This window comes from Sparus aurata, chromosome 17 (assembly GCF_900880675.1).
Source record: "Sparus aurata chromosome 17, fSpaAur1.1, whole genome shotgun sequence".
Lineage (NCBI taxonomy): Eukaryota > Metazoa > Chordata > Actinopteri > Spariformes > Sparidae > Sparus > Sparus aurata.
Window position 1 is genome coordinate 3,785,660 of NC_044203.1, and position 144,179 is coordinate 3,929,838.

At 42.6% G+C, this 144,179-nt stretch overlaps 2 protein-coding genes and 2 long non-coding RNA genes across 6 annotated transcripts; 2 read left to right on the forward strand and 2 right to left on the reverse strand.

The window, feature by feature from the left end:
* The first annotated feature begins 41,807 nt into the window (after positions 1–41,807).
* Positions 41,808–44,258, forward strand: LOC115566842 (uncharacterized). Of its 3 annotated transcripts, none has more exons than XM_030392868.1 (3): positions 41,808–42,967; positions 43,045–43,111; positions 43,190–44,258. In XM_030392868.1, exon 1 carries the CDS (start codon positions 41,814–41,816, stop codon positions 42,714–42,716), a length of 903 nt encoding a protein of 300 aa, XP_030248728.1. In that variant the 5' UTR covers positions 41,808–41,813; the 3' UTR covers positions 42,717–42,967; positions 43,045–43,111; positions 43,190–44,258. The 3 variants fall into 3 exon arrangements, with proteins under 3 accessions (XP_030248728.1, XP_030248727.1, XP_030248726.1); XM_030392867.1 differs by having other exon boundaries at positions 43,975–44,258; XM_030392866.1 differs by having other exon boundaries at positions 43,045–44,258.
* A 9,921-nt stretch (positions 44,259–54,179) lies between these two features.
* Positions 54,180–54,923, reverse strand: LOC115567482 (uncharacterized). Its single transcript, XR_003981198.1, has 2 exons — positions 54,759–54,923; positions 54,180–54,522 (listed from the first exon to the last, which is right to left on the reverse strand). It is a non-coding gene; the product is annotated as an uncharacterized LOC115567482 (long non-coding RNA).
* LOC115567483 (uncharacterized) lies at positions 54,922–56,176 on the reverse strand. The gene is made up of 3 exons (XR_003981199.1): positions 56,130–56,176; positions 55,197–55,517; positions 54,922–54,982 (listed from the first exon to the last, which is right to left on the reverse strand). It is a non-coding gene; the product is annotated as an uncharacterized LOC115567483 (long non-coding RNA).
* A 4,951-nt stretch (positions 56,177–61,127) lies between these two features.
* Positions 61,128–120,305, forward strand: lyplal1 (lysophospholipase like 1). The gene is made up of 5 exons (XM_030394128.1): positions 61,128–61,240; positions 95,930–96,029; positions 105,757–105,926; positions 116,084–116,199; positions 118,932–120,305. The coding sequence occupies exons 1-5, from the start codon at positions 61,156–61,158 to the stop codon at positions 119,169–119,171; spliced, it is 711 nt and encodes a 236-aa protein (XP_030249988.1). The 5' UTR covers positions 61,128–61,155; the 3' UTR covers positions 119,172–120,305.
* The last annotated feature ends 23,874 nt before the right edge of the window (positions 120,306–144,179 follow it).

Genomic DNA, 144,179 nt, shown 5'->3' on the forward strand with positions numbered 1-144,179 from the left:
GCAGAAAAGTTGCATTGAACACACCCATTCGATGTGCTGCCTACTCCACTGTAGTTTGTACATTTTGCGCCTGCACAATATGCAATAAGCCTCCTTAACAGCGGGTGGCGCTAGTCTTGTGCCAGTAATCCAAAACACGAAAACAGGAAATGACGGAACGAAGTGAGGAACGGAGTGCATAGAAAAACAAAGCTAACACAGTATTGATTCAGTATTCGTCCGACCAGAGAAGACATTTGTGGACTAAATACTTGGCATACGTGAAAGCTGACTATGGTTAGGCTAACACTCGCATTGTGTGCTCTCGGGCTCATTATGATACGAAGCCGTCACCATCGTCACTTCCGCCCCTCCCACACACCGCACTGATTCGCTAGCACAACGCCAATCAGAGAATCCAATGGCTCAGACGTCCGACAGCCCACCTCCTCAGACTTCGCGTGTTGAATCGGAGCCGACAGCTCCAAAAACGCACGGCTCCAAAAGCTTCCGACGCAGCTGAACACACCAAGCATATTTGTTCCCGACCTCGTTCGAGTCTCCAAAAACGCTTCAGACGTCAAACGGTTGGGTCGGTGTGTTCCTGCCTTAAGAAGCAGACATTTTATGTTGACAATTGCAAGTTGATGCAAAAGTGCAGCGACAGTGAGCAATCTGGTAGGGTGTGTAACTCAAAATTATTATCCAACATTGAGTCCCATCAGTGTGTGGGGTACTGCGGAAGTGATTCAAACTACAGCGTGGCGGTCGAACCACGCTGAGAGTTTACAACCAAACAGAATGATCAGATACTGAATGTTTCGGAAGAAAAACAAGACGGGCTTAATTTCTTATTGCAGGAACTAAACAAGCTCGACTGGTCGGTACAAAGCAACACAGACCGTGAATGTGTCACCTCGGACAGTGAAGGCAGCGCGGAGGAAGTGACTCGAACCTGAGAGCCATTCTCGAGCTAAAAATTTACCAGAGCTGTTACACCCGCAGCGGGCCCGTTCCTGGGCCCTCGGTGGTAAGTTTCTCCTCTCTGCCCGGTGGAAAAATCTGCTCTTCTTCACCACTGTGGGCTCCTACCTGGAGCCTTGGCGAGTAAATTTTCGCCACGCTCCTCTGACGTCCCTATTGCGGCTGTCATTCTCAGCACGGCTCTCTGCCTGTCTGTTCTTCGTTTTGCTGGCTGTGGTTTTCACTCTTACAGTTCCACTGATGGCCCCGTCCGCCGAAGTTTCCGAGCTGAAAACTGAACTGCGATCCATTGAGCAGCTCATCGAGGATCTCTTGCAGCAGCAGACGGAGCTGTGTTCCCGGCTAACATGCCTCGAGCAGGCAGGCAGCCAGCAGCCCTTGGCCTCCGTTGCAGCAGCTAGGTCTTCTCCTGCTGACATCCCCAGCCTTACTTCACCTTCGTGGACGTCTGTTGTTAAGGGGCGAAAAAGGCTCTCTCTTCCCCTTTACTAACTGTTTGGCATCGGCAGTGATGACATCCCAATCGCTAACTTTTTTTCTCCGTGGGTTGAGCTTCCCCAGGCGCTGATCCTCTCCCCCATTCCACCTTCTGCTCATGGAGTGGATCGTGTACGCTCTGCCACCAGAAAGCGCTCCACACCTGCCAGTTCCACCTCGCCCACGGGCTCACCATCCCGTTTCAGACCCCCCTGGGTGTAAATGCCCTCGTTTGTCACTCTTGCAGTTGGAGCCTGACAACCTGTTTCACTCGGTGTCAGCTCCAGTGTCGTCTTCTCCTTCAACACAGCCACCTATCTCAGCGCCTCGCCCAACGCATGCATCATCTCAGATAATCAATGACTCAGCGCACCTGCACTCAGTTAGCTTGTTAACGGTTGACCACAAACTCAGATCACGACTGTCAGTTTTACAAAGGCAACCCTGAAACTGAGCGACCTGAGATTTTAATCACTGGAGATCCTGTCATCAGGTTTGTAAAGCGTGCAGTTACATACTGTCTATCAGGAGGCAAGACAGCTGATTTTATTGAACTAACTCCTGCTCTCCTTGACGTCTCCTATCCGTCTATCAACACTGTGATAGTGCATGCTGGCACCAATGACGTCATGTCCAGGCAGTCCGTGAAGCTGCATTCAGGGTTCGTACACATTTTTCAAGGTCAAATTCAAGCACTTTTCAAGCACTTTTAAGGGTCATTTTCAAAATGTTCCAGTACCTTATCGATGGGGTAAAATACATATTTTTTTCACTTTTTATCACAATTATGTGCATTGAATTATGCTGTAAACATCTAAAATGATGTTTCATAATAGCAAAAATGTTAGAAATTAAAAGGAAACACAATGTTTTATCCAAAAAAAGGGAAGCCACTTTGTGTTCTTCAGGTACATTTGCACCGGGACAAAGAAAGACCTGAGAGCACCCTGTAATTTTCTTTTTTGAGATAAACTTTTATAAGCTGTTAGCTTATTCATCAAAGTTTATTAATACTGAATGTGTCATCAGTCCAAATTGAATCAAATTCACCTTCTCCTCAGCCATCCTTCTCTATTGCTACCAGGCTGCATGTGTGATGATACACACACACGCTGGTTTTATTTCTCCTTGTACTAAGCAAACTATCCAGTCTGATCCCACTTTTGCCAAGATACAAGTTATAATGCCAAGCACTTTTCAGACCTTGAAAACACAACATTGAAATTCAAGCACTTTCTAGGATTTCAAGCACCCGTACGAACCCTGTATGAACTTGAGTCTCTAGCCTCCACAGTTGAAAGCCTGGGGAGGAGGTGTGTCCTGTCTGGTCCCACTCCCACTATGACCAAGAGCTCTAAACATTTTAGCCGTCTTTTTAGCCTACACCTGTGGATGCAAAATTTTACTACTGCCACCGGACTTGGTTTTATTAGTCATTTTGACTCCTTCTGGACCAGCTGGGACCTTTTTAAACAGGACCCAGATTTTACCCAAAATTTGATTGGATCAACACTGAGATATTGTCAGGCTGAAGATTGTAATCAACATTGATGTCAGATATTGAAATATACATTGAAAGTGCTCGCTATGATCAACATTGAAATAACATTGAATGTCCAATCAATTCTGACAATGAATTAACCTTTATTCAACTATGAAATGATCAACATTGAAATAACGTTGGATTGAATCAACATTGTTGTCAGATATTGAAATATACATTGAAAGTGCTCGCTATGATCAACATTGAAATAACGTGGAATTTCCCATCAATTCTGACAATAAATCAACCTTTATTCAACTATGATATGATCAACACTGAAAGAATGTAGAATTAAATCAACATTGATTCATCTATATATATGCATTGCATTATACATTGAAACAAGGTTATTTTTGAAGGGCCACTTCAACACTTCCTTTGTGTCCAGGAAATATATGGGACCGCGATTCTTCAGTTACAGATGACTTTATTCTTCTCCTTCGTCATAAGCCACCATAAGTCAACGTCGAACTGTTAAATACATAGCATATCATTTTAAGACAAAATCTGTATGTGACTGAAATACAGAATATAAACACATATGCACGATACAACGTGACAGAAATAAACGTACCTCGCTGGCTGTACACACAGAGAGGGAATGAGTCCACTTCATAAATCTTTTGAGCAGTAAATATCTCTGCAAACTTAAGGTTCAGACTTATTTTCGGAGGCTTGCACACTTCTCCTGCTTCATAACTTTCTTGTTCACTCTTTTCTTCCTGAGTGACGTGTCACGATTAAATTCGTCCCACTTGCAACTCAGGTTGAAAATAAGTTCCTACTTATTCTTAGACAAATAAAAATAATTATCCATGAAAATAAAAAGTACATAAATTAAATATATAACATCATTAAATAATAACACAAATAATATTTGTGGCAGATAAACTTTGTGTTTTTATTATGCCTCATTAAAACCCCCATTAGATTATTTCAGTTCTTTTTAAGAAACCAAGGTTGAGAACAGCTGCTTTACTGCATGCTCTATGAACAAAAAAACCCTAACATAACAGACCATTATTCAATTAATTATTTATTAAATATTCAAAAGCAATTACGCTTTTTCATCCCCTCCCCTAAAAGGGAGGGGATGAAGAAAGAGGCTGAGTACCTGTTGGAAAATGGTTTAGCCAAGCCTAGTCACAGCCCTTGGAGCTTCCCCGTGTTTTCTGGCTCTTGCCACATTTCTGTACAGATTTTCATGGGGTTAATTCTGTTAAACAATTTCCCCCTGGGATTATTGGTGTATTTCTGATTCTGATTACGGGTCCTGACTTATTTCCTTTGCCACGTATGGAGGATTGTATAGACAGCATTGGTCCCGCCACTCAAGAAAACCGAATTACTATGTTAGTCTGACTTGGATGGGATTTTTAAGATGCATGTATAAACCTTAGTCAGACTAAAATCGGACCGGATCGGATTTTTCATAATTAAAGCACCCAGATTATTCGATTGATAGTCGCATTACTCCTGCATGTATACGTTCCATCAGATCGGATCGGATTTTGGGGGCCGTGAGCCGGAAGTAGACGGGCAGCGGCGGCGTCTTTCCTCCGAAATCACCGCAAGAAAGAGCGCCATTGTGCCCCTAGTTTGTGTAATTATCATGTACACCATATACGAAATGTACAAAGATGTAGCTTCGTCTCGCTCTTCGTACGCCATCTTTCTTGAATGCCGAGGCAGCTGGTGACGTAAAGAGGTCAGCCGGAGGTGGCCCTGTTACCACTAGTTGAAATGGGTACAGCGCCACCTATCGTACCGGGGTATGACATGCTCCGGCCAATAATCCAATTTTCTCACCGGCATGTATACTTGGATAATTGCAGTTGTCTGATTGAGTAGCATAGTCGAACTATGGCTGTAATCTGACTAAGCTGTGCGTGTAAACGCACTGACTGTCATCACAAAATTAGAACTTTTGTCTGAAAGGGTACTGGCAGGTCTCACTAACACCCAGGGCGTCTGCTAGCTCCGTGTTTGTCACTCGACCACTTCTTGCAGTATGACGTGATGGCTTTCTGCCTGAGGAATGTGCCCGATGCATTTGGTGTTAGGAGATGTGCCCAACTGTCAGGTGTTGCCCTCATTTTCGCCCTCCTCCTTGCCTGTGAGTGGAGGTTCACATCTGATCCTACTTTACACTTAGGCCAGTGATAAAAAGGCTGCTGGTGCTAGTGGGCTGGGTGGCTGTGGTGAGCAGGAGCCAGAGTGACTGAGCTACAGACTGCCTTTTTTTGGAGACTAATCTTTCCTGGTTGACTAGTGTTTTTTTTTATGTAAACAAACTATTTTCCAGCTTAAATAACTACATCCTGTTATTTTTCCCTCTTTTACACTCAGAGTACAAGCAGGTGCTTCCCCAACACACCCCAGGGACACATTCACCCTTGAGTGCTGATCTTAGACTAGTTTCCTCTACCCTGCATTTGACTTCAACTGCTATGAGCCAACTGGCCAAAGCTTCCTTGACCTGTGTCTGTGTAAAGTGACACACCCCCACAGCTACATGCAGCAGAGGCAGCAGTGTTAATGGGAGGAAGCAGTCGGAGGGCTTGGGGATTACTGAGAATGAGATGTTTTATGAGCAGATGAAGGGACTAAAACAAAGCCATAAACAGGCCCATCTATTTTTCAATCATGTTTTTGGGACAGTGAAGCGTATTGGTGAGGCAGACACATTTGTAGCGTTCATTTACTTTACTCAGCCATACTTCTCATAACCAAAAGCAAAGTTTGTGCATGATTTACAACCTTTGAACTCAACCATGTTCACCGGTTACACAGGGCATACAGTAAGTGACTATTAAAAACATACAACTGTTGTGTGATTACTATACCACAGACAGACAGAGAATTTGATTGGGCAAGTTTTGTAAATTTTAACTGCACTGTATCACATGATGTCCCTGTTGACATGATATATATGCTTCTAATTTTCTCAGTAAAAAAAAAAAAAAAAAAAAGACTACAGAATACATCCATCGACATCAAAGTCAAGCCAGAAAATAAAACAGCTTTGCCAGAAAATTCCTTGGTCTCCTGTGAGCATTCCTGCAAATCCAAAACTTCTGCCTCTATGCTGTAGGTGTAGAGTTACAGATTACAAACAGAACAAAGGAGAAGCACCAAAAGGTTAAAAGTAAAGCAGTGAGTGGCTGAGTGCAGAGAGTAAACCGGGCCAAAAGCATTGGTATTGTCTCTCCATTATCTAGCATGTAAAAGGTTCAGCATGTTTACTTTTTCTTTTCTTTTTTTCCCATAAAAAATTTACACCCAGCAGTACTTTCATGTTGGTTGAGTTATGTGGCTCTCTCTGGCAAGGCTGCAGGAGGGGCGCTTTGATGTGAAGCCATAAAAGCTGGAAGAGAGTGGCCAATGCTGCATACTGCAGTGCAGGTTAAAGCAGGATACTGAGGTCAGCAGAGATCCACTGAACAGCTGAAAAAAAGGACAGGTGAAACACTAAGGATGAAACATTGTTGTAGTAAGAAAGAGTGTTACTACTGTGCAGAAGCTTCCAGTGTAATAAAAGCAGAAGTTGTTAAGGGGGCAATAAACTAAAGAACACAAATGCAGATACCACCAGGGAGCCATAAAATCAGTTAAGGTCTTTTATTGCAAAACTGGAAGATTCTGGGGCAAACAGGTTCATGGGAGGGTTCTGGAGCTACTTGACCGGTCCTGGGCAGAGTGGCAGGAATAGTGAACAAGCAGCAGGTGAGGGGGCAGGACTAGGAGGAGACAGAAAACACAAGGTTATTCACAGTGAAAAACAGCACACAATAGCAAAAACAGCTTGGACCTGGCTGCACTGGGTTTCCTCCTGCTGCTTGGCTGACAAATATATAAACATAATAAAGACAGGGCTGCCAGCGCAATTCGCACAATTGAGCATCTTCACACAGTCACACACTAATCCTCCTATGTCACACAATGATAATCAAAAATTATTTTTAATTAGTCTTCTTGTCTAAATCTAAACAACCCAACAAAAGACAGCATGTACCATCCAATCAGAGGCAACATAGTGTGGGTCATGTTGTCACATCTCAGGAGGAGAAAACAAACTTTAGCGTGACAGGGTGCAAACAATTAAAAACATATTGTGAGCTGAATAATCAGAATCAGAATCAGAATCAGAAATACTTTAATAGTCCCAGGCAGGACTGTACGCTTAGCTTTTTCACTAGGAGCACAGGTGCTCCTAAATGAAAAAATTTGGGAGCACAGAAAAAATTTAGGAGCACTATGAAATTTCTTAAATAACACAATTTTTTTATTAACACTCAAATCACGTACACAGTAACACACATGTGTACTCAAACATATAAACACAGTGCCATCATAAGGCCTACTGCAACCCTCAATTAAACACAGAGAACATCCCTGTCCCACATCTTTTTGTAGTCAGGTCGCCTGGCACTCTTGGCTGAGTTTATCCAGCGTGTGAAAAAAGAAAGAGGTTGTAAGCTATGACCAGTGTTGGGCACGTTACTTTTAAACTGACTGACTAACTGAGTTAGTAACTGAATTACTCCACTATAAAAATACTTAGTTACCAGGAAAAGTAACTATTGCGTTACTTTTATTTATTCCCCCTTTTGAGCTCGGCATTCATTTTAGCGTACTCGGCATCTACATATGTATTTAGAAAATGTATTTATGCATGGCGGACCGGCTCCTGTTCTCCCCGATATTTTACCAGTGAGTGTTCTGAAGGAGTCTGAGTCAACTGTTGATGACGGGAGCAAGTTCTCAACAACATACCTGTCTATCATTGCATTCAGTTCAGTCTGTGTCACACGTTTTTGTGAAGCTGTTAGCGGAGCTCACGTTAGCCACACCTGAGGCCTGTACTGTGAAGGGGGCTCAACATAGCCAGGCTTTGTGCTCATGCTGCAGCTCAACAAAGCCCCAAGTCCCCAAACAGAGTTAAACTGTACTGCGATGGTGGTTATCAACTTACTTTGTCAAGACCGGTTCTCTGCTTTGTGCTCTGCGCGTACATGTAAAAGGGGGCGTTTGACGTCATATTATTCTACTTCCGTGCGAAAATGGATCGATCCCGGGCCACATATTTTACTCAAGATGAGCAGATTCTTATTATGCAGGACTATGAAGAATTCAAAGAAACCATCAGAAAGTAACACTGTCGCCGCCAACAGAGCGAGGGAGGGCTGCTGGCAGAAAATTGCTGACGTAAATGTGTAAGTTAACAGTGATTAATATTATGATCAATATTATATTAAGCCCATAGTGTTTTAATTTCTGAAAGCTCAATATTGTGCAACTTTTACATATTAACCCTCATTAATTTATATTAATGATATAAATTAAAATATAAATAAACTGAAGCAACAACTATCTTTTTTCATTTTTGAATGATGTCTATATTGTTTTCACATTTTACTGATCTCAGTTATAGAATGCGCGTGTGTGTTTTATTGAAAGCGAGGCTGAGTGTGCGTAGGCTATAAATGATCAGTGTTTTTTTTCGTAATACTGTGTCGGGATGAACAAGCAAATGTAGCTACTGTCCCTGTACAGTGACAATAAAGAGCTTTTTGACAGTGAAAATAGCTCAAGCCTGTAAGATTTGTGTTTGGGCGTACACTGCCCTACAACGGGTTGATCAGTTCATCAGTTTATTCATGGCCACATCAAAGAAATAATTAACTTTACTCATTATCTGTGACAAATAAATACTAGGTTGGCCTAATTAATATTTCATATTGCATTTTATTAAGATGTGGAAGCAGCAGTCGGACATGGCAGCAAGTTAGAGCCAAATACAAAAACATCATTCAAAGTGGTATGTAGCCAAGCTGCCCCATCATTTTGTCAGTGTGTGTTCTTGCTCAGATTTTCTGCATCACCAACTGAATGTAAGTAGGTTCCCGTGGCAAAAAAGACGAAGGGCTACACAAACAGTTTGCCCGACAGTGAGCGCACAGCTTCTTCCAGTGGCATTCCTGACACTCGGCTCAATAAGTGAGCAAATGTGCCGTATTCCCACGGCTGAAAATCTATATCGCTCATAGAGAATTTCATCAGGAAATGCCAGCGGATCAGCGCGATCTCGAAGAAGCCGCTCACGTCGTAGTGCTGCCCGAATTATTCTTGCTCCCAGGTCCATCGGGTTCTCAATGAATGGTGACGCCATCTCCGAATGAGTTACACAGTGAAACAGCGGCGCTTTTATAGCCGATTTTAAGCTGAAACTCTGAACATAACCTGGTCGGGACCAGGTTATGAGCTAAGCATAAGTTACCATGGTGATCTAGCCGGGTTAAAAGAGAGCCACCTTCGTAGTACAGGAAAGCCTGGCTTTAGACTCAACATACCTCGCTAACCCGCTAAACTGGCTTCGCAGTACACCCCTCTGGCCTGCTATCATCATCAACAGTGTCAGCAACGGAGTTTTTGGCCAGTGTAAGTTTTGTAGAAGCGTGTGCCACTGAGAGATGCTTCATTAGATCAGAGTTGCTTACAACGGACGTGGACAAAGGAGATTAAAGTAGTGTCTGTACTTCCACTTTGAAAACGTTAACTTTCCCTCCGGACTCTTCATTGCTGTAGTTCACCTCTGCTAGTTTGTGTGTGTGAGGCTGCTGTGTGCGTGTGTGGCTTGTGTGTAAACCGAAGATTGCCACTGATTGGCTTAAGAACTCTCACTCAACGTTAGAGAGCCAATCATCATCACTTATGCGGTTGTCCCGCCCCTCCCTCCTCCCTCACCGGAGGAAAATAAAACAGCTCTGCAGCTACGGTGGCTGAGAGCCGAGTCGGATGAAAACAGCTTCAATGATCAACTTCAGTTTGTAATGCGTCACATTTAGTAGTCGGTAACAGTAACGGCGTTGTAATGATGGAAATAGTAATTAGTAGATAAGTAGATTACCCGTTACTGAGTAAAATCCGTACTCGCACGTGTGCTCCCTTTTTATTTTTTCTACTCGCACAATCTATTTTTAGGCGCATATGCGAGTAAAATGCTCGCACTGTACAGCCCTGGTCCCAGGGGGAAATTGTTTTTGTTACACACTCCAGATATACAAACAACATATATTATACAAGCAACATATATTAAGAACAAAAAAAAAAAAAAAAAATGTGGCGCTCCGTGGTGCATCTGGGTGAGAGGAGTCTTCCACTGAATGTGCTCCTCTGCTGGGCCAGTGTGTCATAGAGAGGGTGTGTGACATTATCCAAGATGGACTTAAGCTTGGATAGCATCCTCCTCTCTGCCACAGTCGTCAGAGTGTCCAGCTCCTCCCCCACGACATCACCGGCCCTTCTGATCAGTTTGTGTAGTCTGTTGTTATCTGCTACCTTCAGCCTTCTGCCCCAGCATGTGACAATGAAGAAGATCGCATTGGCCACAACCGACTCATAGAACATCCTCAGCATTGTCTGGCAGATGTTAAATGACCTTAGTCTCCTTAGGAAAAAGAGTCTGCTTTGGCCTTTTTTATAGACCGCCTCAGTGTTTCTAGTCCAGTCCAACTTATTAATAAAGTACACCCGCAGATATTTATATTCCTCAACAGTGTCCACAGGGACCCCATGGATGGAAACAGGGGTCACTGGTGCATCCTCCAGCACATCCCTCCGTCCTCACCAACCCAGCAGCCTTGGTACCAAAGGAGCAGTTTAAGGGGAGGAAAAGCCGAATGATGAACAGAGGAGAGCATTGAAATGAGACTCAGCATACAAATGAAGACTAGAGGTTCATGGGCGCCTGAGACAGTGGGTCCGATTGAGCCGGCTCGTGACAATACATATATTATATATATATATATAGCTCCTGAACTCTGACTGGTCCGATACATTATTAAAACCTGGAAGGATAGTGGTGAACCATCATCTTCGAAGAAGAAATGTGGTTGGAAAAAAAGTCTTGAATGATCACGATCGAAGAACACTTGAATGTTAGAACTCAATATAGAACCCATCGAACTCCACTGAATATTCTAAATGACCAGGTTTTTCCATCAATGGAGTTTTTTTTTCCCATGTTCCAAGATGACATGCCACGATTCATTGGGCTCAAAATGTGAAAGAGTGGTTCAGGGAGCATGAGACATCATTTTCACACATGGATTGGCCACCACAGAGTCCAGGCCTAAACCCCACTGAGAATCTTTAGGATGTGCTGGAGAAGACTTTGCGCTGTGGCCCGTCTCTGCCATCATTAATAAAAGATCTTTGCCAGAAATCAATCCTCTAGCTGCATGTTGAAGCGTCCTTGAGCAAAATACTGAACCCCAAATTGCTTTGGACAAAAGCATCTGCTAAATGCCCTAAAATGTAAATGAATGTGATAATACAAGCTAAAGGTTGTCCAACCAAATATTTAGATTGTGTGACTATATTTTTGGGCCGGGCAGTGTATGAGTTAGTTCAGGCCTTATAAAGCAACACTCGTCCTTCCTATCTCACTGTCATTAGTGGGGGTTCAAGTCAGGGACATTGTGGTCCTCTGAGTACATGGCTAAAGAAAATGACCAGAATCCAAGTTAAAGAGACAGAAGTTTATACAAGAACCCCAAAATATGTTTAAACTGATCTGTAGATCCAGACATTCAATGAGATCACCACATGATGCAGTGCATTATTGCTGTACCCCCTGACTACAGAGTAGCTTCGCTCATCATAATGTGAGACTCCTGATCTCATCATCAACACCCCATTGTCTGAAAGATTGTCTGTGTCCATTGCGAAGTGGAAATCAACTGCTGTGCTATATTAGGTCTGCATCAAGCCTAACTCTTTTTCCTTTTCCTGTGCGAATTACAGTTCATGTTAACTTCTACAGAACTATAAAGAGCTTCCTGACAATAAACATAACAAACTGGCGTCACTGGTACCATCTACAGAGCATCAGTGACATCAGTGAAGTCAGATGTCTGCTCAGAGCCCAAAGATACTAAAAGACAACACCCACCCAGCTGCAGTCTGTTCACCCTGCCTCGTTCATATTTTCTGTAACTAAGGTACAGACCATAATATACAATCTTCTTTTGCTTTACACGGCACGCACATGCCCAGTAGAGGGGATAACGGGGTAAGGTGATCCACTCATTTGACTATTTTGCTACAAAATAGATGTGTATTTACTTCAAATAATAGTTCCTTTATAGTTCTGAGGTTGTTGTGAACCCATGGAAATACATGCAAAAAGTTAACTAACGTGTCAGAACATTAACCGAACAAAAAAAGTAGTCCTGTGGCACAACTTGACCCAAGGTTGGTGGTAAATTGAGCATTAAGAGCCATCATAAAAGTACTGACATATAAATGACAATAAATCAAATAACTATAATAATGCCACCACTTTAAGGCAGGCAAAAACTCATACTTTTAACTAAAACAACCTGTTTGTGTGTGCTTGTTAAACATGCAAACTGAACATTTTCAGTAAAGATGAAACTGTCATCACTGTGTTTGTTACACAGAGAATGTTGATGAAGGTTGTTTTGTTGTAAACACATTAGTGTGGCTTAAACTTAGTTTTCAACAATCAGGAATGTATCACTATTATTCGAATTACTATTTTGTACGGTTCAGCTTTCATTCCCATATACCATTTTAAAACATTTAGCGTACACCAGGGTGGGAATTTCACGGCAGCCATGGCCCTAACCCTAACTCTAACTCTAACCCTTTGGCCTTGATGCCCCGTGAAAAAAAAAATCATCATATGGCCACAGTGGCCTTTGTGCCCCTCTCCTGTTCAGCATAGTGAGCCTACCTTGAACTACAGCCACCTGAGTGCACAGTATTCACTCACAGTAACTTTAGTGAGTTTGCGGTTCGCGCAGGTGGAGTCTCATCATCACATTGATGATCTCACGTGAAAGCCTCTCAAACACATTTGTCAAGTCCGCTTATTATAAGCGACTTTGGGCTTTTTTTCTGTAAAGTCGCTTATAAATATTGGTAGTCGCGGGTTGCGGGTTTTTGGGCTTGTTGTTAAAGTGTTCCTCTTCCCATTGTATTGCATGTCATAAGTCCTGAAACTAAAACAAAAAAGGATCATAACATATAAAAACAATAATAAATACAATGATACAATGCAATACATTTCTGGATTCAGGGTGATATCTGTGTGTATGCAAAGTGTAATAATCTCTTTTATTTTTACCATGAACGGAGAAGTCGCTTGTTTTGGGCTTGGTTTCATAGGCCCACTTGCTTGTTTCTCTCGCGATATCTGGCAACACTGCTCTCAAACAGCAGCAGCATCTGAAAACGGAAGAACGACACTAACAGCACAGCAAGTGAGCTCAGCCGGTTTTGATATGATACCTAACTGACTGATGTGGTAGGATTTAGTTTGGTAAAGTTGCAAATATATTCACAGACTCAAACTTTCCGGATCAATAACTCATAAGCAAAAAATTGTTAAAACACAAACGCCGACTCTTCCCTACCGTAGTAAGGTAGACCACGAGCTACAGCCGTATTTTCATCAAAACAAGCTCCTCCGGGCTGGACATTAACACTGGTCTCTATGGTCAGTCGTCTGTGAGATGAGGGGGCAGGGACCGTCTACAAAGTGCAACACTGAAAATAGATACTACAAAAAATATTCAATAACTTGACTATTATTCAGTGTAGTGTCACCAAAATCACTCCACACAACAATGGCTGTTGTATGCTGGTTATAATACAACTGTTTGTTTGGAAATATGTGCTTTGGCATAATCACCTAACCCTAACCCTACTTTAAAAAACTGTTATCTAATGTAACATTTTATTGGTATTAAAAAATGTTTTAATACATAATTCATGTCTTATTATAAATTAGGATGTTATGGTATCAGTCTGAAAGGTAAATCATCGAATTTTACTCAATAGCCTTTGTGCCCTGTCATGTGGCCTTGGTGCCCCTGAAAAAATGGCCTTGCCCCTAAAATGACGAAATGACGAAATTCCCACCCTGGCGTACACATGAACTAATTTTGTGTTAAATTGAAAATTGACATGTAGACACTCATATCAAATTTATTGCATGCACACATTCACAATTAGAACATGTTCAGCAAAAGTGTTGCCTGTTGTTAGAGTAGGGTTGTAAATTAGACTGGATGACCTGCGTCTTACCTAGTGCAACTGCAAAAGCCTGTGTGTCCACTATGTTCTCAGGTGATAGCTTTGTTGTTATGTCGCACTTGATGTGAAGGATCACCAGTGATAAAAATGTTATTTTTTCCTATCATTGACCACAGCCAGTTCCGAATCCACATCATTGCAGAATAACTTTGCTAAGAGGTGGCAGAGCCCACAGGCAAATTCCATGCCAACTGGGTCATCTTGTAACAATTTGGATAACTATCTTTTATACCAGTCTTGATGATGCTCAAGCGAAACACGTGCATTGATAAGGGTATCCGGTGCGGAGAGATCTGTGGCTTTAGGTCGTCCACAGTGAGGGTGAAAATGGTGAATGGTGAGACCTGGCCAGTACGTGTCCATCTGTGTCAAACACTTATTCACAGGTTAGTTAATGATGTTACTGAGAGAATGACGTGTGCCAAGGTGAAGCAAAAAAGAGTCCACTCGACAGACCTCAAGGAGCAGAGGCTGTTTTTAATGGTAATGATATACATAAACTGAGCTGACCTACCTTCTAATCATGAACCTTGTAAACAGCACAAAATAACATTGGAAGTGGAACTAAACCGGCCTGTTTTCACCTCCTCTCAGTGCCGAGTAAATGGTCACGTAAATAAGCACAAACAGCTGTCGGAACAGAGACAGTAGTTCTGTTTCACCACAGTGTTTGAATAAGATTACAATAAATTATAAAACAGTAACTTACATAGATGACAGAAAAATTAGCTGGATATTTAATAAGGTAGTCATGTGTGACAGGTTCATCTATTTTGATGGAGACTGGGACTGAAAAGGACACTCATCATCCATGGTTTCTTTAATTATTTTTTTAAGTAACAACGCCGATTATTGATCAGCATCGACTTTATTGGATCTCATCTATGGCCGAGAAGGACATACCAAATGGATATTCTGAAATTCATGGACATTTTTCAAAGATTCAACTTTTCACTTATAGATATTATCATTGGTGATAAATAAAATAAATAAAAATAATTGTATTAGCCTACATTTGAAACAAATGCAAAAAATAAGTATTATAGCCCGGTGGTCACAGAGTTCTTGACCTTACTGTATATAGGCTACTTTTGTATACATACTGAAAAAAGGGGAAAATGGTGGTTGTTCACTTTACAAATGAACAGTTCGTATACATAACACAATTGATTTATGTTCCTCCTCTGAACATATATCAATCGTGTAGAATTCTTGTAATCTTGAGGGATCCTTAATTTTTAAGTCTCAATCATGTTATGAACAAAGGAAGTTGTTATGTTTCGTATAGAAACTCCGCCCATCAGGAGCAGGTTTTTGAGGGAAAACTTCGCGATCTGCGCCATTTTTTCATGGCAGTCAGAGGAATTCATCTGTCTGGACAGTTCTTCACACGGTAAAGGTAATAAAACTTTGTCGTATGTTAGTCAAAGACATAGTCGCGTTAGACGCACAATTTTGACTAAGCTAAGGTTTTTATTTGCCAGTAACATTGAGCAACAAGAATTAGTCAATGTCAAGGTCAAAGCTAGCTAACGTTACCACTCGCTAGCTAACTTATGCTAATGCCCTTAGATATTTGGAAAGCTCTCCACAAGGTAAAGGCAATTAAATCTTGTCAAATGTCAGTCAGAGTTAAAGATAGTCCTGTTACGACGCATTATTTCCACTGAGCAGAGGTTGTTAAGGACCAACAAAAACGAGCAACATGAATAGTCAATGGTAATGCTAAGGTAAGCTAATGTTGCTACTCACTAGCGTTAGCTAACGTTATGCTAGTGAGGGCAACTTTACAATGCATAGACATTCCTCAAACGTCCTCAGTATCTTAATCTCCTGTAAATCCATGTAGAGGAGGTGCATCACTCTGATTAGAGTGATTCTTACCATGTCCTTATTCCGGATGTTAAATGTTTAGTAATTCTTTTCAACATTTTCTGTGATGGAATTAAAACTTGGATGTGCTGCTTGAGATTTACATTGGCAAGAAAATGTCTCTAAAATCAAGTTTATTTATTTGAGATTGTTTTAAAATATTGTGATGAATATTATTCAAATGCCTTTTTATAATTTGAATTTTAACTTTGACACAGTTAGATAAGCTGTGTCACAATCTGGATGCTTCACCAACTTGTAGAAATAATAAAATCATTTAGAAATGTTTTTGTTTTCTGGATAGGTATTAGGTGGTGTTCCTGTTTAAATCTCCGCTTTGCTTTGAGCACAGTTCCAAAGACTCTGTAGTAAATGGTAAGTAATATACAAATGTTTTTATTTTATTTGACATGTTTAAACTAAATTTTCTTTCAAAAATGTCTGGGTATTTTGTTGCTACAGTTTTAGGTTGAAACTAATTCAGTCTAATATAGTCCTGTAATAAATCCTACCTTCATGAAGGATACAAAGTGCGGTATTTGTTATAACTATTTAAAAATGGTGTTTATAATATTGAGTCTAACCTGGCTGTTCTTAATACCTAACATTAGTATGTCCTCTGATTTGTTTCTCTCTTTCTCTCTCTCCAGTGAATGTGGCAGTGTAAGGGGTGTTCAGTAGCCGTTGCAAGTAGGTCTGAGCTACTTAACCATTACAAACTCAAACATCCACATTTTGGACGTACAACCTGTTATCCATGTACATATTTGAAATGCCCGTGCTCATTCAAGTCATGGAATGCTTTAATCGTTCATCAAAGTAGAGTGCATTCCACACACGTTTGTCAGACTCAAAAAGAGCTTTACACTTTCAGCTGTCACTTATGTACGTGTAAACATTTAGCAAATGAAAGGGAGTTCTTTGTTCATATTAACACACATCTGAGGAGAAATGAAAACGTTTGTTGCATGTTTGTTGGCTGTAGTTTTCAAACTAGCATTTATGGAACCTTTAAGTCTCATAAGAGCCGCAAACACACACCTCACACCCTAACTGATTTTATACCTGGCATTGTTAAAACAACAACATTACCACCTCCATCATTACAGGATTCTTTTGCTGATTGCCAGGATAACGAGTGTGTAGACTAGGAAGTTTCTGGTACATCCCTAGATCCAGGTCAACAGAAGGAGTTCTCAGGTGTAATTGAGCAGCAGCTTGCAGCAGCCTTGTTGAAGTTGGAATATTTAGTGCATGTGCCAGGTACAGCTATTGATGAATTTTTACAAGAACTTAACTACCTAAATTCTGCATCAGACCCACTATCTAGAGGTTTTGTGAGTGATATTTTTGAGCATCACAATCTCCAAGTTGATGATTCTGTAGTTACCGAAATTACGACAGCAGTTTGCTCATCTAACCCAGTTCATAGAGCTATTGAAAAAGGTGGATCTCTTAGCACTTCATATCAACGTAAACAATATTACAAGGACAGATTTTCTGTTGTTGAACCAGTTACTTATATTCTTGATCATAAAAAGAAACACACCTTTCAGTATGTCCCATTGTTAAAATCCTTGCTGCGAATATTAAATTGCAAAGTCATTCTTGATAAGATCATTAAACATCATAGAGGACATCAGGACATTGAACTTGACCCCTCTTATGAATTCAAGTCTCCTGAAGATGGTTGTCATTTTAAGGAAAACAGATTTTTGAATGCTGAGGAATTACGAATATCAGTGTCTATATGTGGACGATTTTGAGACCTGCAATCCCTTAAGTACCTCTCGGAAGAAACACAAGCATTGTGGTGTTTATTGGACACTAGGTGACTTGCCACCTGGCTCTCACTCATCTTTATCATCAGGGGCCAGTTGTTCAAAGGTAATCCGATCGGATTTTGGTTATCGGATTGGATCAAATCTTGAAAATGGGTTGTTCAAAAGGGAAAGAAGGATTCTGAAATCGGATTACATCACGGAATCCAATCCTAGTTTGAATCTGGATCAAACCCTCACTTTGTGTTGTTCAATACGTTTCAGTGGGATTTGGATAACTTTGATCCAAAAAAACAGGATTATCCTGATCCCAACAGGGGGTAGGATTTCAAGGTGGATTTCAGGAAGAAAATGTAGTAAAACTGTAAAATTGGTCAAATAATACATTTGTATCATTTAGTGTATATACTTTTATTTATATTTTGCACTTGACTTGTTTAACCGTTACAGTGATAAAGTAAATAAAGTAGACACAGGCTACCAAATAAGCCTTTTAGTATAGTAAAGTCAAAATAAAATAAAATAAAAATGATCTTGTGAAAACAATGAAACAGTGAAACAATCCCCCAGATTTCAATAACAAACAAAAATGATATATAATAATATGTTTCTGTCATCAGTGTATATTAATTTCAAAGAAACAAGCATCACAGATGAAACCGTCAAAAATAATGTCTAACAATGGCATCCCTTACTACACGTCCAGTCAGTCCCTCATTCTGACAGAACGCCAGAGATTGGTCTGGTTCTTCAACAGGCTCAGGTGCATCATCAACATCATCACGGAGAGGGACATTGCGCCTGGTAGCGATGTTGTGCAGGACAATACACACAAGTATTATGTTGCATGCTCCCTGTGGTTCCACTCGCAAGTAGTTAAGGCACGCAAAGCGTCTCTTCAGAATTCCATTCAAACGCTCAACTACACATCTCGTTTTGCAATGAGCAGTGTTGAAGCGTGCCTGTGCAGGTGTGGTTGCTGCAAGAAAAGGAGTCATAAGCCATGGTAGAAGTGGATAGGCACTGTCTCCTAATAGTATGCCATCCGGTCGGTTGGTTTGGAGCTCTCTGTATAAAGCACTCTCTCAGGATACGTGCATCATGAACAGACCCAGGCCACATCACGACACAGTTGGTGATGATGAGGTCAGCGTCACCCACAAGTTGGATGTTGATGCTGCGCCTCCCCTTTCGGTTGATGTACTCCCAATCCCTCTCATGAGGTGCTTGGATATGCCCATGAGTGCAGTCAATAACCCCAATAGTATTGGGCATGTTCCCCAAAGAAAAAACTTGTGCTTGGTCTGGGCAATCTGGTCATCCTTTGGAAGAGAAACAAACTGATTGACCAGGCTGGCCAATGCAATGGACACAGCTTTCACTACATCACTCACAGTTGATTTGTCCACTCCTATATTGTCACCAACAACTTGGTAGAAAGTCCCAGATGCATAGAAGCGCAGACCAATGAGGACCTGTTCTTCCACAGACAGACTGTGACTCCTTCGGGTTCTCTGTTGAAGCTTTGGCCTGACAAGGTCTGCAATGTACCTAATATCAGCACTCCCAAAGCGAAAGCGAGCATACAGTTCTTCATCGGTGTATTGCTCCAGTGGTTTTGCAGGCTCAACATATACCCTTTGACGGTATCCTCTTCCACCAAAATGGTGATAGCGATGGACAATACCTGCCATGTCAGTGCCTCTCTCTCTCTGTTAAAGGCTGAATATAAGATGGCTGTCAAATACCCACCCACTCATTAGCTGATGTGCTTTGGCTTGTGTTCAATTAAATCAATCAAGCCCAAGGCCTATAAATACTATGTTCACTACAACAGATGAGGGGCAACCATGGACTCAAAAGGACCTAATTGTCATGACTCTGGTTTTATGTCTTTGTATCTTGTCTTTTGTCTTGTTTTTCCCATGCCCTCATGTGTCCTTTAAGTTCTGTGTTTTTTCCTATGTTCCCTCTGGCTCCCTCTGTCTATTGCCCTGTTCCCTTCATGTTCTCATGTGCTCCTCCCCTTCGTTGTCTCACCTGTTGGTCCACCTCACCTGTTCCTCGTCTTGTCATCAGTGTCTGTGTATTTAATCTCTGTGTTCCCTTCACTCCTCGTCTGGTCATTGTTCTTGTCAGCCTCTGTCTCGTCCATGCTCCCGTCCATGTGCCTGCTCCTGTCTGTTCCTTGTTCCCCCACGGTATGTGTTTTTGGATTTGAGTTTTGCATTTTGCCTTTTGATTTGAACCTTGGTTTTGATTTGCTACTTTGTATTGCTGTTTTTAGTTGCTACTTTGCCTCTTGCCCCCGTTTTGTCTGTTTGGTGTTCAGCTTTGCAATAAAGCTCACCTTTTGTTTCCCCTAGCCTTGCCTCTCGTGTATAACTGCATTTGGGTCCACCTTCCCCTTATCTTTAGTCTTCCCTTTAACCCCCCCACCTGACACTAATTTCACTGTTGCAGAAACCCATGCACTGCTGGAGGGTGTTAAGTGCCATTATGCCTCAATAGTAGGAAGCTCTGTTGCAAGTGGAATGGTGAATAACAAAAAGAATAAAGACATTTGGGTTGAAATTACCCAGAATGTTAATGCAATGGGGTCTGGCCAGAAGAGGACCTTGGAGCAAGTGAAATTCAGATGGAAGAATCTGAGGGCCAGAGCAACAAAGGACTTTGCTGAAGCAAAAAACACACAAACGGGCAACAAACCCTTTGATGTGGTTCTGGACATTATTGGAGGTGAGAACTCTAAAGCTCTGCACGGGATTCAAGGTGTTGTAGAGGATGGTGAGCCAGTTCCTCCAAATGCAGAGGAAACATTCATTCTGGATCTCAGCACTATTTCTGAAGAACAACCTGGATCCTCACTGGTAGAGCCAGCAGTCACAGGAGCTGAGAAAAGAGGCATGAAGCGTCCTTTGCCAAATAATAATGATGATGCCTATCAATCACTTCTCAAACGAGAAACTGAAAGAACAGAAGCACAGATACTCCTTGCAGAGGAACAAATCAAGCTGACCAAACTGCAGCAAACCAAAGTGAAACTTCAGATCCGCCTCCTAAAAGCAGGGCTTAAATGCTGGTCTCTCCTCCTCAAATGACGAAGAACCCTGAACATTCTTTATTTTGTAACTATTGGACATTTAGCCTTTTTTTTTTTTTTTTTTTTTTTTTTTTTTCATTTAAGACGTTTTCAAAATATCCACAATGCATTTGTTAATATATATTTGTTTTGTATTTGTTGTGGCTCAGATGAGGGGTCATAAAAGAAATTATGAATGGAAGTGGATGTTATATTTTTATTTTAGCCTCTATTGCAGGATCTTAAAACTCTAGAGGACCATGGAGTGTATGTCCCTTTATTAGGTATCTCTCTTAAAGGTACAGTTCAGAGTGTTGTTGCTGATAACTTGGGGGCACGCAGTATTGCAGGCTTCTCTGAAAGTTTTTCAGGAGAGTTCTTCTGCCGGTTTTGCACAGCAAAACGTTTTGATATTAGGACTGACTGTGTTGCATCTGGTGCTTTCAGCCTTAGAAACAAAGAGGTACATACAGACCATGTACAAGCAGCACTTGAGAGTAATTCCCTTTGCTTTGGAGTTAAACGAGAGCGTGTTTTAACCAAAAATCTGTCTCATTTTCATGTTGTCTCTGGTTTTCTTCCTGATGTTGCACACAATGTTTTTGAGGGTATTGTTCCAGTCGAGCTGGCTTGCTGTTTGGCATTAATGATGTCAAAGGAGTTATTTACATTAGATCAGGGGTTCCCAACCTTTTTTGTGCCAAGGACCGGCAGAAGCATAAAAAAAATTCACGGACCGGTTGGCAATTTATGTCAACTTTAATATCCATTGAAGACAAAACAATGCATTTCAAAATGCTATATCATTCTGTAACAGTGCTAAATGCACAATGGTTTCATATATTAACCCACCAACAGGTGGCGACAAACGCTTATTTTATGAAAATAACAGCCTATTTCAATGGTCAGACCGCTTCAAAATTAGACATTTCGGCCTCTTTGTATCGCAAAAGACATTATCGTTATTTCAATAGGCAACTCAGTTATTTCAGCCTATGATTTGTAAAAGTAGCTAAATGTAGAGATCAGGCTTTACAAATTTTGCACAAATCTTAGACCAAACCACATAAGAAAATACCTGACAAGTCACCAGACCAACAATAACAGAACAGTTTGTGCGTGATCATAACGTGTATATTGATACAGTTCCTCTTCAGCTGCAAAGAAGACTTGTCAGCTGTTCTGTGGTTCCATTAACAATATGCATCCAAAACATATTTCAAAATCAGGATACAATAAAACTAAACATCAAATAGGACCACTTTACAAATATTAATGTCATCAACTTACTGAAATCAGTGTCAGTGAGACCCCTGAGCCTGTTTGCCGGCCACAAGTGCATCATACCGGGGCGTGATGGGAGACAGTGAGACACGCAGGGTATTCTTCACATTCAGTCTGCTTCCAAGTCTGGTCTTAGTGGCGGTCATGGCAGAAAAACCGGCCTCGCACAGATATGACGTTGGGAACGGGAGCAGCGTCTTCAGAGCGAGCGTGCCGATCTCGTTGTATTCTCCCGATGCTTTGATCCAGAAGGATGAAAGTGATGTTGAATCAAAGAGTGTTTTCAGTCCTCCGTCATTCCTGAGCTCAATCACCTGGTCGTCTTGTTTTGATGGGAGCCGGTCTCGACCATCGTCATTTTGAAATGGATCACGCATCCATCCTTTGCCATTCCTCGGGTCCTTTGAAGATGGGAATTAGCGCTCAAACGCAGCAGACAGTGATGTCAGGTGGCTGTGTATCAACTCGCCAAGTCCTGCCGGATCTTCCGAAAAGCTGGACAAGTTGCTGAACATGTCAAAAACACCCTGGTTGACGCGCCGTGCCCAGGTTGCCAGTTTGGCTTTGAATCCCGCGATTTTGTCTACCAGCCTGAATGTGTCAGCCATTCTCCCCTGCATCGTCAGATTTAATTCATTCAAAGACATGAAGATGTCACTCAAATATGCTAGTTTTGCATGCCAGCTCTCGTCGCTAAAGTGCTCTGCTAATGGTGACTGTCTGTCGTAGAGGAATTTCTGTAACTGCTCCCTTAACTCGAACACTCTGGATAACGCTTTTCCTTTTGACAGCCACCTAACTTCTGTATGTAGAAGAAGGCGCCTGTAATCAGCATCCATGTCCTCGCACAATAATTCAAACATCCGCGAATTCAGGGCATGGGCTTTGATGTGGTTAATGACCCGTATTGTGTCGTTCAGGACTGTGTGGAGTTCAGGGGACATTTTATTGCTTGCCAGCATCTCACGGTGAAGCATGCAATGAGTTGCCTCGCATTCCGGCGCCACGTCTTTCAGCTTGGCGGTAAATCCCGACAACCGGCCCGTCATCGCGGCAGCCCCATCAGTACAGACCCCAACACAAAACGACCAGTCCAGTCCACTGCATGAAAAGTGGGATTTTCGTCAGTATGCGGCACTGTAGATTGACGTGGAATTTCAGTTTTGCGGCAGTTTGCAGGCAACACTGAAAACTGCCGTGAATTGTCGGAAACTGACGTGGGCCTTGCTTGGCAGTTGTCCCCCCATGACCCCCCTCCCCCTGATTCTAGGGGAGGCTTTAACATGTAAATGAAAATGCTGTGAGCTATACAAATGCAAATCAGGGTAGCAGGGGGAGTTTTACCCCAGGTGACCTTTTTCTATAAGGTGTTAACTTCATTTTAAGAAAATCTCTGGTATAAATAGATGAGGCTCAGTATTGCCTAATTACAGACCCTTATATTTTAGCTTGACTTAATTTATTTAATGAAAGTATGCTAGATTAATTACTGTGTATGTCATTAGCAATGGCCAATGTTATGTAAAAAAGGTTATTTATTCTTTTCTCTCTCTCTCCTGGGAACAAGTTAAAGATATAACACCAGTTGTTAAGAAGTTAAAATTTGCATGAAATATTTTGAGATAATATATATATATATATATATATATATATATATATATATATATATATATATATATATATATATATATATATATATATATATATATATATATATATATATATATATATATATATATATATATATATATATATTTCATGGGTTCTGAATGTTTTAAAAGCAGTTGAAAAGTAATTCTTATTGCGTGTGAGAGTTCATGACCTGTAAGAGTTTTTAAACTTCCGGGTAGACCGGAGCGTGAGTGACGAGGAAGAAGGAGCGGAGAGTTAATGGCGTCGAGCAGCTGACAGAGGACTGTGTGTGTCGTCAGTGTCGTGTTTTATCACTAACAGACTGTGAACTGTTGTCGGACGACGTGCTGTGAGTGTGTGAGTCGGACTCTCCATCGCAGTCAAAGTGTTTGTGTTTTACTGGACACGAAGCAAGTTCGGCTAAGCTAGCTAGCAGGAGCTAGGCTAGCGGCCCGGCCATTGTTGAGAGGAGGCCTGCGCGGACGAGAGGAGCTTTGCCGCGTCGCCACGGAGAATGTTGCCGACGGACGGAGCTTCGCTGCCGCAGAGGGACACGGAGGTTTATCGCTGCGGGCATTTTGTTTTCACAGACTAACCTCGCCTCATAACAAGGCCGCGACCTCCTGTTAGCTCGGAGCCACGTCTGCAAGTCCAGATTTACACGATGCCGATAATGACGCCATTGTGTGTAAGTAACTGTTACTGTTTTCTCCCTCGTTTAATTTTACGGTGACTTACGTTTCTTTATTCATACCAGTCTTTTTAATTGTTTTCCAGCTGCCTGTAAGACATTACGAGACAGTACGCAGGACAGCAAACAACCAGATCTTGCATCGCAGGCGGAGGCTGTGAGGAGTTGAGCTCGGAGTCGATCGAGGACAAAGAGGGTAAGATTTATTAGATTAGATCCGTCTTTGGTCAATGTGATTATTATTCTATCAAATAATATGTGTTGTATCCATACGCAGTGCATCGCGCAGTACTGATCGTCTTTATTGATTGTTTTTACAGCTGCTGGAAGCGAGCCAGAGTGCTAGCTGAGGATGAGGTGGACCTTTGGAAGTGCGCCGCCATGGACCTGATGTATGAGGAGGAAGACGGCACAAGATGGCGGGTGTCTGGATGAATTGTGCGACCTCCGTCCTTTGGCAGCCGGGAGCTCACCGAGCTCTGCGCCACGCTGCAGTCACATGAGAGGCAATTCCGAAGTACAGGGCAGCGCACCACAGACGTCTGCAGAAACAGACACTTAGCGGTGCTGTAGGATTTGGGCCTCTTGTGAGCTTCCCGTTTGTTGTGTGGGCAGATTATGCTTTGTACATGCTGTGTGTTTGTGTTTGTGCTAATAAAACTCTTTCTTTGAATAAACAACTCCTTCCTGGCAAATGTTCCTTTCCTCAGTAAATTCATTCATGTCATTGATGATATCATAAATATATATATATATATATATTTCATATATATATTTCATATATATATATTCATATATATATATTCATATATATATATATTCATATATATATTCATATATATATATTCATATATATATATTCATATATATATATATTCATATATATATATATATATTCAGATATATATATATATATATTCATATATATATATATATATATATTCATATATATATATATATATATATTCATATATGTGTATATATATATATATCATATATATATATATATATAATATATTCATATATATATATATATATATATATATTCATATATATATATATTCATATATATATATTATATATATATATGTGTATATATATATATATATATTTCATATATATATATATTCATATATATATATATATATGTGTATATATATATATATATATTCATATATATATATTTCATATATATATATATATATTCATATATATATATATATAATATATTCATATATATATATATATATATTCATATATATATATATTCATATATATATATATATATATATTCATATATATATATATATATATATTCATATATATTTCATATTATATATATTCATATATAATTATATCTCTATATATATATATATTATTTGTATATATTTATATATATATATATATTATGTTATATATATATTCAATATATATATATATATATATATATATATATATATTCATATATATATATTCATATATATATATATATATATATATATATATATATATATATATATATATATATATATATATTCATATATATATATATATATATATATATATATATTCATATATATATATATATTCATTCCCACTGGGGTTTACATTTATAATGACCCAGGGTGACCAATCACGAGTGATTTTGCTTGTTTATGAGTAGTGGTTTCATCCAATACTGAGTGAGGATATTCAAGCCAGCCCACACATTCTCTGGCCAGGCGTGGTTTCGCTGCTATTCATATGCAAATTGGAGGCGTTAGCACCTCCGGGAGCTCCACTGACGTCATGGTTCGTTTCCGACAATTTTCGGCACTGACAAACGCCACGTTCACAACCTGTAAATTGTCGTTAACTGCCGAAAATTAGGGAGATTTTCGGGCGTTTACGGGGCCAAAAATCCCACTTTTCATGCAGTGGTCTGCCTTCAGCGTATTCCTTCAATACTCTGAATATTTCTGAGCTGGTGGTTGAGCTCGAAAGTGAAAGACAACAAAGTAAATCTTCATGCCTTCTTCCCCGCCTCCTTTAAAACGGCGGTGGTGAAGCCCCTTCTGAAGAAGAGCAACTTAGATCCCAACATCTCTAATAATTATCGGCCTGTATCCAACTTACCGTTTTTAAGTAAAATTTTGGAAAAACTTGTTTTCAGTCAAGTAAATGACTTTTTAATTGCAAACAACATTTTAGAGAAGTGTCAGTCTGGTTTCAGGACGAACCACAGTACAGAGACAGCCCTTTTAAAGATTTTAAACGACATCAGGTGCAACTTGGATAACAATGAACTCACAGTCTTGGTACTACTGGATCTAACCGCCGCCTTCGATACAGTAGACCATCACATTTTATTAGATAGACTGAAGAACCTGGTCGGCCTCTCTGGTACTGTTCTTAACTGGTTCATTTCTTACCTCACAGATCGACACTTCTTTGTAAGTATGGATACATGTTCCTCAGAAACGCACAAAATAAAGTGTTGTGTTCCCCAAGGGTCAATTTTAGGTCCAACTCTTTTTAATCTTTACATGCTTCCCCTTGGGGACGTCATCAGGAGGCACGGCATCAGCTTTCATAGTTATGCTGACGATACGCAACTGTACATCGCCGTGTCTCCTGATGACACAGGGCCTATTGATGTCCTTTTTAACTGCATTTTAGATATCAAGACATGGATGGCAGGGAATTTCCTACAGCTCAACCAGGACAAAACAGAGATTTTACTCATTGGTCCTGAGGGCCAGAAAGAGAAACTTTTACCAAAGTTAAAGAATTTTAAACTATCACAATCTGTAAAAAATCTGGGTGTGATTTTTGACTCTGAGCTCAGTTTTATTCCACACATCAAAAATATAACAAAAATAGGTTTTTACCATCTTAAGAACATAGCCAGAGTCCGCCCGTTTCTCTCTCAGGCCAGCACGGAGGTGCTGATGCATGCTTTTATCTCTTGTCGTTTAGACTACTGTAATGCCCTGCTCTCTGGCCTCCCCAAAAAGAGCATTTCGAATCTACAATTATTACAAAACTCAGCTGCACGAGTGCTGACAAGGACCAGAGGGCGGGAGCACATTACACCAGTTTTAAAGTCGCTGCATTGGCTCCCCGTGCGTTTCAGGATTGATTTTAAAGTTCTTCTACTAGTTTTTAAGTGTCTTAACGGTCTTGGGCCTTCTTACCTATCTGATTTGCTTTCACCTTATCGGCCGCCGCGGACCCTGAGGTCCTCCGGCACCGGCCTTTTAACCATACCACAGGTAAGTTCAAAAAAGCACGGGGAGGCAGCTTTCAGTTGTTATGGGCCCTGACTGTGGAACAGCCTGCCGGAGAGCCTCAGGGTCGCGGAGACTGCTGAGGTTTTTAAAAAGAGGCTTAAGACCCATCTTTTTAACCAGGCTTTTAATTGAAATCTTAACTCTTTTTGATTTCTTTTAGACAGTGCTAATCAGAGCACTTTTTATCCTTTTTTACTGTTTTAATCTCTGTGTTTTAGCCTTCATGCTTTTATTTTTTATGGCCTCTCATGTCTTATGCTCTTATGCTTTTATGTTCTAGTCCATGTTTTTAGCCTCTGTGCTTTTATGCTTTTATGTTTTAGTCCCTCATGTTTTTAGCCTCCATATTTTAACCCTTTACTGTTTTAGGCAACAGTTTTTAATCTCCAGTGTTTCCTCAGGGGGCCTGCCAGATTGGGAGTTGTCTCTGGTCTGGCCGCGGGGGGTGCTGTCCCGTGGACAGTTCCGGCCCGGGCGACTAGAGGGCTCTGCACCTTGGTGCGGAGCCTCCTGTCTGCCCGGGTTGGGGTGGTCTCTGTGGCGGTGCTCCCTGCGACCTTGGACTGGGATCTCTCCCAGTGTGGTTGGCCCCCCAAAGGTAGCTTCCTCTAGCCTCCTCTGTACCTCAGGTCTCGCTGCCCGGCCATGTCTCTGTAGTGACAGCTAGTGTTTGTGTAGGTGTGAGTCTGTATGTCTGTGTGTCAGCGTGGCTGTGTGTGTATGTGTGAATGTGTGTATGAACGTATACATATTTGTGTATGTCTCTGTGCATGACTGTGGGGGTGGGAGGGTTGGGTTCTTTTAACTTTCTTCTCCTGATTTTATTTGATGTTTCTCTTTTTCTGTACATCTCTGTAAGGCACTTTGCGATACTTTTCTGTATGAAAAGCGCCATATAAATAAAGGTTGATTTGATTTGATTTGATGCACCTCCTCCTGATGCACATATCGGACGTACACCAACATTATTGCCATATTTTCTACATCAGTGGATTCGTCCACTTGTATTGAGTACCACGGAGATGCTTTTATTCTGTCCAGCAATTGTCCCTCAATATCCCCGGCAATATCATCAATTCTCCTGGCAACAGTATTGTTGGAAAGTGGAACCTTTCCCACGATGTCAGCTGCTTTACCCCCCAAAAGTTCGAGACAGATGTCTTTTGCAGCGGGCAGTATTAGCTCCTCTCCTATTGTGAAGGGCTTTTTAGCTTTGGCAATCCGGTGAGCAACGAGATATGAAGCCCTCGTTGCAGCTAAGTTAGCTGATGTTGTGGCTTTTAAAACTTGCTTCTGCAAATCCAACTCACGTTTTTTCCTGTCAAAAAAATCCACTGGTTTATCTTTGTGAGAAGGATGCTTTGTAGTTAAGTGCCTTTGGAGTTTGGATGGCTTCAATGCTTCGTTGGCGAGCGTTTCTCCACATAAAACACACAATGGGGTTTGCACCTCCGAATCGCCCGTTGCAACAAATCCATATTTTATATAGGAGATGTCATACTTGCGAGTGAAGCTCTGTTTGCTTTTTTTTTGGTAGCATTTTCCACTTGTTCATCACTATTTCTTTTACTCGAACAACCCGCGAAGAAACGGCTCATGGAGGTTTGCTGACGTCCACTCATCTCTGCTGCACCCCTGACCTGCGTAGGGCACCTGTGCATTGCTAATTAGTCCGGGTGGGTACCAGTGTCAGGAACTTACGATCTGCCAAGCCATCACAGGGGTGCTCATAGACACCCGGCCGAAATGGTTCATAATAATAAAAAAATGTTATGAGCCATTTCACGGCCTGGTAGGAACAGCTGCGCGGACCGGTACCAGGGGTTGGGAACCACTGCATTAGATGACCTGAATAAAGCTATTTTGGCTTTCCCTTATAAATGGTCAGACAAAACAAACAAGCCACACGTTGTGCCACACAGTTTCTTGAGTCGGAAAACTATTGGGGGCAATGCCCATGAAAATTGGAGTTTGCTGAGGTTTCTCCCGTTTTCGATTGGACCTTTAGTGCCAAAAAATGAGCCAGCATGGCTAGTATTGATGGACTTAAAAGATATTGTTGAGTTAGTTGTTGCTCCTGTGCATACTGATGAATCCATCTCATATTTTGAAAGCAAAATAGTTGAGCACAGACAGCGGTACCAAGAGTTGTTCCCTGATGTCAGACTTCGACCTAAGCATCACTATCTTGAGCACTACCCTCACATGATAAGGTGTTTTGGGCCTCTAGTCGCACTCTGGACAATGCGATTGGAGTCCAAACATAGTTTCTTTAAGCAGATTGTGAAGCACATGAGTTGTTTTAAGAATATACCTCTGACTTTGGCTTCCAAACATCAGCTGATGATTGTTTTCCACATAAACTCACCGTCTTATGTTAAATCTAGCCTCGATGTACCGAATGTGTCCACAGTTCTAGTTGATGTACTGAAAGAGGAAGTGGCTCATGCTATTAGGTCAAAATACCCTAACACTTCTCTCTCTGATACAAAGTTTTGTGAGTGGTTCGATAAAGGGATTCACTCCTTTCGGGACCTTTTTATTGAAGATAAATTCCCATCGTTCCAACAGCTACAAACTAAATTTGATCTACCTCACTCACATCATTTTAGGTATTTGCAGCTGCGAGATTTTGGGTTAGGGTTATGCGCTTTCATGTTTAAACGGTGCCACCTCTTTAGATTATCTGAAAACAGCTTGGATAAATGACCTGGGAAGAGTCATAACTGATAAACTTTGGACAGGAGCTTTGAGGCGGGTGCACTCCTCTTCAGTCTGTGCAAGACATGGGCTCTTGCAGTTTGAAGTACTTCATCGACTACATTTATCGAAGTTAAAGCTCTGTAGAATGTATCCAAATATAAATCCTGCATGTGGTCAATCACCAGCCTCATTAGCCCATATGTTCTGGCATTGTCCGAGAATAGTAACATACTGGCAAAAGATTTTCCAATCTTTCTCGGACATAATAGGAAGAGTGATTGATCCTAAACCACTGACAGCTATCTTTGGAGTTAAATAACCAGATCTTGTACTATCTAACTCTCAATATAACATGATAACATTTATATCTCTTCGAGCACGCAGACTGATTTTACTAAACTGGAAGCAGGCTCGACCCCCGACTCACTCTACCCTTTTGAAAGATTTTATGCAACATTTACAATTAGAAAAAATCTAATACTCATTGAGAGGGTGTGAAGCCAAATTCTATCAAATCTGGCGGCCCTTTATAGATTACTTCGACAGGAGCAAACCAACACTTCCCTCAACTTAGCCTGTTATGATGATGACAGCACTGAGTTCCTTCCATTTCTGTTTTGTTCGTTTTCTGCTTTTGTTTTGTTTTCTTTTTCTGTTTTGTTTTCTTTTGTTTTCTTTGGTGTATATATGTGTCATTGATATATATTGATATGTCAAGTATGTCAAAATATTGTTTGTGTGTAAAACTCTAAAAACCCTAATAAAAAGAGTGTTAAAAAAAAAAAAATACCCTAACACATCTGAAGTACATCTTGCTAAGAACGCATCAAGCGGTGGCATAGCCTACAGCAAAGGCATGATAGTTGCCTATGGATCAGCAAGTGGATTACCAGAGTTTGCTGAAATTGTTCAGATGTGTGTTATAAATGAGGAGTTGTTCCTCGTTGTGAAAGTGCTGTGTGGGTGGTACATTGAACACTACAGAGCCTTTGAACTAAGCTTGTCACCATCAAGTGAAACAAAGTTTGTGGCTCTCAGTGAGAGCCACAAACTTTGTTTCACTTGAGCAAGATGTACTTCAGATGTGTTAGGGTATTTTTTTTTTTTTAACACTCTTTTTTAACACACATAATCCATTGGCCGATTATGTGGTTCGATCAAATCGTATGGTGACCTTAAAAAAGCGATCATCATAAAAGGTTGGTTAACCATCAGGATAGTAATTAACAACTAGACAATTCCCCGCTGGGAAATCGCGAGAGTGGACTGTGCGCTTTACCCCCTGACGAAAAAACTGTGAAAGCTAAAGCAAAAGTTGAATCCCACGCTGATAATTTGGACTTGTATCTACATTTTAAAGTTTGAATGATGTGTCTCGGTCAAAGTATGCCAGAGATGTCAATTTTTGAAATCTTTTTTTTTCGATCTTTTCACCTGGTCTCATTCATTTCTATGAAGAAGAGTAGAAGCACATCAAATGTGTGATCGAGACGCACGTTTTAATGTATAATTTGTCTGGATGCGCTCAAAGGTGAGGTAGAAATTAAGTGCCAATAGTTGTATTATGGAAAAATAGAGAGAGGCTACAGAGACAGAGAGAGAGATTGAGAAGGCATGTCGAACCTTCCCTAACTCTAAGATTGTGATGTCCACTCTGTTACCCAGGGAGGATTTCCCTCCACACACAATACAGAGAGTGAACGTCAGCATCTCCAGAGACTGTGAACTATGGCCAAACGTTCACGTTGTCCACTACCCCTCTCTCACTATACAAGATCTTTATGACCATGTACACCTCTTCAAGTAAGCAGTTCCATGATTCACTAAGACACTGAAAGATGTGACACTGAACCGAAGAGGAACACTCAACAGAGGGAGCAACTCAGGAACCCCCAACACTCCAACAACAGAGAGGCACCTCTCAGGACCGGCAATCAGCACGATGAGGAGAGCCTACCAACCCAGGCCCAGGCAGCAGTACATACAACCTCAACACAGACCTCAGGAGAGCAGCAGCCATACCCAGTCTGCACAAATCAATCCCCAGACACAGGACCTTGCCACCTCCCAGACCTTTTGCACCACCACCACCACCACCTCCACAACAGCAGCAGGAACAGACCCAACCAGGCAGACCGTCCTATGCTAAGGTGGTCAGAGGAGCAGCAGGCCCTGCCCACAGTGAACTGAGAGCCATCCAGGACATGCTGAGTACATTATGCTCTCATCTTATAGGCCACAGTCGTAGTCAGTGGTAATGAGCAGGTAGTGGTTATTTAACAAAAGGTCCACAAACTAAACTAAACACTGTGTATACACATGCTCAACACTTTATGGTATGACAATTTATAGTCTATGTAATCATCACATTGTGAATTAATTTTATGTTCAGAACAATTAGGTGTTTCTTCTCTTTTAAAAAATGACAATCTGTTACAGTTGCAATGAAATCATTTAGCATATCTGTTTGGAATATTCAGGGTTTACACTCTTATTTATTTGCTTTAAAAAGTAGAAACCCTGACTTCTTAGACAGGGTTAACGATGTAGATATTGTTATATTACAGGAGACTTGGTGCAAAGGAGATGCCCCCACTGGTTTTCACTCTTACTATAGAGAGTTTATAGTCCCATCAACAAAACTAAATGGAGTCACCCAGGGTAGAGACTCAGGGGGAATGTTGATATGGTATAAGTCAGAACTAGCAAACTCAATAGAAACTAGAACTGCAAGCAGTCATGAACGGGGGCCAAGCCCCTCCGCGCGATTCGGACCCCGCGCACCGCAGAGCCCACGGAAGTTGGCCCAAAGTATGACGGGCTCGGGGCAAAAGTGAAGACACAGGCCAACGTCTGAGCCGTGGTATTCGCTGTAATGGGAAGTGCACCCGAAGTGCAAAAGGCTGAATGTGTGCCGATTTGGATTTGTTGTACTAAGAAATGCCCACATTGACCAGTAATGACCACCTTCAAGATATGACCTCAGGATTGGCCCTACATCATACCGACCAAATTTGGTAAAAATCAGTGTAGCCATTCAAGAGATATAAACTTCCCATATTTTTAGCGCCCCTAGTGGCAAAAATTCGCCAAATTTGGCTCATCCCTTCCCAGTGTCATGGCAACCAAGGATCTCAAATGTGGTGTTAATAGCATTTAGTTTGACCGAGATATCAAACAGTTTAAATTTTTTAATAGCTAGCTACAGAAATTTGTTGGTTAATAATTTACGCATTTTTTGACCGAACAAAATTCTTTTGATTACTTTAGATCAGGTCCAGCTGAAGAGTGTACGTGGCAAGTTTCACGCAGATGGGACAAAATCCCAAGGAGGAGTTCGAAAAAGAAGGTTTTGCATATGTGGCGCTTTAGCGAGCGAAATGTGCAGCAGAAGTGGGCGTGTCCTATGTCAGAAAACCCAACTCTATTCAGGGAACATATGGATATAATGTTTGCAAATGTGTTATTCAAAATGTGGAAGTTACAGGCAAAAACGCGATGGCATTCATTATAGCGCCACCTAGTGGAGTACAAGTGCAATTTTTGGTATGGAAGAACTGTGTCCTATTCTATATGTACCATATAAATTTCAAAGCTCTCAGCATAATAGTTTGGCTGAAATTAATGTTTGTTGTTTATCTTGTATTAAGCCACGCCCACATTGACTAGTCATGACCACATTGAAGATGTGGCCTCAGGATTGGCCCTACATCATACCGACCAAATTTCGTAAAAATCGGTGTAGTCGTTTAAGAGATACAAAATTCCCATATTTTTAGCACCCCCTAGTGGCCATAATTCGCCAAATTCGGCTCATCCCTTCCCAGTCTCATGGCAACCAAGGATCTAAAATTTGGTGTTAATACAAAACAGTTTGTTTTTATAGCTAGCTACCGAAATTTGTTCGGTAATAATTTGCGCATTTTTTGACCGGGCAAAATACTTTTGATAACTTTAGATCAGGTCCAGCTGAAGAGTGTACGTGCCAAGTTTCACGCAGATCGGACAAAATCCCCAAGGAGGAGTTTGAAAAAGTAGGCTTTCCAGTTTTTGCGATTTTGCGAAAAAACTTTCTAACCGGAAGTGGGCGTGGCCGATCTGCCAATCACAGTGATTCAGCTCCATTCAAGAATCTGGGGATACAATGTACGACATACGGTTTGGGAGTTAAAGGCAAAAACGTGTTGGCCTAGGTTATAGCACCCCCTGCAGGCGGATATATGTAGTTTTTTGTGTCTTAGATATTCGCAGGAGTCTGGACTAACCCTCCAAATTGCACCGCCCTCCCTTGCATGGTTTCGCCTGCAGCACCACTTTTTAGCCCCCTAAAAATCTTTACAATTAAAATAGGGTTCCTAGCACCGCTGGTCCTTCCCTCGGCCCTTCGGGCTTGGCCCCCTTATAATGAAAAAAGGGAAATATCACATTTGGTTAAAGATGAAAAACAATATAATATCCACAGAGAAAACAATTTTTTTATGTGCAATTTATATTCCCCCAATAGAATCTACATATTTCAATGAGGAGATTTTCTCCACCATAGAATAGGAGATCAGCCATTTCCAGGCCCAGGGATCTGTGCTGATCACTGGAGATTTAAATGCTAGAACTGGCGAGGAGCTAGACTTTACTAGTACTGAATAGAGATGCACCGATCAGGATTTTTGGGGCCGATCACCGATCACCGATCACCAAAAGCTGTATCTGCCGATCCCGATAATGCCGATCACCGATCACAGCGTCAAATCCATAAATTCTTCTATATTGATGTCTTGTGTAACTTTTATATATTTAATTAATGATTCTCCTTACACAACATTGACATTGAATTATAAAGTATAAAAATTAGGAGATGAGAAAGTATCATGAATTGACCACCGTTTTATTGCAGGCTGAGGCAATGTGCAATATTTCACACTCTAGAGACTCTTAGAGACAACTCGGATTCAGCTTACATAGAGTAACTGTAGCTTACTAGTGGGAATGCATGCAGTCAGGGTGGGAAATTTGTCATTTTAGGGGCAAGTCCATTTGGCCTGCACTTACTTACTTACGTACTTTTTTTCAGGGGCACCAAGGCCACATGACAGGGCACAAAGGCAACTGGGTAAAATGTGTTGATTTACCTTTCAGACTGATACCATAACATCCTAATTTATAATAAGACATGGATTGTGTATTAAAACATTTTTTTTAATACCAAAATCAAGTTAAAGTTACATTAGAAAGTAGTTTTTGTTAAGTACGGTTAGGGTGAGGGGATTTTTGTGACACCACACTGAATATTAGTGTTATTGAATATTTCTCCCAATAGAAATTCCCCAAAATTATGGCAAAGCAAATTTTTTTCCAAACAAAAAAATTGTAGAATAACCAGCAGGAGACCACTGGTGTGTGGAGTCATTTTGGTGGCACTACACCCTGAATAATAGTGAAGTTATTGAATTTTTTTGTAGTTTCTCTTTTCGGTGTTGCACTTTGTAGACGGTCCCTGCGCCCTCGTCTCACAGCTGGCTGACCATACAGACCAGAGTTAATGTCCAGACGCTCGTTTGGATGAAAATACGGTTGTAGCTCGTTGTCTACCGTATTATGGTAGGAAAGAGCCGTCGTTTCTGTTTTAACAAGGTTTCACTTATGAGTTATTGATCCGGGAAGTTCGAATCTGTGAATATATTTCCAACTTTACCGGACTAAATCCTACCACATAAGTCAGTTACATATCATGTCAAAACCGGCTGCGCTCGCTCGCTGTGCTGTAAGATTAGTTCTTCTGTTTTGAGACGCTGCTGCTGTGTGAGAGGCTTTCACGTGAGATCATCGTGATGATGAGACTCCACCTGCGCGATCGATTGGTGCATCTCTAGTACTGAAGGTGACAGTTACATCGCTGGAACTAACCTTGACTCCCCTATCCTTCCCAACAGGAATAATTATGACAAAAACACAAACAGGAGTGGAAAACAAGTCTTACAGCTTTGCAGAGAGCTGGGTCTGTACATAGTCAATGGAAGACTGCGAGGGGACTCCTTTGGACGGTATATGTATTGTTCAAACCTTGGCAGCAGCCCTGTTGATTATGCTATAACAGATTTAGACCAAACCTCTTTGAGAGCCTTCACGGTGAAAGAACAAACACCTCTATCGGATCACTCTCAGATCACTTTGTATCTGAAAAGAGCAGACACGGGTAACACATGTTCTGAGCCATGTAAACTGTACAAAATAAAGAAAAGATACAGATGGGCACAAAACAGCCTGGCACAGTACCAGGACGCAATGGTCAGTGAAGATATCCAGTCTCTTCTAGACTCCTTCCTGGTCCAGAGCTACCCTCAGAATACAGAAGGTGTAGAGCTGTGTCTGGTAAACATTAACCATGTATTCGATCATTTGGCCTCATTATCAAACTTAAAATGCAAAACAAAACAACTGAAGAAAATGAACAAGGAGAGGTGGTTTGATTCAGACTGTAAAACCATCAGGACGACATTAAGAAAAGTCTCAAATCTAAAACACAGGAATCCAGACAGCCAGGAGCTCCGCCTGAGTTACTTTGAGACTCTAAAACAATATAAAAACACACTGAGAACAAAAAAAGAACAAAACCTAAAACTGATTGAAGAGTCTTTAGGGTCAAATCAATTCTGGGAAAATTGGAACTCATTTACCATGAAACGCAACAATGAACAGCCCATTCAAAACGGAGATACATGGAAAAATCATTTGAAGATCTCTATAGAAAACATCCAAAGAATCAAGCTCAAGAACAGATTTCAGAAAAACTAAAAGATCTTGAAAGAGTCATTAAAAATTATCAAACCCCACTGGATTATCCTATTACAGAATTAGAACTGGAGGACAAACTCAAGATTCTGCAGCCCAAAAAAGTGTGCGGGCCTGATGGCATCTTAAATGAGATGTTGAAATATTCTTCCAGAAAATGCAAATTGGCTATACTAAAAATATTCAACTTGGTACTAAGTGTTGGTCATTTCCATGAAAGCTGGAGTGAAGGGCTGATCACACCCATCTTTAAGAATGGAGACAAATTCGACCCCAACAACTACAGAGGCATCTGTGTGAGCAGTAACCTGGGGAAGTTATTCGGCAGTATTCTAAATTCAAGAATTATGGACTTCCTCACCGAGCGCAGTGTCTTAAGCAAAAGTCAGCTGGGGGGGGGGATGACCTGCGCTAAGCAAAACCAATCAAGTATAACTGGGGGGGAAACAAAAAAACTGTTAGCCAGTCCCGAGGGCACACCAGTGTGCTGCTGATCTATGACTGGCCATTCACCGCATCAATCGAGTCGCGCAAAGAAGCAGCTGAAAGTTGTGATGATGAAGAAGGAGCGGAGACCGATTCGGAGATTAGACTTGGAAAGAAGTACGAGTGTCGAAACATCCAAGTGTAGTGGTATGAGGCACCACTGCCCTATTAGACTTAGTTTGGCTGCATCACGGTCCCTCTGGCTTATTAGCCAATCACTGCTCTTCCCAAGGGGATATCTGCTAAATGCAGATGTTTTGCTGCGCGATCAGTTTATCGAAAATGTCATTGATGGTTCCCTTCGTCGAGAATTAAAACAATTAGTACGCAGGCAGCCTACCGTCTCTCTGCTGGATGCTAGAGCAGAGGCAATTAGGTGGGAGCGAGAGGGATTGCCAGGGGGTGTGCGCGGCCGAAGCCACTCAGTTCCTTCGTTGATGGGCTTGCAGTGTGGCGTCCAGACTGCTTCTTTAGTGGCTAGTCCACCCCAGGCTTCAGAGCTGCAGGAGGTGAAACAAATGTTGAAGCTCCAACAGGAACAGCTTAAACATCTCGCAGAAACTCTTGCTCAGCTGCAGATCAATCAGCAGCGTAACCATTCTTACCGTGGTCCGGTCATCTGCCGGCGATGTCAGCAGCCAGGCCACTTTGCCAGGGAGTGCAGAGGAGAGCGTGCCCCTCCTCAACAGTCAGTGTCTGCTTCCTCGCGGCCAGTCTCCCGGCTGGATCCAGCTCAGCCTTCGGGAAACTAGCGCCCGTCGAACTGCGGAGCCAAAGTTCGAGGGGAGTTGCCGCTGGCTCACCTGTCATGTGGGGGGATCGCAGAGAAGCTAAGCTAATCAGCACTTGTCCACACATGGATGTGGTTATGGGGGGAGTAACAGTTCCTTGTTTAGTGGACACTGGGTCCATGGTGTCCACAGTCCGAGAAAGCTTCTTCCGGCAACACTTTGAGACTTGGGACCAAGAGAAACTTAAGTCTTGCCATTGGCTTCAGCTTCAAGCCGCCAATGGACTGCCCATCCCATACCTTGGCTACTTGGAACTCGAAGTCGAGCTCTGTGGTCGGACTTTGCCAGGGTGTGGGCTACTGGTGGTCAAGGACCCTCCAGCTGATGCATCTCTTCCTGCCCCGGGTGTCTTGGGGATGAACATTTTACGAAGGTGCTACAGCACCTTGTTTGGGCAACATGGCTCTGCCCTGTTTAAGCTACCCACCGTCACTGAAGCACCAAAGTCTGTGGTGCAGGCATTGCAGAGATGCCATCAAGCCTCTCTGACTTCCTCTTTTGATGCCGTTGGTAAGGTTAAGCTGCGAGGCAAGAAAGCTTGCCGTATCTTTGGTGGCACTATGCAGCTTGTTCCAGCTACCTGTTCTGCACAGCATTCTGGGACTACTGTGCTCTTTGAGCCCTCGGATCGGGGTCTCCCTGCTGGACTGCTTGCGTCTCCAGCACTGGTTCAAGTGGAGGGAGGTACTGTGTATATACCTGTCGTAAACGTTGGAACATCTGATGTGCTGCTTTACCCTCGTACAGAGGTCGGTGCATTGCGTGAGGTTTGTGTGGTGAGCTTACCCTCCAGTGTTAAGGAGGTTCCATCTTATCTGGCCACCATTGCGTCCCAGGCTGTGGTTCCTACGCTGCAAGACCAAATAGATGCGGTTGATCTATCTGCTTTGTCAGCTGAAGAACAGAAGGAAGCCAGACTCCTTCTTTGGAAATATGCTTCTGTCTTTTCCACTCACGACAGCGACCTGGGGTGCACCAACCTGATCGCACATGAAATCCCGCTTCTTGACGACACTCCCATCCGTCAACGCTATCGACGTATTCCGCCATCAGAGTACGAAGTAGTCAAGGAGCACATTAACCAGCTGCTAGGTGCACAGGTCATCAGGGAAAGCTGCAGTCCGTTTGCTTCACCGATCGTGCTGGTTAAAAAGAAGGATGGTAGTCTGCGCTTGTGCGTAGACTATCGGCAGCTTAACCACAGGACCCGAAAAGACGCATTTCCTCTTCCTCGGATCGAGGAGTCACTGGATGCACTCACCGGAGCCCGCTGGTTTTCCACTATGGATTTAGCCAGTGGGTACAATCAGGTCCCGGTGGCGGAGGCCGACCGACCCAAGACGGCGTTTTGCACTCCTTTCGGACTTTTTGAGTGGAATCGCATGCCCTTTGGGTTGTGTAATGCACCCAGCACTTTCCAGCGACTTATGCAGCGTGTTTTTGGAGATCAGCAATGTCAGTCGCTGCTCTTGTACCTGGATGACATTGTGGTTTTTTCATCTACCTTTCAACAACATCTTGAGAGACTGGAAGTGGTACTGCAACGATTACAACACGAGGGCCTGAAGGCCAAGTTGTCAAAGTGCTCCTTTTTTCAACAGGAGGTGCGTTACTTGGGCCACATTATTTCAGCCGAAGGTGTTTCCACTGATCCGAGCAAGCTTGAGGTGGTAGCCAACTGGCAGCCTCCCACCACCATCTTGGCGCTGCGGTCCTTTCTCGGATTTGCAAGCTACTATCGTCGCTTTGTGGAAGGCTTTGCCAAGTTGGCTGCCCCTCTACATCGCCTTGTAGCTGAACTTGTGGGGTCCAAGTCCAGACGCTCTGAATCAGTTGTGGGAAAATGGACAGGAGAACATCAGCGGAGCTTTGAGGCTCTAAAATCTAAGCTTACCACCGCACCCGTGCTGGCATACGCTGACTTCTCCCTTCCTTTCATCTTGGAGGTCGACGCAAGCCATGGGGGCCTGGGCGCAGTGCTCTCCCAAGAGCAAGAAGGAAAAGTGCGGCCCATTGCCTTCGCCAGTCGTAGCTTAAGGCCGACTGAACGCAACCCTGTCAATTATAGCTCTATGAAGCTGGAGTTTCTGGCGCTAAAATGGGCTATGACTGATAAATTTCGAGAATACCTTCTTGGCCACAAATGTCTTGTCTTCACAGACAATAATCCGCTTAGCCATCTGTCATCAGCTAAGCTTGGAGCCCTGGAGCAGCGTTGGGCAGCCCAACTTGCGTCATTTGACTTTGAGATCCGTTACCGCTCTGGCAAGAGTAACACAAATGCGGATGCTCTGTCGCGCTTGCATCCTCCCAGAACCACGGATCTTGAGATCATCGTCTCCGGCACATCACTTCCTCAGCCCTTGCAACAGGCTCTCCAGGCCAGTGGGCCTACAGCCTGTCAGGCTGCTGTTCAGGCCCTGCCTCAGCATCTGCCTGCAGACATTGGAGAACTTCAGCGAGCTGATCCTGTGACCCAGGAAGTCCTTGTGTTTTGGCAGCAGAAACGATACCCGAATCATGACGATCGTAAGCGGTTATCTCCACCAGCCTTGGTGCTTCTCAAGCAGTGGGAGCGATTGATTGAACGGGCCGGAGTGGTGTACCGGCAAGTCTCTCGCTCTGACGGGGGAGAACTAGTTCTCCAGGTGCTTTTGCCAGCTGCTTTGAGGGACAAAGTCCTTATGGAGGTCCATCAAAATCATGGGCACCAGGGGGTGGGCAGGACTTTGGAATTGCTCAGGCAGCGGTGCTATTGGCCGGGGATGTCAACCGATGTGAAGCGTTGGTGTCAAACTTGTGAGCGGTGCCAAGTGGCTAAAGACTCTGGGCCACCCGTTCGTAGCTTCATGGGACATCTGCTTGCTTCAGAGCCTAATGAAATCCTGGCAATGGATTTTACAATGCTTGAACCAACCCATAACGGGCTGGAGAACGTCCTTGTGCTGACGGATGTGTTCAGCAAATATACACTCGCCATTCCCACTCGTGACCAGCGTGCCTCTACGGTGGCACAAGCGCTCGTCACGGAGTGGTTCTCCAAGTTTGGTGTTCCAGCGCGCATTCATTCTGATCAGGGTCGCAACTTTGAAAGTGCACTCATTCGACAGCTGTGCGGTCTCTATAACATCGAAAAATCCCGCACCACACCGTACCATCCGGCAGGTAATGGTCAGTGTGAGCGTTTTAATCGCACTCTTCATGACTTGCTGCGCACTTTGCCTCCCTCTAGGAAGCGTGACTGGCACTCCTGTCTACCTCAGATACTGTACGCCTATAACACCACACCGCATCAGTCCACTGGGGAAACGCCATTTTTCCTCATGTTTGGTCGTGAGGCAAGGCTCCCTGTTGACTTCTTGCTGGGAAGAGTGCAGGATCCTGTTGATGGGACAGTGAATGACTGGGTCCGGGAGCATCAGACTCGGTTACATGTGGCTTTTGACGGCGTCCGAGGCCGACTGAAGGAGGCAGCCCAACGCCGGAAGGAAAACCATGACCAGTCTGTCCGGTCAGAACCACTGGTGGTGGGCCAGTCAGTGATTTTAAAGGAGTTTGGTTGGAAGGGTCGGCATAAGATCCAGGATAAGTGGAATCCTGTGGTGCATCGAGTGATCAAAGCTCCCCCTGGCAATGGGGCAGTGTATACAGTTGCACCAGAGGACGACCCTGCCAAAGTCAAACGGGTACATCGAACACTGCTTAAAGCCATAGTTGGGATGGCTGCTTCAGGCGACAACCCTGCTCCTCTTCCCATCATACTTGGCCGGCGGGCAGTGTCTGAGAGCTCCTCTGACGATGAGGACTTGATGGCTGTGGTAAGGGACCCCCTTTTCCCACCAGCTGATCACTCTGCTGGAGAAGCCCAACTGGCTCCTGCATCAGCGACACCCGTTGCTTTAACAGTCCCATTGCACCCTGCTCTTTTGGGTTCTTCGGTCTCTCCCTCTTCTGGGAGCAACGACACCGCTGCGCTACGTGCAGTAACCTTACCCTCAGCACTTCCTGTTCACTCGACGGCACGGTCCCCTTCTCTAAGCACCGCCCCCTTGGCAGTCCCTCAATCAGGGAACGATGAAGCTGTCAGGCGACGGACAACCCGATCTACCGCTGGACACCACTCAAACCTCCATCACTTACCCAGGCCTGCCAGTGAGGTTGCTCAGGCGGGGCCCTCAGCCGTTCAGTCAAGTGCTGTGTCTGCTTTCTTTAGACCATGGTCTTAGAGTTGAGTTTCTTAAGTGCATCGTCGGGTCGACGATGAAAATGGGGGGGGGTGGATTGTAGTGGTATGAGGCACCACTGCCCTATTAGACTTAGTTTGGCTGCATCACGGTCCCTCTGGCTTATTAGCCAATCACTGCTCTTCCCAAGGGGATAAAAGTAGGCCGTGTCCCCCCTCCTGACCTCTCGCTTCCTGCCTTTTCGGCCCGCCTACTTCCGGGTCGTCGTATGTGCCGCTAGCGCCCGAGCACAGGTAAGCGCACATTGCCGTGCTGTTTTTTTGTATATTCGTCCGTGTTTCATTTAATTAAAACTGTCGTTCCCTAATAGACTTGGCGTCTTCACCGCGGTCGAGCCAACCGGTCAGGGGCTGTTTATTGCTGCAACCAGAGCATTGGTGAGTGATGACATGCTTCTGCCATTTATTGCTGTAGCCAGGTGCTAAGCCCCTCTTCTGCTCCTCTCCCTCTAACAGTCTGCTGGTTGTGTGCTGCATGGTGGCTGTCTTCCCTGCTACGTTTGGTTTCTTCACCCCTCTCCCTCTTTGGGAGGGATGCCAATGCACTCTGACTTATAGCTGGAACTGAAACGCTAACGCTAAGCTAATGCTAACGTTAGCTGCGAGCACAGCTGATTAATCACGGCTTTTACCGCTGCTACCTTGCTACCGCTGCTTCGCCGCTGTCTGCCGCTGTTCTGCTGCTTCGCCGCTGTTCTGCTACCTTGCTACCGCTGCTTCGCCGCTGTCTGTCGCTGTTCTGCTGCTTCGCCGCTGTTCTGCTGCTTTGCTGCTGCTGCTCCGACGGCCTGGCTCTGGTCCGGTCAGCCGCCGGTGGTCAGCCTGTTTCCTGCTGCTAAGTGCGGTGCTGCTTCGTGTGTGTGTGGCTGTCACTCGTACTGGATGCAACGAGTTTGCTAGAACTCTCAGCCACTCACTAAAACTGTAATTCTGCGTGTGTGTGTGTCTTAAGTGCAATCTGGCAAGGTTTGGTTTAATTGTTTATTTATTTATTCCCTGGTTAATGGTTGAATTTCTGTTGTTAATTTGATCAATTTGAGTTAAAACTGTTAAAACTGGTTAATTGTTGAGTTGATATCTCTGGCCAGAGACTTGTTTCTTTTGTTTGTTGGGTTGATTTATTAATCTAATTTAACACTTTTCAGTTTATTAATTGATCATTTACATGTGTGGGCACGCATTATAAAAGATTTTGTCCTTAAATTTGAGCCCTTTTAATCGTGTTTTCCTCTCCCCTTTAGTGCTGAAGGCTGACGGTGGTGGTGGTGGTCCTCCTGGGTGGTGGTGGTCCCCTGTGTGCTGTGTGATCCCTTTTTAAGATTTTCTTTGTTTGCACGTCACGTTTTGCTGTGTGCGTGGGGTGTTCTCCTTTTTCTTTTGGATGTCACTTCCCCTACCAAACCCCTCTCCCAGCCGGTAAGCCTCAGCCTACGTCCCCCTTTTTGGTTGGGCTCCCTTCTTTCTGTTGCATTGCCAATCTTGTGCTTATCTTTTAATAAATAAAATATTGTATATGATCATTGAACGCCGTCTCTCTCTCCCTCCCTGAGTGAACGAACCTGAGTGTCCTTTTCGTTTTGAAGGTAATAATTGACCTTTAGTACGGGTCCTTGGGCCCTAACCCAAGGTGGCGTTGTTGGTATCTGGTGTATAACATAGTAATAGCCCTCGTGTCGCCACACAAGGTAACGTTATTATTAGCAAAAAACAATAGCTTTTTTCGTTGGCTGGCTATGCTTTGAGCATATTTAGCTTGGTTATGAACTGCTTTTTAGTCAATGAACGTTAGCCTTATAAGCCTGTAAACACATAGCCCTCGTGTGTCATGATGTATTTTGAGCTAACATTACATGTTGTTAGCTAGCTATAGTAAAGAGGAACTAATGTGCAAGTCTGGTCGCTTTTCTGCTGTTTTGGTAATGCTCCTCTCCTCCATGTGCATTTGTTATGCGTGTGTATTTGTGTAGTCTTCACCCTCATAAAACAACAGTTTGCCGGTTACGGTGCGCGTTAGTGTCGCAGTGAGCGGAGACTGAGTAACATTCATCTCCGTCCGCATAACAGTGCGTGGTAAAAGCGAAACACATACGGTCCGATCGCGAGCCGCCCCCCACCCCCTGCCGTCGGACGATCCGACCACTTGCCACAGTGTCCTTAAAAAATTGTGGGGAAACACTGTACACTGATGTTTCAAGGTTGGTTTTCAGCCATGAGATGCTAGGTGGATGGCAGAGAGCCTCCATTCTCACTCGTAACAACTCTCAAGTCATGTAGATAATCACAATTATCACAGTCTGGAGCTTTTTGATTAAGGTAAAAATGTAGCATAGCCAGGGAGAAATCCTGCTTAGTTCCTCTTTACCTAGCTATAACTTTCATCATGCTGCTGTTAAACATTATTTTAGCTAACTTGATCAACTCTGCATTGATTTCAGAATGAGGGAGATTGAGGAGAAGGATGCACTGATAGTCCGTAAACTGGACTCGGGTTGCAAGAGCAGTTGGAGGTGGGCTTGGTTGCAGGTGGAAACTTCAATTGAGGTGAAGCAAGTAAAACACAAGTTTCCATTGTCAGATGTTTTCACTAAAATTGATAAAAAGGGATGCGCTAAGTGCAAACTATGCACCAAAGAAATAAATTATGCAAGCAGAGGTGTGCATGCCCTATTGGCACATTGCCAGACAGGGGTACACACACCAGAGATTTACAAATATAATCACAACACAAAGTGTTGCCCAGCTCCTCAGAAGAGACAAAGACTCGGCATTGGCATCAACCAATGCGGCAGAGAAAATCCGGGAGAGTGCTATGCCTAAACTACCAGTAGCTATGTGGGACCGCATATCCAATGCAGAGGTGGGTGTACATGTGTATGTTTGTGTGTGTGGAGTAGGGTGTATTTATAGAGTAGGGGGCAGTGTAGGGTGTATTTGTAGAGTAGGGTGAGTTTTGTGCTGCTGTCAACAAAATCATTAAATGAATAATTATATATACACTATCTTTTATCTAGGCAATGATCCTTGGTGTTCTGGCGGAACATTCCCTGCCTCTCACAATGGCACCTGTCTTGGTGGATCTGTCTCAACAACTGGCTGCAGACAAGCCTGCACTAAGCCAGATGAAACTTTCGCGAACTGCTGCCTCCTACAAAATGGTGCATGGACTGGGCCACACATTCTCTGAACGAACATTAGCCAACTTAAGGAGATATCTTTTTCTCTCAACATGGATGAGAGCACATGTAGCAGCAACAAAAAAGTGCTTGCCATGCTTGTTTTGTTACTATAATGAAGAATGCAACAATGTTGTAGTCGAACACTTGGGCTCTCTTGAAGTTTTTAAGGTCAGTGCTGCGAGTTTATAGGGAGCCATGTGCCACTTCTTTGAGGAAAAAGACATTCCCTGGTCCAATCTGATCAGTATAATGTTAGACTCCTGCAATGTGATGCGTGGTAGCAAGTCGGGACTCGAGACAAGAGTCAGAGAAATGGTGTCAAACCCTGCTTGATGTCGATGGCGACTCGTTTCACCACATCCATAATGTTGCCAAAAGGTTTGCAGAGCCATTTGGGAGATACCTGGAGCAGCTCTTTACGGACCTCCACACTGACCACCAATGGGCATCAGACCAGGTAATGAGACAGTACATTTTAATTTAAGCTTTGTGAAAAATCTAGTTATTAGTTCTCACAGATTTTTAATAATGTCACTGTCATGTAAAAGGACTTGTTTTTATTTGCAGACCATGTACCTTAAAGAAATTGCTGAGTACATGGACATACCAGCCACAAATCCCCAGAGGTTTGTTGCCCACCGTTGGTTGTCCGCGTACAATGTTGGGATGCAGACAAGGAGGATGCTGCCAGCATACAAGGTCAATTTCAGTTTTACGTCACATACACAATCTTAGAATGAACCATAGTGCAGTGAAATGCTTAATACCCTGGTCAAACTCTGGCTGGAACAAGTAGTTGATTTGAACATTCAATATAGTATAGTAGTGCAAATAAATAAATCCATTTTCAATTCCAGGTCCTATTCTTTGGTTTCCAGGCTAAGGCAGACCAAGCTCTGTATCAGGAACCACTGCAGCAGCTCTACAGGGACCACAATGTGAGTGAGAAGGCACAGCTGACTTGTGCACCAAGACCTCAGCCAGAAAGGTATGTTGTAACTGGGGGGTTTTGTACATGGTTGAAAGTGTACATTTTAAGCCTGGATGGCAGATTTATACATTATATAATCTGTTTTTTTTTTCTTGGAAGGTATGACTGACATGGGGAAGGAGAGGAAGAGCCGAGTGGTGAAGAAGATCTGGTTTGAGAGCGAGAAAGTGGATCTCTACCTCAGTGTGTACCTCGGCGTACTTCCAATACTCAAGGAGTATGTGATGATGTTCCAGGTGAGTGTTTTTCTATAGATAAGGCAAGTCAGCTCTTCTCCAAGGCGACATAGACATAAGATTACTGAAACTTGCATGTTTTTGTGTGCATTTAAGGGAAGTCAATCTCTGGTCCACAAGCTACACGACAAGCAGCTTGAAGTGTTTGTCAACTTCCTGGCTTGCTTCATCAAACCCGAGCATCTGAAGATGTCACCCACTGCAATGAAGGAATTGGACTTGGCCAACCAGACCCTGTATTCCCAGATCTATGTTGGGAAAGTGGCAGAAAACCTGGTAGCAGCCCGTCCAAAACACCCGGTGAGTATGTGAAATGGTGTGTGTAATGAATTCATTTTAAGAAGTCTGTATTTGGTGTTAATGTAAGTGATCTGTCTCTGAAATTGTTATATATATTTATGAAGTGTTTTTTTGTATTTGATGCGTCTCATAGATCATCGTGGATTTCCTTGAGAAGGTGACCAAATATGTTGCTTGTGGCCAGTACATGCAGGTGAGGACTGGGAAATGGTCTGTCTGTTGCCTATTGCAGACACCGGTGCATTTGATCACTGTGAAGTAGCCTGAGATACATACCTGTATCTGATCACTATGTATGTTTTGATGAAGGCTAAGCTTGAAACATAAACATATTGACAGCCCAAAAAAGGTGAATTTTCCTTCTTTTCTTTTTCAATGGTGAGTTCTACCATACATCTGTTTGCTGTGAGGTTTTTTTTGCACATGCAGGCGAAGTTGCCACTGAGGAGTAAGACTCTCCAAGCCTTGTCCTCAGTCGATCCTGTGGTGAGGGGCCATTCGGAGGCAGGGGCCCAACTGAGGAAGCTGGCTGACCTCATGAAACACCTGGTTCCTCAGGAGAGTGACATCACCCAGGAAATCATCCGCTACAACATCGATGCAACACTGGCCCAGTACCAAGAGGGAGACAACATGGTCATGTGGTGGGCCCATGTCATGAGCACAGGGAAATATCCAGCCCTAAGTGAGGTTGTCAAAGGTGCAGTGTCAATCTTCCATGGGCCCATGGTGGAATCATCCTTTAACCTTATGGGTTATGACATCATTACCCCTAAAAGCTCAAATATGAACATCTCCACATTCAATGCCATCCAGACAGCAAAGTACTATATGAAGTCTAGGGGGATGACAGCTACCATGATGTTCAAGAGAGAAGATGAGAAGTTTGGACCTGTTGACAGAAAACTGTGCCGGAACATGAGGACTGCTGGAGGAAGGGATAAAGCACAGAGAGCAGATAGGCTGATGGAGAAAAGAAGGAGACAGGTGAAGTAGACACTGAACCTACACACACACTCAGTACACTGTGTACTCGGTTCACAAATACCACATACAATGATCACTATTAATAACATCTTTTGTTATTATGCCTTATTTTGTTACTTGATGTTATGTTGCTACCTTGTTCTTAGACAAGACTATGCTTGTATAGCCTAGTCATGTCAATATCATGTCATATCATCATGTAATATTTGAATTCCAGGTGGAGTATGGCTGCAAGAAAACCTGTGCAAGTGCACAAGAAAGCAAGAGGACCGCATAGGAAGAGGAGAAGGAAGCACGGCAGAGACATGCAGCTAAGCAAAGAAATGCTGCTAGACGTAAGGCCCTAGAAGTGCTCCAAGGGAAGGCAAAGAAGAAGCACTGATGGATACTGCATCAAGCAAAGGAATGCTGCTAGAAGGAAAAAGAAAAAATGAACTGAGACACAATTGGCACATGATACTTCAGCACATCACAAAATCACAAAAAATAGATGAACAAAGGGAGAGGCAGAGGGAGTTGTGGCACATGTTACTAGCAATTTTTCCCCACTGGGAGTTCACTGTTAACTGTTTTTGTACATATTTTTATGAAATGATTAAACACAATTTATTACTTAACCTGTGTATGTCTCTTATTTATTTGGTAGGCCTCTTAGGTGTCTAAGAATAGTAGACACTAAAAGTTTTAATTGTTTAATATATATACCATGCTGATCAAAGTAAAATTAGGCAGACTAGGGATGTTTTTTCTCAATATTGAGGAGAGGACATTGATGACACAATTTACCTCTGTCTCCTCTGCTATAAATGCACACCCTGGCTGTCGATCCTGTTTGCATCCCTGTTTGATGTAATTAAATCAATATATGAGAAAAACAAATTGGCTGTCAAAATTGGAGATAAACACACAGACTTCTTCCCACAGGGTAGAGGGGTGAAGCAAGGCTGCAACCTCAGCCCCACCCTCTTCAATATTTATATTAATGAACTGGCATTGTTATTAGAACAATCACCAGCACCCGGTCTCACTCTGCAAGACACAGAAATCAAGTGTCTGTTTAATGCAGATGACCTGGTCATACTGTCTCCTACTAAAGAAGGTCTTCAGCAGAACCTGGACCTTCTATATTAGTACTGTCAGAACTGGGCCCTGTCAGTTAACATGAAGAAGACCAAAATTATCACCTTCCAAAAAACATCAGGGTTTCAGAGAAATGAACCAACATTTAAAATAGGTGGGACCCACATAGAACAAACAAATACATATACTTACCTGGGTTTACAAATAAGCTCCACAGGGAACCCTCTGCTCTGCCGTGAGGAAACTCAAAGAGAAGGCAACAAGGGCTTTCTATGCCAGTGGTTCCCAACCTGGGGGCCGCACCCCCCCTAGGGGGGTGCCAGAGATCACAGGAGGGGCGCACAACTTTGTCTGTTCTGAGGTTGTGAGGTAAAAATTATATTTGTGCAACCCTCTGAGGTCGATTGACGCGCCGGTACGTCAAAATCACGTGACCTATTTAAGATGACGTAGCAGCAAGACGGAGCCTCAGTGAGTCTCGGTCCGACTTATGTGTTGGAGGAGCCTACAAGCTGTGTACCAGTTTTTAAATTGTGTTGATAGACCAAGTAAAACTGGACTTATGATAAATAATGTACGGCACGCTTTTTCGTTAACATTACCGTCACGTTTGGTGCGCGTTTGGTGCAGGAAGAGACGGTCAACACGGACTTCTCTCACGAAAGTGTCAGCAAGCAGGAAAAGTTTGCGAGCTAAAAAACACGTTCCTATTGGTGGAAAAAGGCACCACACCAGCCAATCACAAAATTACATGGCAAGACACGTGATTTGGTTGCTGGGGACAGGAGGAAGTTGTGGAGGGACCAACAGTGATGGTAAGAGAGTTGAGAGATGTGTGTCAAAATGAAAAAATAACTGTACAGTCACACATGTGAAGTTGTGCTGACAATAATGACACCAAACAAGGCAAGGTAAATAGTTTTTAAGGTGAAATATAATGGTAAAATCAAAAAAAATCAAAATGGCCAATTATACCCTGGACTGCATAAAATCCCAGTAACACACCCAATCAAAACTCTCTATAATTAAAATTGAAACATATTTCTTGGTCCACATTTAAATTCAGTAAGCTATTTATTACCAACTGCCCTATGAGGTTTGCCTATTCTGCTCTCTGGTAGGCCTATTCTGGTCATGTGTGTGTTTGTGTGTGATACACTTGATGACACAGAAAGGAAGAAGTGTATCTATATACATTGTAAAGCTAGGAGAATATAGCTGTTGTTTATTTTTGCAAATACAAGTTTGTAATTAACCACTTTATTCTTTTAGTGTATGTGGGTTGGGGGGACCTGGCTTGTCTTGGACACAGGCAAGGGGGGCTTCAAGGAAAAAAGGTTGGGAACCACTGTTCTATGCCATCAAACGTTCAGTTCAAATCCAAATCCCAATTAGGACATGGCTCAAAATATTTAAATCAGTTATAGAATCGATTGCATTGTATGGCAGTGAGGTATGGGGCTCATTAGTACAACATGATTGGGCAAAATGGGACAAAAATCCAATTGAAACCCTGCATACAGAGTTCTGCCAAAGTATCCTCCGGGTACAAAGAAAAACCCCAAACTCTGCATGCAGGGCTGAATTAGGCCAATATCCTTTACTTCTAAATATTCAAAAAAGATCGATTAAATTCTGGAGCCACATTAAAACAAGCGACCCTGCCTCTTACCATTATAAAGCCCTCGCCTACCAGGAGTTGAACATAGAAAGGAGTCCCCACAGCCAACTGGTCCTGAGGCTGACTGACCTTTCACCTTCTGACATCACAAACCCCAGTCAGCCTCAGAGCAGTTACACTATCACTCAGAAGATTAGACCTAACCAAATTATAACTGAAGGAAAAGAAAAATACACAACTTATTGGAATGATATTACACGCTCACAACACAAACTGGAAACATATTTGACCCTAAACAGACAGTATACTGTGGCAGAGTACCTAACCACAGTAACTGATCAGAACCTGAGAAAGACATTGACAATGTATAGACTGAGTGACCACAGTCTGGCAGTAGAGAAGGGCAGACACCATCAGACCTGGCTGCCCAGAGAGGACAGGCTGTGCTGTCACTTTGATGAGGGAGTTGTAGAAACAGAACTACACTTTCTAACACAGTGTCACAAATACAGAAACATCGGAGAGGAATTCTTTCCACAATTTGAAAAACAATGCCCCGAATTCAGAGGTTTAACAGAAAGGGAGAAGTTACCCCTCATTCTGGGGAAAAAGAAAGAATGCGCAGTGTTGGCTGCTAAATATGTCACTTCCTGCCACAACAAACGAGACAACCAGTAGGACATAGATATATAATAAGTTAGACATTTATACCGCCACCATCTCCTTTAATTTATTTATTTATTTCTTATTCTATTTATTTATTTTTATTTGTATTTATTTATTTTTTTTATTATCATTTTACTTATCTATTTTATCACTAGTTGTACTATCCCAGCTTTTAACATCTCTTCATTTTATTTAATTTATTTTCAATCTATGTTAAATACATATATGTATATATATATATATATAAATATGTGTATATATATGTATATATGTATATATATATATGTATATATATATATATATATATATATATATATATATATATATATATATATATATTGCTTATATTACATGTACATATATTGTTTTATGTCTTTTGTTTTGTTGAATAGTATTATTGTTATTATTGTTGTGATTGTGCTTTGGCAACACATGTTAAATGTCATGCCAATAAAGCCTTTTGAATTGAATTGAAAATTGAGAGAGAGAGAAAGAGAAAGAGTTAGAGGGAGAGAGAGCTGTGTCTGTGTGTGTCTGTCTGTCTGTCTGTGGTTGTGTGTCTGTCTGTGTGTCTGTGTGTCTATCTGTGTGTGTGTGTGTGTGTCTGTGAGTGTGTGTATGGCGTTAAATCGATGTCAATGCAATTAGAGAGACACGCAGCAACGCACGCACACATGATTATTTTGTTATGCGTATGGCGGTAGAATCGTTTCAAAAAGCGTGCGCACCTATCAACTGATCGTGTGACTTGCGCCTGCTTTGACGCCTGTGCAGCAAGCCGCGCCTGAGGTGTAATGTAGTTTCCTCATTGACTTATAATGGCCCCCCGTTCATGCGCACGTTCACGCGTGATGACTGCTTCACACCGGTAATCACACGACGGGTAGTGACTACGCGTAACATTCATGCGTCTTTTTGCAAACGCACGTGTTAACGCTCGCATGAAGATGATTGAAAAAATTTTTCACGCGCTTACGCGTACGCGGAAATGACGTGCGCAAACTCTGTCACACGTAACAAGAAGCTGCGTACGTATGTCTGTCTTTCACTGTTTGACAAATGTTGTTAGGCGTTCACACGTACGTGCGGTCGCAGACTCTGAAGCTTCGCAGCCGGAAGTTGACCTGAACCGTGCGCACCAGTCCGCGTACATGAACGCCTCGCGTAGTTGTTCTGTGTTCCATTTTCATCCAGTAGATGGTGCAATCGATCCAATGCGAGATTCATTTTCATTTTAACCCTGGAGTGAGGGGACAGCCTTCCATTCCAACACACCCTTCCAATGCGAAACAGCCCCACTCAGAAACACAGCTGTTCCGAAATTGATTTTCAAGTTTACATTACTTCCTACATCAAAAACTGCCGTCTGCTCACCGGCCGCACTCACACAACTCATTGCTTTTTATTGCTAATAGGCCTTTGTCACTATCTTCATTTATTATGTAGTATATTTTCGCTTGCAGCAAACACATTTAAACGTTTGTCTAATCTTTTTACACGCACTATCCGTGGTGCTGGAATCCCCACTTCCAGCCGCACTCTCACAACTCTGAAATAAACTGTGGCCCATGGGTGCGATCTGCCGGGGAATGACCCCTCTGCTCGTCCTTTGCGTGCTGTGCCCACGCAAAGGCTGTTACATTATTACATTGAATGTAATAATGTCTGCAAACGTAATAAACATCAAACACCTAATAATACTGACCGTGCGTGCAAAATCCAGCTGCTGACCCTCCGCTCCACTGTCACACAACGGATCCCTCTCTATTGTAATTGTTTGCCCAAAAAATAATTTCCATGAAGAAAACATCGCCTGATATTTAAATTTAAATTCCCATTGACAATACAAATCTCAAGAAATCTGGATGTATTGCTCATTTGTACACACAACACTTATCAGTCTACAGGCAAGAATCAAGAATCTAAAGGTTTATTAATTCAATACATTTCAAAATTCGCTTTATTGCCATGAATGCCACAACAATATTGCTAAAGCAATAAAGAACTAACGAAAAGAATACCTAGCACAGTACCGTTATACTTACTGTGTGTTTATGTGAAATAATAATAATATTAATAATAATAACAACTTTGAACATTATCACAATCAATCTGTGATGTAAATAACAAAATGCAAACATTACAGACTTCTAACCATTTTTCTAAAAGTGTCTGTATTTTAATTGAGAATAGTTTTTGTATAAATTACAGAAATGGAAAAGAAAATATGATTTGTTTTACCTATTTCGGCCATAAGCGGTCATATTGACCGCACATCATTTCGCGGGATTTCATTCATTGTCTCTCTTGTCTCTGACTTGGCTCTCATCTACGCTGATGTATATGACGTGTGTTTCGATAACCAATAAAGTGCTGGGAGACCGTAAAGGGCATTTAAAACAATATTTATTCACAGAAATTATAGAATGGGGTCTTGGGGGAAGGGGTCCGTTATTGTGGTGACTTGGTAACACCGATTCTCCACGACCACCGCTGGTCTTCCACTTGCACACTGTCCTCTGCCGGGCGCAGACTCGGGAGCTGTGGGGGAAACGAGATGGCAGTCACTGCACTTTTAAACCCAAAACATGCACACCACTTTATTTACATCCTAAGATCGTTGCTCACACGATGGGGCAGAGTATCAGCTGTTCACCGTCACCTCGGGCCAACATCACTCTCGTCATTGGCACCACTGCTGTCACACCGTCCTTGGGCGCCGGCCTCTTACGCTGTTATGTGGGGAGGACTTCAGTCACTGTACTTTTACACACATTCGCAATAACTTTCCACGACCAGGGATCACTCGCACAATGGAGGCAGAGTAGGGATGTAACATATTGGTAATACCACGATATCGTGATAACAAAAGTGTCTCAATATTATTGTGAACATGTATGGTATGAAATGACGGCAAATACTGTAGATTTTGATCTCATTACATCCCTAGGGCAGAGTATAAACTCACATTTCAATTAGTCCAACAGTCAATGCCCGTCTGCTGGCAACAGCTGTCGTTCTCTTTCTCCTGCTCCTTTCCCCGTGGATCTCACACTCCTCTTCCTCTGTCTGCTCGCTGCAGGTGTAACTGGGTCAGTCTGCAGGCCCCGCCCACTCTGCTGTGTTCGGGTGTAGAATCAGACACTGGCAACTCTTGTCAAACCCTGGTTTAGCCCTGTATCAACAATACACCTGACATGAAAAAGGACAAGCTTAGTGTAGGTATATAAAATGGTGAAAACCAGACACAACGTTACAGGCAACACTATTTTTTTAAGCTCTCAAAACTCTTCTACGGGTGCTTTTCACCAGTGTGACATGTGTCTGAGTGGATCTGTTGTTAAACTATAATGTTAAAAGTTCACAATCATGATTTGGGTTCAAAGATCACATCGATACTGCTTACCTGATTCAGAATTGATGTGCAGTCTGATAGCTAGTCTTCCCACAATGTCATGATCCCCCGGTGGGTTTAACTGGTGACTGTGTTATCTGGTGGCCTTCTCTCGTTGTAAGACATGTTACGAATGTGTTGTGGAGATTTATTCTAAGGACTGTATGGTAAACTGGACTGAATCACTTATGGCCGCTGGGTTAGAATTATTTCCTTTTAGTCCTTTTAGTTTTAGTTCCTTTTAGTTTCTCAATTGCTGATTAGGAATGGTTGATGGTGTGAGTGTGACAGATGAGTATGTGTGTGTGGAAGGTATATGAAAGTTGTGTGGTTCTGTAACAGAAAATAAAAAGCAGTTATCAGAACAGCAGGTACATGGTTAACTATACAGTACCAGGAATGGTAAACAATCAATAGAAATAAGAATGAATCATTCAGCTTAATTCACAACAGCCAGGTGCTAGCACGCCTCTCTCTCTCTGAGCAGCAGCAGTCAGGACGGCAAAGAAAAAGAAATATAGCCTGAGTGAAGCGCTGGAGCCGCGGGCCGATTCCCGTCACTGACAACTAAAGCCTAGACTGTAGACTGTTGTGGTGGTGAGCTAACTCGATGCTAACTTTGGCTAGCGGTGGCGGTTAGCATCCGCCGCTAATACCGTCTTCCCAGCTGGCCACAACGGCAACATAACACCGGAGGCTCCCGGTGTTGGTGACGGAGGCACCAGCGCTTCTCTCGGACTGTATTTCCTTACCTTTGTGGTCCTGGTTACTGCTGCTGTCAGGGGCAGGAGGCTAACGTTACACAGTTGAGTCCGACAGGAGGGGCCCAGTTTCAATGATTTGTTTACAAACTGTAACAAGCAATACTCCAGACTCTACTTTTAAACTTACACAACACAAATGACCTATGTATTTATACGTAAATATTAACCATTTCCCAATTACCTTTCTCATCCTCCGTCGTCGTCTTCTTCTTCTTCTTCTTCTTCTTCTTCTTCTTCTTCTTCTTCTTTTGAATTTCCGGCAGGCAAAGTATGGCTCACTGCTGCCTCCCCTGGTTGTCGCTCGGCCGTAGCAACAGTGACTGAGACAGCTGGTTTCAGAGTGTTTTCAGCCTCACATCTAGGATGTCAATCTAGTGCTATATATTCAAAATCATACATGATATCGGCAAAACATTTTCATGATCGAGCCAGAAAGGCCTTAAAGAACACACTCATCAAGTTTTGTGGTCCTAGCTTCAGAAATGTGGTAATAGGAGCGAGTTAAAAAAGGGTGCAGTTTCGAAAATCCTCCTCCCGATTTACATTGGAGTGAATGGAGCAGTTGAGAGCTACTCTTGTCGGTTAGAGGCAGATAAATCAAAAACCGTAAATCCTACCGATAAAGTAGACGCATTGGGAGAAAGAAGACAAGTGTGGCTACAACTCTGGAAAGTATCACTGTTTTTGAGCCTAATTTGTGGCTGGGATCGTCACGGAAATAGAACATTTCTGAGAGAATTTTTGAGCCTCGGCCACTCTGTCAGTTGGCCCCCTCCTCTCTGCATGAACATTCCGCCATACACAATCATTGAAAACCCTGAATTCGCTTCGCACAGCCCACTTATTACAGGCAAAATGAGTATGACTTTCCTTGAAAAATAATCTATAGACTGATGAATAAATAATTCAATAAATAATTTCATCATAATTGTTTTGAATGATCTACCATTTGGCATCAAGTGTTCTTGGTCAGAACATGACATAAAGAAAAGTTTAAAACCACAATTAACCATTTGGTTTCTTCAATCCTCACTCAGGAGCAAAAATCAGCCTTTAAACTTAAAAAAATAATTATCAACATCAAATCATATGAATTTTTGGCCATATCGCCCAGCCCTACATTTATCCAAAAGGATCTTGGGATGAGCAACCAACATTGAATCTTGTGATCATAAATCCCAGAAAGCAAATTGTACTGATTCTGCCTTAAGTTTTCTTTTGACATTAATGCAGTATGTTTTGTGGTGAAGGTATTTAAAAACTGTTGGGTATATAATGATTACATTTCCCATGGCCTCGCTTTCAGTCACCCTGTTTGCCTGTTTAAGCATGACTCTTGTCTCTCCACATTCTGGGTGCATTTGTTGTGCCACACTGTCTGGGAGCTTTTGCCTACCATACTTTAAATCCATTTTCTAACCACAATATGTCCCACTACTACTACTGCATGTCATATGCATGTGGACCACATCCCTCCTACACCTCTAATTTATAGCCTCCACTGTCAAGTTGGCAGGATAAAAGTGTCACCGATTGATTAAATCAACGGTAGCTAGTTCATCTTCACTCATGATGCTGGCTAACTACAAAATATTACGGAAAATATTAATGGACTTCCTGGATCTGTTAATGAACTTGTTAGTGAGGTACAAAGACAATGTGGCCTTAACTCAAACTTCAGACTTCAATTCATGGATGCGCTATTTGGAAATGAGTTTATGAATCTCACTTGAATAGATGAAGTACAGAATAGGGGAACCATCAGAGTAATTCCCATGACTGAAACCTCACCTCTGCAGTGTGCCAATAGCCCTTCCACTTCAGTTCCTGCTCTGCACCAGCAAGTTCTTGAAGAATCCTCGTCCCTGTCTAGTGGGTGTGTTGACACTGACATACTCTCTTTACCGGAGTCAGAGTCATCCAGCTCAAGGTCATTTTGGCCCAGCGTCTTCCATGTTCCTCAGTTTAGCTATGATGCCGAACTCAAACTTGAGCAGGGCAATGCAGCGTTCAGAGAAAAGGGTACATCGCTTACTCCAGATCCAAAACTGAAGTCAAACATTTTAGAGGGACTGGTGCAAGAAATAGTCTGCTACAGAGTTTATGTCATTGATAAACACTTTAACATGGTTGGAGAGGCCCTCATCTCAAAGCATCCCTGTCTGACTGAGAAAGGCTCCCTCACTGGATATGCTGGATGGAAAGCTAGCTTGAAAAATAAACTTGCAATCTACAGAACTCACTTGAGAAAGCTGGGGTGTCATGAGGTGATGGTAAACTCTCTCAAGCACAAACCAGAGGGTAAATCAAGTGCTGCTTTCTGCATCAAAAAACCAAGGCGATCCGAAGTGAACTACTGCCCCCCCTATCCTACCAGAGAATCTGATGTGAGCCTTGAGCGTGTAAGAGTGGAACTTCTTTCAGATGTTAAGAAAAGCAACAACCGGGAGATGCTGAGGATGAAAATGGAAAAGACATTTGCGTATAGGAGATGTGAATAGGTTTGTGACACACCAATTATACAAGACTTCCAGGCAAGATGGCCAGCACTGTTTGATGTAAGCGAGGTATGTGATTTATGAAATTTGCTTGGAGCATGTTTTCATAATGAGGTTTTTTTTTTCTGTGACTAAATATGTCGATCATGCAGTGGAAACTTTATAGAAACAATGTTTGGGCAGTGTTTTCCTTTCCAAAGTATTGTTACAGTATTTTTGTCTGTGATCATTCTTGTTTTCAGATAAATGCAGAATTTAAGTGCATTACCACCATGCCAATGCAATCCAGATTTCTCTCACAGCTAGATGTGCTGTCTGAAAGACTATTTGAAAAGAGAGGAGGACAAATAGGCAAGCGGCTACAGAGCATTATGGCAGACATGAGTCAAGTAAGAATGCATTTTTTTGGGGGGGTGGGGGGGGGGGATATTACTGATTTGTACACATCTGATGGAGGTAAGGACTCTAACTCCATGACTTGTTCTGCTTATTTCCCTTGATTTAGGATGATGACGTTGATGTTGGGCGGGAACGCATGCTCAAGGGTCTGTGTGTGTACCTCAATGAAGACCCGTAAAATCTAGTGAGAGAATACACAGTGAGTGTAATATTAGGATTCAGTAGTTTTGAGATTTATGTTAAATGCTTTATGAAGTTTTAAAACATCTAGTCAACAGTTAGCCAATTATTTAGATATCAGTATGGTAGTGGTTTTGAAATGGGTCTAAAATTAGTTCATGTTTGATAGTAGCCTAAAATATGTTGAAGACTGAAATTTTAAAATAATTCATGTTCTAGAATTTGTGAATATAAATTTTTACATTTTTAAGACCAGTAGGGTGAAATGTCTAAAAATATGAGACATCGGAAATGAAACACAAAATGTATTTTTCACTATGATGTTATGTTGCTTTGTGTTGTGGGAATTTTCATAATGGGTAACCATTGAGAAAACAATAGATTAACTAATAATGACAGAATTGTTAGTCGCTGCCCTCATGGTATTTCATTAAATTGTAGTATAATTAAAAAAAAATATCTACTGACAGATTCCTTGTAGTTACATAAAATACTTTGATCTTTTTATACAAAATATTATAAAGTATTGCTTTGGTACTGGCTACATTTCTTACTGAATAGCTGTTAACCTGTCAAAGTTCATTAATCAGGGATGTGATTTTTCCGTATTATCCGTACTCTTTCGAAGTGCTCCAGAAGGTTGTCGTGGAGCTGGTCGGCAACACGCTGTCAAAGAAAGCCCAGGTTCTCAAAAACAGACTCCTACAGTGCGCTGTTGCCATTTAATGGCAAGATGGATACAACAGAGTCCCCCTATCTTCTTTTGGAATATGGACCACTGTTGCTTTTTTGTTGGACTGGACATTTGACACTTACGCATTTCACTTGCGCTGCCTTAATATATGTTCTTGTTTATAGCAAGTGTTGTGTATTGTTTTCAGCAGATTTCTTTTCTCAGGGTCATGTGTTGCAAAATGTGCCTTTTTCATTTAGGTGTCAGCATTTGTCAGATGTGTGTTGAATAGAGCTCCAACAGTTTCCCCTATTTTCAAATTTTGGAGGTGATTTTTGGTTTTTGCACATTCTTAACTGAAAAGTAGTATTGCTAGGAAAGCAAGCCATTACTTTTAATTTTATTACACTTTATTTTCAAAACCCTTGCAGTCATCATTTTTTACAATTATTTTTTCAAGCACTGGATCTACATTTGCCAGGACAATAATGGTTTTCTTACATTTGTTCTTTTATTTTGTTGAAAAATTGTAAATGTAGTAAATGCTTTTCGCACATTTTGCAAGACATTCCTGCATTAATCTGGCCATTGTGTTATTCTCTTGATGCGGGTTTGGAGTAATTCAGAAGGTGTTTTAAGGACCAGCAGTGTTTCCTCAGGTTGTAGCAGTCATGAATGTTTACTACACACTCTTGATAACTAGGGTACCAAGTATTTCTTGTGAAAGAAAAGGGTGCTTTGTTCTAATATGAGATTTGTTTGTGTATGTATGCATGTGTGTTAGTGTATACATTGCACTGAACCTACTGTTCTATGACAATACAGTTTTAAACTAAACATTTTTGTTTTGCCTTATTTGTTTTGAAAATGTTACAAGAGTAAATGCTGTAGGTAAGAGATTCAGTAGAAATCAGCGTACAGAAATAATTTTAGCATGTAGAATTCATACACAAAGTATGTTGGATCTTTATGAGACTAACTTGAGCAGGAAAAGTTGACTACATATACTTTACATAAAAATCTCATGTTGTTTTAATAGGTAAGAATTGAATACAGTAAACATAGAAGGGAAACTTTAAATGAACCCCAAAAAATTATGTTGGGTCATCATCACAGAATAATTGAATATAATTAACATTAATGAAAAACTTTGAATTAACATAATAAAATCATGTTGGTTTTACAAATAAGAATTTAGTATATTAAATGGAAATTAATCATTTTGACTAAACATAAATATAATATGTGCAACCGATGTACATATTTTTTTAATGTTAATTCAACAGACTTTTTTTTCAGTGCAGGTGCCACGGTGTTGTTGGAACGTGTAAAGAAATACATTCATAAAATATTTCCATACATCCAGCTGTGTGTGAGTCCCAGCCTCGCCAAACGTTTATTTCTCGCGAGGTTTAGCGTTGCTGTCCGACGCTCTCGCGTGATTTCTCGAACCTGTCATGGCTGCCCTAAGGAAACTACAGATTTGTGCCCAATCTCCGACCGGGAAGCACTCCGCCTCGTTGATATTCCTGCATGGCTCAGGTGCGCAGTTGTGTGTGTAACACGTCGGCGTGTGTGTGCCGTTGTCATCGTCACTTCTGACTGCTGTCTGTCGTGTCTATGTCTTCTGCTGCTGTTGCGGGTCGGACTGCTCCTCAGCCACCATGCAGCTGAGACTTAACACTTCCTGTAATAAGTTAACTAGCCAGGCTCGGACTTCTGTTCGTCCACCAGCTGCTTCATTCACCATTAGAGTGAAAAATGGTCGCCATAAGTCAATTAATGTCTGATGACTGTAAAACTAATTTAACGTGGCTGGAAGCGTCCAACACTAAACCTAGGATCACCTCTTTGACTGTCTTCCCTTATCACGTTGCTAACTTCTCGTCAGGTTAAATGTGTACTGATGTTACAGTTAAGAACTGCTCTGTAGGTCTTGGTGCCTTCATCCTCAATGTGCTTTGGTGTCAGTCATCAGTTTTTGTGAAAACCTGTTGCTTAGCAAAATGGCAACATAAAGTAATAATGTACAAATATGCAGCAGGGCTGTTTCTGTCTGTTTGGGGGCCCTATTTTGTCAAACTATGATGGATAGATTCCTAACCCTTTTAGGTGATCCACAAAGATGCAACACATTTTTACACTTTAAAGGTCCCATGTTATGGTAATTTCTGCCTCTTAACATGGTTCCTTGAAGTCTAAATGGAATGTTAGTAACATGCTTTGGTCGAAAAAAGCTGAAGGATTGAGCACAGCAGGGTTCTTGAAACACCAGTTTCACAGCCTTGCTCCAGGTGGCCTGTTTCAGTGCCTTTCCCTTTAAATGCTAATGAGCTACTGCGCGCCGCCCACGGTGCCGCCCACCTCTTCCTGCCTGCAGAAGATGTGAGGACAGCTTCATGTGACCATGGCAACGGCGGAGTTTGGCTGCCGGACAACAGACCCAGTCTGTCCGACCCAGAACAACAAGAGGCTCCAGAAGAAAGTAAGCAGCCAAGAATGAACATTGATGTTTCTCAGTGGTTAGTAGTTAAGTTTTTTTACCTCGACATTACTTTTATGTAACTGCAGACTAACAAAAGTTTTACGGGCAAGCTGGCCGTCTGCCCCACGTTGTTACAGATAACAGCCCCCTTCTCCCGCCTCGAGTGTTTACATCATAAAGCTTAGCCAAACCTCAGCTGGTGTTTACTGCTGTTCAGTTGCAGTAACGCGGATGCAATTTAGCAACAGCCATTACAAGACAAAAGCGTAACCCCATATTATTATTTACCTTTATGTAGCCAGGTAAGTTGATTGAGAACCTGTTCTTATTTGCAGTGACGACCTGTAATTAGCTACTGCCAGCAATTTTCAACAACTGTAGTTTTCAGTAAGCCACAGTTGCCTCCCATCACCTCTCTACCAGAATTGTTTTTTAACCAGTTACAACGGTTTATAAACTTTAGATATGTTACCAAAGAAACAATGCGATGTGATTAGCGATTATAGTTTACAATGAATAATAAAAATTCTGCATAAAAGCAGGTGTTCCTGTGGCAATTGTGTACAAATGCCTACAGAACCTGAGAATATCTGCTGCATGGAAATACCACAATTAAGTGTGAACACTGGTTGTCATTTTGCAGTCTATCTTTTCTCTTATCTATTGTCACTCACTTACCTTTCATAATTTCTAGGTAACACGAAGACTACAGCAGCATCCTGAGCCACCATCATGCATGGTGAACCCTCCTGGCCTGTAACCTGTCTGCCTGAATGTATCTGCACTGCAGAATGCACTGAACATTTATCAGGACAGACTATGGACCTTTACGTCTGAGGGGAATAGTGCAGTAAGCTTTTAGTTACAAATACTATTAATTTATTGCAAAAGTGTTATGATGAAAAGTACATAACTGATTCCTCTATCTTACATTGCTTATAGTTTATCTTTTACTTATTACCATGAAAATTACATATCAAACAATGAAAACACAGAACAGTCAGGAAAAATGTTTTATTGTAAGAAATATTTGTAAACATGTGTTGACATGAATGAAATAATAACAACAAGAAGAAGAAAATAAATATCTGAAGTGAAACAGTTTGACTTTATATATTAACTTAAATATCAATATGAAAATAATAACAAATAAAGTATCTAGTTGCCACAGGTGTAAACATTCAGTGCTGACTTTATATTGAATTGTGTTCAGCCAATATAGCCTACAGAAGCTTTGTAAGCTGGTGCTGGGGCTCTCTGGGGCAGAGAGTGAGAGTTGTGCTGCCTGTCTGCGTGGTCTGAGAGGTCTTCAGGGATTATGAGTTTCAGCACCTCGTTCACATATGGGGCAGGGTCCTGGAAAACCCTCTCGAAGATCAGGTCCAACAGTACATCACCGCAGTCTGCGGTGCAATAAACAAAAATGTATGTTTACAGGAAAATTGCAGTAGAACCAACAAGCCTTGTGCTGCAGTGTTGTAAAGTTTATCTTATTACTTAATTACTTCTTATTTATACATTATTATTATTTATTTTGAAAACATCTTAAAAGAATTCAGATTTTAAGTGCTTGTTTTCAACCTTTTGTGTGATGCCTGTGTGTCCATGTTTATTTTAATTTGAGAAGTTCAAATAAAAGATTGTAAAACTTACAGAATGTCATGCCTGTCTTCACTGGTTTGGCTCTGCACTCTCCCTTCCTGGACTTCGGAAAGCTCAGTTTGAAAAGAGGATCTCCTGATGATGTGGTGGCTTGTCCTCTATCAGCATTCTCATTGTAATGCAGTGCAGCCAGGTAGAGTCTTGAACAGTAAAAAGACAATAAAACATAAAACAATTGCAAGAAATGGGCAAATGTTCTCAAGTAATCACAGTTAGGAGTAACACATGACAGCACTGTTACAGTATAATTCAAGCACTAAAGGCTGCAACGCGTTACGTTACTCTAACCTGACCTCTTTATTTCAGTAACGAGTAATCTAACATTTCCAAACCAGTGATCAGATTAAAGTTATTTATTCAAGTCACTGTGCATTGCAATTATTTTTATCATTTTCCTTAGTAAAAATATATATTCTTGCTTTCTTCTTGCGTGTCGGTAGTGATGTCACATATGTCTCAAGTCACGTGAGGTGCGCGTTTTCTAGCTGGAAATATGGTCATTATTTTGAGTTATTAAAAACAAAAAATCGCGATTACTTGGTCAAGGGCCCAGCCCAGCCTGGCCCGGCCCGGCCGGGGATAGCGACGGGGTCGGGCTCGGGCAGAGAATCTAAACTCTGTGTAGCACTCAGCAGTACACTCGTTTTGCCCCGGCCTATGCCAACATATTCCAACTTAGAAAACGTTTTCAAATGCATTATTTCACAAAATCCTGAAAACTTAGACCCGGCGGAGGGTGTGTGTATGTACCGCTTGACTGACCGGGTCTCTGGGTTTGCATGTGGAGACCGTGTTGATCGCGAACTAGCTCGCGGTTAGCATTAGCTTGGAAGATCGCGGTTAGCGTTAGCTGGTACTATGTGACACTGCTTGGTTAGTTTGTGTAAAATTGCTAAATAACACAGCTAAATACTTGCACATGCAGACATTTCCCTAGGACACGCATTACATAATGTGCAGATTCAGAAATGTAATACACAGAATGATTCTGCTGTAGCAATAACTTGTATGGTCAGAGAAGCTAACGTTAGCGGTTAGCTGCTAACCATACCTTGTTCTCATTGGCAAAACACACAGTACATCACGCACGAGTTCAGCCTTATCTACAGGAACACACAGCATATTATTTGTATACTTACATGTCCTTGGTCTGCAAGTATTCCTTTGAGTAGAAGTTAGCCGACTACTCCTGCCTTGTACTGGCCCAAGTTGGTGAAACAGTCAGCGTCAAAGTGGTTCACACACACCAACAGTTTTTTGCCAACTTCAGCTGGGACATTGGCCTCAAAAATAAATTCAATCCATGCTGCTCTTTTGTCCTCTGCAGCTGGGAGACGATGGAGTGTTTTGTGCTGGTCCTTGCAAACAACAACAGCGCACTTCTCCTTGAGCTTGGACATGGTGATTTCAATAGCGTAATGGCGGATCTCCCAGAGGTAGCTGTACCCGGTGGGTGGAGACACCGTGCGGTGAAGGGAGGGGCAGTGGGGTAGCCATATGCAAATGAGTGGCCGTCGACGTCGACCGCTGCAGCAAATTTGACTCGTGTATCTGGAAACTGCAGGCAAGACCCCTTTAGATATCTGTATCTCACTCAAAAAAGCACAGATAGTCTTTTTTCAAAGTTTCTAGGTGTGTGGCAGCACCATAGACCCACAATAACACCCCAAATCCCAGAAAAAGTCAGTTTTTCATAATATGGGACCTTTAAGAGGAAAACAGGCTAGAGTCGTGAAAATCTCTCTCAAATTAAAATCAAACATCTTAAATTGACCCAACCAAGCAAGTTGAACTGATAGAACATGATAACACAAGGTAAATAATGGGGATCCTCCATAGGTCAATAAATGAAACTGATGCAGTGTTCCCCAAAAATATTTATTTTAAATTGTAAAACATTTTTAAACTTAAACATCCTGGTCTGGTGGTGCTGAAGGAGGCCGTGCTGCTTCCTGGTCCGCAGCTCCAAAATATTTCAGAATTGCTCCTGCAAAGACAAAACTCCTCAGGTTACCAAGCAAAATAGCAATAGCAAATATTCATATGATATAGGCCTAATTGAATTGTGTTACACTAATTCAGAAATTCATAATCAGATTTTATATTAAACGTTGTAATATTCAGCACAGTGTCCCTTTAAAGCACCCAATTTCAAAGTTTTACTTTAAAGCAGTTTTCAACACATTGTACTTGTGATAAGTGTGGATATGATAAATGTGGATATGAAGATAAATGACTAATGAGCGCTTTGTGATACTGAAGGAATATTTCTGTGTATATTTCACAAGTATTAGGCGACTCAACTCAACTCAACTTTATTTATAAAGCGCTATAAGCAGCCACAGCTGGAACAAAGTGCTGTACATGAAAAGAAATAGAACATGAAACATAAAACATAGGAAACAAAAAATAAAAACAATAAAACAATAAAAATGTTAAAACAATAAAAACAATGAAAACAAAAGACACTAAAACACTAAAACCAGAGCAGAGTCTCATGCTGGGTTGAAAGCCAAGGAATAAAAATGGGTTTTAAGATGCGTTTTAAAAATGGACAGTGAGGGGGCTTGTCTGACATGGAGCGGGAAGACGTTCCAAAGTTTGGGACGGCAATGGAAAAAGCTCTTACCCCTCTGAGCTTCCGCTTCGACCTCGGTACCTCCAGGAGCAGCTGGTCAGCTGACCTGAGGCACCGGGCAGGAGCGTAGGGATGGAGCAGCTCAGAGAGGTAAGGCGGGGCGAGACCATTTAAAGATTTAAAAACAAATAAAAGAATCTTAAAATGAACTCTAAAATGCACAGGCAGCCAGTGGAGGGAAGCCAGAATGGGAGTAATGTGCTCCCTCTTACGTGCTCCAGTTAAGAGGCGAGCAGCAGCATTCTGGACTAACTGGAGACGTGTGAGGGAGGACTGGCTGACTCCAAAATAAAGGGCATTACAATAATCCAGCCGAGATGTAATGAAGGCGTGGATTACTGTTTCAAAGTGGTTTTGTGCAAGAAAGGGCTTCACCTTTGCCAGCTGTCTCAGGTGAAAGAAGCTGGCTTCCACTATTGCCCCAATTTGCCGGTCCAATTTAAAATCACTGTCCACTTTAAAACCCAAGTTTGAGACTGTTGGCTTCATATAGTGTATCAAATGGCCGAAGTCAATGGGGGGGGGGGGGGTTCACTAGAGCCGCTCGGACCAAAAATCATCACTTCTGTCTTATTTTCATTAAATTTTGAAAAGTTCAGTGACATCCATGCTTTAATGTCTTCAAGACATAATAGAAGTGGTTTAAGACAGGTGTTTTTCTTTTTTAGCAGCACATAAATCTGACTGTCGTCAGCGTAAAAATGAAAGGAGACACCATGTTTTCTCAGGATGGAACCCAGGGGAAGCAGATACAGAGAGAAGAGCAGAGGCCCTAAAATTGAACCCTGTGGAACCCCATATGACAGTGGAGCAGAGCGGGACTCAGAGCCACCAAGACGTACACACATAGATCTTCCCTCAAGATATGATCTAAACCAATTCAGGGTGCTACCACTAATGCCCACTAGGTGCTGCAAGTGAGGCAATAAAATATTGTGGTCCACAGTATCAAAAGCTGCAGTTAGGTCCAACAGGACAAGGATCATGTAGTCTCCAGAGTCAGTTGCCTGGAGGATGTCGTTGAAGACTCTTAATAAAGCTGACTCCGTACTATGCCTTGTTTTAAAACCAGACTGGAAAACTTCCAGGATATCATGCTCATCCAGGAATGACTTTAACTGGGCATGGATGACTTTTTCCAGGATTTTTTAGATAAAAGGCAGCTTGGAGATAGGTCTATAATTGGCTAGCATACCACGATTAAGGCGAGGTTTCTTAAGGAGGGGTTGCACCACAGCATGTTTAAAACTTTGGGGGACAACACCAGAAGACAAACTGCTGTTAATAATGGCCAGAACTGACTGCCCTATACAAGGGAATACCTCTTTAAAAAAGTGAGGCGGGACAGTGTCACAGGGAGAGCCTGATGGCTTAATCTGGTCAACCACATTTTCTAAATCCATCAGAGACACAGGCTCAAACAAATCAAGCACAGCTGAGCAAAGAACATGGTCAGAGGGCTCAGATGCAGGTGTGGTAATGAGAGCCCTTGCAGTGGCAACCTTATCAATGAAGAAATGCAGGAAGCTATTGCACATTTCAGGGGACTCCTCTGTGCACGCAGGCTGAGGTGAGCCAAGAACAGATTTGATGGTTTTAAATAACACACGCGGGTTGTGAGAATTTGATTCAATAATGTTTGACAGATGCTCTCTTCTGGCCTCTTTAACAGTGCTCTGGTAGAGGCGCCAGCAGTCTTTTAGGATTTGGCGAGACACATGCAGCTTGTCCTTTTTCCACCTGCGTTCAGCTTTGCGGCACTCCTGTCTAGCTGCACGAGTTGTCCCATTGAACCAGGGCTCAGGTTTAGCTTTGGGCTGCACCGTTTTAAATGGAGCCACAGAGTCCAGTATGGTTCGGCAGGAGGAGTGTGCCAAGAACTGAGCACCTCCGTGTTTGCAGATGTTAAGTCAGAGGGGACACAGAGCTGGTTGAAGGCAGCAGAGAACTGACCGGCAGTGACAGGGTTAAAAATCCGACGGCAGTGAGCAGGAGCGGCAGATTTAACTGCAGCACAGGAGACAGCAGCTTCAAACAACACAGGCAAATGATCAGAAAACACATTGTCACAGATTTCCACGTTTGACACAGACAAACCATGACAGAGGACGAGGTCTAATGAGTGTCCATGTTCGTGTGTGGGACCAGACACACACTGCTCCAAATTAAAAGAGTCAAGAAGGCTTAAAAAGTCCTTCACCAACGGTTTATCAGGACAGCACACATGAATGTTAAAATCCCCTACAAAGAGGACACGATCATACTTAGGCATGATTTCAGCCAGAAGATCAGAGAAGTCATTTAGGAAGTCTTTATTGTATTTGGGCGGTCGGTAGATGACGGCACACAGCACCGGGTCGGAGCGACCCACCTCAAATACATTTGCTTCAAAGCTGGAAAAGGACGATGAGACAGCCGGCTGTCTACAATTTAAAATCATTTTTATAAACAGTCGCTGTCCCTCGTCCACGACCCGACGACCGCGGGGAGTTAAAATAAGAACAGCCGGCCGGTAGAAGTTTGATCGGGGGGCTGCACTCACCGGCACCGATCCACGTCTCGGTCACACAGAGGAAGTCCAGGCCACGGGAGTTGAAGAAATCCCTCAGGATAAACATTTTGTTCACCAGTGATCTGGCGTTCACCAGGCTGAACCTGGCGGGAGCCGGGGGCTTCAGTTCAGCAGGTCGCGAAGCCCGTGGCAGTGTCTTCAGGAGCCAGAGGTTCATGCCACGCTGAGAAAGCCGAGGAGGGCAGGTGCAGCGGGGCCGGAGTCCCTCAAACGAGCCGGTGAAAGGTACAAGGCAGGCGTCGATGGGAACCGGGAAACGCAGAGGCACGGCGAAGGGAGGAATACGTACATGTCCTGTCCGGGAAATGGACGAAGATTGTGCCAGCCGGACTTTCAGCTTCACCAGCTGGCCGCCGCGTTTGCCGCGGCAGCGGAGACGCTTCCGCCGGGGAGGTGGAGCAGAGGCCCGGCACAGGTGAGTCGGGATCCCCACTAGTAGCGGGGGCACAGTTTTCTGCCCACTATGCTTAAATGCACGTAGCTCTCCGAGATTATGTCGAAGATCCAAAAGAGCCTGGCGATCATACACCAGCAGAGACTCGATCTGATTAGTGCCAAGGGTTATAAACAACAGAAACATCAGCCATTGTAGGAGCAGCAGGCGGCCAGCAACACACAGCGGCAGCCATCTTTTCTGCCGCTGTGTGTTATTTACAAAGTGGACTACTTGTGCTTAACTGATGATGGTCTTAACCTATATTCAGTGGGAACTAACGGTCCTATATAGTATAGTTTACTTTAAGTTTACCTCAATTTGTGTTATTATGATTTCATTTAAATAAAACAAAGTAATGCATCAAAAACATTACTAAACTGTAGGAATGTAGGCAAATTTGTTCAAATTATATTGTCACAACAAATATTCTAATACATGTGGTACAGAAAGACGCAACTAACTCATCAGAGTTAACAATAATCCACTCAGAGCAATAATCCACTGCCACAGTCCATAATAATGCACAATAGGCCTAATATGTATAGTCTGTTCTTTAACACACTTCACGTTAGAGACCTATAAACTGAGAACACAAAAATTGATAAATTAGTCATACAAATAATTCTAAAGTAATGTTACATGTCAAATATTTAACATCAGAGGAGGTCTATGACAGACCAGCTGCTCCACTGGACGAGGATCCAGCAGACATGACAGACTTCTGCCTAACAACACACCCTCCCTCCCAAATGTGATGCCAACGTGCTGGACCTGCTGTAATTAGCCCTTTCCTAAAGCAAACACTTAAGCTAGCTAAAAATGTGGCATTTAAGCTAGCCCCTCCACCCACATCATGAAAACAAACCTTACCTTTATCCTGTGAGTGTTTCTCTTCTAGTTTCTTCTTTTTTCTGAACTAGATGAATACTTTCGTTTAGACACCATGCCATAAATGACCGGTACCGGCGGCTCAGTGCAACTCGCCTTGCCTCTCCTTGCTTAGTTTTACCGGTTGTCATAGCAACATGGCGCAATAGACACCAGATCGGACCAATTGGTAGAGAGCAGAACTGAGCAATCAGCGGGCCAGGTGCCGGGTGCCAGGTGCCTTTCACACCTTTCCGTCGGTTCACTCCTAAGATATTGAGACTGGACTTGCAACTTGAGGAGGCCCCCTAGTGGTGTGGGTAGAGTTATGAGTGACACAGAAGCACATTGAGGATGAAGGCACCAAGACCTACAGAGCAGTGGTGTGGGTTGAGTTATGAGTCTGTCTCCTGCAGTTGACTGGAATCAACGGAATTAAGTGTTCCAGAAATATCTTGTTTAATCCTTTCATTATCTGAAAACCAGACAATGAACAACATTTATCAACTAATTAAGATGTAAAAATTAGGGCTGTCAAAGTTAACGCGTTAATATTAGTTTATTTGTTTATTCGGACATGTTAAAGACAAGTAAGACAATAAAAAAATAAATTAAAAAATTAAAAAAAATAATAATAATAATATCAAAACAAACAAGCTTTGAAAACATCATGCATACAACAAATCATTAAATCCCACCAGAAAAAAAAAGCAAACAAATATTTCATGTCCGAAAAGGAGCAGGAAGGAAGTGTAAACTTATCGAGTCCTACTCCTTTTTCTAAAATCTATTTTTCATTTTTTAACTTTATAATCATTCTTGTGAAATCAAAAATTCAGATCACATAAATAATAAATAAAATGTACTTCATGAACAAAACAACCTATGCCTCCTATTCCATCCGGTATCCATTCAGTATATTATCTTTGAACATTCGTTTGAACTTATTTAAAGATGTACATGTTTTCAGTTCCTTGTTACAATTATTCCATAATGTAACTCCTTTGACTGTAATACAGTGATATTTTGTGTTTGTTCTTACTAATTGTTTCTTGAATATATCGTTTCCCCTCAGGTTGTAATGATTTTCTTTAAATTGAAACAACTCTTGAATACTACTGGGTAATAATTTGTTTTTGGCTTTATACATAATTTGAACTGTTTTGAAATCGACCAAATCGTTAAATTTTAGAGCTTTTAACTTGCTAAACAATGGATTCGTTGTTTCTCTGTAAGTGGTTTTATTTACAATTCTTATGGCTCTTTTTTGAAGGATAAAGATTGGTTTAGTATTTGTTTTGTACGTGTTACCCCACACCTCCACACAGTAGCTTATATATGGAAGTATGAAGGAGCAGTACAAGGTGTATAGTGATACTTGGTTTAGAAAATCTTTAACTTTGTGTAATACTGCAATTGACTTTGATATTTTAGTTTTGATATAGTTTATATGTGGCTTCCAGCACAATTTATTATCATTTTTATTCCAAGAAATTTGATTTCAGACACTCTTTCAATGACAACATTGTTTATCATGAGTTTCTTATTTGAATTTATTGGTCGATTTCCAAAAATTATACATTTTGTTTTATTTAGGTTCAATGTTAGCTTGTTGTAATCGAACCATCTCTTTAGTTTTTTTTAACTCCATCTCAACAGTAGCCATGAGTTGTTCCAAGTTATTGCCACAAAAGAGAAGATTTGTATCGTCTGCAAACACAATCGTTTTCAATAACTTAGAGACCTTACATATGCTGTTTATATATAAAATAAATAACATTGGTCCCGGTACTGAACCCTGGGGAACCCCACAACTGACCTTCTGAAGTTGAGATTTGAAGTTATTATTCATTTGTACGTACTGATGCCTATTCTCCAGATAACTGCCAAACCAAGATAGTGCCACCCCTCTGACTCCATATCTATGCATTTTCTTTAACAAGAGATCATGGTCGACAGTATCAAATGCCTTTTTTAGATCTAGCAATATTCCTATTGCATATTCTTTGTTCTCAATTGCAGATGTTATTTCTTCGACAAATTCCATTAATGCAAGTGAAGTTGTCCTGTTAGCCCTAAATCCATATTGCTGATCACTCAGTATGTTATGTTTTGTGATGAAATCATTTAATCTGCTATACATGATTTTTTTCTAGTATTTTTGAAAATTGTGGCAGTAAAGAGACAGGTCTGTAATTTGACAGTTCATGTCTATTTCCAGTCTTATATATTGGTATGACCTTTGCTATTTTCATTTTTTTAGGAAATATTCCCTTTTTTAAAGATTGATTGCAAATATGCGTTTCACCACACACTCAATAATATTTTTAATAATAAACATATCGATATCATGCGAATCTGTGGACCTCTTACTCTTAAATGACTTTACAATTTCAATAATTTCATTTTCATTTGTTCCCCTTATAAACATCAATTCATTTACAGTTAAGTCACCACTTCCAAGATCATCCCTACTATCATTCCTTACAATTTCATGAGCCAGACCAGGACCAACACCAACAAAAAAATCATTAAATCCATTTGCAACTAAATTCATGTCAGTGAATCTATTGTTCTTTACCAAGAAATAATTTGGGTATTCTGGTTTTGCAGTTTTTTGTTTGATTATCTCATTCAGTACCTTCCATGTTTGTTTAATATCACTCTTGTTATCCTCCAATAATTTACTATAGTAATCCCTTTTGCTGCTCCTCATAATTCTTGTCAGTTTGTTTTTATAAGTCTTATAGATATTCTCTGCTTCAGTTGTTCTTTTCTTTAAAAAGTCTTTATATAACTGATTTTTCTTCTTACATGCCTTCTGTATTCCCTTAGTTAACCATGGTTTCTCAACAAATGTTTGCTTTGCTACTTTCTTTATTAGAGGACAATTTTTTTCATAGAGAACAGTTATTGGACAAGAATGACTCATATGCTTAATCAACATCTTCCACATAAACTTTGTTCCAGTTTTGATGTGTTAGATCATTTCTGAGAGAATGAATTGCAGCTTCTGTTTTGTGTCTAGTTAATATAGTAGTTTTACAATCTCTCTTAGTCCTAGTACTGCTTTGGAGAGTTGTAAAAACTGGCAGATGATCGCTTATATCATTTATAAGTAGCCCACTTACTATTTTTCTGTCAATTACATTGGTAAATATGTTATCAATTAGTGTAGCACTATGTTTTGTAATTCTAGTAGGTCTAGTGATTGAGGGATATAGACTCATAGTATACATTGCGTTTATGAATTCTGCAGTTGAATTATTTTCAAATGGGTTAAACAGATCAATATTGAAATCTCCACAAACAAAAAGCATTTTCTTATTATTTGTATCAGCATACAATTCCAATAGCTTTTCCCTGAAGGTATCAATGCATGATCCTGGTGTTCTATATACACAGCTTATAGTCATGTTTTTCAATTTCTCAATATCCATTTCCACAGTGATACACTCCATAAGATTATCTATAGCAATTGACATTTTACTCACTAATTTACTATTATAATTTCTATCAATGTATAGAGCTACTCCACCACCCTTTTTCTCATTCCTGTTAATATAAAACTTCTCATATCCCTCAAACTCAACTGTTGCTGCTTGCTCCTCATTAAGCCAAGTCTCAGAGATTGCTATTACAGTAAATTTCTTATCTAATTCTTTTAAACAATATTGTATATTTGAAAGGTTTGCATTGAGACTCCTACTATTGAAATGAATTATTGAAATTACTCCATCCATTTTTACACTCGTCTTAAATTGTTCTTCAGTGTAGTATTCACACTGGTTATGTGAACTGTTGTAGAAGTTGTTTTCAGGATCAATTTCATTTTCCATGTCTTGTAGTTTGTGTTTTGTATATTCGAAAGTTTTAAATTCCATTTTTTCACATTTTGTGTTCCACATTTGTTGCTGTTCCTGTCTGTTATCTCCAATTGGAGCTAATCATTGTTATCTGTGATGTATAATCACTCTTTTATGTTGTTCTCATACCTTGTACTGTCCTTTTGTGTTGTTCTTTTGAGCTCAATTGTATGTATCCAGTTCCTGAATGTCTCTGATGACGAACACTTTAGCCTCTTCTGGAGATCCGTTCAACTTTATGTAGATTTTGCAGTTTGCAGTCCATGTAGATTGGATTTTCTTCTGCCTCCTCAAAAAACGTGCTGTTTTGGCAATATCCGCATTCCTTTTCGTCAGGTGCTCGTTGAGATAGACGTCTGACCCCTTCAACTTTCTTCTTGTCTCAGTAGCGCAGTTTTGTGTTTTCTGTTCGTGAAGCGCATTATTATGGCAGGTTTATCTGTCTTATTTTTCCAGGGGAGAGGATGACATGTTTCTATGCTGTTGCTGTCCACTTCAATCCCCTTAGACTGAAGGAAAGTTGTCACCTGTTGCTCCACGGAGACTCGTTCCGTGATTTCCTCTCTGTTCATCATCCCCGTCACTGCTCGGGCATAACTCTGAGGTTTTATCTCCATTCCGGAGACAATGATGTCGTTCATCCTCGTGTACTGCTCCAAATCGGCCACCCGGTTCTCCAGAATGGCGATCCTTTTTTCCTTCTCTTTGTTTTGTTGTCTCAGTGTCTTGACCTTAACTACCAAGTCCAGTATCGTTTTCTGTTGCGTCCTGACGGCCGTAATCTCTTCTGCTAGAAAGTCGAGCGATCGTTTAATTTCTTCGACTTCTTCAGTTGTGGAAATCTTTTTTGGTCCCATTTCTTCGGGTTTTGTTTTGGAGTGAACAACGCTGAGTCACGCTTCCCGTTCTCTCCCGTCCTTCCTTGACAAAAGTATCGCGGACAGAAGCTTTTCCTCACTCTCTCTGTTGTTTCTGTTGTTCAGATATTTAATTCACTGCTCCGATGTCAGCCAAGCGCATTCACATTGACTTTCACAACGCCCAAGAGGATCCAGAAAGACAATGAAAAACACAATATCTCTCTATAAAAGCAAGGAATCTCTGTCTGTCTGTCTGTCTGTCTGTCTGTGTGCGTGTGTGCCTCAAATATCTCTGAGGATCAGGATCAGACTGACCTGAGACTTACAACATGGCTGCTGAGTGGTTTAAGGGTAGGCGACGTCGGATTTGTTTGGACTGTAATGATACCGTTAATAAATTATTTAATAAATGCTTTACCAATTCCGCTAGCATTGTCAACCATGGCCACATGAGCACCATAGCCAATCACTGCACACCGTAGCCACGTGCGCACCAGAGCCAATCACTGCAGAGCCCGACTCCACGACACACCTTAAGAAACAAGCGGATTTATACCTGCAGCGGCGTGAGCTGGACCGGGATTTTGCCCGAGGTTCGGTCCCGTTCTGTGCATCTAAACTGACTGGAGAACTGACTGTTGTGGATTAATGAGACTGAACGCGTCCAGACCGAGTTGTTCCGGTCTGAGGAGATTCGCAAGGACAAGAAGCTGGAATCGGAGGCTGTGGATGTTCGTGTGTAGTTAGCTGCTAGCCCAACCCCACGGCCCACCTCCCGAGTCGACGGACGTGCCGGACTAACGGTAAATAATGTCCGCCACGCTTTTTCGCGAACATTGCCGTCACGTTTGCTTTGTGTCTGGTGCAGGTAGAAACGGTAAAAACGGCAGTGTTTGGCGTAGTGTGTTTAGTGTGTAGTGTAGACGTTTTTTTGTGTTTTGAGTCAAAACAATGAGGAGACGGCTGAATGTTGAGCAGGCAGTGCAGATCTTCTTGCCTGAGCCTGGGGCATTGCCTGCATTTAAATGTAAATAGTTAAATATAACTTAAATTTTAAAAACTCAGGCACAAATTTAGCAAACAGCAATTTATATTTGCATTATAAGTAATAAAAATGGTTGGTTAAACATATTTGTGGTTTTCTCAGTAAAAAATCTAAATTTTTCCTTCTTGGATTTTATGTTTTTTGTGATTTTAGGTCCATTTTGTTAATACAGTATGTCAAAATGAAATAGATAGATAGATGGATAGATAGATAACTGTATTTATCCCCAAGGGGAAATTAGGTCATCATAGCAGCGGTACAGTACAATCAGAAATACAAAATACAATAAGAGTACAATATCGCAGTTTAAAACACTATATACAATATACAATAAGATGCTTAGCAGTTCCAGATAAATATTGAATAATATTAAATATTAAATACTGAGCAAAATGGAACTAAGTGGATTTGAGGGTGCAAGATAAAAAGAGAAAGGTGCATTTTTAATTAGTGGTAAGATTTAAGTAATAAGTCACTTAAATTATGTGAGTGTATTGCCTGAGCGTTGCTGTGAGGCGTTGTAGAGCCTGATGGCGCCAGGTAGGAATGATTTCCTGTGCCGTTCTTTAAGGCAGCGAGGTTGAATGAGTCTGTTGCTGAAGCTGCTCTTAAGCTTGTCCAGGGTTTCGTGGAGGGGATGGGAGACATTGTCCATGATCACCAGCAGTTTTGCCAGCATCCTGTGCTTCACCATCTCCTCCAGGGTGACAAGCTTAGAGCCAACAACAGACCCTGCCTTTTTTATGAGTTTGTTTAGTCTGTTTGCGTCTTTTGCTTTGATGCCCGCACCCCAGGACACCACAGCGAAGGAAATGGTGCTCGCGACAACTGACTGATAAAACATCTGGAGCATCTGGTTGCAGACATTAAAGGACCTGAGCCTCCTCAGGAAGTAAAGCCGGCTCAGGCCCTTCTTGTAGAGTGCCTCCGTGTTTGCGGTCCACTCCAGTTTATCGTCCAGCACCACACCCAGGTACTTGTAAGAGCCCACAATGTTGATGTTTGTCCCACCGATGCAGACTGGAGAGGGCGGGGGCTTGTTCCTCCTGAAGTCCACCACCATCTCATTCGTCTTCGCCACGTTCAGCTGCAGGTGGTTCTCCTCACACCATTTGACAAAATTGCCAACCAGGTCCCTGTACTCATCCTCCCTCCCACCCTCTACACGTCCCACAATGGCCGTGTCATCAGAGAATTTCTGCAGATGACACGACTCAGTGCGGTACTTAAAATCTGCAGTGTAGGTGGTAAAGAGGAAGGGCGACAGCACAGTTCCCTGGGGGGCGCCGATGTTGCTGATCAGACGGTCAGACACACAGTTTTGTAATCTCACATACTGTGGCCTGCCCGTCAGATAGTCATCGACCCATGTGACAAGAGGAGAATCCACCTGCATGTTCTCCAGTTTGGCCTTCAGCAGCTTGGGCTGGATGGATGGATGGATGGTGTCGAAGAACATGACGCGGACAGCAGTGTTGGGTCTATCCAACATGGGGCTGATATGCAAATTGTAGGGGGTCCTGTGATGGGCACACGAGGGGTCTGAGGTGTGCAAGAACCAGCCTCTCCATGACCTTCATAATGTGAGAGGTCAGTGCAATCGGCCTGCAGTCATCCAGTGCCACAGGATGTCCTTTTTTGGGCACTGGAACAAGGCAGGATGTTTTCCAGAGCACTGGCACTCTCTGAAGTTGGAGGCTCAGGTTAAAGAGGTGCTGGAGAACTCCACAGAGCTGGCTGGCACAGGCCTTCAGCACGCGAGGGCTGATGCGGTCCGGTCCAGCCTCTTTTCTCTGATTGAGCCTCTCAAGCTCTCTCCTCACCTTGCTGGCTGTGATGTTAAAGTCTGTGTAAAGCAAAATCAGCCATTTTCTTCTAAACACATTAAACAGGTCATAAATGTGTTTACTTAAAACATGTAAAAGCCATTCGACCATTTAGAATTTAATTTTGGAGCTAGGCTCACAAACTGTGTTTCAACATTTCTGTGTTCAGGATTTAATGGGCGGGTCAGAAATCATGCAAATCATGGCCACGTTACGTAACGCGGCCATATGATTTGCATAAACCCAGCCCTGCTGCGGAAGTGGTATAAATACGTTCAGCGCGTCAGCTTCAGCGGTTCTCCCACTCGCTCTCCAGTCGTGGATAGCATTGCTTACAATAGTTTGCAGCTAGCTAACCAGCCAACCAGTCAGCTAACCAGTCATGTCTCCTCCATCGCTTGTGCATCTTTCCTAGATGCCACAGTGTGCAGGGCACTGTTAGCTTATTCAAGTTTCCTTCGGATGACAACGTAAGGAAACAGTGGATCGATTTTGTCAAGAGGAGCTAACATTACTGTGGGGAGTTAAACATCACCACCAACACCCGTCTCTGCAGTGTCCACTTTACCCCTGATGGTTTCAGCAACTATCACCAGGTAATGTCTGGATTTCTGCAGAGTCCGTTGATGCTGGTCACGGGGCATAATGTGGCCGCCGCAGCCGACCCTCTCCGTCCCGCTGACAGCGGGTCCCACCAGCGGTATGTGGCGGTAGTATCAGGGCCGCATTATTGGTGAGTCGTCCCAGTGTGAACGGATAATCCGGAGGCGCGGAGCAAGGGCGTGTCGGTCTGACAGTCTGATAACTGCACAGGTCCTTAACTCAACTAAATACAGAGAAATGTCCCACAAAGCAACGTTACATGACCGAACAAAGGTAACGTAGTAACTGTAACTGTCTTTGGCAACTTACATGAGGAAAACAAATACCACAGCTGTATGTGGAGAAGCGTCTGTCCTCCTGTCCGTCCTCCGCCTGTCCTCCCGACTCTTCGTCACATTTCTGCTCAGAAAACAGCGTCTGTCACCGGCAAAGACTTTAACTCACGAGTGTTTGTGACAAAAATAAATCACTGCGACCGCCAGCCCTCCTGACCGAGACTTCAGGGAGCTTTCCCCCAGAAAACAGCCTCCGTCCCCGCGAGTGACAGAGTCAGACAGCGTCCTGTTTACTGATGGTGATTATGTATAATTATGTAATTTAGCGCAAAAAACTTAACTCCGTCACTTTCCAGGATTTTTGGTGGGTCAGGATCTTAATCACTACACATTATAACAGCATCCATATGATTATAAACTGTCCGCGGGTTTAGATAGACAAGGGGAACACCTGGGGAAACACTGACGTCATTAACATGACGGTAATATTACCGCGTAAGATTACTCCTCACTGAAAAAGTGGTCGGATTAGAGTAGCGTGTTACCGGCATCACTGCACGGGCTCCGCTCGGTCGGTCAGGCTTGATTTTTTTGGGGACCAGATCTAAGCTCTAAGTGTTAGTGTGTGCTTATGTATGTTATAAATAATGTACATTTGGGCAATTAAATGCATTTTGCTGAAGGTGCAAATCCAGAAAGTGATTTGACATTGTGCATCCTGTCATGCCCATGTAATGTTAGCAAATGTTATTGCATTTAATCATGACATGATTTGGCCTCATTCCCTGAGTGGAGTCCATCTGACAGCACCATGATAATCTTCAGGTAATATTTTATGTGCACCAATATAGCTATGACAAGGAATTATATGTAGACTGGGGTTTTACGTTTGTGTGTAATGTAAAACATAGACTGTGAGGAACGAGGCTGAGCACTATCAGTGTCTGACTCAGAGTCAGTTTCTGGCTCTGATGGCTCAAACAGGTCGGGCTGGGTCTGTCCGATGATGCTGTTAGCTTCCATTGTTACTGTAGGTTACGTCCTTGTACAGTACACGGAGGCGGCTCCCCTCCCGCGCGTGGGCGTGGTTCCAGTGCCTCTAACTGACACGCCCCCAGCGTTTCACAGCAGAGAGAAGTGCTTGTTTTTCCATGATTTTGAGACCTAATTTTATATACGTGGCAATTTTTTTAATCTTTCAAATTTGGCTCAGTGGTCAATGACACATGTTTCTGTGGTGTGACAAACTCATAACAAAATATTTATTTCTGCTTTACACGGACTTTAAGTCCAGACTGGGGGCAGGGGGGTAGTGCAGAGTGGTGACTGCTGCAGGAGTTTGTAGGCAGCAGTGGGGGAAGTGCGAGGGTCCTGGGGGAGGGGGGTGTGAGAAAGTCTGAGGTGGGGGGTGGGGGAGGGGGAGGGGAAGCAGGAGGTGGTGAAACCTGGTGTCTGCTGCGGGGGTTGGTGTGGGGTTGTGGGGCTGGTGTGGAGTTGTGGGGGGGTGTGTCCAGAGTTGGTTGCTCGGGGGAGCAGCAGGGGGGCTGCTTGGGGAGCTGGAGTCGAACCTGTTGGAAAAACAGGTTAAACTCGTTTGCACGTTGTTCGTTCCCCTCAGCTGTTCCTCCACCTTTCCTCTGGAAGCCAGTGATCTCTCTCATCCCCCTCCATACATCCCTGGTGTTATTGTTCTCCAGTTTGGATTCCAGTTTTCTCCTGTAGTTTTCCTTACGCTCCCTGATGCTGAGTTTTAGTTCTCTCTGAACACACTTGAGTTCTGCACGGTCCCCTGACCTGAAGGCCCTCTTTTTCTCGTTGAGTAGGGCCTTCAGGTCGCTGGTAACCCAGGGTTTGTTGTTTGGGTAACAGCGGACCTCTTTAGTGGGGATGGTGTCTATGCAGAACCCAATGTAATCAGAGACGCGATCAGTGATGCCATCAATGTCCTCGCCGTGTGGTTTGTAAAGTGCATCCCCAGTCAGTGGCTTCTAGGGCATCCTGCAGTGACTCCATGGCCTCGGGAGACCATTTCCTCACAGTTCTTACTGTCACTGGTTGCTGCTGAACCACAGGCTTGTATGATGGGGAGAGCAGGACGAGGTTGTGGTCTGACCTTCCCAGGGGAGGGAGGGCAGTGGAGCTGTATGCATCTTTGACATTTGCATACAGCAGATCTATGGTTTTATTGTCCCTTGTTGTGCATTTGACAAACTGGTGAAACGTTGGGAGAGTGGATGAGAGAGAGACGTGGTTGAAGTCACCTGTGATGATGACAAAGGTTCTGGGGTGTTTCGTCTGCAGTGCCGCGGTCGCAGCGTGGATGACGTCACACGCGGCGTCGGCATTTCCAGATAGAGGAATGCAAACAGTTACGGCGATGACACTGGTAAACTCCCGTGGCAGATAATATGGACGTAGTCCGATGGCGATGAGCTCGATGTCCGGGCTGCAGAACCGGTCTTTCACGGAGATGTGCCCGGGGTGACACCACCTGTTGTTGACGAGCACGGCGAGCCCTCCTCCTTTCTTCTTGCCGCTCGCGGTGGTGTCTCTGTCGGCTCTGACCGTGTGGAAGCCGGGGATAGTGGCGTTTGAGTCCGGTATCTGCTCGTGTAGCTACGTTTCCATGAAACACATGATACTGGACACTCTGTACTCCCGCTGCGTCTGGGCGAGCACTTCCAGTTCGTCCATCTTATTTGCCAGGGACCTTACGTTACCAGTAATAACTGCCTGGAAGCAGGGTTTAAACTTCCTCCTCTTCTTTCTCCGTTTAACTCCCGCTCTGCAGCCTCGCCGTCTCCTCCTTAGCTCCTTCGGTACTGTAGGTCGCTCCCCAGCGAAGAGGGTTTGGGGCCTCAGGGCGATCAGCTGGTCGCGACTGTAAACAATGCCGGCTGTAGAGCAGGCACGGCTTCCAGTCACCAGGAGAGACCAAAGCATGAAAAAACTAACTAAGAGATATCCAAACCGTTGGATAAACATCTTGATGTGTGGACAGTGTGTATCCACAGCACAGGGTACAAATAATAAATAAAAGAAATACGCTAAAAACACAATAAAAACTTAATAAAAACTACGAAGTACCGCGAGCTGCTACAATAGGCTGCCACTGGCATGACACCATCTTGAGAATAATAACTGTACAGTCACACATGTAAGGTTGTGCTGAAAAAAATGACACCAAACAAGGCAAGGTAAATAGTTTTTACGGTGAAATATAATGGTAAAATCAAAAGTACTCAAAAATGGCCAATTATATCCCTGATGTCCCACCTTCAAACACAACCTCATTTGGCCATCCATGAAAAAGCTACTTAACCTCCCACTTTTCTGAAGGAATACATATTTCCTACGGGCAATGCACTAGTTTTTTAAAAAAAGAAACGCGCATTGTATGATTAACGGCTGTCGATGGCACCCGTTGTCTCGATTCAGAGGGTGGCAGAAGAATAAGAAAGGGAATCAGAAGAAAATGAAGCAGTGTTGGCAGTTCGGGAAAAACACGGTGGACTGAAAAGCGAAAGGAAATGGAGAAAGGACTTAAGAACCGCCCCCCCTCGCCAAAAGCAGACATCACCATGTTTTGATCCCATTAGGGTAAGGGGATATTTTTTTTGCCTTTTTATTATCCTGCATGATTTGAAGTGTTGAATAAACATTTTCATAAAGCAAGCATATTTGCCTAACCCTAATCCTTTTTTATGTTGTTAAACATATTAAGAACATGAAAAAAATACATTAAGGTACATTTAGAACAGAAAAAAATGTGCCAAAAAAATTGCGATTAATTTGTGATTAATCGTGAGTTAACTATGGACAAAATGCGATTATTGGGGTTAAAAAAATTAATCATTTGACAGCCCTAGTAAAAATCCTTTAATCCAGATTGTGATGATATCATAAGATCTTTTATTTGTCCACTGTTCAGACCGAATCTGAAACAGTATATAACTGTTTTTTATTAAGACTTTTTTGGAGATGGATCTAAAAAGTTTTGGTGCATGACATTCACTGGAGTGGACAGATATATATTTAGTCACATAAAAATGTTAATAAACTCTGGATGAGAATCTGAGAATAAGCGGAGTTAACAGTTAATGAATCCTGCTTATTTAATCGTCTCCTTTCCCTGACGTCATATTGAATTTATGTTGCTATATCTGAAAATACCAAATAAAATTCAAATGGAATTTGGGATAGGGCTTTGGAGCATTACCACTTGATGAACTATGAACTCACACTGTGACTGTTGTGGGTCCATGTTAATAGGACTTGTTTGATACAGCCATTAGACTCAGAAACAAACACTACAATATGAAATTCTAAGGAGCTCAGCATTGATCTGAAAGAGCACATTATTGATTTCAACAAGTCAGGGAAGTCAATTGGAGGCATTTCAAAGCAGTTCCAGGTCCCAAGATCAACTGTACAAACAACTGTCTGTAAGTTTATAGTGTATAGCACAGCTGTGTCACTGCCACGACCAGAAAACACAAACTATCACCTGCTGCTGAGAGAAAACTGGTCAGGATGGTCAAGAGCAGTGATGGGAATAACAGCATTAAAATAAACGGTGTTACAAACGGCGTTATTTTATTCAATAACGGGTTATCTAACTAATTACTGTTTACATCGTTAAAACGTTGTTACCCTTACCGACTATTAAATGTGGCGCGTTATAAACTGAAGCTACTCATTGAAGCTGTTGTCATCCAACTTGGCTCTCAGCCGAAGGAGGGAGGAGGGAGCGGCGAGACAACCGCATAAGTGATGAAGATTGGCTAAGGTAGAGTAAGAGTGTTCAGTTTACACACAAACCAGCTTCACAAAAACTTGTGACACAGACTGAACTGAAGGTTCTATGTAGGTACTCTATGCAACTGGCTTGTGAAACCCACTTAGAAAGAAATCCTAATTCTTCAGTAATTCACTTATTAACTCAGTTACTTTTTGGGAGAAGTAACTAGCAACCAAACTAATTACTTTATCAAAGTAACGTGCCCAACACTGGTCAAGAGTCAACCAAAAAGCAAGTCTGTAATGAATTAGAAGCTGCTGGAAGACAGGTGTCAGCAGCCCTTTTCACACAGAGTCGCCAGATTTTCTCTGCAGCGGAGGTTCGCCAATTCTCCACCGTTATTTGTTCACACAAAACCAAGCAGCTCTTGTGTTAAGACACACCAGTGTGTAATTCACACACACACAATCTGTGTGTGTTTATTCCCCTTGTTCCCCCCCGGTGTCGTCCTGTTAATCTAAACATGAACCCGCTGACTGTTTATAATCATATGGATGCTGTTATAATGTGTTGTGATTGAGATCTTGACCCACCAAACATCCTGGAAAGTGACAAAGTTATGTTTTTCACTCTAAATTACATAATTACATGATCGCCATCAGTAAACTGGACATTGTCTGACTCTCACTTGCGGGGAGGGAGGCTGTTTTCTGAGGGAAAGTTCACTGAAGTCTCCAGGCATGAAGATCACTCACCTTTCGGCGAATTTCGCCGTTTTGAAAACAAAATAGGTGACCTACGTGTTCCGATGAGATTTTTTTTTTTTTTTTAAGGGGAAGGGGGTATGGACGGGACATAGAGGTATACCAGAGATTATCAGTGAACTGTGAACATGTGCGTGCCTGATAACAACAACTTATCTTAAGTCTCTACAACTCATTTTCAGGACCTGTGGATGATGCCCGATTAAAAACCAAAAAGTTTTTCAATATGTGGGCTGTTATAACTGACGTTCTCAGTTATAACTGAGAATCTAAACTCTAGGGGACTGACTGGAGGATGAAGATAAAGTTGGCGCAAGCTAACGACATTAGCTTTTCGTGCTAGCTAGCTTTTCAAGACTGATTAGCTAGCTAACTTTAACGTTGGGCTAAACTAGAAGTGAACCCTAACATTAACATTGTTTTTCCAGAATGAGTGTGTTAGGAGAGAAAGATGCTGTGGTTGTCAAACAACTGTATGCAGGGATCAAGTGCAGCTGGAACTGGTCTTGGCTCAAGCTAAAAGGCAAAGGCACAGTAAAAGGACAAGAGCTATCCTTCCATCTAGTAGATGTATTCAGGAAGATCAGTAAGCAGGGATTTGCATGTTGCATTCTCTGTCAGAAAGACATTAACTCTATGCAAACAAGGGCAGCCATGCACTGCATACACACTGTCAAACAGAAGTGCAAAAGAAGAAGGTGCAGCATAATGTGAACATGTAAAGATAGATACTTTATTATACATTCATACTGTCTTGACTCTACTTTATTTTTCTCTCAAAATGCATCAGATTGATGCTTTTAAATATGAAATATTGAAACATTTTCTTCCGGGGGACCCCGAAAGGGGTCGTATCCCTCTCACCTTTTTCACCCCTCACCTGTTTTCATTCCCGGTCGGGAGGGCTGACCATAACCCTGAGACAGTAACTACAACAACACAAAAGTGGAAGGAGACAAACACTTGGTAAAGATATTTGCCGATGACAGACGCTGTTTTTTTTTGGGCAGAAATGTGACAAAGAGTCGGGAGGACAGACAGGATGACTTCTCCACGTATAACTGCAGTATTGTTTTACTCATATAAGTTGCCAAATACAGTTACGGTTACTACGTTACTGTTGTTCGGTCCTGTAACGTTGCTTTATTGGACATTTCTCTTTATTTTGTTGAGTGAAGGACCTGTGCAGTTATCAGACTGTCAGATTGACACATCCTGCGCTGCCACCTAATCCATTCACACAGGTACGGTTAGCCTCTGCTGTCTGCTGCTCCTCTGATACTACCTCTGAAGGCGCATTAGAGCCACAGCAAAATTTCACCCCTTGCTGCATCTGGAACTTTCACACAAAGGAGGATGTGGAGAATTAGTGCAGGTCGAAGGCTAGAGGTCGAGGGATGGAGCGATGGCGTCATCGATACGCAGCGTTTTCAGATTTTTTCACCCTGAGACCAGGTTTCAAAAAAGTGTGGATGGCCCCTGAACTGTTTTTCCATCAACATGAGCTGAGAGGCTGCTGTAGAAGAAATAAGCTCTCTCCAGATGCAGCACCTTAAAGCTGGACTGAAGTTTGCTGCTGATCTTCTGGAGGAAAACTCTGTGGTCAGATGAAACAAATACTGAGTTGTTCGACCACAATGAGCAGCAATATGTTTGGAGGACAGAAGGTGACGCCTTTAACCCCAAGAACACCACACCTACTGTCCAGCATGGTGCTGGTAGTATTATGCTGTGGGGCTGTTTTGCTGCTAGTGGATCTGCTGCTCTAAAGAAAGTAAATGGAATAATGAAGGAGGAGTATATTCTCCTAACTCAGAACCTGAAATCATCAGCAGAAGATTGGCTCTTTAGTGTAGTAGGGTGTTCCAACAGGACAATGATCCCAAACACACATCAGAAGATGTGGACTGTGCTGAAGAAGCATGTCTGTGTCAGGAAGCAAACACATTTAGTTGAACTTCACCGATTGTGTCAAGATTAGTGGTTAAACATTCAGCCAGAGGACGACCAGAAGCTTGTAGATGGATATTAGAAGCACCTAACTGAGGTTAAAATGTCAGAGAGACATTTCATAAAATATTAGAACTACTGTGTGTATGTATTTTGATTCAGCAGATTTAGTCACATTTTCAGAAGACCAATAATAAATTCATTATTGAACCAAACTTCATGAATGTTTTGGTGATAAAGTAGTTTGTGTTCTACTTATTCAACACAGAATCATAAGTGCTGTGGAAATCATTGGAAGTGAAGACTGCCATGATGTACATGTTCTTTATGAGTGGAGGGAAACTTTTGACCAAGACACTACATACAATCATCATTATTATTAGAATTATCATACAATCACTCACAATGCATAAATAATAAAGACGCTGGAAAATGGTGCTTGTGACCAGACTGTTAAAAAGCTCTGAATTTGAAGGAAGATTGGCCTCATACAGGCATCTTAGTTTCTATAGCAGGTTCCACAGGTGGAACTAATGATGATGATGATAATAATAATAATAATAATAATATATTTAATTTGTAAAGCAATTTACATTTAAACAAATCTCAAAGTGCTACAGAAAAAGCAACAATAAAAGAGAAAACATTAGTAAAAAAAAAACACCTAAAAGGCAAAAGCAACTTGGAGGTCATAGGATCTGTTAAAAAGTAAAGTTTTATATCCTTTTTTAAAACATTCAACAGTCTGTGGTGCCCTCAGGTAATCCGGGAGGCTGTTCCATAGACGAGGGGCAACGGAACAGAATGCCTGGTCCCCTAAGGCGCGCAACTTAGTCCTGGGGGGGTGGAGACGGTGAGAGTTGGTCGAGCGGAGGGATCGAGATGAGGTTTGTGGGGTTAGCAGTAGGGCTGAACGATATATCGTTATCGTATCTATATCTAGATATGAACATTCAAGATATTCATATCGAAAAAGCAACGATACAAACGATATAGATTACCCCCTGCTCGCCTGCATGTACAGCTCTGGCAGTTACAACAAACATCGTTTTTACGATTGCCCTTGAATGCAACGCTAAGGCCAGCCAATCACAAACCTTATTTCATGCTTGCTTTGGATCGACAGCTAAAACCAACCAATGACAAACATACGAGGGTGGGAGTGAGGGAGACGGAGACTGAGATGCACACACACACTACATACTAGTGTTGCCAACTTGGCGACTTTCTAGCTAGTTTACCGACTTTTCAGACCCTCTTAGCGACTTTATTTCTTAAAAGCGACTAGCGACAAATTTAGCAACTTATTCAGATCATCAGGGGAAAGGCGAGAAATATATTATATTGTAATTCTCCTGCTGCTCAGAGTCATCGCAGTACACGGCTCCTCTGCAGCAGCGCCGGCTCTCTGCCCTCCCAAGCGGCTGCACAGGCGGCAGGCCGGTGTGTATGTAGGGGGGCTGGCTGGGGCAGCAGGAGCGGACGCTGCGGCCGCTCGCTCTGAGGATTTGAGACTGTATAGCTGCCGTTTACTCTGTTTTGATCCGTTAATTCTCTGACTTCATAGTCTTTCTAGATTCCACTGGTACTTTACCGGTGATAACCTGAAGCTGCTGAGTCTCGATCTTCACTCTCGCTCTTTCTCTCCAGATTAGGATGTCATCGTTCATCTTGTGGAAATGCACATAGTTCATTTGATCTTCTCCCTCCCTTTACTGTTGTTACTTCATATATATTTGTCTCTGTAGTGAGTTTGTGATAATTTGGTAAAGACTTCTCTATCAACCATTTGTATATGGCTTGACATAATCTCTTAATTTTTCTGAAAAATGCGTGGTTTTCACCGAATTCGTAGTCATATCGTATCGTTTCGATATCGAGATATCTGGTGAGAATATCGAGATATGAAATTTTGTCCATATCGTTCAGCCCTAGTTAGCAGTTCTTTAAGATAAGAGGGGGCGTTGCCATGGACGCACTGATGAGTAGGGGTGGGAAAAATAATCGATTCTTAGATGAATCTCGATTCGGACGTGGATGATTCTGAATCGATCCACAAATGTCAAAAATCGATTTTCTACACGTTAATTGAGAACGTAATGTTGACAGAACGCAAGAGGCGGAACTCAGAATTGCGGAAGTGCGGCGCCTGGACAGTCGACGGCATGCACTCAACAAAAAACATGGGATGTATCATGAATGTCTGTACTCACAAACAACTCCTGGGTGGAACAGTCTGAGGCATTTGTTCAAGCCGAGTGGCGCGAGAGCAGCGTGGAGACTGCTATTGGCTGTTGGCTGATAGCTGTTAGCTGTGGCGTTGAGTGCGCAGCGTCCAGGTTAACTTGTGACACCTGTAACTATCGGGTATTTCTGTGTGTTCAAATGGTTACTTAAAGCCACCGTTCCCAGCCGCATACATAGTTATTAAGCTGAATCCAAGTCGATGTGAAAACTGTACACTGTCATACAGCCTGCACAGTATGTTGAAATCCAGCCCGAACTCAGCGCGAGGTCAGTCAGCTGTAAGGGCGTCACGATTTTGATTTTAAATCGAAATCGATTGAAATTAAGTCAAAATCTCGAACTTCGAATTAAAAAAATGGGATCGTCGATGCTGCCACACCCCCATGTCACATCCGGTCGGCTTGCCAAGCGGAAAAAAACACACGGTAAGTGTTGAAGTGCTGCGAGTCAACCTCCTCTAACTTAGCTACTAGCTAAGCCAGCAGCTATTAGCTATAGCCAACCAAACGATTGCATGGTGTTACACCATTCCTGTTCAGCTCCCGGACCGTGGTCGGGAAGCACAGGGGAGATGATTTCCTGTGGGGCCGAAGTTTGTGTTTACCGTTGGTGATCCCCTTTCACGTGTTAAGCTGGTCGGGAAATAATACCAGGGAGCTTTGCTGTATCTTGAGGAGCCATCGCCTTTATTCACAGCCAAACGGCAGACTGTATTTTAAACTTTACTGCTGTCGCTACTACTGCTACTGCTTTCGCTTTTCCTTCCTCTCCCATTCATTCACTGTCCGCACGTACGCACGCTCCCTCACTCTCGCTCGCCCACTCACACCTTACGCACCTTACGCACGCACCTCACACACCGCCCTATTCCTGAAAGGGGCTCCACCACTCTTACAACAATGGAGACCCATCGACAGAACTTGCACCCCCTCCTCTTTCACTGAAGTCGCAGGTGTGGAAGTATTTTGGATTTCCAGTGAGTTATGTTGACAAAAAAGCTACAGTTTGCAAGCTCTGCAGAAACTAGATGGCAGGTTATTCTGTTGAAGTTTCTAATTGACTGAAGATATAAGTTATTGTTACATTATGCTGTTAATAAATGTTTTAAATTTGACAATGTAGTGTGGTGCATTGCGAACAAAGGTCAGATATTATATATTGCATAAAAGTCTAGTCTAAAATGGCATAGCAGCCTGTGCTTTAAAAAAAATAAATGTAAAAATCGAGAATCGAATTGAACCGTGACCTTAGAATCGAAAATTGAATCAATTCGAGGATTTGGAGAATCGTGACACCCCTAGTCAGCTGTGGCAAAGTGTGAGACGACCAGATCAACCTGTGGTACAAACACCTGTATGGACCGTCGACCAGCTGCAGCTGCATTAATGTACTACATGTGTGCTGCTACAGGAACACTTTTCTTTTCCTTTTGGTTCTTTGCAAAGTAACCTTCCAGTTGACTTGCCACATTTCTTTCATTTGTTTTGTTAATACTATGCTTTGAAAGTACCAAGTAGTCACACAGTGAGTAAAAAGTAGGAAGTGATTAGCAAACTCAGATTTAATTATTATTAGTTTTTAAATCATGCATGGAAATGTACATTAAAAAAATGCTGCATCGAGATGCATCGAGAATCGGTTTAGAATCGAATCGTTGACCTTTGAATCGGAATCGAATCGTGAGGTGCCAAGAGATTCCCACCCCTACTGGTGAATGAAGAGGGAAACCTTGTAACCAATCCTGGCGGTGATAGGAAGCCAATGCAGTGAATGGAGGATGGGTGTGATGTGTTCATACTTTCGCACTCTCATCAGGATCCTAGCAGCGCTGTTTTGCACATACTGGAGCCTTTGGATGTTCTTGCTAGGGGTTCCAATCAGTAGTGCATTGCAATAATCCAGCCTGGAAGAGACAAAGGCGTGGATGAGCTTCTCGGCGTCAGGAAAGGAGAGTGAGGGTCGGAGTTTGGCAATATTTCTGAGGTGATGGAAGGAGTTTTTGCAGAGACATTTGATGTGAGCCTCAAAGGTGAGGTGAGGGTCAAATATGACACCAAGGTTAGTGACGGACGTGGAGAGGGGGATGACCTGCCCAGAAAACATAATGCTGGTTATGGATGATCTGGTGAGGGGTGCCAATAAGTATGACTTCTGTTTTGGAGCTGTTTAACTGCAGGAAGTTGTGCTTCATCCACGCCTTTATCTCCTCCAGACAGTTGGTGATAGTGGATAGTGGTGATGGTGGAAGCAAAGTTGCAGAGGGGCGTGTGTCCATTTTTATGTACAGTTGTGTCTCATCTGCATAACAGTGAAATGAGACTGGGGGGCCAAGGACTGACCCTTGAGGGACCCCACAGGTGACAGTGTGTGTCCCTGATCTTGCACCTCCAATGGAGAGATGCCCTGTCTTGTCAGTAAGATATGAGTGGAACAAGTTGAGAGCGGTGTCAGTGAGTCCGATGGTGTGATGTAGCCGGTTGAGAAGTATACAGTGGTCGACAGTGACGAATGCTGCAGACAAGTCAAGGAAGATGAGGAGAGAGGGTGAGACAGCATCCGCCTTCATCAGTAGGTCGTTTGTGACCCTCATCAGAGCTGTTTCAGAGCTGTGGGCGGAGCGGAAACCAGACTGAAACCTTTCGAAAAGGTTATTTTGTTTCAGGTAATCCTGTAGGCGTACAGAAGCTGATTTTTCTAGTACCTTGGAGAGAAATGGAAGGTTGGAAATGGGCCTGTAGTTGGCAAGGATTTCAGGGTCCAAGGAGGGTTTTTTAAGAATAGGTCTGATTATGGCAGTTTTTAGGGCAGGTGGAACATAGCCAGCTTGGATGGACTGGGGTCTCACTGTGGTGATCAGAGGACTTATGATAGAGATGTTTGTTTTCATCAGGATTGTGGGAAAGGGGTCGAGGGCACAAGTAGAGGGTTTCATCCTCCTGATGATGTCCTCAACCTCTTGCTGTGAGACTTCAGGGAAGCAGTGGAGAGGCTCGGAGATCGCAGACTGTGGGTCGACAGTCAGGATAGGTAGAGTGGAGAGACAGCCAGATAGGACAGCATGGATGGAGTCAATTTTGGAGCTGAAAAAGGCCATGAAATTGTTGCAGTGTTCTTCTGTAGTTTCTATGTGCGGGGCTGTTTGTGGCTTGAGAAGATGGTTAATGGTGGAGAATAGCTTCTTAGAGTTTCCAGGATTCCCTTTTATGATGTTGGAGTAAAATTGTGATCGTACCTCTCTGAGGGATTTTGAGTAGGCCCTTTGGTGTTCTTGATAGGCTTGTTTATGTACACTGAGCTCCGAGGCTTTGTAACGGCGCTCCAAAGCACGCCCAGCTGTCTTCATTTTCTGCAGTTTGCTAGTGAACCAGGGTGTTGGCTGACTGTTCTGGTCCTAATGGGTGCATGGAGATCCAGGATGTTACCCAGGGTTTTATTACAGAAATCTACAGAATCACCGGCTTATGAAAGCTAAGCAGAAAGAAGACTCTTGAGGTCCACAGTCAAATTATCTGGGTTGATGTTTTATGGGTTCCTAAAGCGGAGTTGGTGTTTTTTTGTTAATGTGCAGGGACGGAAATGGTAACCCCATGGAGATGACCTTGTGGTCAGACACGCCCAGGTCATATACCAGTAGATTGCTGATGGGGGCAGAGTCTGTGATGACCAGATCGAGAGTGTGCCCCCTGGTGTGAGTGGGTACATCAGCATGTTGAATGAGATTAAACAGTCCAAAAATTAAAGAAATTCAGCAGCAAGACAGCAGGAGGGGGTTTTCAAGTAGATGTTCATGTCTCCCTGTATAATTGTATTGGCAGATGTAGAACAGAATGATGAGAGGAGGTTGTACATCTCTGGAATGAAAGCTGGGTTTGATTTGAGTGTATGGTAGATGAGAAGAACAGTCATGAGGAATGGAGGCTTACATTTAAATGCAAGGCACTCAAAAGAGGACAGTTCAGGTAGAGGCAGGGGGGACAGATCCAGCTCATCACGGTAGATGACAGAAAAAAAAGACAGGCCACCGCCACGGCCTGTGCTGCGGGCTTTCTGGAGGTAGTGGTAGCCAGGAGGACAGGTCTCATTTAAAACACATCTGGTTCATGCCAGGTTTCTGTGAGGCACATTAAATCCAGATGCTTGTCCAGGATGTGGTCGTGTATGAGACAAGATTTGTTTGTGAGAGATTGTGCATTAAACAGTTCAATTTTGACATTAGGACGAATAGTGAGTCTCTGGATCGGCTAAAGCAGGGGTTCTCAACCTTTTGCAAGCTGGGCCTCCCCAAAGCTGGTTCATTGCAGTTGCCCCCCCCCCCCCAGAGATGCTACTGGCCCTGTTTCAGTGAATGAAATAGCTGGGGGCAGGTCGGCAAGGTAACACCGAGTGGCCTTGATGCCTGTCAGTCATGCTCTGCTGTGTCTGCAGCTGAGCACTGTGATGCGTGTCTCTCTCCCCAGCCGGGAGAGCTATCATACCGTAAAATACCAAGTAATAGCCGGGATGCTTATTTGTTTCAATCACTTAACAGACCAGGCGGCAATTTGGGACTGGCGTTTAATTCCTTCCTCTCAAAAATCCGGGATGAAAACATTACAAACTTCGCCAGCTTCTCTGTGAATTCTCTGGCATCTTTCTGCAAGTGAAGTTGTTGTGGCGGAGGAAACGATTCAGCCAACCAGCACTCGCTGCAAACTCCTCATCTCTGCTGTCACTCACGGTGGTGTGCATTTGTTTAGCCCTGATCATTTTGCGGGACACTCTCTAGTGGCGTGCCCGTTTGCTGATAACTCATCCCCGCATGTTTATCTCCAGCTCCTCGCTCGCCTTCTTCCTCCCTCCACCAGGCAGCCTGGCCCTGTTGCTGTCCTCCTCAGACAGATGCTGAAGCTCCATTTGATTTTTTCACCAATCGCGCCCTCTCTTCTGGTCGACAGAGAAACATCTAGCGGCTGCTTCTCCCGAGTTTTCCTCTGCATATTTTATGACAGAAAGTTTGAATTTCAAGTCGTACTTTTAATTTTTTTGCTGCTACGGAGCCATGGCGATCATCAATGTGATATTGACTGACAGAAAGCAGCGGCGGCCAAACACATCCGCGATTCATTTGCAGCCTGGACGCGGAGTGGTGTGTGTCTCCTCTCTGCTCTGACTGCATGCTGGACTGCTGCGCGAGGTACTGAGAGACTGACCGCCTGTGAGTGCTTTTGGACGGGGGAGGGACTCACGGCAGCACCCGCTGCTCGTTGAGCACAGTGACTTGAAAGCAGGTATCACTCTGCAGTTAGAGTCTCCAAACACCACAAAAGTCTCCAATAACACCAGTAAAAGTCGCTAGATTTGTCGGTAGTCGATTTTGACAAAAAAGTCGCAAGAAGGATGATTTGTTTGTGTGTTATAATAGTCCAACCACTTGCATTTCGACATGGGGGGAATTTTCATGAATTTTTTTTTTTCAGATTTTTTTTTTTCTCCCATCCTGTAGCCTACTCGCGCCCCCCCAGGAGAGTGTCCCCCACCGGTTGAGAACTGGGCTAAAGCATCCTAAGATCCACGTTTTCTGCCCCATTCTGTGACTCCAAGAGGGGTAACAGCATACTGATGACGTGATTGGGATGCAACAGTGCGCACGGCTGACCAGAGGGATGGGATTGAATGGCCGGACTGGGAGTCAACAAACTTTCGACGGGAGCTCCTGTGAATGTAACGGGGTCGGGAAGTAGTCCAAGATGTTTGATGATTGAGATGCACGTCGGAGTGGTGCAATTGTTGAACGTCCTCAGTTGGGCGGCGGAGTAATTCAACATCATGCCAGTCACTAAGGGTGTCCATCTTTTTGCTGTTAGCCGTGGACATGGGGTAGCAACAAAGGCTCATCGGCAGTACGACAGGAGGAGGCAGGAGCAGGAGACCAGTTGGTCTTGGTGGAACGAAAGAACCAGTGCCGTGTTCCAATATCCATACTTCCCATACTTACTATACTTAGTTTGAGTACTTAGTGTACTTGGTGTTCCGATATCGATCGCGGCGAAAAGAAGTGTACCTAAAGGACCCGGATGTTGCCCTCATAATGGCAAAAATGTTGAGTGTGCAACGATGTACACTTTACGCACTCAACGGCTGCCATCTTGTCTACGTAGCGGAAGAAGCGGAGCCAGGCAAAGGCGCTCAGCTCTGATTTTTTTTTTTAAATAGCTAACGAGACAACAGCGCCTGCAGCGTAGCCATATTACAGGATTGTAGGATTGTAATTGTTAAAAAGTAAAGTCGTAGATGTCTTTTGTTCACAGTTCAAAGCGGGATGTTTTTGGCGGCCGATGAGCCGCGGCGGCTGTCGCGATCGTGTGAAGTGCACCACGGAGTATTAGATTTGGAACAACACTCACCTGCTAAAATCTGCGTACTTAGTAAGTGCGGATAGTGTACTACGTTTAAGTGTACTCATGGAAGTATGAATATCGGAACACAGCATTGGTGCCAGGAGTCCAGTTGTGGCAGGCTGGCTAATAGTTTGATGAGTTGGCTGAGGGTTCCCAGAACAGCAGCGGCAGCAGGCTATCCAGGTGAATATTCCGTGATGGCAGGCTGGATGGAGATGGGAGTCTCTGAAAAGTGGTTAACTGGCAGCAGCTGAACGTCAGTTAATCAGGAGGTCAATCCACTGTTAGCCGATGCAGGAGCACGACGGTAGTAGATGGGTGGACAGACGTCAGATTCGGTTACAGCAATCGTGGTAACAAGTACACTACTGTAGACTATTTTCTCAGTTAAATCAGTAAGTTAAACAAACTTAAAAAGAGAAAGGAGAAGCGGCGAACAGGCTGCGCCAGCGTCCTCTCCTGTCCTCGGTTCAATTATTGCTCTGGATTAATCACACCTGTGCTGTTTCGCTACAGCATGTCTAACTGTCCGGTCTGTTGTAGTAATAATCATCTTAATTTCATCATGTGAAGTTACAGTTAATATTGAAAACGGAGAGAATGTTGTTATTCCTCCCATTATTCTACTGTCATTCACTTATCTTTTTATTGTTTTATATAGCAATTCTACTGTTCTTAAACTAAAGGATTGTCAACAGTAATAACAACTAACTGCCATCTTTATTCTTCATTATTGTAAGGAGTGGTTGGCTCTATTAACACAATCAGAGCTGCAGTCATATGTGTTGTATATCTCTATTATATCTACTTTGATTGAGCTGCTGGTCTTCATAGTGACACAAACATCACTATCAACCAGGCTTGTTGAGATACAAGCTGCCATTAAGTAGTGTATGAAAAATAACTGAGCTGACACTTTGTCATTATCCAAGTGTAATACATAAGGTACAATTGATTGGCCAGCATTACAACTGTGTGTAGTCTTAATTCTTATTTTTGTTTTATTTTCACGTCTAGGTGACACTGGCCAGGGACTGAGAGCCTGGGTTCGAGATGTTATAGTGCCGGATCTGGCCTTCAGCCACATCAGAGTTATTTACCCAACAGCTCCAGCAAGGTAGGTCTACAGTTGACTGAACCTGGTGAGTCTGCTAGTCTACTCAAATAATGTATTTCAGAAAATTGTTTCTCTGAACTCAAATATAGGTATTTGTTTCTCAGTGAAGCTTAGGGCTGGGCGATGAAACAATAACGATATCTATCGTGATAGACACGTGATCAATATCAATAGAAAATACGTTCAATAGAACATTCAATAATTTTACTGAACTCTGTTAGAAAAAAAACAGGAAGAAAACCCTGATCCAGAACCACAAGGTATTCTGGGGTAGGGGTGTCAACATCTACACATGTAAACGGGTACACGGATAACAAATCATAACCGTTTAGAAAAATCAATAACCGTTTACACATCTTTTTTTTTTTTTTTTCCTCCTCATTCATTTCTCACCAACATATATATTGTATTTTTAGGGGTGATAATGTTGCCTGAAAGCTTCAGCTAGTAACATTAACTAACTATGCACTTAAATGTTCCCACTAGTGCAGTTATCCGCATACATAATAGATGAATGGGGCACAATGTTATGTTGATATAAAAAATAAAAAAAACCTGCAGCCACAGCCAGTGTCGCGTCACTTCAAGTTGACTCGGGGACGCGATGGCGGCGGTCAACAAGCGGAGCACTGTGTGGCAGTTTTTTGAACAAACTGCCAGTGGAAATCAAGTTAAGAGTAGGCTATGTCAGGCAAAGTTGGCTTACAACAACAGTACAGGATCCATGCGAAACCACATGCGATGGAAACACCCGAACAAGTTGGAGGGAGAGACTGCTGCTGGCATCAGTGCTACCGCAACTGCAATAGAAAGAGATCATAAATCTCCGATGTGTAACCAGGTACACGTCGGTTAGAAGCCCCGTTTACACATGTAGAAAAAATTGTAAACGTTGACACCCCTATTCTGGGGGATGTAGGCAGAGGAAGGGCTTTAGCCTCTCGACCTGTCCCGGCCCAGCTAAGCAAGGTTGGTGGCATGAACAAACTCACTCCCTCGTAACCTAGCAACAACCTGTTGAGTGACATGCACGGTAGCACTTTCATGTTTTGCCATCGTGCCTCATTACTGCTTTAACAAAAAGAACGGTTTGAGTGAAAGGAGAAAAATGAGTGTGACAGCGCGAGAGGAAATTGTGGATATAAGAGGCAAGGTTTCCTCTACATGTAATTGATTGTGGCACACCGCCACGGCAAAATAAAAGCCGCCACACCTTCAGAATAATGTTTTTTGGGTTTTTTAAAACCTTGTTTTTATGTTGATTTATGTTTATATTAATGTAAATTATTGTATGAGATGTGATTTTGGCACAAAACATGGTGTTTTTCATGAAATGTGACGCTACGCTGCAAATAGCCTACCCATATTTTGAAAAACCAACACCGGAGTCACCACCTGCCTGTCTAGCTGCGGCGCGCGAAAGACGAAGAGAGTAGAGACAACAGTCCGACGTGGAGGGAGAGAAAAGGGAGAAAGAAAGGTACCTAAGCTAGGTTATATATTTCTATAGGCCTATATACAGTTTTGTTCAAACCAGTGAAAACGACCCTAATGTATAGATGGATTAGGCTACATAAAAAATCCTGATAAATGTGTTACTGATTGGTTAATACAGGATACGCATTATTTCTATCATTATTTCAGAGAGATTCTTATTTTTATTTTATTTTTGCACCATTGACACTTGTTAAAGAGAGATTACTTTAGGCCTAATAAAGCATGTCGAGTCTTTGGTTATACAGTAGAGAGAGATATTATTTTAATATTTTATTATTTTAATTATTTTAATTAATTTTTAACTGTAAAACTTAATTTTCTATTGATAGAGGAAACCTGTTACGTTTCAGATACACGTTTTGAACAGCACGACATAACGTTAGCTTAGGTAATGCCCAGGTAATTTTCTGCCATGACTCTTTTCTGGTTACATTTTCAGATGAGTATATTAAACTATTTTCAAAAGAAGAGAAAGGTTCCAGAGGAAGAGAGTCAGGTAACCTTACATAAAGGAGAGGCTCAATGTTCTTGACTTATTGTTGTGATGTTATTCCCTCAAGTCAATAGAAATGATAATGATGTGTACCATGATAAGTGTAATATTTAAATATTCCTAACATTACCTGCGTGGTATTGGTGATGTGAACGAATTTAACACTTCCCAATATTATATTAGATAAGAGCACAGGCAGAAGTAGTGCAGGAGGTGAGTGGAGGAGAGAAAAGAGGAGAGGCAGAGAAGGAGGTTGAGGTATTCAGTATAGACTAGTTTAGTTATTTAACTTATATCTTTAATTTGTTGTTGTTGTGTTTGTTGTTTTGGCCTAGTGATACTGCAAGATCCTATTTGCAATTATTATTTTCAAGCCATGTACCGGAAACCCTATAGTAAATAATGTATTTAGAAAAACATTCAGTTTCACATTTCAAAATTCATGTTGCCGTCGTCGTCGTCACCACCCCTCTTCCACTCGGAGAGACCTTCCCCACGGTTTAAAAAAATCCTAGAGGAAACGCTGAGAGGAAAGGTCACATCACCCGTATAGCAGTATTTCGGACAGTGTTTCTCCTATATGCATTCTGCTGGATTTTCAGTGCTGCTGACATGATTTTTGTCGGTTTAATATCACGGGCGAATGGCGAATTTAAGTTGCACACAGTGAAAGCACTACACCCTAAGTTATCTTGAAATCGATTTTTATTGTCATTGCTGCTATTTGTATAATTTCTACAAGTCACCGTTCAAGTTGAGTGACTGAAATCCTCGTCATACTATTCAAAGGTTGCAACAGGTGACTCATCAAACAGGGGTGAAGTTAGTTTCAGGTTGGATATTCAGTGGATATTCACTCGGGTCCAGCCGCAACTTTGCTGAGGTTCACCCAGTGTTCTCTAATGTTCAAGAGGTTAACATATTGTCAAGCAGCAACTTCTACACTATTTTGTCTCATGTCTTAGATTCTGATTCTGAAATCCTGAAAAAAAATTTTTTTTTCAAAAATCTCACCAGTAGTCACGATTTAAAGGGTAATTTTAAAAAAAACGTCTTATTTCAAATAGGTTGAAAAAAAATTAATAATTATCGATATCGACTGATATGAAACACTATGAAAACACATTTTACAGCCATATCGCCCAGCCCTAGTGAAGCTGCATTCTTACAGGGGAAAGTCCAGTGTATAACCAAGTAGGCTGTGGTAATAGTAGCCTACGGAGCCTGGGAGGTGACAAATACTGTAATATTAAATTACTAAATTGAAATATGGATAGGGATGGGTACCGAATTTGGTACTTTTATTGGTACCAACCGAATTCCCCCTGAAGTACCGAGTATCGATTCACGTCAAGTCAATCGGTACCACATTTTGGTACCTGAACGCACCTTCACAGGCGTCAGTTAGAGCGGAAGTCGCAGCGACGGCAGTGGACGCAGAAGAGCGTGATTACGTGATTACTTCCACTCCGTCTGAGAGAGTATTCTCCACAGCTGGGGACACAGTCACATACCTGCCAACTTGTTGCTTTTTGCCGTTTTCTCCGTCAGTTGGGTCATTCACGTGAATCGCGTAGAACCGGAGAGGTTTTTTTTGGGGGGGGGGGGGTTATGGACGTGACATGGACTGAACGTAAAGTACGTTGCATTCTCTGTCAGAAAGACAACGAATTTGTCTTCAAAATACGAGCTTTACATTGCACCCCATTGGAGTTTAGAACTGGGTTCTTAGCGGGGGGCTTTTAATTTGAAAGTAGCGACCGGTAGTAGCTTGCCCCTACGAAACAAGCGGACAACGAAGACAGCTACAGAGACCGAGGAGACGCTAGCATCCCCTGGATCTCAGCGGCTGTCCAGTTGCTCATCTTGACGTCCGCGGATGAAGTGATGGACTGACTGCTGTGATCAGCTGTTTCCTGGTTTTGAAACTCCCTGGCTGTGGGTCGCACCATAGACATAAATACATAGACGCCTCATTGAGCGCTTGACCGTACGTCGATGTCGCCGCCATATTGGAGGAGGCAGCTCAGCCCCGTGAACTAATACGCGTCAATGAAGTGAACTTTATAAAGCTCACTTCTACAAAGTGCCGTAAGTTACTGCCTCTCATTTACACATTCACACATATACGGATATATTCAGGAAACAGATACGAACCAAAAACAACGTAACGTTCTCTGATGACTATAAACATTAACTACGTTCAGTGTACAGGTCCGCACCAAACCACAATATGTATTTTTATAATGTTTTTACAAGTGTTTATAGCTGCCAATGTATGTAACGCTGTTACTGTGATGATACATGACAGTTAAATATTTAATCTGTGTCTATAATAACTGGATCCTGACATGTAAATGTGACATCTTTCTACAATACTGTCAACTTGTTTAAATAAATTTAAGTTTAAATAACTGACTTCATAATATATGAATCAGAATCAGAAATACTTCATTGATGCCTGACGAGAAACTGCAGCGTTACAGATGCTCCCATTCAAAGTCAAGAATATGCAGAAAAATAGTACTACTGCTAATAATAATAATAATAATAATAAATATAGCCGCAAGCGGCAATCCACGGGTTCTAACCTCTTTCGCCCCAAACCGGCCACCCTGACCCTCATCCCACGCAGTCGATGACATCAGCCGCCGTGTTCCTCAAAGATCTGTGCAGCACATAGCCATGATAAGCCCCAGATTTCTCCAAATTGGGTTTTCAGCTATATGCTAATGGAATTTATAGCGCCCCCTATAGGTTGAGCTCAGCATGCTTTGGTAGGCAGTTTCCCAATACAGTTGTGAACCTACCCACCAAGTTTTGTGATGATAGGACAAAATGTGTGCGAGTTATGGCCAATCATTTCTAAGCCCCGCCCATTGCGAAATTACATGGGTCCCTGGTGGCCATGTTTTTTGACCAATCTGGCTAATTTATAGTAGAAATGTGTCTTTTCATCCCTCGGCGCCAAATACCAAATTTGGTGTTGATAGAGTCAATCTTTCAAATGTTCTATTCATTTTACTGTTTTTAACATTATGCAAATGAGCCAAAAATCTGTAATAGCGGCTTTTGTGGTGCAAGAGCCTTTTTTGTAGAGGACTATCAGGAAGACGTGTATGAGACATTTCAAGTCAATAGCACTCATAGCTTGGTGGGCAGAACCTTTCCAAGATCACTCCCTATGTTATAGCGCCCCCATGTGACGGATTGGGATCAAATTTTTAGAGCAGCATTTAGATGTCATTTATATTCAATGTACCAAGTTTCGTGTCTCTGGGTCCTTCCAGCTCGCCATAAATGAATAAAACGCAAAGAATGACGGTTAACAAAGAATAGGCCACGCCCACTTTCACCTATCAACATGGCACTCAAGATGTTACTTAATACTCTCCCTTAGAGCATGTATACCAAATTTTGTGAAATTCCGTCCAATGGCCTATGAGATACGCATGTGTAGCATTTATAGCGCCCCCTATAGGTTGAGCTCAACATGCTTTGGTAGGCAGATTCCCAGTCCTGTTGTGAACATACCCACTAAGTTTTGTGTTGATAGAGCAAAAGGTGTGGGAGTTATGGCCAATAATTTCTAAGCCCCGCCCATTGCGAAAGTACATTGGTCCGTGGCTGCCATGTTTTTTGACCAATCTGGCTCATTTATGGTAGAAATGTGTCTGCCCATCTCCCGAAGCCGTATACTACATTTGGTGTTGGTAGAGTCAATCTTTCAAAAGTTCTATTCATTTTACTGTTTTTAACATTATGCTAATTAGCAAAACATCTAAGAGGCGGAGCTAAATGGTCTAAGAGGCTTTTTTTGTAGAGCACATGGAGCTGGACTTGTGTGTCAAATTTCAAGTCAATCAGACTTATGGTGTGAGGGGCGTGGCCTTCCCAAAAACGCATTTTCAAGCCTTAGTTACAGCGCCACCATGTGGTTGACTGGGCTCATATTTGAATAAAAGTTGATGCACATCATTTCCAATCATTGGGCCAAATTTCAAGTTCCTGGCCCATTCCAGCTCACGGGAATTTGAGCTCAAGCGGCAGACAACAAATGATAATAAATATAGCCGCAAGGGGCAATCCGTGGGTTCTAACCCCTTTCGCCCCAAACCGGCCACCCCAACCCTCATCCCCTGCAGTCAATGACATCGGCTGCCGTGTTCCTCAAAGATCTGTGCGACACATTGCCATGATAAGCCCCAGATTTCTCCAAATTGGGTTTTCAGCTACATGCTAATGGAATTCATAGCGCCCCCTATAGCTTGAGCCCAACATGCTTTGTTAGGCAGATTCCAAGTCCTGTTTTGAACCAACCCACCAAGTTTTGTGATGATAGGACAAAGGGTGTGGGAGTTCAGGCCAATCATTTCTAAGCCCCGCCCATTGCGAAGATACATTGGTCCCTGGCGGCCATGTTTTTTAACCAATCTATCTCATTTATAGTAGAAATGTGTCTGCCCGTCCCCCGAAGCCGTATACCAAATTTGGTGTTGATAGAGTCAATCTTTCAAAAGTTCTATTCATTTTACTGTTTTTAACGTTATATAAATTAGCAAAAAATCTCTAATGGCGGCTTTCGTGGTGCATGAGTCTTTTTTGTAGAGGAATAACAGGAGGACGTGTATGAAAAATTCCAAGTCAATAGCACTTATGGCTTGGTGGGGAGAGCCTTTCGAAGTTCACACCCTATGTTATAGCGCCCCCATCTGACGGATTGGGATAAAATTTTTGGAGCAGCATTTGGACGTCATGTATACTCAACGTACCAAGTTTCGTGTCTCTGGGTCCTTCCAGCTCGCCATAAATGAATAAAACGCAAACAATGATGGTTAATGACGAATAGGCCACGCCCACTTTTACCTATCAACATGGCACTCAAGATATTAGTTAATACCTGCCCCTAGAGCATGCATACCAAATTTGGTGAAATTGCATCTAATGGTCTTTGAGATACATATGTGTAGCATATATAGCACCCCCTATAGGTTGAGCTCAACATGCTTTGGTAGGCAGATTCCCAGTACAGTTGTGAACCTACCCTCCAAGTTTTGTGATGATAGGACAAAGGGTGTGGGAGTTATGGCCAATCATTTCATAGCCCCGCCCATTGCGAAGATACATTGGTCCGTGGCGGCTATGTTTTTTGTCCAGTCTGGCTCATTTATAATAGAAACCTGTCTTTTCATCCCCCAAAGTTGTATAGCAAATTTATTGTTGATGGAGTCAATCTTTCAAAAGTTCTATTCATATTACTGTTTTTAACGTTATGCAAATTAGCAAAAAATCTGTAATAGCAGCTTTTGTGGTGCATGAGGCATTTTTGTAGAGGACTATCAGCAGGACGTGTATGAAAAATTTCAAGTCAATAGCTCTAATGGCTTTGCGGGGAAAGCCTTTCGAAGTTTACACCCTATGTTATAGCGCCCCCATCTGACGGATTGGGATCAAATTTTTGTAGCAGCATTTGGAAGTCATTTATACTCAACGTACCAAGTTTCGTGTCTCTGGGTCCTTCCAGTTCGCCATAAATGGTTAATGACGAATAGGCCACGCCCACTTTCACCTATCAACATGGCACTCAAGATGTTAGTTAATACTCGCCCATAGAGCATGCATACCAAATTTGGTGAAATTCCGTCCAACGGTCTTTGAGATACGCATGTGTAGCATTTATAGCGCCCCCTATAGGTTGAGCTCAACATGCTTTGGTAGGCAGATTCCCAGTACAGTTGTGAACCTACCCACCAAGTTTTGTGATGATAGGACAAAGGGTGTGGGAGTTATGGCCAATCATTTCATAGCCCCGCCCATTGCGAAGATACATTGGTCCGTGGCGGCCATGTTTTTTGTCCAATCTGGCTCATTTATAGTAGAAATGTGTCTTTTCGTCCCCCGAAGCCGTATACTGAATTTGGTGTCGATAGAGTCAATCTTTCACAAGTTCTATTAATTTTACTGTTTTTCACATTATGCTAATTAGCAAAAAAAACCTAAGTAGGCAGAGCTTGATGGTCCAATTGGCTTTTTTTGTAGAGCACATGGAGCTGGACTTGTGTGTCAAATTTCAAGTCAATCAGACTTACAGTTTGAGGGGCGTGGCCTTCCCAAAAATGCATTTTCAATCCTTAATTACAGCGCCACCATCTGGCTGACTGGGCTCATATTTTAATGAAAGTTGATACACATCATTTCCAATCATTGGGTCAAGTTTCACATTTCTGGCCCATTCCAGCTCACAGGAATTTGAGCTCAAGCGGCAGACAACAAATAATAATAATAATAAACCGGCACAATTCCAGAAGGGTTCTACCCCTTCGGGGTTAGAACCCTAATAATAAATATAGCAGCAAGCGGCAATCCGCGGGTTCTAACCCCTTTCGCCCCAAACCTGCCACCCCAACCCTCATCCCCCGCAGTCGATGACATAATAATAATTGAAACTATGTATGGTGCATATTTATAATAGTAGCCCACTGCAACTTTGCTCTTTTTTTACTATAATTAAATGTTATTTTATATATCATATGTTATAATGTTCTTTCATGGAGTATATCTCTATTCTGCTGAAAAAAAAGAAAGCAGGCTCACAGCTGCTGCAGTTTCTTATCTTGATTTGCAGACTTTGTAAATTTTTTGTCACCATGATTGTTATTATTAGTACTTAGATCATCAAAAATCAAGCACAATGTGACCATGGATAGACACTTCAACACCCCACCCCACACACATTTTTCTCAAGTTCTCTTAAGTTTTATGTTGGAGTTCCTTGATGTTATTGAGAAATAAATATTCAAAATTCATAAGTTTTGACTATTTTTTTCATATACAAAATAACTTTAATTACCACACATATAGGCAAAAAAGTACTGAAAACAGGTACCGATATATACCGGCACTGATTCGCAGGTACCAAGTATCAGTACCGTATCGGTTCAAATGTGAAAGGTACCCGTCCCTAAATATGGATAACTCTAATGTGTGTACTATAACAAGTTATATGTATGTCAAAGTTTACTCAAGTACTGCACTTAAGTACAAATTTCAGGTACTTGAGTATTTCCATTTTCTTCTACTTTATACTTTCTCTCAACTACATTTATGTCATACATTTCGTTTCTAGTTACTTTGCAGATTTAATGTAGTGCTTGTAGGCTATTAACTCTGATTTGTTAATAATAAAATAGTGTTGTGTTTGTAACATTGTCTGAGAGGATGCTGCGTCAGAGCCAAAGTAGCAAATACTTTGATTCAAATTAGCAATCTGACAGAAAAATCACTGATACAGATAATCAGAATAATGCTTAGTATCGGCCCCGATGGTTGGCCAGGGCTGACTATCGGTCTAATTTTGAAACAATATAATGACAAGTAAGACATCTGATCTCTGAGTCGAGGTTTAGTTACAGCTCTGGACTAATACAAGATTGGAAGTAATGAATTCAGTTGACTCTAGCTGACGGACTTGTGTTAACATTGCTGAGCATAAGCTGTATAAAACTGAATTGTGAGACAATTTCTCATGTATGCTGATGTTATTTATGATAGGAGCACGCCACTGGGCACCTTAACAGGGTCTGAAGTCCGCTTTTATGTGAGGAATAATATTTCCCATTTATGTAGAAAGAATAATGACGTATAGCACGTATTGTTAATGGATTATCTAAGCAGGTGTGCTTGTAATGAAGCTACAAGCACACCTGTGACCGCCATGTGAACTCTGACCCTCATCAGGCCATACACACCTATGCGAGGGGCTCTGTCTACCGTCTGGTTTGACCGTTACAAGATCTCACGGGACTGCCCGGAGCACCTTGAGTCCATAGATGCCATGTGCAGCACCTTAGGGTCCATCATTCAGGATGAGGTCAACGCCGGGATCCCCAAACACCGGATAATAATCGGTATGGATCTGTGTTTCACTGAATGTTTACTGCATGCATGTGAAAACCTAAACATTTCGCTCAGATTCCTCTGCTGCTCTCTTTAAAAATACCCTGCCAACATGTCTGAAACTCACATATTAACGCACTGCATGCCATCGGTTTAATGAGAGCACAAACGGATATGTGCAAATCAAAGTTTGTGTTGCTAGGGGAGTTACAGGCCTGGTATTAACATCCATCTTTAGTGATCCGATTACAAGAGGACAATCTACTGTAAGTCTGTCTGTTCAAGCCTTTAACATGTGTTTTGAGTGACCACTTGTGGTCAGCAGACAGGCTGGTTTGTTTTCTAACACTTTTTACAGAAAACAAACAACTTCATGTTTGGATTTAATGTTGAATTCACAAGAATACACAAATGATTCAGATTTTTTTGTGGCTGCATGCAAAGGTTTGTTAAGGAGTCAGGTGATATTGTGGTTACTAGTTCAAACAGTCAAACAAAGTGTGTTCACAAATAGCTGCTGCTAACACTGACAGGTTAAGAGAGACCTAACATGTCATTTATAGTGCCTCACAAAAGTGAGTACACACCTAACATTTTTGTAAATATTTTATTATATCTTTTCATGGGACAACACTGAAGAAATGACACTTTGCTACAATATAAAGTAGTCAATGTACAGCTGGTATAACAGTGTAAATTTACTGTCCCCTCAAAATAGCTCAACACACAGCCATTAATGTCTAAACCACTGGCAACAAAGTGAATACACCCCTAAGTGAAAATGTCCAAATTGGGCCCAATCAGCCATTTTCCCTCCCTGGTGTCATGTGACCCGTTAGTGTTACATGGTCTCAGGTGTGAATGGGGAGCAGGTGTGTTTAATTTGGTGTTATCGCTCTCACACTCTCTCATACTGGTCACTGGAAGTTCGACATGGCACCTTATGGCAAAGAACTCTCTGATAACTATCTGAAAAAAAGAATTGTTGCTCTACATAAAGATGGCCGAGGCTATAAGAAGATTGCCAACAACCTGAAACTGAGCTGCAGCACGGTGGCAAAGACCATACAGCAGTTTAACAGGACAGGTTCCACTCAGAACAGGCCTCGCCATGGTGCACATGCTCAGCGTCATATCCCGAGGTTCTGTTCCGTTCCGTTTTCTTTTCCGCTTTTTCCGTGAGGGTTGCGGAGATGTTTTTATCTCCCCTTTTTTCAGGGGAGGTTACTGGGGCCAAATCCAGTGACTGTGGGCGACTGTATTCATGGCACACCCTGAACGAGTCGCCAGCTCATTGCAGGACCCTTACTGATGGCAGTGGCTGCCACACAGGTGCCAACTGCGCATCATGAGCAATTTGGGGGTTCAGTATCTTGCTCAAGGATACTTCGGCATGTAGTTCAGTTCCACCCCAGGGGAGCAGGGATCCGAACCAGTGACCTTCCGATCACTAGTCCAGCAGCTCTACCCACTGAGCTACAGCCGCCCCCGAGGTTATATATCCCGAGGTTGTCTTTGGTAAATAGACATACGAGTGCTGCCAGCATTGCTACAGAGGTTGAAGGGGTGGGGGGTCAGCCTGTCAATGCTCAGACCATACGCCGCACACTGTATCAAATTGGTCTGCATGGCTGTCGTCCCAGAAGGAAGCCTCTTCTAAAGATGATGCCCAAGAAAGCCCGCAAACAGTTTGCTGAAGACAAGCAGACTAAGGACATGGATTACTGAAACCGTGTCCTGTGGTCTGATGAGACCAAGATAAACTTATTTGGTTCAGATGGTGTCAAGTGTGTGTGGCAGCAACCAGGTGAAGCGTACAAGTGTGTTTTGCCTACAGTTAAAGTGAAACTCTCGCCGAAAAGCAACCAAGGCTTTATTTGGGATTGAATATGAGTCAAACCTTCGTGTGAAAGCATAATTACGACGAAAGAGGCCCTTTTAAGATTTACCGTAGTTTTGGTTTTGGGCACATTAATTTTGAACGGGAGTGCATGGGGCAAGACATGCTAGCATCAAAATCGCTATTTTTAGAACACTAAGAAGGCTCGACACAACATGAAACTTTGCTCGTAGCATCACCAGGGTCTCTACTCATGAACACGAGCATTTGTCATGACTCTGGTTTTATGTCTCTGTATTCATGTGTTGTGTGTCTTGTGTCTCATGTTTTGATTTTCCATGCCCTCTTGTGTCATGTGTCCTTTAAGTTCTCCTGTGTATTTTCCTAGTTGCAGTCTGTCTCCCTCTGTCTGTCAGTGTTTTGTCCTCCATGCTCCTCCCTCTCGTTACCTCACCTGGGCTCCTCTCTCCTCACCTGTTCCTTGTCTGGTCATTAGTCTGTGTATTTAGTCTGTGAATCCCCTGCACTCCTTGTCCGTTCATTGTCTCTGCCAGTGTCTGTTCATGCACCTGTCCATGTTCCTGCCTTGCCTCCTTTCGTGTCTCATGGTATGTGTTGGATTTTGAGTTTTGCGATCTGCATTTTTGATTTTGTACTTTGTCCTTTTGTTTGCACTTTGTTTAGCTCTCTTGGTTGCTACTTTGCTTTTGTCTCGTTTTTGGTCTTGCTCCTTTTTGTTTTTGTACTTCAGCTTTAGTTTTATTAAAGCTCGCCTTTCGTTCCCCTCATTGCTGCCTATTGTCCCCTGATTATCTGCGTTTGGGTCCAACTCCTATATTTCCATAGTTCTTCCCTTTAACCCCCCGCCTGACAGAATGAACGGACCTAAAATGGACCCAGCAGTAAATGGCCTGGAGATAATCCGCTGGTACCAGGACTTTGTCACCAACCCCACCAGCAGGGCTCGGCAGATTGCTGCAAGCAACCTTTTTTTTCAGGCCACAGCCCAAACCCATGCCTCAGCTCCAGCCCCAGCCCATGCCGTAGCCACAGCTAGGCTACCAGCCCAGGCCTCAGTCTCGACCCCAGGGCCTGCCAGTCCTGAGGCGTCTCCTTTCTGGGGAACCCGCCTGGCCTTCAAGGTTTCCCTGCCTAGGAAGTGCCGCTCTCGGTGTCGTCCGGGCTCCTTGAGGTCTGGCGCCCTCCTTTGCTGTCCTTCGCCGACACCTGCCAGTGGCCTTCAGTCGGCGGCCCGGTCGACACCTGCCAGTGGCCTTCAGTCGGCGGCCCGGTCGACACCTGCCAGTGGCCTTCAGTCGGCGGCCCGGTCGACACCTGCCAGTGGCCTTCAGTCGGCGGCCCGGTCGACACCTGCCAGTGGCCTTCAGTCGGCGGCCCGGTCGACACCTGCCAGTGGCCTTCAGTCGGCGGCCCGGATGGCGCCTGTTCCTGCCAGTGGCCTTCAGTCGGCGGACCTGATGGCGCCTGTTCCTGCCAGTGGCCTTCAGTCGGCGGACCTGATGGCGCCTGTTCCTGCCAGTGGCCTTCAGTCGGCGGACCTGATGGCGCCTGTTCCTGCCAGTGGCCTTCAGTCGGCGGACCTGATGGCGCCTGTTCCCGCTCCTCGGTCGGAGGCCCGACCAAGGCCTGTTCCCGCACCTCGGTCGGAGGCCTGGCCGAGGCCCGCCCCTGCACCTCGGTCGGAGGCCCGGCCGAGGCCCGTCCCTGCATCTCGGTCGGCGGCCCGGCCGTGGCCTGTCCCTGCTCCTCGGTCGGAGGCCCGGCCGAGTCCCATGCCAAGTCCAGCGCCTGCTTCTCGGTCGGAGGCCCGGCCGAGTCCCACGCCAAGTCCAGCGCCTGCTCCTCGGTCGGAGGCCCGGCCGAGTCCCACGCCAAGTCCAGCGCCTGCTCCTCGGTCGGAGGCCCGGCCGAGTCCCACGCCAAGTCCAGCGCCTGCTCCTCGGTCGGAGGCCCGGCCGAGTCCCACGCCAAGTCCAGCGCCTGCTCCTCGGTCAGAGGCCCGGCCGAGTCCCACGCCAAGTCCAGCGCCTGCTCCTGGGCCTTGTTTATGAAAAAGAAGGTTTATGAAAAAGAAGGTTTTTGAACTACTCACGTTAGCTGCTGCACCTCCTGCGCGTTGCCGTCATGGCAGACAAAAAATTTTGATCCCCGAGTGCGACCTGACAGGCAGGAGAGTAATGGTGAACCGCTCCTCAAGCGTGCCTGTCAGGTCACACTCGGGGATCGACACTTTTTGCCTGCCATGACGGCAACGCGCAGGAGGTGCAGCAGCTAACGTGAGTAGTTCAAAAACGTTCTTTTTGTTCATGAGTAGAGACCCTGGTGATGCTACGAGCAAAGTTTCATGTTGTGTCGAGCCTTCTTAGTGTTCTAAAAATAGCGATTCTGATGCTAGCATGTCTTGCCCCATGCACTCCCGTTCAAAATTAACGTGCCCAAAACCGAAACTACGGTAAATCTTAAAAGTGCCTCTTTCATCGTAATTATGCTTTCACACGAAGGTTTGACTCATATTCAATCCCAAATAAAGCCTCGGTTGCTTTTTGGCGAGAGTTTCGCTTTAAGCATGGTGGTGGGAGTGTCATGATCTGGGGCTGCATGAGTGCTGCCAGCACTGGAGAGCTACAGTTCATTGAGGGAACCATGAATGCCAACATGTATTGTAGGGGTGGGAATCTCTTGGCACCTCACAATTCGATTCGATTCCGATTCAGAGGTCAACGATTCGATTCTAAATCGATTATCGATGCATCTCAATGCAGCAAGTTTTTTATGTACATTTACATGCACGATTTTTAAAAAATAAATTAATTAAATCTGAGTTTGCTCATCACTTCCTACTTTTTTCTCACTGTGTGACTACTTGGTACTTTCAAAGCAAAGTATTTGTAATGATCCATACTTAATATACTTCCATTATATTTAATTAATAAAACAAATGAAAGAAATGTGGCAAGTCAACTGGAAGGTTACATTTGCTAGCAAACATCCAGCTTTGCAAAGAACGAAAAGAAAAGTGTGCCTGTAGCAGCATACATGTAGTACATTAATACAGCTGCAGCTGGTCGACGGGTCGATACAGGTGTTTGTATCACAGGTTGATCTGGACGTCTCACACTTTGCCACAGCTGACTGACCTCGCGCTGAGTTCGGGCTGGATTTCAACATACTGTGCAGGCTGTATGACAGTGTACAGTTTTCACATCGACTTGGATTCAGCTTAATAACGATGTATGCGGCTGGGAACGATGGCTTTAAGTAACCATTTGAACGCACAGCGGAATGACAGAAATACCCGATAGTTAGTTACAGGTGTCGCAAGTTAACCTGGACACTGCGCACTCAACGCCACAGCTAACAGCTATCAGCCAACAGCTAACAGCCAAAAGCGGTCTCCACGCTGCTCTAGCGCCGCTCGGTGTGAACAAATGCCTCAGACGTTCCACCCATGAGTTGTTTGTGTACAGACATTCACGACACATCCCATGTTTTTTTTGTGTGCATGCCGTCAACTGTCCGGGCGCTGCACTTCCGCACTTCTGAGTTCCGGCTCTTGCGTTCCGTCACCATTACGTTGTCAATTAACATGTAGAAAATCGATTTTTGACTTTTGTGAATCGATTCAGAATCCTCCACGTCCGAATCGCGATTCATCTAAGAATCAATTATTTTTCCCACCCCTAATGTACTGTGACATACTGAAGCAGAGCATGATCCCCTCCTTCTGAAACTGGGCCGCAGGACAGCATTCCAACATGATAACGACCCCAAACATACCTCCAAGACAACCACTGCCTTGCTAAAGAAGCTGAGGGTAAAGGTGATGGCCTGGCCAAGCATGTCTCTAGACCTAAACCCTATTGAGCATCTGTGGGGCATCCTCAAACGGAAGGTGGAGGAGCGCAAAAGCCTCTAACATCCACCAGCTCCGTGATGTCGTCATGTAGGAGTGGAAGAGGATTCCAGTAGCAACCTGTGGAGCTCTGGTGAACTCCATGCCAAGAGGGTAAAGGCAGTGCTGGAAAGTAATGGTGGCCACACAAAATATTGACACTTTAGGCACAATTTGGACATTTTTACTTAGGGGTGTACTCACTTTTGTTGCCAGTGGTTTAGACATTAATGGCTGTGTGTTGAGTTATTTTGAGGGGACAGCAAATTTACACTGTTATACAAGCTGTACACTTACTACTTTACATTGTATCAAAGTGTCATTTCTTCAGTGTTGTCCCATAGATATAATAAAATATTTGCAGAAATGTGATAGTTGTACTCACTTTTGTTAGATACTGTACATTACAGTGAAGCACATTGAGATCAGACGGAGTGTGATCCATTCTGCCCATTGTCGTGTTTTCTTCCTCATCCTCCTTTTCCTCTTCTTTTCTTCTTCTTCTTCATCTTCGTGAAGATGTGCCTGTTCAGAAAGCAAAATCTCTGCTCTTCAATGCTCTCTGGAACCCTCCTGTACTACCTGCGCTTCCTTTCTCTGGATTTTCTCTTTTTTCTCTATCTCTCTCACACACACACACCACAGTCCATTTTGGCCTGGCTCTTCCTGACTCCCTCTGTCATGATATGAAATGAATAATGCATCTCATCAAGTTACCGTGTCCTTTGATATGCTGCCAGCAGAGAATAAAAATGGGTTTCCAGAAGAGATTCTCAGGTCCTGGAAAGCTTTTAACCTCAAATGTTCTGCTTATCAAGTTCACATATTAATAACAATGAAATAAAACCACTTGGATCAAGTACTATAAACATTATGGCTCAGGCAAGGTAAGTAAGTTCCCACAGGAAACATATGGTAGGACATTGAGTGTTTTAATTTCAGCAGGGGATGGCTGCACATGAAAGGGGAAACCGCTGAGAGCAGTGGGAAAAGGGTTAACCTATAATGTGTAACTATATAGGAGCAGTTGTGGCTGGGTAGAGATGGGTGTGGGGTGGGGGTGGGGGTTGGCAGTGCAAGACTCCACTCCAGAGAAAGTGAGTGAAAAAGCACATGCTACTGGGAAACTGCTGAAATATTGTCTTACTAAATCAAAACATTTTGTCATGAACTATAAATAGTTGAGATGCTCGGCAGTGCTGGAGAAATGCGGTGCCATTTACCCAGAGTCCACTTCCCCTGCTCACACACTGACAAGCGCCAGACGTTTCCATGGAAAAAGATTTGAGGGAGGCCAGCCACAGGCTGCAGTGTTTGTGTGTTGTTTTAGTGTGCAGAGGAGTGTTCACACAGAAAGGCAAACAATTTTTTCGCCTCACGTTACTCACTTGAGTTTGACCACAGGATCATTTGTGTGATTCACGTTAGGTGCACGGGTTTGACTGCAGTATAATTTGCCCCAAATAGCCAGAATACCGTACTGTAAATTAGCCGTAAGCTGTTGAGCAATGACAGGCACCAAGGGTGTGTTTGTGTTCAATTCGGCCTCTAACTCAACTCAGTACTTACCAGAGAGTCCAGATTTCTGAATGTATCAAAATGCACAGAGGGTGAGACTGTGTGTGCTGGTACACATCTTTAACACCATGTGCACTGTGCATAAAGTCTTTTCAGTGTGATTAGTTTGATGATGCGAGTTGGAAAAAAGGAAAAGAATAGTTTGAATTAGGATGATATTTTATTTAGAGCTGTTTTTTCACTAGATTGTGTTACAGGATTGCATCTATAGTTAAAACCTGTCTCTATGATCACACAGTGAAGCACAAGTTGTTACCTCTGTTTCTACTGCCTTCTGTAAATATGTTTGTCATTGTGCATTATGACAATTCTAATGATCTTTATGGCAATTAACAAATAGATACATGATCTTTGTATACGTAAATAAAGATTATTTTCCTGTATTATTTGGGAGTAAGAATCCTTCAGGTGTAACTGGCTCTATATAAGGGCTGTAGCTCTGTGTAAATGGCTGTGCCACATGACACAACAGCTGCTTTGGTGTTGCTAGAGGATGTTACCAATGCGCAATTTAGGCTAGAGTGAGTTTTCAAGGACCGTACTGATGTTCTAGCCCATGATCCCCCTGAGCGGATCCCCTCTCCTCCTCCAGGAGCTCATACACTCTCACTAACACGGGGATGAGCTTCTTTGCCTTGAAATCAGAACACTTTTTTTTTAAGTCTTTCAAAGTCTGTGATTCTGAACTCAGCGTTCACCTCTTCTGTCACTTTCTGCCATTTCACTTGCTTAGTTTTGTTGCTAAAGCCAGAACTGAAGCTCCAAAATAAAACTTCTTTTCATCTTTAAGTTTGATCAATCATTACTTTAAGTTCACAGTCTGTAAAATAGTGCTTCCTGTTCTTCAAGCACTTCTTCTAGTAGATTGTGGGGAATGTCAGACAGCTCGTCCTCATGCATACAATTTCAGAGTGATTGAGATGTATGAGGAAAAGACACGTGGGAACAGACATATGTGGGCTTTTAAAAATCTGATGAAAAGACCACATATGCATGTTTCCTGTTTTGTGTGTACACAGATGTATACACCTGAATACACACAGAGTTTCAGACACTTGGCCCCTGGTGCAAGACATCACATTGTTATGTGATGGGTCAAATTTGTTTCCACACGTTCCACATTTGACTCAGTATTGTTGGTGCTGATAGTTTTGAGGTCTCTACCAATGTCTCCTCCTTGCCTCCTTGTTAGCAGCCTCTGTCATGCCCTGCCAGTGTCACCTGACTGAAAGGCAGCTTTTTGGCTCTGGATAGAGTCCTCAGCTCTCCATTCATCCAGGCCCTCTGGTTGTGGAATAATTATATTGTGTATTTTCTTAGGTATTATGTTTTGTATTTATGTTTTACCTCAAGATTGATGTGCTTCATATGGGAAGGCATTTCTGAAATGGTCCTGTAGAGCTGCTGTAGCTTCATTCGACCTTCCTTCAACAGTTTGTACTGATATTTTAACCCATTTAATCAGTTTGGAATTAGTTGGCAGGAGAAGCAGGGAAATATGCAGCAACACAAGTTAATATTTGTATTCAGATTTATCTCATTTTACATGAATAGCTTTAATCAAGTTGTCGTAAATCGACTTCACTTTTCTCAGTTGGTCCAAAAGATTTCAAAGATCAAAAAAGTCACCAGGAGTCTTCAAGGCTGAGTGCAGTAGGACTTTATTTGCTGGCAAAAAAGAACAGGATCAGACACAGACAAAATCCGTGAAAAAACAAACTGACCCTAATTTCAAAGCCCTGACCATCCTCTTGTAAACGTAGAAAACTAGGTGTGGCCGTTCAGGTCATTGCCTCAACCAATCCCTATTCTTCTTTATTTCTGCTGAAGCTGCTATTTCTCTATGGAAAATCCCAGTTCTACCATCTGCACTGCCGTAATTGCAGAACTGCATGTTGACCAGTTGCTCATCGCCTTGCTTTGTTGTTTGTTTTTTTTAGGTGCTCTCCCTGTGTCCCTAGCACTGGTCCTTAGAAACTCTGGTCTTCAGGCCTTCAGGCTTTTTGATAACTCAGTCGCCTCCTTGATATATCTCATTATATCTGATAGTTCTCGGCACTGCATTTTAATCAGTAGATGCACTTTTCAGTCAGCTGGTGTCCAGGAGTATGTTTCAGCAACTCTTTCACACTTTTTACCCTTCTTGTCTTACTTCTATCATTATAAGTTATTATCAGTTACTATTAGTCTCTATTTACTAACTGTGGTTATTTTATACTGACCACTTTCTACTTACTGTGGTTATTTTATACTACAAAGTATGTACACAGACTAACACACACACACAGAGAGATGACTTCACTAAACCCCATAGTTTGAGTGTAGATGTTCACGTTCAGATCTATGCATGTCGTTTTCATTTTGGACTTGTTGGGCCATAACTGTGAATTCTAGCTCTCCTCCCTTCATCTCTTCAACCCCCCTCTTTTTTCACTCCCTCGCTCCTCAACTCTCTGACAGGATGATGGGTACTTTCACACTTTCCCAGATGTACGCAGGATGCCCAGATGTACCCAGATGTGTGAGATTAAGGACAGACTCATGAGCGGCTGCTTATTCCATGGCAAAAAAAACAAAAACCTGATGATGTGGAACTGAGGACTCCTATCCATCTTAATGTTTTTTAAGTGAAGTATTTTCCACCTCTGACTGCATAAAGTGCCATGAGTAAGCTCCTGTTACCCATATGGAGATGAATGTGTTGATGATGGGACTTTTTTCTTATTCTACTAATTCTTGTTCAAGGAAAAAAAAACTTCAGTTGATGCTTCCAGGTGATGCAGCAGCAGTTAACGGCTCTCTCTTTTCTTTTTCTTTTTTTGTTTACTGAAACAAAGGGGGATTCTCAATGGGTGGGGCCATGGCCCTCCACCTGGTGTGTCGGTACCACCCTGATGTGGCAGGAGTTTTTGCACTGTCAAGCTTTCTCAACAAGGACTCTGTAGCTTTTCAGGTACATCAGCAATCAGCAATTTCTATCAAACCAATGGATGGAATGTAACCTGTGAATACATTTGAAGTGTCAGCAGCAGCAGCAGCAAACAGCTGACAGACACAGTTAGAGACTAGCCGATGAACATAGTGGAAGATTGAGCAGTCTAAGAGTCAAATATTTTTCTCAGGAATAAGTGGAGACCAAATATAGTGAAAAGAGAGTGAAAATTGGTTGATGCAGAAATAGGTAAGTGTTTTTTAGTCTGAGTCATAGGATGTAGGCTGTTGGTATGAAGCCTATCATTGGGCACCTATTTCGGGTGGAATAGCTGTCTTCCTTCTGCTAGCTGTGTGTCCTGCTTCTAGTATCCACACCACTACATCAGACAGCAGCAACCTCAGACATATCAACCAACACTCTTAAATTGACAAGTGACTCTAACATTAACCTGGTCACTAACAGTGAGAACCTTAACAATACCATGATTAATCAGTGCCGCTCAGTCCCTCGCCGCTGGAACTTGTTTTAAAGAGCAAAAGTGATACATTACATAACATGGACAGAAAGTTCTAATTTTAGGTGACAAATATTTTGGGATGTCCCTAGTGTGGTTTTTTTAGGCCCCAATCTCAGTCAGAGTCCTTTTAATATGTGGTATCAGCTGCATAGCCACAGGCGTGCCCAGATAAAGAGGTGGCACACCCAACAAAATCATACGAAACATGAGTTAGCAGCATTATTTCTCATTACTACTAACACTATTAAAATTAATTAAAAAGATGCTGCCCTTAAGCTATTAAACTAGTGGTTGGTGACAGATCATTGTGACAAAGATGTCAAAACAAATGTTATTTAAGAGGCCATGGTTCAAAAAATAGAAATAGTCAGAAAAGACCGTCTAGGGAAAACTTAGACGTCGACATCCTCTAAACCAGGGCTGGCAAAGTGGCACCAGAGGTTGGTTTCCATAAGGTTTGATTTGGCCCTGCAGATGTTTCTAGCAACAAAAAACCCAAAACATTAGAAAAACAATAGAACATGATTATATGAATCATTGTTTATGCTGTTTTATTCTTTGTGAGGTGCAAATCCTCCTTAAATGTGTAGATCTCTTATTCTTCATTATTTTTCATAATCTAAGCACAGTGGGTGATACTTGGAGCAGAAAGTGAGTCAATGAGAGAACTTCCTAGTGCTACTTGTGAGGCAAGAGGAGAAACAAATGTAAGAAATTAAGAAAGACTATCCTGGCATCTTTCACTTGTTTTTAAGTTATAAACACTGAAAAGAAAACATTTTTGATCAGATTTAGGATTAGACCAGAGATTCTTTTTCTCACTTGCCTCTCAGGTCTTCTAGTATAGTAACATTTTACAATTTTACAATTCAAAACAATAGAATGGGCCTTTGCTTTACGCCCTTGGTAACTATTCATTTTCAGTTTCAGCCCTACAAGGGAAAAAGTTTGGGCACCCCTGTGTTCAACCAAATCCGACTTTTCCAGCCACAGCCCTGGGACAAAATGCCGTGGTAACCATTATGGACTGATCGGCAGTTGATAAGAGTGCAGATGTATGTGAGGATGTCATTTTAACTATCACATGTTGCCAAGCAACAGTAAATGAACCAACCTTTGCTTTTCACCTCTGAAAAGGACACTCATTAAATGTTCAGTCTCATATGCATTGGGATGCTTGCATGGTTAGGCTGGCTGTCATTGAGGAGGGAAACAGTGCTTGCAACACTAGCAGGCTGAAAATGGGCCAAACATTGCTAAGTCAAGAAAGGATTGGATTTTGATAAGCTTCACATGAGCGAAATGCTGATCTTTTAGAATATGTGGCCTTGATCTTGATTTTTAGAAATGGCTCAGGACATCTCTACTCGTCTTCCTTTTTTATAAACACATTTCCAATACACAGAGAAAATACCTTCAACAAATGCCACAGACTGGTGTTAGGGTCTGTTAGTAATTATTTTCCCTGCCCCACACAGTGCACAAATACATTTACAAGTGATTATCTAAAATGTGTTTTACTCCAGTGTTAAAATAGATCCATGTCATACCCATTTTTACTTTCAAGCAGAACACTGATTCTCCAGTTGAGGGAAAAAGTTTCTATGACATTCAGTGATTAAAATAATTTAAAAGTGTCACAGCAATCTTTTGAATTTGAGTTCCAGTATTTTTCTGATTAGATTTCTGATACAGGGGGCCTATCGTTATTTTAAATATCATAACACAGCAGTGATGTTACACTAGGAAATAATGATTGGAAGATTAAATAAAATATTGAAATATTAATGCAAAGATATTTATTTTGGGTCGACTAAATTTCATTACTTAAGAATTAAAATGATCTGCACAATAATCAATAATTTAGCAGATAGAACAACTAATTGAAAAAAGAATCATTAGGTAAAGTAATTGTAAGGTGCAGCATTAGACTACTTTATACCCACACCTATGTCAGCACTGGTTATAGTTTTAATATTATATATATTATATTTTGATAATTGACTGTAACAATTGCAGTCAGTTTGGAGTGTGAAGTAGGTTTGATGAGCAGTTCTCAAGAAAGCTGCCATCAGCAAAGGCCTGTTCTGACCAGGTTCAGTTTGAACAAGCACAGCACTACTAATGTAATCATGATAATAATGCATTAACAAGTTATTAAAATTCATCCCGCACCTTGAAGAAATGAGTAGTACCACTTTTAGACATATTTTGTGCCTGTGTGTTCTTAAAGGCGTTGGAGGAGCGGCACAGAACAGGACTGTCTCTACCCGAGCTGTTCCAGTGCCATGGGACCAGTGATGACCTTGTGCTGTTTCAGTGGGGGGAGGACACATCATTGTTGCTAAGGAAGGCTGGCATGACCACTACCTTTCATTCGTTCCCAGGCCTGTATCACCAGCTCTCCCAGCCTGAGATGGAGTTGCTGAGAAGCTGGATCCTCGAAAAGCTTCCCCTCACCATCTCCTCCTAACTCACTCTACATCATGATGAGACTATATGACCCTAGGTTTGGACACTGTGCATCTGTGCAGACCGGTACTGAGATTCTTTGTTTGGGCAGAAACAGATAGTATATAGCGTGATTGTTTGTTTTTTGTTGTGAAAGGACCGCCGAGTCCGTTTATGGTTACCTGTACTGTGTTTTCACTGTGTTTGATACGCTTGCTAGGAGCTCTTTCAGGCAACCCAGCCTGGGTAGTCTTGCTGCCGTGTGTGACCACAATACGTCGTATTCCGGCTCGATCAGCGGACGGCAAACGGACCTCGATTCGCTTGCCGACCACTGTTCGAGGGAGAGACGACCGCTGTGTACCACATGGTCGTTGGGTTGTTTCTGTGTTGTCTGCTAAGCCTCGCTTAGCTCTTTCCCTCTTTTACTAACACACATACACACGCACACACACATACACGTTGAGAGACGTATACTGTTTTGGGCGATCTGTTGTAACACACCGTTAACAACTCCGCTATAACCCAAGACGTGTGCTTATCATCCCTCCTTCATTGACTATAAAGACGGACTTCTACTAATTCGGAATTGTGGGTATCATCCCTGTAAATTCGACCCTCGTGTGGCCAAACCGCACAGGAGATCAAAGACGGCGCAACCGCTGCCCTTTGTTCAAATCTCGCGCGCACATGAAGTGACCACCCCTGGTCGTTACAATCACTGCCGCCATTTTTGAATTCCAGGTACATGAATCAGCACATCTGCATTCATCCCCTCGGAATTCGCATTCCTGCGTGACAGAGTCACATCCGGTGTTTTCTGGAATCTCGTCGGCGAGATTCCTTAGATCACGCCCACTAATTTGTAGTCCGGTGAACGTGACTTCCCAAGTCATGTTCGGCCATCTTTGTAGTCTTTGTTGGAGACTTACCTATACACACACACACACACACACACACACATACATATTTACCTACACACGCGTACACCGACACATACACACACACATACACACTTACCTACACACGTGTACACCTACCCATACACGTTTGGCTTGCTTATGTTTTATACTGTCAATAACTTAAAGGAAACCGTTGTTGGTTAAAGGTGGATTGTTTGGTGGAAGGAACTTTAATAAACACTGTTGACTTTAAATTGGACAGCCTCTGTGATTATTTGTACAATTTCATGTTGTAATAACTGCTGGTTGAGATGGTCAGTGCTCGGATTCACGCCTTCCCCCTTATTTAATTATTGATACTTTCATGATATTGACAATTTGAATAACTTTCAGGCTTTGAGACTCAAGGTAAATCAATTGATTGTTGATCCCTGATTTCAGGGTGGTGCCCCGTGTTCATTAACGACTCCTAGTCACCTAGGTGTCATTAATCAACTATAACAATATTCAATTAATTAATAATTAACAAATTAATAATTAATTAATAATCAATAATCAATAACGATTCCCAACAAATGGTCATTGATCATTGATCATTGCCAATCACTTATAGAAAATACACACATACACAATGATTAAATATTGGGGTAAACAAAACAAATGCAACCCACAGTAATAAAACATACTTTAAAAACACCTATCCACATGTCAACATCATCATGTTTTAAGATTTATCTGTGCTGAAGTATGTCTTCAGAAAACAAGGGACCTTTCTTTAAAAAAAAAGATGTGATATAACAAGATAAAGTGACAAGGTGTTATAACAAGAAAATGTATTAAGTATAGTAAGAAAATATGTCTCTCTTCCCCCCCCCCCCCCCCCCCTTAGAATAATTTGACACGCAATTAATAATTTTTGAACAATGCAGTAGCATTTATTGAAAGCACAATGTAAGCGGTGCTCATTATAATCGTGCAATAATGTGCTATTTACATCTTTAAAGATTTAGTTCCCCCCCCCCCTCCCATTCCCAAATGGTTCAGTCCACCCCACACTCTTTCCAGCGGGCGGAGCTAGCAGCTGCAGCAGCGTGTGGACAGAGCCTGCTACTCACACTGTGCTTCGCAGGGTAAGAGGTCTATACCACACAGACATAGTTACATAAGTTACAGCAACACACATCCCATTTACTAAAAGCGCCAGGTCCAGGCTGTCAGCAACATTTATCCTGCATTGTTCAAAAGCCTACTCAATTACAAGTGCTGTTAAGCTAAGTTAAAAGCTACAAATGGCCATAGTCACAGACAAAGAGGAGAGGAGAGGGAGAGGACAGGACAGGACAAGAGCAGTAATAATTATTTTTGTCATTCTAAAAGACTGTCTGGATATAAATGTCAGATACTACTGACATTTAGAATACATACAGTTTTGTGGCATAGTTGTCAGATGTTTGTTGACAACACAATACATATATATTTTTGAGAAATTGTTTTATGTTGGATTATTCTTTAAGGTATTTCCTTTAGTTTTGGGATTGTTTGGAGCTTTTACCTCTTGTAAAGATATTTAATGGACTGTGGTGGAAGTTAGAACAGTGAACAAAGGCATTATGTCAGATGTGTTCACATAAAGTGTATTATTGCCACCTTCCACCTAATACCATTGTTTTGTATTGCTGGGTGAATAAACAAGATGTTTGCCTGATAATTAGTTTATTCATTGCATGTGTACATGTTAATTTGATTTCAGTCATTTTCTTTTAAGTCTAGACATGTGCAGGTGGACTCAGCCAGTGCTAAGAAAGATCTTCTGCCTGCCTATTGGAGAGATAGAGAGACTAAAGCCTCAAATTGCGGTAAAAGATGGTGTATAAAAGACAGGCTACAACTTTTATTCCTTGTCCCCCCCTGGAATTATTCTCTAAAGTTTTACAGTTTATTGTCCCCCCAAACTATGAAATGGGATTTTCGCCCCTGCATACAGCAACTCTAATATGTGGTGAAATGTCTCTCTGACATTTTCACCTCAGTTAGGTCCCTCTGATATCCATCTACAAGCTTCTGGTCGTCCTCTGGCTGAATGTTTAACCACTCCTCTTGACACAAGCGGTGAAGTTCAACTAAATGTGTTCTCTTCCAGACACGGACATGTTTCTTCAGCACAGTCCACGTGTTCTTGATGGGGTTCAAGTCAGGACTTTGGGAAGGCCATTCCAAAACATTAATTCTGGCCTGATTCAGCCATTCCTACCACTTCTGATGTGTGTTTGGGATCAATGTCCTGTTGGAACACCCTACTACACCAAAGAGCCAATCTTCTGCTGATGATTTCAGGTTTTCCTGAAGAATTTGGAGAGTATCCTCCTGCTTCATTATTCCATTTACTTTCTTTAGAGCAGCATATCCACTGGCAGCAAAACAGCCCCATAGCATAATACTACCAGCACCATTCTTGACAGTGACAGTTGAAACTATGGTGGTGTTGATGATGGTGTTCTTTGGGTTAAAGGCCTCACATTGTTTCCTCTAAACATATTGCTGCTCATTGGCCAAACTACTCAGTTTTTGTTGCTTTGAAATGGCTTCAAGTGACTTTCCTGACTTGTTCCTTACATGGGTGTATCAAAAAAGCCCTATTAAAATAGGCCCAATCAGAATCACTGAGAAAAAGTTAAGAGGCCATGCTACAATGAACATTTGATTCACACAACTTTCAATAATCATCTAAATTGGTCATTCAAGTAACTGTATGTAATTTTTCCTCTAGCAGATTAGGTCACATTTTCAGAAGATCAATAGTAAATTCATTATTAAACCATTTACATGTTTATTTAGGGCATTTAGCAGACACTTTGTCCAAAGCAACTTCCAAAAAGTACATTTGTCACAAGAAAGAAGCCACAACATTTCACTGTCGATAAAGTAATTTAAATCAATTTTAAAGCCCTCATCTGAGAATTTATCAAAAATACCTCAAGTGTGTAAGTGCTATGATTTAAGTGCTAAGGATAATAACATGTGCATATACTTCTTCTTTTTTTTTTTTCCCCCAGCGTTTGGTCTGACCAGTGTTTTGAGGTAGATGGGGGCAGTTCTGTTGACGGTCTTGAAGGTCAGTACCATTGTCTTGAATCAGATGCGGGCCGCAACAGGAAGCCAATGAAGTTCAAGGAGAAGGGGGTCACATGGGAGAATTACTAGATCGATTAAAAAAGAGGCGCGTTGCAGCGTTCTGGAAACGCTGCAGTGGTTTAGTAACAGACACTGGGAGTTCACCCAAGAGGGAGTTACAATAGTAGGAAGTTACATCCCCCCCAGTGGGGGATGACCAGCGCTTGGACCAGGAATTGGGTTGCATCCTTTGTGAGGAAAGACTAGATCCTGCAGATGTTGTAGAGGGCAAATCTGCAGGATCGGGCCACAGCAGTGATGTTCGCGAGTGCAGGATAGTCCGTCATCGAGGATTACGCCCAGGTTTCTCACAGTCGAAGAAGGCGATACTGTGACGTCCTCGATAGTGACTCACAGGTCCATGCAAGGGCAGTTTTTCCCTGGGATGAAGAGGAGTTCAGTTTTACCAAAGCTGAGCTTGAGGTGATGCACAGCTGTCCAAGCAGAGATGTCTTCCAGACATTCTGAAATACAAGTTGCAACGTGGGGGATCAGAAGTGGGGGGAAAAGAGAGGAACAGTTGGGTGTCGTCTGCATAACAGTGGTAAGAGAATCCATGTGATTTGATTGCAGAGCCTAGTGATCTAGTGTATTGTGAAAACAGAAGCGGTCCTAATGCTGACCCTTGAGACACAGCAGTTTCCAGAGAGCAGGACTGGATAAGGAGCCATTCCATGTGACCTGAGAGGTGCGTTTCGCCGGGTATGATGTGAACCAGGTTAGAGCAGAGTCAGCGATGCCAAGTTCAGCCAGAGTGGAGAGGAGGATTTGGTGGTTGACTGTGTCAAATGCAAAGATATATTGAGGATTAATGAGTGGGTCGAGGCTCCGGTGGCACAGAGTGACTCAGTCACTGTGAGGAGGGCCTTCTCATTGGGCTGAGCAGTCCTGAAGCCTGACTGATTAGGGTAAGGAGCTGGTTTTATGAAAGATAGGACAGTTGTTTGTAGACTGCGCATTCCTGGGTTTCAGAGAGGAATGAAAGAAGAGATACAGATTAGTGACCGACCAATTATCGGCCACCGATATATCATATAATTTCTATCGGGGGTTCTATCGTATTGGTGAGATAGATAGATAGATAGATAGATAGATAGATAGATAGATAGATAGATAGATAGATAGATAGATAGATAGATAGATAGAATTACTTTAATGATCCCAGACTGGGAAATTATTTTGTTACAGCAGCAGTAGTGGGTCCGCAAATAAAACACTTTGTACATAACATAAATAGAATCCAATATATACATAGTGTATATATACAGTGCACAGTGTGCTATAAACAATAAACAATAATAACATATACAACAAAACAAAATATGCAAAATATACTATAACAATAATAATATATACAACAAAACAGTAGAGAGACCAGAGTTCTCTGTCAGGCAGAGGTGAGAGAGTTGTTGTATAAAGTTTGTAGCCAATCACAGCCAATCACAGAGCCAGCCTTCCTGATCAGTTTGTTGAGTCTGTTGGTGTCGCTGGCTCCGATGCTGCTTCCCCAACAAACCACAGCAAAGAAAAGTACACTGGCCACCACAGACTGATAAAAGATCTCCAACATCTTGCTGCACACGTTGAAATGTTGTGCTGATAGAAAAAAAAGTGTGACAATGACAAAAGCACGCGCTGGTGTACTGATTTATTTTGTCCAGTGGGGCGCGCTGAGCTCAGCCAGAGACTTTGGCTCAGCTCACATTTCAGTGAAGTCCCTCCCCCACTCTACACCATGAAACCTCCCGACCACCTGACCAGTCAGCCGATCAACCAGCGGGCTGTTTGAGCAGCAAAACAGTAAAAACAGCCCAACACATGACATGCCATTGCTGTATAATTGTGGACTGGATTGTCCTGTGCTCATTTCCCCATGTTTGTGAGACAACGCGGAACGCTCCCCACTACACGCTTGCTATAGTAACTTTTGATTGATTGAATATGTTATTAAAGGTTTGCAAAAAAGCACGGAAGGGAACAGTTTTATACAAATACAATGCTAAAAGTCTCCCCGACACGACGCAGGATCACTTTTATTTTATCGTCGTCATTTTGGCTTGGTTTGATTGTGTGTGTCCACAGCTGGGTTAGTTTATGGAGGGGACAAATGAACAACATGTTTTTGGGCATGCATTGCTGACCTGGGCATTGTTTCTCAATAAATCAGAAAAACCTTTCCTATCATTCCCCTTTTCCATGCATGGTTGAAGGAGATCGCATCCATGCTCCGCTCCCTCCTGCACCGAAATGTCCCCTTTAGTCACATAAACCAACCCGGGTATGTGGACACAACCAGCGCATCAACTCGCCACCCGCATCTATTTAAACTCCGTCACTTTGCTTTGTTCTTTTGCCCTGAAGAAGACCTCCAGGTCGAAACGTTGGCCATGTCTGTTCGATAACACTATAAATTAAGTAACATCAGGCATATTTAACATCAAGGCTACGAGTGTGCCGCATCACTTCCTCATCAACGCTGGTGTCTCTTATTTGTGGCCGCTGCCAGCGCCACACGGGCTTTGCCTTTCAGCAATCAAGCGCTGTTTTCGTCTTTGTTAAAAACAATAACAGCAGCAGCTGTAGGCAGCTGAGATCACTGTGCCATCTGTTTTGCATGCAAATATGAATTAACACAGTAAAATGAATGGTTCTCTATTTACAAATTGACTGAACAAGTTCAAATGTTATGTCATTTAAAGAAAAGTCTGTTAAATGTTAAAAGTCTTGAATAAAGACATTGGTTTAAGAAAGCATCTGTCTGTACTACTGTCACTGTGACTGTACTATTGCATAATCATATCGTTGCAAAATCTATGCACAATCCAAGGCCTGTTTTCATTCCAGCTCAAAAACTCACTATATCGGTTGCATATCGGCTATTGGTGATTGCACCCCCTCTAATATCGGCTATCATTATCGGGCCAAAAAATCCCTATCAGTCGGACACTAATACAGATCTGTAGTTTCGGATGGCAGATGAGTCTAGTGTAGGCTTCTTTAGGAGTGACTTTACTCTAGCTGCCTTGAAAGGAGCTGGAACAAGGCCTGAAGTGAGGGAGGACAAAACTTAATGACAAGTAGTTTGTGTTCCTCTCATTCCATCACAGAAACATGAGAGCTATAGAAATCATTGGAACTGAAGGCTGACATGATGTACATGTTCTTTATGACTATGACTGGAAATGGAGGTACTGAGAATAGAATAGAAGAATTCAGGATCTTACAAAGAACATATGCTGTAGTTTTGTTGACTGCTGGATACCTATGCTGTTATTTCAGGGTATGTATGTATGTATGCAAAAATCTGAATGTTTGGGAGGATCTTACAGAGAAAATGTACAGTATGACCATGGGCACAGATCTTCAAGAAAGACGGAGTCACTACTAACACTTCACTTAAATCAATTATCATTTTATATCAAAATGTCATTGTTACCAACAAACTACACTGATCCTTCTTAATTTTGCGTTGCTTAAAGTAATGTGATACATCTGTCCATTGGACAGTGTATTGTCATGGGGAAAGTGTATTTTCATGTGGACAGTAGCATCTGAAAACCTTCTCAGCTGTTGCTCACCTCAACAGTAAGTTCTTCCAGACACTTGTTTATGGCCTCATGGATCAGCCTGCTATTGATGGACAGAATTCACCCAGCCTAGATGTAACTCCTTTGCATTTCGCTGTAACATATGCCCAGTTTTATGACAGTATTACTTAAAGGGATATTCCGGATTAAGTTTAATCTATGGTCTAACACACCATGACTCTGTGTCCATATGTTAATGAAGTAGGAGGTCCTAACCTCAGTCAAGAGCATGATTGGTTACAGGAGTGTGCTCGATGAGGGTCTACTACTTCTGCCTTACTAGCCGCGCTGATTCCTGTACAATGTACAGGAATGTTGCTCAAGCCCGCTCAGCTAACTGTTAGCTGCAGTTGTGACATTTGTTCATGTAGCTCTGGTTTAGTAATGAATTTGACTGGCGTTCATTTTAACTTGCGAGGGTCCCAGGTGTGGTTTGAGAATCCCGTCTGGAGAGAGAGGGGTCCTCAGCCATGTCCGCTAACCAGGAAAAACATTCTGCTCATCGCTCCAAGTCATGTATATGTGTATTTGTTTTGACGTGGCTTGAACACTTCTATCCACACAGAGATGCCGGGGCTGCATTTGTTCACGACGAGCGGCTCGAGAGCGGCGTGGAGACTGCTGTTAGCTCTTATGTTAGCTGTTAGCAGTTAGCTGTTAGCTTTAAGCTGTTGGCTGCTCGCTGTAGCGCTGAGAGCTGAGAACTGTTGACACCTGTTACCATCGAAAGTGAGATACATGTCTGGGCTTTCCTATGAACCATTGTCACTACTGGTGTTTGTATCACAGGTTGATCTGGACGTCTCACGATTTGCCACAGCTGATTGACCTCACGCTGAGTTCGGGCTGGATGTCAACGTACTCTGCAGACTGTTTGACCAGCAGGCTGTATGACAGTGTACAGTTTTCACACTGACTTAGTTTGAGCTTTATAACAATGTATGCGGCTCGGAACGATGGCTTTAAGTAACCATTTGAACGCAGTGCGGAATGAAAAATACCCGATGGTAACCGGTGTCACAAGGTAACCTGGACACTGCGCTACAGTGAGCAGCTAACAGCTAACAGGGTCTCCACGCCGCTCTCGAGCCGCTCGGCATGAACAAATGCCTCAGCCTGTTCCACCCATGACTTATTTGAGAGTACAGACATTCAGGACAAAGATATGAGACCGACAACATACACTTTTGGACGATTTGTGCTCTGTAGCACTCATCTAGCAGTGGTTTGCAAGTCGCAGCCCCGGCATCTCCGTGTGGATAGAAGTGTTCAAGCCACGTCAAAACGAATACACATATACATGACTTGAAGCGATGAGCAGAATGTTTTTCCTGGTTAGCGGACATGGCCGAGCCAAGGACCCCTCTCCAGACAGGATTCTCAAACCACACCACCAGCACATCTGGGACCCTCGCAAGTTAAAATGAACGCCAGTTAACCTGTCACACCGGACGAGGCCATTAAGCTAACTGGAGCTGGTTTACAACGTTACAGAGAGCAAGGCTTGGGATCAGGAATCGTTTGCTTTTGTCTGGCTCTCCGATTTGACCAATCATGCTCTTGACTGAGGTTAGGTCCTACCTCCTCATTAACATATGGACACAGAAATACAGAAATAAATAAATGTAGATGAACAGAAATGTAGAATTGCATTAAAAGCATTTATTCTTTTATTTATACTTTTACTTAGCCTTTATTTATTTATTCATTTATGTATGCATTTATTTATTTATTTATACATGTATTTATTTATTTATGCATTTATTTATTTATTCCTGTATTTATTTATATATTTATTCATGCATTTATTTATTCATTCATTTATTTCAGCATTTATTTATGCATTTATTTATTTATGTATTTATTTATTTGTTTATACTTATGTCAGGTTAAATCCTCCATACTGTTAATACTTAATAAACTTACAAAATATTGAATACAAATTAATCTCTAAATAATCATGGAATCAATTGTGCCTGGTGTTCTCTCAGTGTATGTCACGATTCATTATAAATGTGTTATGCTACGTTTTTGGTTATTTTCTGTGTGAATACATATACATTTATGTAAAAGACGGCAGCCAAATGAATTTTCACGTTTTGTGATCTATTATGATTGGACAATTCTCGACTGCATGGTTGTCTGTCAAGTTCGGATGCTCAACACCTGCTCCAGTTGACAGGATTAACGTTACGTTAGCAGGCCAAAAATTATTCTTTCACGAGATGGTGACTATAAGGACACCCGTCAGAGCATGTGAGCGGAGCTGAGCGGCGAGAATTTCCGCTCCCAGCTTACGTGGGTGTTCGCTCCTTCGCTCCATCGCTCAAAGTCATACCAGACAGCTCCGCTCAAAGACCGCTCTCCGCTCACCTAAAATTTCATTCAGCTCCGGTGTAATCACTCCACGCTCGCTCAAATTTAAAAGAGGGAGCAATTCCTGACGTTGCACCTATATGACCTGTCTGCTTGCTTTTCGAAATATTTTACAAACTCCATCTCTCAACGAATGACCTCTGACGTAGGCTAACCCTTGAAGGCACACATGAGTCTGGACTTGTGCATGCCCTAGACTCGTGGAGAGCGGTATCGGAACGGAACTGGAGGACTGGCATTAACCCTAACCCACAAGGAAGAGGTGACTTAAAATTGACATCCTGTCAAGAATAAAAGACTGTGATATTTTGTGGATCCTTTGAGTTGGCTTTGTGTAGCCATGATGAGTGACACATCTGTAGGTAGGTGGATTTCAACGCTTCCCAATAAGGAGTGTTAAAAGAGCACCTTGAGATTGCCTCTTTATTTAAGGCAACGTCAAAAATTTCTCATGCTTCTCATTCACAAACCACCTGGTCAGTGCCACCGTGCTGCAGGGGGACAGGTTTGGACAGTACTTGATGGCATTTCCTTAAGATGCATTGAGCAACATCATGACCAAGACAGCCGTCATCATCCCTATACCTAAAAGTCTGCTGTGTCTAGTCTTATTCAGGAGGATCTTCAATAAACATCATTTCCTGGTTCACTTTAAACCTACTAAGACACTGAGCAGAAACTTGTCCATCCTGAGGACAAAACACCCAGGTATAGACAGAGTAATGTAATTTATGCTGTCCAATGCAGCCTAGGACTGCACAGATTTGTAGAACAACCTCTCCATAAACGAATGTTCCATCCCAGGAGGGCTAACTCCTCAGGTCAAGACTCTGCTGTCCACTTACATCTGAAGGAGGTAATCATTCCTTTAAGGAAAACAGTGTGAACATCTTGTCCAGAGAAGACAAGAGGAGTAAAAGAATCCATCTGTGTCAAACTGGAAAGACCATCTTTGAACAGAGGAGGTGCACTAAGACATCATTTATCACCCACCTGCAATGCTTTACTGAGTTCTCTCCAAAGACAGCTTAACAAGCATAATTATGGATCATACATATAAAGTTTTCACACCAGAAGCATCTAGTGGACTATGTCAGCTATGGAGAGGTAAATTTGGCCCACAGGCCTAAATTTGGGATGCTATAGAGTATCACTTGGGCTTGCATACCGCAGTACTAATAAATACTTATTCATACAAGTTTGTATACCCAGACTGTTTTAAAATCAAGAACAGTGTACACCATAAACATGACAAAGTAAGTCATGGAGCTGGTGAATATGTAAATCGAATGAAACTAGTGGAGACGTACGGAAGCCAAGAACGGCCATGCATTCATATATTTTATTTCCTCCATTTTCCCGTGATAACGGGATAATTTTCTCGAGATCTAGTGATAACGAAACTTTGTTTTCCCAAGATAACGAGTTAATTAATTTGAGATCTTGAGAAAACAAAACGATAGTGCAGTATATTAAATCACTGCAGAAAACATCATTCACTGTAGCAATGTCAGAGGAGCAGGGGCATATCGATCACCTCGTCACATATCTTTTCAATCAAGGCCTGACACAGGCTGAAATAGCATTATGCCTTGCTATTACAGATAATATACACATTAATGTGCGTAATCTAAGAAGACGGTTAGCAAGGCTTCAGCTATATCAGCGGCGCAATCTAAGCGAGCCTGATGTCGTTGTAGCATCCCCGGCTGGATGATGGTCAGACTCTCTAACTGATGGTCCAAAGTGTTTATTACAGGAACCTTGAACACTCGAACACACCTTTGGACACACCGTAAGAGCTTGTGCCCTTTATCAGCCAGGTGCTAAGTAAATCGTTTTCATCACGTTCAGCAAAAACCATGCAGGCACACTTCCAACACACAGACACACACGATTCACAAGAACACGGTTGTTCTCTGTTCACAGCGAGACGCTTTCAAAATAAAAGTCCCGCATTTAGCATCTAATATAATTAATGAAATAATAACCTGGCTTCAAAGAATATCAGTAAACTAAATGAAAACAAGATGTTCTTATAAACAGTTGTCACATTAAAGGTCATTTACAGTTGTCACACTAACTGACTGACTCATTCTCTCTCTCACACACACACATTTTTAATTATATCGTTATCACGAGCAAACAATCTTTGTTATATAGAGACAATGAAATAATTAATTCGTTATCACGAGAAAACAATCTTTGTTATATTGAGATTACGAGATATTAAGTTGTTATCACAAGAAAACAACCTTTGCTATATCGAGATAACGAGATAATAAGTCGTTATCACGAGATAACTGCATAAAAAAAAGAAAAATCCATGGCCGTTCTTGTCTTCCATAGAGATGTGTGGCCCAAACAAACATCAAACTATTAGCTGTTTGAGTACATGAGTGCAAAGCACCATCACTTGTACTTTAGCTATAATTATGTCTTAACATTAACTAACAAATGAAAGCAATTTTAGTGAGGTTTTGACACATTACCAATCTGAAGAAGAGGAAAAGAAGATAACACAAGGAGACTAGCTTGCCTTGGCTGAGTCCTCCGCAGGTATGAAGAAAAACAGAGGAACTTGTGCTCCTACCACACACTGCCCCCATTGTCCTACCCTGCTACTGCAAATGTACCATGTTGGTTTACCAACCATATGATTCATCCAAATATATTTTCAAAGCAAAGGAAATGCAGACATGATATCAAATAATGAAGCACAAGAAACCCAAATGTTTACATTCACAAATTGGGGTACCCATTAGTGGGAAGCACACCCACGAAGGGTTTAACTAAGTGGTGAAACTCGCCCCATCTTCGCTAGTGAACAACTCTGCCTATTGAGATGGCCCCTCCACACCCAATCATGATACTATCACCTGTTACCAGTGAACGTGTTTACCTGTGGGATGTTCTGAACAGGCGTTTTTGAGCATTCTTAACTTTCCTTATCTTTTGTTGCCCCTGTCCCAACTTATTTTGTCAAAAATATTTGCAAGTCATTGGCATTTTATTCAATTAAGGTTTCATACAGTGTCAAAACTTTTTTGGAACCAATTCGACAAACCAACTCAGTCTGATCTTTTGAAAATAGGCTAATTTCCTCTTAGTTACACTAAATGAGGCCATATTATTTGTATATTTAGGCCACATTGCGCCTTTCTTTAGAGGGTCTACCAGAAAAGGTTTACACTTTTTGATGGGAAACTTTGCTGATTTTATTACAGATTTGTATCATTTTAATTAACTTGCTTGCCAGGTGCCACTTTTTTTTCTTTTTTGGGGGGGTTCTTTTGGTTCTTTTGGTCTGAGAGGCTGGTGTCATCATCGAGGCCCACCACCTGAAAAGCCCAGTCTGCCCTGATTGGTCAGCTCCTACAGGCCCAGGCAGGCTCTGTGGGTGTTTTTGCAACAAGAAAGTCATTGTAACCTAATCAGCTGCTCTTCTATGTCACCACAGTAACAAGTTTTAAAGTGAGTTTTTTGAGCGAAGAAGTTTCTAGGTGCTAGAGGTAATCATAGTTACACAACATTACCAAGGCATAGATTTTCTACTGTACTACAGCTTCCAGGTTTGAAGCGTGGAGACGGACAGCTGGTTTATCAAACCATCCTTGAGTTTGTACTATTAAAGAGTAAAATGTACACGTACATTCTAGTTTTTCTAGGTCATTTTAACTGACCCATTTTTTACTATTGTCTCAGTTGCAACTTCGAGTAAACTTACCTTATTTAAAATACTGTAGTACTCTGTCCGTCCCTGTACCTTCTATCAATGCACATTTCTTCCCCACTTGTACTCACCTGCGGCTCTTGAAAATCCAGTAGGGGCTGAGTATGTAAAACACATGCTCAATGCAAAGTTTCAGACTCCCAAGAGATGAGATACTGCTGCCGAACACTGCCTGTCCGAGGCTTGAAAGCTACAATTACTGACAGTTTGTTTACATTGTGTCAGAGCTGGCTCAGCCATCAGTGAAACATGTGCCACGCTCCGCCCACTCAAGAAAGCATTTCTGATGTGTCTCCAAAGAACCGTCAATCTTTATTTCAGTGATAAAAAAAAATAGAAATATCTCATGAGAAAATCAATTTTAATTTTTTCTTTTTTCTTTAAAGGAGAAGACATGAGATCTGAGGAAGACTTACAGGGTCTTACAATGCATAAAGAAAAGGTTAACATGGCCGTGGCAGTGAACAGGGACACAAACAATGTATCTTGCTGCAATGAACAGTTACGACTACACCCATGGCTGTCCTCATTCCAACATATAAAGTGATGGTCCAAAAAACTCTGGCAGCACTGCAGCTGCTTTTATAGTGCCAACAAGGCCATTTGAATTCAATTGGGATTCAAGACTTATGCAACATCCTGTTCTCGACATCAGCAAGGAAGCATTAACCTACAGCATCTGTTTTACCCCTGTAGAGTGTGCCTGACTCAGAACTGATGACTTCTGTCTGTGCTCAACGGGGTCTGAGAAATATAGTGTGTTCCAATCCGGGGTAGAAATTTCTGGTGGATGCTGTTAGCCGAGAAAAGATAATTGCTGACAAGTCATCTGTGAATTCTCCTTGGCCCGTATTCTGCCCCACAAACTAAACCCTATATTCTTGTCTTTCTTCTCACCTTCTTTTGTTCTCTCTTTTGACTGTCCTCTCCTGCAGGAAGGATGGAACTGTGAGGATCAGTTGCACTCTGATTAGGCAACAGTGTTGAGATCATTTGGAGTGAATTGGTGTGGAAGGATGGATGCGGGGATTATACAGAGACTGGAGGAGGGGGGCTGAAAGAGAACCTTTGCATGACGGGGTGGAGGCAGGGGAAAGAGAGTGGAGGTGCAGCAAAAGCAAACAGAAGGAGCTCAGAGCTTGGTTCTAGCCTCCATTGCTGATTACTTCCAGCTACGTGTGAAAGAATGCTACTGTTGAGTGGCCAGCAGTAACCCTCCCACCCAACACCCCCACTGATGAACTGGCAACCTCCTCTTCACTCCTCTCTCTTTCCTCACTCCTGTTCCTCCCCCTCACTGGCTCAGCAGACCCTTGGCTGTATTGCTGTCCAGGCATTTTATGATTTAATGATGGGAATGCTGGAGCAAATGAAAAAGGAAAAACATCCTCTTTGTTTTTTGTGAAGAATTTCAACTTTGATGAGGCTCCTCTTGATTTAAGTGATTTAATGTCTCAGCACTTCTGCCCAGTTTTAACATAAAGGTGTGTGAAGTGCACACTGGCTACACAGTGTTGCCGAACTCCACACCCCCTCCCTAATCACCCTCTTCTTTAGGGGAGGATTATTTCCACCCCAGCCCCCTCACCCTGGCCTGAAGTGCGTCCCCTGTTGGTCAGATGATAATGTACTCCTCATCCTGTGTCAGGGGGAAGGAATGCTAATCTGGATGAGTTGCGGACTGCAAAGTCTGAGTTTTTTTGGCTGCCAGTTTCCACTGCGCACTACTTTCCATGTGGAGCGGCTCCAGAGCGGCCAGGCTACAGAAGGAATCCCTGGCCGAGGGAGCCGTTGTGTTGACAGATTTCACATTGTTCATCTGACCACAATTCTTCAATAAAGATCTCAGGCAGATGGGATGATTAAAGTATCAGGGCTTTACTCATCTGTATGTGTGATACGGGCTGATAAGTAAAAACTGTGCAAACCTTGAAGTCATGTCAAGTCAAGCCTTACCATGATACCTCTGACCGGTGCAGGACTACTCCTCGGGTATGTCAAGCAATAACACAGACTGTAGCTTAAATGATGAAGATCCCATTGATCCTCGTTTAATATTATGAAATAATCCAATCCTACAGAGTTTAGTTCCCTCTTTCATGAACAGTCAGTGTAATCATTTTTCACAATGGCTTCCCAGTCGTGGGGGCGGCTGTAGCTCAGCAGGTAGAGTAGCACCACCTTGCATGGCGGCCTCTGCCATCAGTGAGGCCCCTGCGATGAGCCGACGACTTGTCCAGGGTGTACCCTGCCCTCGCCCAGAGACAGCTGGGATTGGCTCCAGCAAAAACCCCAGTGACCCCATAAAAGGGATAAAGCAGTTACAGGCAATGGATGGATGGATGGGCTTCCCAGTCACTGTATTTGATTCACAGAAATGCAGTGGATGCAGCTGGCTTAGAGATCTCAGACATAAAAACCGGTTAACTGAGGTGTAAATTTACACAAAATGCATGATCAGCCAGACCACATTTGGAGGTGGTTGCGCTTTCATTGTAATTAGATCACAGCCAGGCAGCTATTTCACAAACGCAGAATTCAGCACTCCAGGCTGACAGAAAAAGTTAGGCTTGTCCTAATTATTATTTTATTATTATTATCTTTATTGACAGACTCGAGGTCCAGATATAAAAGACGCACACAATAAACAGACAAACATAAGATTACGCAAAAATTGACATGTGTGCTCAATGGTTAAAAAACATACACATGTTGGTTCCAATATTTCCAAAAGCTGGAGAAATATCTTGTCTCACTTTGGGTAGGGTCAGTCAATTATATATATTATATACAATATTATAATCCCATTCCTTGAATCAATCAGCCGACGCATACATTTATACATAAAATTCCTAAGTAATGCCTGTAAAGTGGGAACATTACAGTTCAAAAACATCTTGCTAGCACTTTCCCACCTTGGGTATTTTGACAAGATTCTAAGAGCATCATTATATGCCACCTTAATCTTATTCATCTTTGCTTTACTATGGCTACAGCACAGGTGTGCTGTGTAAAGCGGAGTGCAGTATGCTCTAAAAAGAGCTGTTTTAACTTCATCAGTGCACATATGAAATTTGCGTGCCAGCATATTTGCCTGAGCATATAATTTATAGCACTGGCGCTGAATATCATCATCATCACTAAGGTCATTCCTGATGATATGCCCTAAGTATTTTACTTTGGTTACAATATCTAGCTCTTGTTCAGACAAGTAAAAGGAGGGAAACTTTAGCTTCCGATCCTCCTTAGTTCTAGCTATCATGATAACACTCTTTTTGGGATTAAATTTGATGTCAAACTGCAAACCATACTTCGTACAAACTCTGAGCAGTTGCTGTAAGCCAGCAGTATATGGTGACATAATGATTAAATCATCAGCGTACATTAAATGGGTAATAAGTTGATTCCCCACCATACATCCAGTCTTACACTCTTCTAATTCTCTAGACAGACCATCCATATACAGGTTAAAAAGGACAGGTGACAATATTCCGCCTTGTCTGACCCTATTGGTAACAGGGAATGGGGTTGATATTGTTTTGCCCCATCTAACTTGCATGGTTTGGTGAGAGTACCAATAATGCAGAATTCTTATTAAGTATGCGGGCACCCCTCGCTCTTGCAACTTAATAAACAGTTTGCCATGATTAATGCGATCAAAGGCTTTGGACGCATCTAGAAAGCACATAAACATTGTTGAATTGTGCCTTTTATAGTTGGAGACAAATTCTTTTAAAGCATAAATACACAAGTCAGTGCCATGCTAAGTTTTGAATCCAAATTGGTTGTCAGTAGTTATAGCATAATCTTGAAGCCTGTCAAGCAAGATCCGTTCTAACACTTTAGATAGTATACTAGCTTTAGCAATTGGTCTGTAGTTATCTATGCTTGATGCTTTGCAGGTTTTATCTTTGATGACTGGTGCTAGCAGTACAGATAGCATAGAGTCAGGTAAAATACCATGAAACAACAATCCAGAGAAACACATAGCAAGTAACACTGAGAGTCTGTGGCTTGCATATTTCAGGTGTTCAGCTGTTATTTTGTCAGGACCACATGCTTTGTTCGCAGCCAGTTTCCCAATTGCACAATACACTTAATTTGGCCTTATAACAATACCATCATTACTAACCACATCACCAACTTTAAACTCAGCACTCACGACACAGTTAAAAATTCCCCTAAAATGGGTTCTCCACAGCTCAGCAATATTTTCGTCTCCAGAGATCCCATCAATACTAGATGGCAGAGGCATCTTACTGTTGTTGGAGACTTTAACTTCTTTCCAGAATTCATAGACATCATTCTGCAGCAATTTTTTACCCATGGAATTTGCCCTCAACATCTGGTCATTTCTTTTGATAAAACGTACAGCATATTTAAACTTGGCATTTTCCCTTTTCTTATATTCACACTCTGGGCCATGCCTAATTTTTCCAGCTAATATCCAGCTGTGCAGGGCCTCTTTAGCCTCTGTATGAAGCTCATGTACATATTCATTCCACCCTGGCCTAATGCTAATTACTGTCATTATTTAAGCAGTTTACTATTTTCTCATACAATCTAAATATATCAGAGTAGTGCTCAACGTTCTTACAATTAACGTTGTTACACAAGATAGCATCAATTGGTATATCAATGTAACTGAGACTTAAATCAGTCAGGGAGTTATACTTCCAGAGATCATATTCTGTGAGCCTTGCCCAATCAACTTTCCTGTGTTCATGAGCCTCATAGCTAGAAATGCACATCGTTAACCGGTTTTGTTTGGGAACCGGTTCTGAGTCAGATAATTCTTTGGAATCGCTAAAAACCCTTTACGATTCCGCTATCGATTTTTCCCAGGCTGCGCCGCCACTGTAAACAAACGTACCCTCCTCGCAAATTTGCGATGACATCACACACACAAGCTGCTGCAGAGCAGAGGTGAGCTGAGCTGCTACTGCACTGTGGAGAAATGTCGTCCCGCCAAAAACAATCCAAAGTCTGGCTGCATTTCACAAAGAAGGACGACACCTTGGGTATCGTCACCTGTAATACCTGTAAGAGGGATCTGTGCGCCAAAGGCGGTAATACAACTAATATGTCCAAGCATTTGGCCACACAACATGGCATTATACTCCAGCAATGCCGTGTGTTTGACGCACTTAGCAGCACCAGTGCTAGCACTAGCACAGCAGGTAAAATTAAACAACTGGCTAACGTCGTGTGATAATGATAAAAAATAAGGTTAATTTAATCAGCCCAGCCCTTCCCGTTCCTTGTTTGTTGTTCCTCTTGTTCCTCTATGGGATTATCCTTAGCCAATAGCCACTTGACTTGTGGACTCATTTTACTTATTTGAGTATTGTTTATTCTCAGCAGTGAATAATTAAGCTGTATATTAATAAACCAGGTTGTATTCTTTTCTGTACTCATTTACTACTTGTTTTTCAGCCTATTTGGGAATCGATAAAAAACCGGATCGATAAACAGGAAACGATAAAGAATCGGAATCGCTTAATCCTTATCAATATACATCCCTACTCATAGCTGGACAGCTCAGGTAAACTATCAAGATCTAATATCATGGAGAGAGGTATGTGATCTGTTGTAGCCAGACTATACAGAATGTCAGTCTCCATAATGCAATCATGAGTATCGGCTGTACATATACAATGATCCAGCCAGGATATTGTATGCCATGCTTCACTAATATAAGTAAAGCTATTAGCTGGTAACATCACTTTGCTTGTTAGGACTAGCTTGTTATTTACACAGAACTGATTCAGGTGTCTCCCAAATAAGGACCCATCATCTGAGATATCAGCATTCAGATCACCCAATACAAATATGCATGTACATTCACTTTCTTCAATAAAAGAGCTGATAAAGGCCAGCCTACTGAGGTATTCATTTTCATTTTGATAGCTTTCATAGGGAGTGTAAACATTTAAAATAATGAAGGTGCACTTTTCGTGTGCAACCTTGATTGCAGTGGCCAAGTCAACCTCTAGTCGGACAACACTTATCAGTGGATCATATTTCTTCCGCCAGAATATGGCCACCCCCCGGGTATTCTACCACGTATTATTCCCATACTTAAATCTGATGTGGACCCCCCTGCCCCATAGAAGTCATCATGCACAGAACTAAGTTTTTCTAGATCTTGTTTAGGTAGAAGAGTCTCTTGTATACACAGAATGTCCGACAATGCGTCGCGCTTTGTCCCCGGCCGCCTGTCCAAGGCGTAAGCCACGCGTGTTATATGACACAACTTTCATGATGATGACAGTCCAGACTTCACAGCAACAGTTGCCCCAGCATCAGACACACAGCCATTCTTTGCAACAGAGTGAGTTTTTATATCCACTGGTTTGCGCGCTTCATATAAGCGCTGCACAAAGACACCCTCTGGCCAAAGTTGTGGCTCATACATTTCGCCCACATTATTGCATTCAGCAGTGACTTTGAATGAATTATATCGCCTCTGGGCACTGTCTACTTTTTGACAGGTCACATCACGATGTAGACTGTCTTTCAGGTAGCTAGCCAATGCTTCTGAATTTACATCAGGCGAGAATTTTGTGGCGAAGACACTCACCAGTTTAGTCTTCACAACCTATATGGATCCCCCTGCACTGGTTCCAACAATGCCACTTTTCTTATCCCTCCTGGGGGCATTCATTCTCGGCTTGCGCTGGATGGAGGCATCCCCTTGTGAATGTTGTTGACACCCGTGCTTGACTACGCAACTCCATTTCGGTGAAGCTGTTTCGGCGCCACAGTCACCCGAGCCTTCCTCCACTGCGTTGGTATTCAGCACCATGGTGGTTCTAGGCACCTGCCCCGCGTTATCCAAAACCTGGCCTGCTACCTCCCCCTCTGCGATCTCAGGGCTGGGCTTTTCGCAACTTCTTCACCTTTTTCTATTAGGCATAGCCGTTGATTTAATCCTGCAACAACCCTACGGAGGTCCTCACATACGTCTGTTTGCGCAGACATAGCCTGTTTCATGCTTTATATATCCATACCTAAGCGATCAATTTTCCCCAGCAAACAGGAGACATCAAGGCTGTTAAAAGTCACAGGTGGAAGTTCATCCAAATGATGAGAAACAAAACGAGGAATGTTTTCGCCAGCCTCGTTAAGCACTTTCAAACTACTTTTAACGTTGTTCACGTCCTTTTGATGCCCTTTATGCGTAACAAAGCGTTGGGTGGTATACGGACAAAGTTCAAACAAAACTTTCCTTGAATTCTCAATCCATTCTGACCCGAAGTGATTCACAGTCAGCAAAACGACATCATCCTGACTGAGAGTTTTCATTTTAACCACGAGAAAGTTCAACAATTCATCTTCCATCACAGTTTTACCATCAGCTGTGGTGTAAATCTCTCCTATTCTACTTTTTCTCAGAGGAGCAGCACCTTTGCCTGCAGCCTCCGCCATGACACCTCCCAACTTACTTAGTATCTAGTCAGTCCATTCTGGTTTTATACATTTCAGGTTGGCCAAACTGGTTTCCCTTAGCAAAAAGTAGTTTATTCAAGTGTACAACAAGTATACTTATTTCATACTAAAACTGAGGCAGTATACTTGAAGTGTACTTTTTATATACTATATTTTATATACTTAAGAAAAGTATAGTGAAGTATACTTGGCTTATACTGAAAAGTATAAAGAATAGTCTAAGACTAAGTACATTAATACTTAGACTTACACTTATACTTTAATACTAAAGCTTATACTTTAGTACTTAGCATATCCATCGAGTGTGCACTTAACAGGCTTAACAGGCTATCGTAAGGCTCATGGCTCATGACAGGCTGTAACATGGACATGTACATTATGAACATAAACACGAAAATGCTGGATTACGTTTCCGTCTCCGCCAGTGAAGGAGTAAGTGCACGCTCGACGGATTGACTAGTTTGGTCTAGCTACCGGAACACACGGATGTCAACAAACAGGTAAGTAGCTCCTTGCACAAACACACTGTTTTAACTATTTTTTTATTCAGTTTGAGTCATACACGCTACAGTGCTGTGTGCTAAGGTGTCTGCTGATGTTGCATAACTTTTGGTGTGAGATGTGGAGCATGTTAAGACGCTTAAAACACAGTGTAAAGTTCTGACCCCATGCTGTTAGCGTTCAATGCTAAATCTCCGTTCACGGAGCTCTGTAATGGCTGGACCAAATTTGTTCGCGTCTTCGGTACTGGCAAGTCAAGGGTAGCTTGAGCAATGAAGCTGCATGTTTAAATCAACCGAAGTTCTCCTTTAATAAAATGAACTTCAAGTATACTACTTCTTGCTAAGGGTTGGGTATTGGTGAACAAGTGAAGCCAGGTGTAAGTAAACTGGATAAAGGTGCCATCAGGGCTTTCTTCAGTCTACTCAACATACACAGGTATTTTTGAAAACTGTGTTTAAAAACCAAAACAATCTCCCTAAATGAGCGTTTTAGTGCTGTCTCTGTCCATACTAACACACCTGACATTGCATTTGACATCACATATCACATGCAGTCATGTACACTTGGTATTTGTGTGTGTGATTGCTGTGATGACACACACACCTAAAACGTGCTCACTTACACCTAACAGGATAAATTAACAAACAAAAGGACAGCAGGAGAAAGGGTCAAAAGTAGTTGGAGCTCCATGAAAATTTGGAGTGTTAGCAGGTATAGATGAGAGCAGCCATACATCACTTTCCTGTCACCAGAGTGAATACACCCCTTTTTGAGGGAAAACAGTCACTGTGAAACTGCTGGTGCCACATTGAAATAGCTAGTCGCTGTGTTACATTTTAGACATCAAACAATTAAACACACCACGGTTTCTTCACCTCCCAAAAGAATGAAGGGCAGTGTGAAAAGAGATTTGTGACTTCGGGCACATCACGGGTTAGTTAAAGGTCCCATATTATACTGTTTTTCATTAATTTCACAATGCTGTCAGAGGTCCAAGAACACTGTATTTGAGTCCGGTATGGTTGGGACTGATCCTTTTACGAGGGTCAGTGTCGAGGCAAAGCCAGCTTTGTACTGACCCTCGTTACTGAAGCAGTCCGACTTGAAAAACAGGAAGCGTAGCTGGCACATTGTCCTTAAAAATGAAACACAACCACTGTCTCTTCTATTGTTCTGTAGCTGGGACAGAATATATGCACTGATGTTGATTTATACAACCAACAACAGAGCAATTTGCATGCCTAATAGGGGTGTGCATTGGCACTGCTCTCACAATTCGATTCGATTACGATTCACCAGGTAACGATTCGATTCAATTCTACGATGCATTGTGATGCATCAAAATTCTACTGCACACAACAAGGCAAATTTTTCATCAGTCATGAGGCAATACAAGCAGTCAGATATTGAACAACAGATTTTATTGGCTGCTATGTGTGTATTATCACTCTCCTGTTTCCCCAGGTGTTCCCCTCTGTTAATCCAAACCCGCAGACAGTTTATAATCATATAGACGCTGTTATAATGTGTAATGATTGAGATCCTGACCCACCAAACATCCTGGAAAGTGACTAAGTAAAGTTTTTCACGTTATTTACATAATTTATTACATAATTATACATAATCACCATCAGTAAACAGGACACTGTCTGACTCTGTCACTCGCGGGGACGGAGGCTGTTTTCTGGGGGAAAGCTCCCTGAAGTCTTGGTCCGGAGGGCTGGCGTTCGTGGTGATTTATTTTCGTCACAAACACTCGGTGAGTTAAAGTTTTTTGCCGGTGACAGACGTTGTTTTTTGAGCAGTAAGGAAGAGTCGGGAGGACAGGCGGAGGACGGACAGGAGGACAGACGCTTCTCCACGTACAGCTGTGGTATATGTTTTCCTCATATAAGTTGCCAAAGACAGTTACAGTTAATACGTTACTGTTGTTCGGTCCTGTAACGTTGCTTTGTTGGACATTTCTCTGTATTTAGTTGAGTGAAGGACCTGTGCAGTTATCAGACTGCACGACCGACAAGCCCCCGCTCCACGCCTCCGGATTATCCGTTCACACTGGGACGGCTCACCAATAATGCGGCCCTGATGTTGTTGTTATGCTAGCTAGTGCTGCCGCTTAGCATGTAGCTACAGGCTGCGCATGTCATTGCAACGCTGCTCCGGAAATGCCCCCGGAAGTAATTGAAACTTCACAACTTTATTGTCCACTCAGGCACTTTATTGCCAGAAAATAAACAGTGACATAATCAATTATGGCACGTTGTGAACATCCTAAAGTCCTCTATACACGCCATTCAAGATGGCCGACTTACCGTTGGGGTAAAAAAATCCTCAAAATTAATTCCTGGCTATGTCGATGAGACCAGTGAGTACTAAAAATTGAAAAAGATCAAAGAAGGTTTTTGGTCGGATGACATGGGGCCTCATTTATAAAACTGTGCGTAGGATTGACGTCAAAAGGTTGCATACGCACGGAACACAGAAAGTGCGTAGGCTCAAAAATATCCTGATTTATAAAATATTGCGCATGCACGTCCTACGCCGATTTCCCTTGGCGCATGGCGTCACACAGGCAGAGCGTCTGTGCCACGGGCGGTAGAACGGGCCAACCAGAGCTCACCCCGCTGGATGAAAAACTGGCGGGGATCCTCGGGGAATCCCTCCTGAGTGGAGTGGTGACGGAAGTGGAGGGGGACACCGATGCCGGCCCCCAAGGAGCAGAAGACCCCGGTATGTAATTTGTATTCCCATATTTGATATGAGTGTAAACCAAATGCATTCAAGTTGTGTTCACACATTTATGTACAGAAACGAATGAGACTCTGTTGACAAAACAAGTGACTTTATTCAAAACATTTCTTGTAGTTGCTGCGGGTCCAAGTGACCTCAGCGGTGCTCCAGCTGAGCCATGTGCGCCCAGCGTCTGCACTGCACCTCGTGCATCCCAGCCATCCGGCCGTGTCCTCACAGATGCAGTCCTGAAGATGCAGAGAGACACCATCACTTATCGCATCTCTGCGTCAGGGCAATGGAGCTGGACCGCTCATCTCCCCCAACCACATCAACTCCTGTGAATATGCGTTTCCCCTTACGGTTTTCCTGGTCACTTTGATGTAAGCAGACAAATTGCCTTAGTCCCATCTTTTCGTGAAAGTGAAGTTGATTCGTACTTTAATGCTTTTGAACGCATAGCAGCGACCTTAAAATGGCCCCAAGAGCTTTGGAGTCTGCTATTGCAATGCTAATTGGTAGGAAAGGCACAGGAGGTTTGTGTGAGCCTATCCATTGATGACAGTTTGGATTAT

Coding starts and splice junctions, on each gene's coding strand:
- LOC115566842 (XM_030392866.1), top strand. CDS start 41,814: ATGTTTGGTCGTGAGGCAAGGCTCCCTGTTGACTTCTTGCTGGGAAGA.
- lyplal1 (XM_030394128.1), top strand. CDS start 61,156: ATGGCTGCCCTAAGGAAACTACAGATTTGTGCCCAATCTCCGACCGGG. Junction 105,927..116,083: donor CAAACACCGGATAATAATCG/GTATGGATCTGT, acceptor ACTGAAACAAAG/GGGGATTCTCAATGGGTGGG. Junction 116,200..118,931: donor AGGACTCTGTAGCTTTTCAG/GTACATCAGCAA, acceptor GTGTTCTTAAAG/GCGTTGGAGGAGCGGCACAG.